The sequence below is a fragment of the Salvelinus sp. IW2-2015 genome, linkage group LG15 (genome assembly GCF_002910315.2).
Source record: "Salvelinus sp. IW2-2015 linkage group LG15, ASM291031v2, whole genome shotgun sequence".
NCBI lineage: Eukaryota > Metazoa > Chordata > Actinopteri > Salmoniformes > Salmonidae > Salvelinus > Salvelinus sp. IW2-2015.
The window spans coordinates 20932949-21072378 of NC_036855.1; the positions used below are offsets into that span (position 1 = coordinate 20932949).

The following is a 139430-nucleotide window of genomic DNA, read 5'->3' on the forward strand; positions in this document are numbered from 1 at the left end:
ATTACTATTCCAAATGTTTGACCTGAGAGTTTGTGACAAAAGCCAGCATACAGTATTATGGCAGCTCACAGGCTCCAAATGATATAAATAACACAACACTTCGGTTAGCTTAGAGGTCAGTAGCAGATGCCAATGTAACCATTAACAATTATTCCCTGCTTTCAAGGCCAGGACATTTCAGAGCCATTGAATGCAAGAACGCACAAACATTTCCTCCAACAACATGGCACATGGTGAATATATTCACGATTGAGGAAGTTTGAGGGATAGGGTAGTAGTCAGTCCCCTCTTGTAATATTTTGAAAATCAGTTAGATTGTCAAGTGAAGAAGAAGACAAGGTTTTGACACATTGTGTCATTAATGTGTCAGGGTATCTGATAACAGTGTAGCTATTGTTTTTCTTACAATGTTGTCCTTCTTTTTCCCTGTGCCGGGCTTCCATGGCCCCCTACCATTAACCTGCTCTGATTATAAATTGTTAGTTTATGTCTTCCCTTAGAGACAGGTGATGTAGTATGGGCTAGCTGATAAGTTCTCCTTTAGTGCATTTCTGCATGTAGGGCCCATGTGTGGTGGCAGAACAATTATATTCCCCAGTGGAAGTGTTAAATGAATTACTGAGGGCTGCCTGCATGACGCCAGCAACACTGCCCTGCTCTACAGTAACAGTCTGAAAGGGATTTGGACTCTGGCTCTGCATCTGTCTGCAGAGTAAAAGGTACAAAATGGGGTGGAGTCAGGGAAACTGTAAAGACAATGTTTGCCGGTCCTGGTGGCCATTCTAAAGGCCTTCCATTCTAAATGTACCTCCTAAACCCTGTCTGTCATGCTTTTTCGATTTGATTGTTTTATACAATAATAATACCCCCAAACCCTATTTGGACTAATCTCTTCTTTTTCTGTTGCATGTTTCTGCTCATTGAGCATGTACAAAGCCATTCATTATTTTTGCACCAGTAATCTCATTGCCAATGTAACCATTAACAATTATTCCCTGCTTTCAAGCCCGTGCTCTGGTACAGACTAACAATGAGGCTTATGATGAAATTAGACAGATGACTTCTTTCAAATCATCAGGTGCTAAATTGAATAAGCTCTTAATTTGGCTATTACTGTGCCCAGGAACCTCAGCAACCAGCTGGTCATATCTGCCATGTGTCAGTGGATATGGCCTGAAAATTAAACTAGGCTGCTGAGGATCACTATTAACTTGTCAGTTTCTGCTCCATCATACTGGATGCTGCCATTTGCATCCTGCCAATCCTTTTTCCCCAATAAGTGTTCTATTTTCAGATGTGAAATTCACCGCCTCAATTTGGTGTTGGTGGTGTTACTTTTTGTTGTAAACATCACCTATTAAAAGCATAAAATCTGTCTATTGAACATAAAGTAGACAATTATATTACAGATAGCCATTACATCCACTGAACTGCTAGGGGCTCCTGAGTGGTGCAGCGGTCGATGGCACTGCATCTCAGTGCTAGAGGTGTCACTACAGACCCTGATTCGATCTCATAGGGCGGTGCACAATTGGCCCAGCGTCGTCCGGGTGAAAGGAGGTTTTGGCTGGGGTAGGCCGTTATTGGAAAATAAGAATTTGTTCTTAACTGACTTGCCTAGTTAATTTTTTTTTTTTTTTTACTGCAGATAAAGCCTATATGACCAACTACGAGGCCAGACAGTTTCCACTGATCCACTGAACTGTGGATGAAACTTGATTTGTCTGGAGCTGCATGGAATACTTATATAGCTTTCGAAGAAGAACAGGAAGGAGATTTGGAACATTAATATGAATTAGTTGTGGACAATCAGCAGATCTAATGCATGGTAGATGGTTTATACCTTTAATTCTGCTAATGTAATTGTTTTTTAATAAACCCTATTGCAGTTTGTGCTCTCTCTTTCTCTCCCTCTTTATCTCTCGCTCTCTTTCCCTCTCTCTCTCCCCCTATCTCTCCCTCGCTCCCCTCAATACCATGGGCTCTGAACATTTTATTCAATTACAGCTAAACAAAATGTCAGCCTTAAAGGGCCCTATATTACACCAGTGCAACTAAGCACTAAAAAACTGTTTACTATGCTAATATTTTGTGCTGCCTTTTCTTCTTTTCCCCTCACCTTTGTTCCTCATTGTGTTACTTTATGTATACAGTAGGCGACACAATGATGCAAGGCTGCAAAACTAGATTATTTGTGTGATATTTACAACATTTATGTTGTATTTGTGTTGTGATCAAAGGATTACTGCTCCATTACAATGAAAGCAACATTGTTAATTTGAATTTCATATCATAAATTCGAATAATACCGTTGTTTACAGTAACTCTCCAGGCTATATATTGTAAAGATGCAGGGATCATGAGGAGTTCATGGAGGGTTGTCCAGATGCTTCAGGAAGATCATGACGGGTTGAGTTGTCCTGTTCTAAGCCACCTGGTCGTGGAAACACTGGGGTTTAGAGTGGGAAAGAAGGGTCTTAACTTGATATGATACACTGGATGTCCAGCCCTGGCAAACTTGACTGTCTCCTGATTCTTCTAGCCAATACAGTTAGTTAGACCCTCCAATGCTAAAATAAATGTTATTCTTGTTTTTATTTCATGCTTATCATGAGGAGCAATTAGAAAAATACATCTCAGGTGTTCCATAAAGGCCGATTAGAACAAAGCAGCATCAGGGTGAGCTCAATGTTAGACGTGATCTGTTGGATGGAAGGGGCTATTTGTCATCCCTGAGAGCCAGAGGCATTGTGGCCTCCATTCTAGGGCAGGGTAATTTACAGCCTCATGGGAGTTATAGGATTGTGTCCCAGCATTGGTGTCAAGGATTATTTCAACTGTGGTTCATGTGTGGGACTGCTGTTTCAGGGGGATATTGAATATTGTGCTGATCATTCCTCAATATAAATCGTTTTGGGACATAATTGGCATGGGTGAGAGAGTGAAGAAATAGACTAAGTAGCAGTGGAGAATGCCTAGTACCTACCAATACCTCTAATATTCTCTCCACACTGGTCAACTTGCTATAGCTCAGAAAGCATTGATTTTAAGAGCATATTGATTCTGGGTGACACCCTGACTTTAAATGAGAGCAGTCTTTGGAGAACTGATGAATGAGAACTGAAGGGAATATAACATGTCTTTCGATCATGAATACCGAGGTGACAGACTGCTATTTGCTGTCTTATAACTGATATGGGGAAATGTTCAAGCATAGTCAATTACTCCACATTCATATCTGTTACATGTATTGTAGCAAACAGCAGAGCAGCGAACCAGGGTCGCTGGTGTGAAAGGCTAACACCCGATGCATCGGGCCAATAGGATTAACCCACTTGTTGGGAATTGTAACGTGGCTCAAATAGCAAGGATCGCTACACTTCCCCCTCCAAACAGGAAGCTTCCTAACACGTTCAGGCCTACTCAGCTTCCTCACACGTCCAGGCAATGCATAGGGTGTTTGCCTTTCACGCCAGCATCCCAGGCTTTCTTCCCTGCCCTGCCGTTCGCTACACTGGTGTCAGAAGTGGGATGGCGGCTGTGAGGCGCAAACACAAACAAAGGCAAACACCCATATGCATTGCGCCAATAGGGTGAACCCACTTGGTGGAAATTGTAACGTGGCTCACATAGCGAGGATCGCTCCAGTATTATTTAAGCAAACAATAAAGTGGTTCTTCCTTTAAAAGTTGTGGCGTACTGCAGCACCGCTTGCGGGTGCCGCAAAATTCTATGGCACGTTATTGACGCAATTTACCACAATCTGCCACCATCTACCACAAACGGTGGCGGCATAAGCTCAAAGCTTTTAAAGGAAGAACCACTGTACCAGTAAGGAAGCATCTAATGATAACCAAATAATTCAGCCCTTAAGGACAATGAGAGGTCTTGAAGATAAATGGCAGGGCAGATCTTCACAGTCTCAAGACAGATAAATCAAGGATAAACAAGCATACTGTGATATTACAGAACAGTGATCTGTCAGAAAGCAGCGTGAATTATGGGTATCTTAGCGTGAAGCTAAGATGCAATTTACTGTCCATGGGGCAGAGATACTTATTGATTTACACTGCCAGTGACACATAATTAATCTCAACCATTTTCCCCACAAAAGACTATGTCCAACTACTTGTTTATGTAATAGGTGTCTCCCCCTAATATCACCTCATTCCTAGAGAGATTATTTGTTCTACAACCGTTGGTTCTGTGTGCTAAGAAGATCTGAGCACATTTACGTAGTACCACTTTAAATACTTTATCAATGACAATCAACATAAAGTTTATGATCAACTGGGCAGGTTGTTACATAGTGTCTACAGTGCCTTTCGGATAGTATTCAGACCCCTTGACTTTTTCCACATTTGTCACAATTGGTTACAGCCTTATTCTAAAATGGATTAAATAAAAAAAATGTCCTCATCAATCTACACCCGATATATCATAACGACAAAGTGAAAATAGGTTTTTAGGATTTTTTGCAAATGTATTAAAAATAAAAAACAGAAATACTTTATTTACATACTTTTTCAGACGCTTTGCTATGATACTCGAAATTGAGCTCAGGTGCATCCTGTTTCCATTGATCATCCATGAGATGTTTCTCCAACTTGATTGGAGTCCACCTGTGGTACATTCAATTGATTGGACATGATTTGTAAAGGCACACACCTGTCTATATAAGGTCCCACAGTTGACAGTGCATGTCAGAGCAAAAACCAGGCCATGAGGTTGAAGGAATTGTCTGTAGAACTCCGAGACAGGATTGTGTCGAGGAACAGATCTGGGGAAGGGTACTAAAACATTTCTGCAGCATTGAAGGCCCCCAAGAACACAGAGGACTCCATCATTCTTAAATGGAAGAAGTTTGGAACCACCAAAACTCTTTCTAGAGCTGGCCGCCCAGCCAAACTGAGCAATCGGGGGYGAATGGCCTTGGTCAGGGAGGTGACCAATAACCCGATGGTCACTCTGACAGAGCTCCAGAGTTCCTCTGTGGAGATGGGAGAACCTTACAGAAGGACAACCATCTCTGCATTACTCCACCAATGTAAATGTGATATATCAGTTTTTAATTTTAAATACATTTGCAAAAATTTCTAAAACCTTGTTTTTGCTTTGTCATTATGGGGTATTGTGTGTAGATTGATGAGGGGAAAAATTCCTAATACATTTTAGAATAAGGCTGTAACGTAACAAAATGTGGAAAAAGTCAAGGGGTCTGAACTGAATACTTTCTAAATGCACTGTATAACATAACCTCGTCTTTTTCATAGATATATGAATGTTTCTCTGTACAAAAACCTACTTGCAGTATTTGATCATTTCATGGTTTCAAATTACTCCCTTTTCTATGTTTCAGAATTTCAAAGAATATCCACCCTTCTCCTGTCCTTCCCTTTCTACCATGACAGAAGACAGAATACAGTTGTGCCTATCTAATTGTCAGTATTATTAGCTACTCGGACATGCTGATGCTGAGATTGTAATATGAAGGATACCATTCCCCCTTCCATTTCAGATCAGTTGATAACTGAGTTGAAAACAGACTGAATTTCCTTTGTCAACTTCTGCATGATAAATTCCAGATCCACCTTAGTCTTTTGTGGATTAGAATTGGATTGTGTCCTAAAATCACATTGAACATGAATCTTCAATGTGTCAATGTTCTCTTGCCCTGTAAAGAAGTGCTTCCGTTACCTTTTACAATCAAGCTCAGAGTAAATTTTAGAGAATGGTACATATACAGTTGAAGTCGGAAGTTGACATACACTTATGTCGGCGTCATTAAAACTTGTTTCTCAACCACTCCACAAATGTCTTGTTAACAAACTATAGTTTTGGCAAGTCGGTTAGGACATCTACTTTGTGCATGACACAAGTTCTTTTTCCAGCAATTGTTTACAGACAGATTATTTCACTTATAATTCACTGTATCACAATTCCAGTAGGTCAGAAGTGTACATACTTTAAGTTGACTGTGCCTTTAAACGGCTTGGAAAATTCCTGAAAATAATGCCATGGCTTTAGAAGCTTCTGATAAGTTAATTGACATCATTTGAGTCATTGAATGTGTACCTGTGGATGTATTTCAAGGCCTACCTTCAAACTCAGTGCCTCTTTGCTTGACATCATGGGAAAATCAAAAGAAATCAGCCAAGACCTCAGAAAAAAATAGTAGACCTCCACAAGTCTGGTTCATTCTTGGGAGCAATTTCCAAACGCCTGAAGGTACCACGTTCATCTGTACTAACAATAGTACGCCAGTATAAACACCATGGGACCACGCAGCCGTCATACCGCTCAGGAAGGAGACGCGTTCTGTTTCGTAGAGATGAACGTACTTTGGTGCGAAAAGTGCAAATCAATCCCAGAACAAAAGCAAAGGACCTTGTGAAGATGCTGGAGGAAACGGATACAAAAGTATCTATATCCACAGTAAAACAAGTCCTATATCGATATAACCTGAAAGTCCGCTCAGCAAGGAAGAAGCCACTGCTCCAAAACCGCCATAAAAAAGCCAGACTACAGTTTGCAACTGCACATGGGGACAAAGATCATACATTTTGGAGAAATGTCCTCTGGTCTGATGAAACAAAAATAGAACTGTGTGGCCATAATGACCATCYTTATGTTTGGAGGAAAAAAGGAGGAGGCTTGCAAGGGGTGGCAGCATCATGCTGTGGGGGTGCTTTGCTGCAGGAGGGACTGGTGCACTTCACAATATAGATGGCATCATGAAGAGGAAAAATTATGGGGATATATTGAAGCAACATCTTCCTGACATCAGTCAGGAAGTTAAAGCTTGGTTGCAAATGGGTCTTCCAAATGGACAATGACCCCAAGCAGACTTCCAAAGTTGTGGCAAAATGGCTTAAGGACAACAAAGTCAAGGTATTGGAGTGGCCATCACAAAGCCCTGACCTCAATCCTATAGAACATTTGTGGGCAGAACTGAAAAAGCGTGTGTGAGCAAGGAGGCCTACAAACCTGACTCAGTTACACCAGCTTTGTCAGTAGGAATGGGCCAAAATTCACCCAACTTATTGTGGGAAGCTTGTGGATGGCTACCCGAAACGTTTGACTCAAGTTAAACAATTTAAAGACAATGCTACCAAATACTAATTGAGTGTATGTAAACTTCTGACCCACTGGGAATGTGATGAAAGAAATAAAAGCTGAAATAAATCGTTCTCTCTACTATTATTCTGACATTTCACATTCTTAAAATTAAGTGGTGATCCTAACTGACCTAAAGGGAACTTTTACTTGGATTAAATGTCAGGAATTGTGAAAAACTGAGTTTAAATGTATTTGGCTAAGGTGTATGTAAACTTCCGACTTCAACTGTAGTCACTATTTCAGACTATGACCTTCACCCAGAAAAATATACACTACCGTTCAAAGGTTTGGGGTCACTTAGAAATGTCTTTGTTTTTTAAAGAACACCAGTCTCAACGTCAACAGTGAAGAGGCGACTCCGGGATGCTGGCCTTCTGGTTTGGCCACTATAAAATGTTGGTATCTCGTTCCGAATTTCTTGTACACTAAATATTTAAAATATTGTGCAGATTTTTTACTTTGTACCTGTGAAAACAGCAGTTCTAAAACAGGAACCTAAATGTGAGGGATGTGTGTATTACCTAATTGTTCAGGAAGATCAAACCTGCGTCCACGCTCCATACGAACACCATGCTGTGTGTTAATGTTAGATGTTCTGTCTGTCTGGTTTTCAAGCACAGTCAGTCGCAATCTGACTCATTCAGGTCTTCCTTCTCTTCACATCCCTCTCTAGAGGAAGTGCGTGGAGAAAAGTAAGAACCTGTCATCTTCTGGCTCACCAAGTGCAAAATTTCAATTAAATAGTTTTCTTTGTGAAAGCCTGTAGGATCTGTCATCATGTCTTGGGATGCTGTTTCAATTAGGAAGGATGTGAGACACACAGTTTGACACCGGTGTGCATGGTAGCTGTGATTCTCAAATTCTCACCTAGCCTCCTACAATTTTTTGCATTTAGGAGGAATGCCAATCTGTAATATTTTCTTACCAGCTTAATTGACCTTTGGAAAAACACAGGGAAACTGGTCGATTTGGGGGGATGGCAATAGTAAGCTATGCTATGGGAACAGAGAGGTCAGAATTCCTGCCTGCATGGGATGTGACTACTTTCACCAGTTGAGTGTGATGGCCTACATTTTTTCCCCCAGCCTTTAACTTATTCACCATATTTCCATGCTGTTGCTTAGCTTTGAATGAGAAGAGGAGACCAAAATGTTCATATGACACATCGCTACCCATCCATATTGATTGACATCAGGCAAATTACATGTTTTAAAAAATATATATATATATTTCACCTTTATTTAACCAGGTAGGCTAGTTGAGAGCAAGTTGTCATTTGCAACTGCAACCTGGCCAAGATAAAGCAAAGCAGTTTGACACATACAACAACACAGAGTTACACATGGAATAAACAAACATACAATCAATAATACAATAGAAAAAAGTATATATACAGCATGTGCAAATGAGGTAGGATAAGAGAGGTAAGGCAATAAATAGGCCGTGGTGGCGAAGTTATTACAATATAGCAATTAAACACTGGAATGGTAGAATGTGCAGAAGATGAAAGTGCAAGTAGAGATACTGGGGTGCAAAGGAGCAAGAAAAATACATAAATACAGTATGGGGATGAGGTAGATTGGATGGGCTATTTACAGATGAGCTATGTACAGGTGCAGTGATCTGTGAGCTGCTCTGACAGKTGGTGCTTAAAGCTAGTGAGGGAGGTAAGAGTCTCCAGCTTTAGTGATTTTTGCAGTTCGTTCCAGTCATTGGCAGCAGAGAACTGGAAGGAGAGGCGGCCAAAGGAAGAATTGGCTTTGGGGGTGACTAGTGAGATAAACCTGCTGGAGCGTGTGCTACAGGTGGGTGCTGCTAGATGCTTTCATTTTGTTGTGTATATACTGTATACTAGCCTCCTGAAAAAACAGCTACAGACCATATATTTTCAGTTTCTAATCCCAAAATATTTTTGTTTTTATTTTCATTGTTTTTATTTGTTTTTTATGTGAAGCACATTGTGTCTGAAATGTGCTGTATAAATAAAGCTTGATTTTATTTTGATTTTATTATGGTGTCTCAAGATAGACAAACTATTGCCACTTTTTCTCGTTTTTCAAGCGAAGGTCTTTTAAAGGAGTAGGCTTTACGGTCTCGTTCGGTTCTCCTTGCAGAGATCAGCTAGGCGCCAGCCGAACCAAACCTTTTGGAAGGCTTATGTGCACAATTTTACATCTAGCTAACTGGTGCAGTATTTCTCAAGTGAAAGAATGTGCATGAAAACTAGTCATCTATTGTTGAATGACGTCAAACACTTCATTGAAGAATCCAGTCTATATGCCGCGTTCATGTACTAGTCGGAACTAGGAAACTCAGAAATTCCCAACTTGCTAATTGGTTAGGCTCCCGAGTGGCCCAGCGGTCTATGGCACTGTATCACAACCGGCAGTGATTGGGAGTCAACGATTACTGTAGTGCGGCGCACAATTGGCCCAGCGTCGTCCGGTTTAGGATTTGGCCAGGTAGGCCGTCATTGTAAATACGAATTTGTTCTTAACTGGTATCCCTATTCAATAAAAACACGGCAGGTGTATAAATACAACCAATTAGCAAATCGTACATTTCCGAGTTTCCTAGTTCTGACTAGCACATGAAACTAGCAATAGTTTCACTTTTACTAGGAGAAGTACMGTTGAGCAATCATCGACCAAGTGGCATATGCCGAGTTCACTTGCTAGTCGAAACTAGGAAACGGGGACATTTTCGATTGTAGTTAATCAGCTGCCTCATTCAACGATTTAGCAAATCAAAAAAGTCTGAGTTTTCTAGTTCCGACTACCATTTGAACGCAGAAATAGACTTCGGCTGCGGAACTTTGACTGGCTTCACGAAGTTAACGAACAAAAACGTCACAAAATGTTGTTATATGCGCAAACTGTTTCGAGAGTGAAGCATGCTACAGGGTTTATGCCAGATGCCGACAAGCCACCTCCTACCTTCCTGTTATAGCCTATATGATGTTGAAGCCCTTTGTTGCATTTAATTGGTTGCTGAATTAGGCAATAGCCAAAAATGTTTTTCCCCTATTCAGATTCCACTTGAATTGGTATGATGATTTATTATACTGTCACACTGTTTGTGGCTTCAATGTTCAAAACGGGAACTTGTTGATCTCAATAAGTTGTGGCTTAATAATTAATTTCATGTCCGGAGTAGGCTACTAGAGAGGAAACGTTGTTTTAGCCTCCTTACTCATGTGGTTGTTCGCTTGAACGGAAGACCTGTATGAGCGCCGGATAGGCTATAGCCTATTAGACCACCGTGGCTCGATCTACCGGTGGGAGTCGCTCATCGTTTCAGGCGGGGGAAGAGCGTTCCTCGTGCGTCTGCATCATTTGGAACCTTAGATCTCGAATAGTCAATGGAATAGTCAATGATCTCGAATAGTCAAGGAAAAACTCATTGAAATGTAGAAAAACGTTGAGCGAAGCGGGTAAGAATCCGTCTTTTCTTTTATTCTCACATTCGGTCTAATTATTAGGTATAATAAAAAACCATATGCTAAGGCTATACAGACAGGATTTTAATAATTGTTTTGCCATAATGCCATTTAGAATATAGCCTATTATATTTGTTGGGCTATATTACATTAGGAAACATTGTGACAAAGATCATTAATTTCTGAACTGCTTTTTAACTAATGCTTCAAAAACAATATTCACTATTGCATACCTGTTAAGATAAACTTAATTTGTATCATGACACCCCTCATTACCCCTTGTCTATATTTGCTTTAGTTCAATGAGATCTCTTTAGGTACCTATAGCCAGGATATAATAACATAGAGTTGAGATAATGCCAATTTCAAGCTTAAACACACATTTAAGGGACTGTATGTATGGCTTCATGTGGTGGCAAATTCAATACATTGTTGCTGGAAGTGTCTCAATATGTCCATATAATACATTTTATAGTCTCATAACTGTCATGAATATTGCCAATTGCTTAACGTTTTGGAAGCCTTGTGTTTCACATACTAAAGAGGACTAAGTAGGCTAATAAGTAGTTAATGATGTAGATAAACATGTGTGAAACAGTTACGTTGTTTTGTACAGTATAGGCCTAATGGGTTTAAATCTGATTCGGGGGTATTAACAGCATGTTATGTAATAGTCTAGCACAGCATTGAAATGATTCCAGTCATATTGATTCTTGTAGCACATTTTGTGACCAGATGTACTGTATGCCTAACTTTTATTAGCCCATTCAATTGCATTGTTTGTTTAATTGTTTATTTGATAAACTGTTCCCTCTAGATCACAAGCTCTACATTAGATCATCTGCACCATTGATGTAATGAGCCTTGGGGTTTTGTACATAAAGTTCAGACACATAAATAATCCTACATGAACCACCATCCATTTGGTAATTATGTTTTGGTTAGGGCTATTTCATCACAGAATCTGCAGTGTGACTGTCAACATAACCATTAGAAACAACCCTGGTTAAGCCCCAGGCAGAAGTGGTTTATTCAAGTTTGATTAGACAGAGACCTGTCTCTATCTAGCTTATAATCACATAGGGCCTTGAACTAAGTGATAATAATCATCCTAAGAACCTGGAGGCTACTTCATTTAGAAGAAAATATCACTTCATTACTCACTGAATATAAATCTGTTGTGGTCCATCAAAGGTAGATGCAAAAACATGAGAAATATTTAATTTATCATCTCAAAGGTGCATTTATGCGCAATGGGTGAATGGGAAATTACACCCTGTAACAATAGTGTCAATGATGATGGGGATAATAATAATGACCATTTGTTATTTCATCTCAACTCAAGAGTTTGCTTTGCTTTGACTGTGAAATTGATATTGTTGCAGTTAAAGAACATGGGTTGTCTTTGGAATGGAATGCTGATCTTATCCTGAATTGCTAGTTCCCAAGACATGAATTGAATCCTATCCAATTGCTCTCAGGAGCGATGTTGTAGCCTTGGGCCAAACATCCTGGTAATCAGTGCTGCTTCCTTCTCTTGACCTCCGCTCCCCCTTTCCCCCTTCCTATTTCCTGCACCTCAAGTCTTTCTTCATCTTTGGAATTGGAGTCCAGTCGTATTGCACATCACATATTAGTCAGGAGGTGGCAGTGGGTTAAATACATATGTCAATGGATACTGTACCAGTACCTATGCTGTAGGACAGCTGACCCTTTGTGATAGCTTTGAGGAGTCATCTGTCAATCTTTGTGGTACGCTTGAGGTCATAGTCAGACACAGAGTAAAGAAGGGGAGTAATTTTCCGCACAGGAGACATCTAGCTCTTTGATTGCGAGAGAGGAAGAAATATATCCATTGTGTATGCTACCCAGTTGAGGCGGCCCAGCAGGATTCTGTCCTTGACATTAAGTACCTTCTCATGTTTCATTCTGATGGCATGTCATTGACATGGTTATTGTCATGGAAATGTACAGGAACGGGTTGTCTTTGGTATGGGGAGTCGAAATGATATCATGTGGCCTTTTGATGGTAACACATTTCAGCGTTCATCCATGCTGTTTGCTTGATGATATGGTGTTAATACATCGTTAGTTATGAATGCCAGTACTCAAGTAGACAGGCGGATACATTTGCATGTTTTTCAGTCACCGCCTCTTGAAGCTCTCTCATCATTCATTCTCCTCTGGTTTGCAATAGTCTACTCTAATAAATCGAATTTCAGTGCTTACACAAGCGTCTCAAGATCCTAAACAAAGATGAATGAATACTGCAGTGATAGCCAAGGCTAAGTTTTGTTTTGACCAATTTAAAATGTATAGGCATATCTAGTCACTTTCTATCTTATTTTTCAATTTATTTCAGAGTATATTGTGTGTGCACCAAAGTAGAACCCATTGAACCTATGTTATAGAAAGCAAAGATTACATTACATTTCAAGATTGTTTTACATCAAAAAACACATTGGTTGTTTTACTTAAAAAACACACTACCTAAAGTGGATCCTAAAGTAGAGTATTTTCCTGCTTCCAGCTATTTTCAGAGCAGGAGTTAACATGGTTGCAAAGACAAGTCCTTTATTTATCCTGGGTTTATTAAATAACTGCATTCACATTTGGGAAATCAGCTCAGTGAAAGATGTCATCTTATAAGTGTGGTTTTCTCTTTCAGACAGCAAACAAAGACTGCAATCAATGTTCCAGCCATCAATAAGAATACTGGTATGATGAAAACCCCAGCAAACTCAAACATACAATAAAGACACATTAGATAGTATATCATATTGAAGTGGAGGGAAACACCATACTAATACTTCTGGATCCCAGTCTACAAAATAAGTTCTGACTTCTAGCATGGAGGTGTCCCATGTGAACAATAGTAGTCATCACGCCTGGTGGAAAGAGATGTCATGGGGCGACACAGACGAGTGCACCACCTCCATGAGTGGCACAACCTTCCTGATAGTTGCCTACAGCGCACTGATCGGGGTGGGCCTTATCGGTAACATCTGCCTGGTGTTTGTCATCACACGACAGAAGGAGATGAGGAATGTCACCAACATATTCATCGCCAACCTGTCAATTTCTGACATCCTCATGTGCATTGTGTGCCTGCCGGTCACCATCATCTACACCCTAATGGATCGCTGGATCTTGGGGGAGGCACTCTGTAAGGTCACACCCTTTGTCCAGTGCATCTCTGTCACAGTCTCTGTCTTCTCCCTGGTCCTCATAGCCATGGAGCGCCACCAACTCATCATCCACCCCACTGGATGGAAGCCTGTGGTGGGCCACTCCTACCTGGCTGTAGCCATCACCTGGATGGTGGCCTGCTTCATCTCTCTGCCTTTCCTCTCCTTCAACGTTCTCACCAACAGTCCTTTCCAGAACATTAGCCTCCCCTTCAATCCCTTCACTGACCACTTCATCTGTATGGAGCGGTGGCCCTCAGAGCACAAACGACTGGCCTACACCACCTCCCTGCTGCTCTTCCAGTACTGCCTTCCCCTCATCCTCATCCTGGTCTGCTACTTACGCATCTTCCTGCGTCTCCGACTGAGAAAATACATGGTGGAGCGAACCAGGGACAACCGCCAGAAGAAGGCCAAGGGGTCAAAGAGGATCAATGCCACGTTAGCCTCCATCGTGGCAGTGTTTGCCCTCTGCTGGCTCCCGCTCAACATCTTCAACACCGTGTTTGACTGGAATCACCAGGCCATCCCATCCTGCCAGCATGACATCATCTTCTCTGCCTGCCACCTCACAGCCATGGCCTCTACTTGTGTCAACCCCATCATCTATGGCTTTCTCAACAGTAACTTCCAGAAAGAGCTCAAAACTACCCTATACCGCTGCCGCTGCTGGGGGGCACCAGAGAGTTATGAGAGCTTCCCTCTCTCTATTGTCAGCACAGAGGTCACTAAGGGGTCGATCTTGAGCAAAGGATCGATCAGCATGAATGTATAGTCCCGACCCATTCAGATAGGGAGAGAGAAAGTATAGAACTTGTCATTGTCTTGACCATGCATTGAAGGTTGTCTTGCTGAGCTTTATGCTGGAGCAAGGGTTGACAGGGGTTGTTCAAATTATTCACATGTCAATGTTTTGTTTCTTAGCAATCAATGGTTGACCTCTTCAGTGGGAATGGAGAGAAACGTGAAAGTAAGAGAACACTGTGCCCCAAGAGTCATTTTACAGTGTTCTCAATTAGGTATGTGTTTTTACACCTTAGAGGAAGTCGATGATTTTATGACGGTGCAAAGGTCTTCTTCACTGCAAGCACTGTGGAGTAAAAGGTGTGCTTTACACCATCATAATATTTCAATGTATTATTTGGGACTCTACAGAGCAGTAACATTCAAAGTTGGGGTGGGGTCGCGGGATTTAAAAAATAAAAATACAACAAAAATGTAAGATTAATTTATAGGACAAAATGTATGCACGCATGAATGTAAGTCGGTTTGGATAAAAGCGCCTGCTAAATGGAATTTATTATTATTATATTACAATATTTATTTTTTTGAGAAAGAAATTTGAAAAATAATATTGAATTGTGTTAATGTATTTATTGATTCTCTTAATTTTGATAAGAGAGATGGAAATTAATTGAAAGTTATTTGTTTATGTAAAAATWGAAATTTACCGATTTTAAGGCTGTCATTAGATTTGGGGTGTGGGGTCGCTAGAAATTCTGGCCAAAAAAGAGGGTCCCTGCTTGAAAGGTTTGAGTACCACTGCTATAGAGTGTAGCCAAATGTGTTGTCGTGATAGTCAAACTTGCATGGCAGCACAAAAGTCTTTAAAATCGACTATAATTGAAGGACTTTTAAATTGACCTTCGACTCCTCTTGGGTTCCACTCACAAAGTCATGTTTGAATAATGTGAGATTTTCATATTGTCCTTTTCTCACATTTTACTCTTGTTAATCCTGGATCATGGATAGCTACTGCTATAACTAACTGTGTTTTTATAGAATTCGCTATCCTTTCAACCCTCCTTTGTGCTAACCACTTCCAATGGTTCATTCATGATATTGATGTGGGATTAAAGGGATAGTTCTCCAAAAGCATTTGTTAATGATTTCCTTCATAGATAGGACTCGTGTGATCTTTACACCGGCAAATGACTTGGCTAAGATCACACCATGTCAATAAAATCCTCATAACTGGTTTGTTTGTAAACAGACCAATGACAGAATAAAGTTATGGAATTTGTATTGAAACAAAACTTTGACAAGGACTGACATTGAAAACTAGTGATTTAAAGCACAGTACCTGTCATAGACATGTTTTGTACCCACCAATGTTTACTGCCAAATATATTACTGTGCTAGTGGCTGACTTTGATAATAAAATGTGCCATGCAGCAACCATACATCTAGGGCCATATAACAAAAGAAAAGGGGCAGTAAATGAATACACTCTGTACTCTATGACAGCAGCACATGGAATAATATCCTACTGTATATCCTTGCTCTTTCACTGAGGTCTACTGAGTCTTTGTATGTACAGTAATAGATCTGGTGTGTTGTTTAGCTCTGCTTGGTGTGTATGGTACCTGATATGCCTCTTGTATTGCAATGTGGGAAAATTAGTTTATAATATAAATGGGAATAAATAATTCACCATTTCCATCTGTTTACCCTCTAATCTACTCTTGTAAACACATTTCAGTCATTCCATTTGGGCAGTTACAAGAATGATTATCCAATATGACCAAACTGTAACTCATTCATGAATGTGTGCAATATTTCCTTATTAGGGTAAAATAAAGTTCAGTATGCCATATACAGTAAGTATTTGCAAATATCATGCCATGTTTTCTCTAAACATTTGTCAGCTGGCTGCCTTTCTTAAAAATATATAATTCTCAGAACATTTCTAGGACGTTTTAATAATGTGAGGTCATAACTTTGGATAATTCAAATTTTGTCAGATACATATATTTAAATGTATGGCTCTGCTTAATTTTTACCCAATGTCTGAAGAACGTTCTCTGTTTACTGGGTAGTTAGCGATGAGCTTTTATAAGCCAGATAAAGTTTTGTACATTCTATGTTTTCCTTTCTGCAGGGTTAATCTTTATCAACAAAAAAGTTAGAATGCCGAAAGATGTTACAGTAGCTTTACAGAAGATAAATAAAAAAGTTGTATTTTACTGCATTTCATGTTTTTTTTCTTCTTTTCTGTAGGTGCCCTTAGATATATCAAAGCAATGTCTGTCAGCACTTTCTCCTTTTCCCAATCTATTTCATTATGATTTAGAGTGTGAATCTATCACAAAATAATACATTTGATTTGGTGGCGCACTCACATTTTCTACTACCTTAAATTCCATCCCTGGTTTTACAGCAGTCTAGTAAATGCTATCCACACCCCAAAGGGAAAATGTTTATGTTCTTAAACATGAGCAGACAATGTTGAAGTAAGACTGTATGACCCATACCTGTAAACCAATATCACTACCAATGGGAAATGGTTGAGATCTGTATGTGAAAATATTTATATTTAAGGTTGACTCTAATGAAATTGACAGATCCACCCAACCTTATTATTGTTTTCACTTTTTGCAGGGTGCTATAGACAAGTGTCTTCCAAATAGATAAAAAAATAAACATATATAGGGTGTTAATGACCATTTGTAGCCAAGCAGTAAAACTATATACTGTATCCATTTCTATTTTGTTTATCGATTCTTATTCGGTATCTTTTTCTATTCTGTTTCCACTCACTCACTCACTCACTCACTCACTCACCAAACACACAAATACAGTCAAGAATAAAAATGTCAGATTCTCAAGCATTCTATTCCTCCCCCTTACTCTTCTCACTATCAATCCCTCACCTATACAATACTTATGAGACAACATATGCTGTAAAAAAGCTAATTAATAAGTTATTCATTATTCACAGATGAGAAAGTGGTCACATTCTGTGATCTTCAGTGAGATATGATTACAGAGTTGAGTTTGACATTCTTTTTCAAGAGTCACATATTTTCTACCAGAAACAGAAATCTGTATCAATTCATGGGTTTACTTTTCTTATCACTTATCCTGTTGGGGCCAATATAGATACTTCCAAATAAGCCGAATCTGCATTTGCCCTGTAAACAGTTTGCTCAGATGACGATGTTTTCTGTGGACTGTCAAGAATAGTTAAGGCAAGTGTGTGTATGTTAAAATATAGGGTTATGTGGGTATTTTGAAACCAAGTAAAGTGATGATACAAAACCACACTGTTCGTTTTCCTTATTGGAGCAGGTACACAACATATTCGTAAACACATGATGAATGGGATGTAGGAAGTCTGCACTAGTCCACCCATCCTTCAGTCTGAAACAGCAGGGGTCACCCAGTCAAATGCCATTGGTTCAAATGTTAATGAATTCCCACTAATACCTCCTGTGGTCACAGAACAAAGTCACATTGGCCTGTGTGTAACCTCACTTCTGTGGAAGAAAAATAGAGGATTTGAAGTGTATTCTTTTTTGTTCTTGGCAGTTGAATAGGTCATATAAAGCAGCTCTGCCTCTTGAATTCTAACCCTGGTATTAGACATGCAAGAACGTGTGACTGCATTGAAAAAGTCACCTGGGGTCATACTCACATATTGTCTCAGTCCATATTTACCAGTTCCTCCATGTTGCTTTTGAATTGTCCTAATGCCATATATTTTTTATTAGGCATTTCCTGGTGCCCTTATGCCCTGGTTGCTCTGATAGCTTTAGTTGCTTGGGGAAAAGTGTGGCCAATAGATCTGTTATGACTAATGGAACACAAGGACATTTGTAAGATAACCTTTGCCACAGAAATATTTTTCAGAGATCATCACACTCATCTCAAGATTATGCTATAGCAGAACCACTCATCTGTGTCTTTGTAAACACAATATCTTAATAAACCTCATATTTTAGTCAAAATTGTCTTGTCTCTTTGTGCTGTGTATTAGGGGTAATGACAGTTGAAAGCAGCTGCCACTTGATGAGTCTCATTTCCCCACAGGGGTGGCATTTGACTGTGCGGGTCTTGGCCTTTATTTATGTACCTTGTATGGATCCCTACCCTCCTGTAACTGATCAGGATAAAACTAGAACACGAAATTACAGAAATCACAACCTGATTGCCAACCATTGTACCACAGCACCTCGCCACGCTCTGTCTATACAACGCTTCTATTTTCTCATCTTTATTATATTTTCTCAGTTTCCCATGCAGAGTAAACCATGCATGAATTTACAATGTTTTTTCCCCCCCAAGAGTTCCTAAAAAAAATGTAAAAGCCCTGCAACCCTGCTGATTAATTTATGTGGTGCTGCTGTCTATTGGTGATGTTTCGTTCTCCTCTAGAAGGTCTGCTGGTAACAACACTGGGTACCACCTGTGCTTTCAACACAAACACTTTTGTATACTGATAATGTTTCCATCTACATGGTAAAGAAAGGTCTCAGTCACCATAATGAGAAATAATACACAAATCGAGTAAATAAAATAAACAGGTGAATTGCAACAACTTTTGTCGTAATATTATCTAATCTTATTGTTATCAATTTGTTGGATAAAACATTTACAAGATAGCATGTTTTACTAGAGATTAATTAAAAGTTGTTAGATCTGGCCACCGGTGCCCTTTCATACATCATTAGGGGCATGCCACCTCTAACGGTGGGTGGTAAGTCAAATTGTGGTTGGTAAGTCAAATTGTTCTGGGGCGTTCTGGGGAAACAATTATCTCTAGGCCAAGGTTCATTTAGGTCATCGAGACGAGGTTACATTCTCCCACTGTAGATGGTGTTAAAACACCATAACATGAAGAAAGAGGTTTCAGACAAGGACATTTCTGTCTGTGTGAAAGTCTTGAGATTGGTTTAGCAGACATCTCATTAGTGATAGGGTGCCCACCAAAGGGTACAGATACTCTCTCTTACTGTACTAACTGCTCTGGTGGCTGGCTGTATAATCACAGAGAACATGAGATCCATCTCATTACTTTTTACATGAAGTGGTTGAAAGGAAAAGCAGGTCGAGTGCATTGGTCCATGCAAAATGTGGAGAGTAGAAATAATAACTTATGTAAAGTAAATTGAATCTGTCAGTCATACTAAAAGACCATAACCAATGCCATTTGGACTCTTGATATAGCCTGTTTTAGCGAATGTTTCTTACAGTTCTTAATACTCTCCTCTAAAATCTCAAAGTAGGCTTATATTGTTTGACAACATAATGGCCTGAATGATACATCTGCAAGTCAGAAAAGTGAAACATTCCATTTGTAGTCTTGCTTATGTTGCCAGAAGAAAGAATGGCACTCTACAGTAACTGTGGGAAGACACTATCCTAATTGTAAAGTCCCACATTCCACGTTATTTCAGTGCCATCTGGTGGTGCTGTAGCCTAATCGAAACATAGATTTTTGCAGATTTGTCACAGATTRTTTCAATTTGTATGGAGATATCAGATAAAATAAAAATTGTATTGTGTCAGTCATAACTGGTAAATGCATGGTTTGAACACATTTACATTTTGAGTTAGGCTTAACTAATCTATTGACATAAATTCTAGTAACATGATGTACAAAGAGCTGACCTTCCTTTAATATTTTGAAGTGTATAATAATAAGAACGTCTGGTCACAGTCTATCTAAAAGAAGTTACTGAGACCAAAATGTTTTTCAACGTTTTGCAACGTTGTGGTCGTACGTTCCGTTGTAGCGTCAACGTCAACGTTTCACTTCCAATGGCTTGCGATTGGCTTGTGGGGCTGTACGTCGATTAGCTATTATAGTTGAGAAGCTCGATACGTACATGTTCTTTCTTCAGCGTTGCGCTTTTCCACCGCTGAACACCAACAGACGATATTACGTTTTAGCTAGGAAAACAGGATTCATAAACGAGTGGATAGCTCGTTGTATCACCATGGAGTCCTACGATATAATAGCAAATCAGCCTGTGGTGATTGATAATGTAAGTGGTTAACGTTAGCTAGCTCGCAAACATAATTTGTAAATATAGCTAGCTGACGTTAGTAAAAAAATAAATGCATCACTCGCTTACGTTAGTCTGCGGTTCAATGTGGTCGTTGTCTTGTTTATACCCGTTAACTAGCTAGCTAACACTAGGTTGCTAGCAAGCTGTTTAACGTAAACTAGCTAACGTTACATTGACATTTTAGTGATTTAGCAGACGCTCTTATCAAATGGCTAGCTATATTATCCGTGCTCTTAATCCAGAACGATGTAGCCACCGCTACAATTAGATAACTAACGTTAGCCAGGTGGGTTTTAGTGGATGAGTGGGACAACCACATATTTCAGTCATATAGCTACTGTAGTACTATAATTTAGCTAAGTAGCTACATTTACCTCAATAAACTTGCTAGCTAACGTTAGTATCAGCAGAGTCAGTGTTAGTAGGGGGAAAACGGTTCTCTTTTGCAAACAATTTCATTTGCTAGTTACAAAAATATAAACGTAACATGCAACAATTTCAAAGATTTTACTGAGTTAGTTCAAATAAATTCATTAGACCCTAATCTATTTATTTCACATGACTTGGAATACATATTTGCATCTGTTAGTCACAGATACCTTAAACAACAACAAAAAAGTAGGGGCGTGGATTAGAATACCTGTCAGTATCTGGTGTGACCACCGTTTGCCTAAGCGACACATCTCCTTCGCAGAGTTGATCAGGCTGATTGTGGCCTATGGAATGTTGTCCCACTCCTCTACAATGACTGAATTAAGTTTCTGGATATTGGCTGGAACTGGAGCAAGCTGTTGTACATATCGATCCAGAGCATGCCAAACTTGCTCAATGGGTGACATGTTTGGTGAGTATGCAGGCCATGGAAGAACTGGGACATTTTCAGCTTCCAGCAATTGTGTACAGATCCTTACGACATGGGGCCGAGCATTATCAGGCTGAAACATGAGGTAATGGCGGCAGATGAATGGCACAATAATGGGCCTCAGGATCTTGTCATGGTATTGCTGTCGAGAAAATGCAATCGTGTTCATTGTCCGTAGCTTATGTCTGCCCATACCATAACCCCAACGCCACCATGGGGCACTCTGTTCACAACGTTGACATCAGCAAACCGCTCGCCAACACGATGACATACACTCTGCCATCTGCCCGGTACAGTTGAAACCACGATTAATCCACGAAGAGCCCACTTTTCCAGCATGCCAGTGGCAGTTGAAGGTGAGCATTTGCCCACCGAAGTCGGTCACAACGCCGAACTGCATTCAGGTCAAGAACCTTGTGAGGACGATGTGCTTCCCTTAGGTTGTGCAATTCTACGGTTGTGCAGACCCACAGTTTCATCAGCTGTCCGGGTGGCTGGTCTCAGACGATCCCGCAGTTTAAAAAGCTGGATGTGGGCTGGCGTGGTTACACGTACTGAAAAATTCTCTAAAACAACGTTAGAGGAAGCTTGTTGTAATTTAATGTTAATTTCTCTATCTGGCAACAGCTCTGGTGGACATTCCTGCAGTCAGCATGCCAATTGCATCCTCACTCAACTTGAAACATTTGTAACATTGTGTTGTGTGACTACTCTACATTTTAGTGGCCTTTTATTGTCCCCAGCACAAGGTGCACCTACATATGTAATGATCATTCTGTTTAATCAGCTTCTTGATATGCCACACATGTCAGGTGGATGAATTATTTTGGCGAATTAGAAATTCTCACTGACAGGGATGTAAAACAAATTTGTTGCAATTTGAGCAAAATTAGTTTTTTGTGCATATGGAACATTTCTGGGGTATTTTATTTCAGCTCATGAAACATGGGACCAACAATTGTTACGTTTATATTTTTGTTCTGTGTAGATGAGGTAAATTAGCTAAAGCCAGAGAGAGAAATATTTGCTGAAGCCTCAGACTAGTTTTGCTCATCAGTCAGTCAGTAATTTAGTCTCGCTAGCTAGCTAAAATCTACCATAGCAGTTGGGAATGTGGGTGGTAACCAAGCTAACCTATAACTAACAGTTAGCTAACGGACGGTTGCATCCCCGACCCATCCTCATCCCTATGCTAACTAGGGAAAGCTCACAGTCTAAAACATTAGCTATTATCTTGCTTGTCAGGGTGAGCTAGCTAGCTATCTAGCCAGCTATAATTAAGACGTGAGCAATGAAAGAAAGGACATAAATGAGGAAATTAGTTAATCCTCGGTGGATAATTAGCTCATCATCTAGGTTAGATTATTATCAGTTTCCGCTTCAGGCTACTTGAAATCAGCATCATTGGGAAATTAAAGAAAGCGTCATTTACTTATGCATCATTGTGTTACTGACTGTAGTCAAGCATTCGAGTACAATAATTGTGATGAACAACAAGGAAAATTATATTTTTTACTTCTGATATTGGGGTCTGATACAGTAGTTTATAGGATGCCTACGTGCTGGTGTTTTCCCCTCAGCACTGTCTCATGACATCACTATACAAACAAGATGAACAGATGGTGTCAGAGCCACCCTCGGCCTCTATAATAAATTAGTTAATTTATGTAGCTAGCTTGCAAGGGGCCACATTTGGATTTTCTTACTTTCTCTTTCAGGGCTCTGGTGTTGTTAAAGCTGGTTTTGCAGGAGACCAGATCCCCAAATACTGCTTTCCAAACTAGTAAGATCACACACCTTCAGCCATCTCAATGCTATAATATTAAATACCTACAGTGCCTTCAGAAAGTATTCACATRCTTGACTTTTTCCACATTTTGTTACAGCCTGAATTTGAAATTGATTAAATGTAGATTTTTTTTGTCATGGGCTTACATACCATAAATTCACCCTAATGTCAAAGTGGAATTATGTTTTTAGACATTTTTACAATTTAAATTTAAAATGAAAAGCTGAAATGTCTTGAGTCAATAAGTATTCAACCCCTTTGTTATGGCAAGCCTAAGTAAGTTCAGGAGTAAAATTGTTTTAACAAGTCCCATAATACACGAAGTTGCATGGACTCTGTGTGCAATAATAGTGTTTAACATGATTTTTGAATGACTACCTCATCTCTGTACCACATATACAGATAATTGTAAGTTCCCTCACTCGAGTAGTGAATTTCAAACACAGATTCAACCGCAAAGACCAGGGAGGTTTCCCTGTGCCTTGCAAAGAAGGCAACCTATTGGTAAAATTAAAATAAAACACACGTTGAATGTCTTTGAGCATGGTGAAGTTATAAATTACACTTTGGATGGTGTATCAATACACCCGGTCACCTACAAAGATACAGGCGTCCTTCCTAACTCAGTTGCCAGAGATCTCACCATGAGGCCAATGGTGACTTTTTAAAACAGTTAGAGTTTCATTGCTGTGGTAGGAGAACTGAAGATGGCTCAACAACATTGTAGTTACTCCACATAACTAACCTAATTGGAAGAGAAGGAAGCCTGTACAGAATAAAAAATAATTAAAAACATGCATCCTGTTTGCAACAGAATGTGGCAAAGTGTTATGTTTGGGGCAAATCCAATACAACATTTTCAAGCATAGTGGTTGCTGCGTCATATTATGGTTATGCTTGTAATCGTTAAGGACTGGGGAGTTTTTAAGGATAAAAAACAGAATGCCAAAATCCTAGAGGAAAACCTGGTTGTCTGCTTTCCACCAGACACTAGGAGATGAATTCACCGTACAGCAGCACAATAACCTCAAACACAAGGCCACATCCCCACTGGAGTTGCTTACCAAGAAGACAGTGAATTAAATCTGATTGAAAATCTATTGCAAAACTTGAGAATAAGTCAAGMGGTATTCATATTTTCTCAAGGCCCTGTAATGCATTTTACTGAAATACTTTTATTTAATCAAAGCATGTAATATAATCCATGTCTTTACCTTTTAGTGTGGGTCGTCCAAAGCATGTTCGGGTGATGGCAGGTGCGCTGGAGGGAGATCTCTTCATTGGCCCAAAAGCAGAGGTATGTACAGTGGTTTACTAAGACCGATGCACATGGCCCTATTGTGTAACTCATAATTATGGCTAATGGGCTTCATGGTGTATGCTTATATTTAGACCGTTGTGACACTGAAGCGGTATTTTTAAACAATAATATAGTTATGGCCATTATTCCCAACACCTGTTGATCTCCATGTGGTTGTAGGAACACAGGGGACTCCTGTCTGTGCGGTACCCTATGGAGCATGGTATTGTTAAGGACTGGAATGACATGGAGCGCATCTGGCAATATGTGTATTCTAAGGAGCAACTACAGACCTTCTCAGAAGAGGTATTTTTCTCTGGTTTCTGTGACACACACATTCTGGGTACTTTTAATTAGATCATGAGACGTTGTAAGTAAGCATTTCACTCTATGGTCTACACCTGTTGTATTTGGCGTATGTGACAAATAACATTTTATTTTAGATGTCTTTTTTCTCTCAGGGTTTCTTGAAAGGTGAATATGAATGRGGGGTTTTGTTTGAAACTGTTTAACTGCATTGACTTTCTTTTCCATCTCTCCTAATGTTCTTTAGCATCCTGTGCTTTTAACAGAGGCCCCCTTAAACCCAAGTAAAAACCGTGAGCGTGCAGCAGAGGTGTTCTTTGAGACCTTCAATGTACCAGCGCTCTTCATCTCCATGCAGGCAGTATTAAGCTTGTAAGTTTCTGTCCTCTGTAGCTAGCTATCTTGTCTTGTTTGCCAGGGTAATGTTGGACATACCAGAACATTACCAAATGTATTCTCCAGAGGAGGAAAATCCAGGCTAATATGGCATGTATAATGCATTAGTAACTGTAGAGATATGAAAATGATGTAATAATCATTAGCATAAACAGTGGAACAGTTTTGAATATCTCTTTGGATATTGCAGATATGCCACAGGGCGGACAACAGGAGTGGTGCTGGATGCTGGTGATGGGGTAACCCATGCTGTGCCCATCTATGAAGGCTTTGCCATCCCTCACTCTATCATGCGGGTGGACATTGCTGGGCGGGATGTCTCACGCTACCTACGCCTGCTACTGCGCAAGGAAGGCTATGACTTCCACACTTCAGCTGAGTTTGAGGTTGTGCGGACTATCAAAGAGGTATGGATGGGGAGATTGTGTTACATTTTTGATGGGATAAAATGTGAAAATTCTAGTCAAATAGTTTTAATCTTCTGGGGCTGTCAAAGTTGATGTGTTAATAACGCGTGACATGTTTATCGGCGTACTTTTTTTTTATTCCATTCATTGCGAGTCCATTTCTTCACCACCTTGAAGTTTTAAGTGCACCTGTTTCCACACAGATCTTTTTAAGCGGAACACGGCTACAGCAAAGATGGTACAGTTGATGCTTGCGCATTTATGTTGCTATGCCTCTAACCAAAATCATGTAAAAGTTATTCCCAATAATACCGGAGCTATTTTATTTTTTTCTGTTGCGGATTCGTGTGCATATCATGGGCCGTTTTAAACTACTTCTGAGCTGCTATTTTTTTGGTTTGATAACAAACAACATTGTTTAGCTAGCTAGTCATGTTACCTTGCTAGCWAGCAACCTGAACTTGACCAATGCACATATGTGGATGGCACAGGAAGAACTGAAGAGGAATATGCTACTCAAAACGATGCTTCAAAGGTAGACTGCATATGCAAGAGGTGTGTGTGTGTGAGAGAGGTCTGAATCTCAAACCGAACACTTGGCCCTTAACCCCTTTATCGAGAACCACTTGCTGTTGTGTTCGATAGTCAACACTCGAGTCTGCAAGTGTTTTGGCCAAAATGAGCATGTTGACAATGCGCACTTGATGTCCCAACTGCCACTTGTCAATATTTAAACTCCATTTCCGAGCATTGTCTCCCGCGACCTGTCTTGTAGTATGACTCACTTGCTATGAAACATGGACCTGGGGCAGACAGACACTCCCTCCTGTTCTCCCTGTTCACCCATGTCTGCGTGGCCACGCTCGTCTRCTACTCAATGATCAACTCAACGACACAATAGTGGTAGGCCTAATTACCAACAATGACGAGACAGGCTATATGGAGGAGGTGAGAGCCCTGGTGGAGTTGTATAACCTCTCCCTCAACGTCAATGAAACGAAGGAGCTGATTGTGGATGACAGGAAACAGCAGAGAGAGCACGTCCCCATCCACATTGACTGGGCCGCAATGGAGAAGGTCAAAAGCTTAAAGTTTCTCAGCGTGCACACAACCTCAAATGGTCCCTTGAAAAGGTGCTGATCTCAAACTCAGGAGGCTGAAGGAATTTGGCCTGACCTTTTAAGACCCTCAAACTTCTACAGCTGCACCATTGAGGGCATCCTGTCGGGCTGTATCACAGCCTGGTACTGCAATTGCACCGTCCTCAACCACAGGGCTCTCCAGAGGGTGGTACGGTCACACTGCCTGCCCTTCAGGACATCTACAGCTCCCGGTGTCACAGGAAGATCAAGGACCTCACCGACCTATGCCACGGCCTGTTCACCCCGCTACAATCTAGAATAGGGTTCCCTAACTGCCGGCCGAATTTGGCCCTCGGGTGGTTTTATTTGGACCCCCAAGTTTTCTGAGCAAAATAATATATACTATATACACTACCTGCCGATTATGATTTTTCAACGCCAATACCGATTAATTGGCCTATTTATTTCTATATATGTATGTATGTGTGTGTGTGTGCATATATGTATGTGTGTATATATAATACGTGTGTGTATATTATCTGTGTGTGTATATATAATATAAAAATTGTGTGTGTAATAATGACAATTACAACAATACTGAATGAACAATGAACCCTTTTATTTTAACATAATATAATACATAAAATCTATTTAGTCTCAAATAAATAATGAAACATGTTCAATTTGGTTTAAATAATGCAAAAACAGTGTTGGAGAAGAAAGTAAAAGTGCAGTATGTGTCATGTAAAAAAAGCTAACATTATGTTCCTGGCGCAGAACATCAGAACATAAGAAAGATGGTGGTTCAATATTCCCAGTTAAGAAGTTTTAGGTTGTAGTTATTATAGGAATTATGACACGTCAACTATTTCTCTCTCTACCATTTGTATTTCATATTCCTTTGACTATTGGATGTTCTTATAGGCACTTTAGTATTGCCAGCCTAATCTCYGGAGTTGATAGGCTTMAAGTCATAAACAGCAATGTGCCTCAAGCATTGCTAAGAGCTGCTGGCAAAGGCAGTAAAGTGCTGTTTGAATGAATGCTTACGAGCCTGCTGCTGCCTACCACCGCTCAGTCAGACTGCTCTATCAAATCATAGACTTAATTATAATATAATAAACACAGAAATACAAGCCTTTGGTCATTAATATGGTCAAATCCGGAAACTATCATTTCGAAAACAAAACGTTTATTCTTTCAGTGAAATACYGAGCCGTTCCGTATTTTATCGAACGGGTGGCAACCCTAAGTCTAAATAGTGCTGTTACATTGCACAACCTTCAATGTTATGTCATAATTATGTAAAATTCTGGCAAATTAGTTCACAACGAGCCAGGCGGCCCAAACTGTTGCATATACCCTGACTCTGCTTGCACTGAACGCAAGAGGACAAGCTAATTCACCTAGTAATATCATCAACCATGTGTAGTTAACTAGTGATTATGTGAAGATTTATTTGTTTTTTATAAGTTTAATGCTAGCRAGTAAGTTACCTTGGCTCCTTGCAGCCACAAGGTCCTTTTGARGCTGCACTCGCGTAACGTGGTCAGCTTGTCACGCAGTTACCTTGTGGATTGCAATGTAATCAGCGTCCAAAAAGGCTGATTACCGATTGTTATGAAAACTTGAAATCGGCCATATTGATTAATTAATCAGTCGACCTCTAGAAGAAATCTTTCAGTAGGGCCAAATTCAGATATTGTGATTAACTTGTTTGACAACCACTACAATCTTCACAAGACACTCTGTCAGTCCTGTTATTTAGATTTTGGATTCAACCTTTGTCCTTGACATCTGTCACTTTTATCTTGTTTACCTCTGCAGAGAGCATGCTACCTATCTCTGAACCCACAGAAAGATGAGACCTTGGAGACGGAGAAGGCACAGTACACTCTTCCTGATGGCAGCACATTGGATGTGAGTCATTTTAGATGCATTTGCAACATGTATTGTTCTGAAAGTTGTTCAATATTAGTATTTTGACATGATCACGTAAACTTTTGTATTTATACCAATGTATTGACAGCTTGTTGTACCCTGTGTAGATTGGCCCTGCTCGATTCCGAGCCCCAGAGCTTCTTTTCCGTCCAGACCTGATAGGGGACGAGAGTGAAGGAATCCACGAGGTTCTGGCTTTTGCCATTCAGAAGTCAGACATGGACCTGCGACGTACACTCTTTTCCAACATTGTCCTCTCTGGGGGCTCCACTCTCCTCAAAGGTATTCATTAGAATTCTTTCCCAACAATTACATATTGAGGACTGGCAAACAACAAACGTTTCACTCCACTCCTTAAGCATTTACATTTACATTTAAGTCATTTAGCAGACGCRRTTATCCAGAGCGACTTACAAATTGGAGCATTGGCTAACTGTCTTCATCTGTCCTTGTTTTACATGTTTTCCTTCCCAAAGGTTTTGGTGATCGATTGTTAAGTGAAGTGAAAAAGTTGGCACCCAAAGATGTGAAAATAAAGGTATTTGCTGCCTTACCTTGGACTCGTTTACATATGTATGAGCAGCAATTTCAATGTCTTAAATGTTTTTTGTTGGTTCAACAATTATCATCCATTTCTGAACTAGTTGTGCTGTGTCACAGTCCATTTATTTCCCTGTTTTACTCTGTTAGATCTCTGCACCCCAAGAACGACTCTACTCCACGTGGATAGGGTAAGTAACATCATGTGATCAGCCACAGACTAAACAGATTAGTCTCCGTTTCCAGAGTTATGATCCTCTCTTGTTGCATGCTTGAAGGGGCTCCATCCTTGCGTCACTGGACACCTTCAAGAAGATGTGGGTGTCAAAGAAGGAGTATGAGGAAGACCGAGCACGTGCCATCCATCGGAAGACCTTCTGAAGAGGTGGGCGGTGCTCCTAATATGCCCAAAAACCTCTGGTTCAAGTCCACCAACTACTCCACTACACCCCCTTCCCCATTACCCCTATGATAAGGAGAGTTCATGGCTCCCTATGGCATGCCTTTTACAGACTCTCTTCCACACGCCAAATGACGGGGACACTGGCCAGGACTGGCAAAGTGTTGGGCAGCCATTACCAGACAGACCCAGAACCTGTACCAATGAGAAGGCTTTAAGTTGCATCTCTTGATATTGTGGACTTTCCTTATTTTTAACATTTAAGGCAAACCTGCATTGCAGGATGCAAATTCTGTATTTATTCTACGATTTGTTATGCCCCATATGAAATGGATCATAAAGTCCTTAACTTAAATGGCAATGAAGGGGAACGTCCTGCTTTACTTTGATGTATAAATTCAATTAAGAAATGTGTTTTTACCTTTGGGTTTTGTTACTGTGGCACATTAAACATAGTGTGCAAAGACACCTTAAGAACTTCATGTTATAAAGTTATTTCTTTATTTCCCACAGTCTGAATATCCATCAGCGTCTTTCAACTGTCCATCAGTGTCTTTTCAACTTTTAAAACCAAGTTGATGTAAATTGTATTGAAAATATTTGATCGGTTTATCACCTGGTGCCATTTAACTCAATGTTGTTAGGGAATTAAACATTAAGTCTTGAGTGGACCACATGAGTTAAAAGCACTTTCAGTGTTGTGCTGATGGAGAATATTCTCACTGAATTCATGTWCCAAACCTGTATGGTTTGCTAAACTTTTAAACTGGACCGAAGGTGACATGACAATGGGTTGGTTGTCATGCTTTTTCTGCCAGATGTTTGCAAGCTAAACAGAATTGTTATTAGTGACTATATTTTAGATCAAAATATGTATTGTGTTAGTTTCAAGGGTAACAGTTTGATCATATCCTGCTGGCATAATAACTCTCATAGGCAAATACTAACACTAATAACAGTATTGCTGAAATATTATTTTTTAATTGAGTTGTACATTGGAGTGTTGCTTGCACTTTAATTTTGTAAATTTAGTTACAATAAATGAGTGCACTCTGCTGGGATGTGATTATTTTTGTTATGCTGAATACATTAGCAATGCTGATGCAATGTGAGYTTTTCATTAAAATGGCAAAATAATATACATTTGCCCTACATTTGATTATTTTATCAGTTTCTTTGGTGTGGAAAAGTAAGCGGGATCCTTGGGGTGTCCAACTCTGACATTGCCCCATTGAGGTTGAAATTTAAAACGGGTTAAATTAGGGGTAGGGTTAAGTGTAATGACGTCCCAAGGATTCCAATTATCACCTTTGTGTTCCACCAAAGATTATGGATATACTGACAAGCCATGTCTCTCCGCCCTAACAATTGGAGTCATTGTCCACAAAGTGGCACGACGGGTTGTCTAGTTCCCGCTTATCCACTGGATTGGTGGATACATCTCATTATTGTAATCCTTTTTTAAACAAACTATATTTAAATCGCAACTAGTTCTATAGCAGATTAGTAAAAATTGCCTTTTCCCCTTCAGATTACAACCTTTCAGTTATTTCAAAATGAAATCATCTCTAAAATATCACTATTTTTGAAACAAGCCATAGAAAGCTGTTTGCAATTTCAATTTTATCCACCAGAAAAGACTAAACAAATARTAAAACAACTATTTTGGTTATACTCAAATATACTAATAGATTATTTTTTTTAAAGTTATTTTGAGATAAAATAAAAAAAAATGGTATAATCTTTTTAAATTATATAAATAGAACTGGTGGAGTTGTCACATGCAGTTAACAAAATTATAAGAAAATGTCTGCTCTAGAGACGGTATGGAACTTGTCTGTCAGCCCGGCATTAAATACCAAAATTGGCTAAAGAAAATTGTCCTAAATAAAAATGTATGCTAGTTTAATTTAAGGACCAAAAAATTCACAGCTGCACCATAGAGGTTTCAAAATAGTTGGAAGGAGATTTTCGATGCCAGAAAAAAAAACTTGGGGMTTTTCCATTTAAATTATACTAAATTCTTGCAACCAATAGAATGTTATATATAAGAGAGATACAACCATCCCAGCTCTGCAGATTGTCCTGCGAAGAGAGAGAATCATTCGATCACTAAAAACAAATATCATTGTTTGAATATTCGATGAGGGTTGTATCCAATGGGGATGCTATGCTACTAGCATAATTGTATGAATATGCATAGCCATCTCGTGACAACTCCGATATAAAGTGTTTTATGTCAAAGTTCCAGGGATGTCGCGTGTCCTATTTATATCAGTACACTCTTAACAACTTAAGCATTACGAAAGTTATATTTGATCAAATAAATCTCACATGGCAAATAAGCAATACATTTTTGTTGTTGACCAAATTCGACACTCATTGACCTCCYTACAAAAACTCCTTGTTTGGTGAGCGAAACAACGAAAAAACGCCACCTGCTGGGACTCTCTTCCTCTACGTCTCTGGTACCACTGAGCGGGTGTGGATCGGGCTATACAAGAACGGTGTGACATAAATACTTAACCATATTCAAGAATGATGGCACGCACCGGCTTGTAAAACGAGTACACCCAATGTTGGCCCTTGATTGGCTCACCTACTTTCTGATTCAAAATTTGATTGGTTTGATTGTGAACCCCTAAGAAATATGTCCATTCCATTGGTAGGCTGGAGTTCAACGTTTCCTTCTTGCGTTTCGTCCCACTGTCAAATCTGCTAGCTAGCTGCTCCTGCTGTGGTTCATTGTTCTGGGATTAGTATTTAAACGTGTTACAAAGAATGAGAAGAGTTACTCTTTTTGTGAACGGGACGTCCAAAAATGGCAAGGTGCGTACAGTTAGCTTAGCTATTGGGCTAACGATAGCTAACTTTAAGGTAAGACTGTCTATGTAATGTTAATGCGGCCCTTAGCTTTGATGCCACTAAGCGAATTTGTAACAGCCAAATGTCCCAACAAACTCGCTTAGTTGCATCGAAGCTATGCGGCCCATATAATGTGTGTAACTAGTGTACATAGCTCAATAACGCTAGCTAGTTAATCTGAGGTTGTTTGGCATTGGGAACACGAACAAACGTAGCTATCGACTAACTCATTTCCTAGTTAGCTATCTGGCTACATTACAGGTAGACTCAGCAATATGACATTCAAAATGGGGCCATTTCCTTCTAACAGAAGTCAACAACAGTGTTTTCAAACAAACAACATTTAAACCTGCCACCCACAATTGCCTCGTCACAATGTTGGTATGTTTCAAGGAAGGGGCACATTTGGAAGAACTGGTGCCAGTCTTGGTAGATTTTTAACTTTGTTTTTGACATCTGTATATAAGCAGTCGTCCAGCTGTGTATCGTCATGTTATATTGCTGAGTCTACCTTTTAGTTTGCTAGCAAGAGAGAATGGGTTTGCCCAAATAGGTATGTTTTGTGACAATAACTCTGTGTTCCTTCATTAGGTTGTAGCTGTGTATGGGACCTTGGCCGACCTGTTATCTGTAGCAAGCAATAAGTTGGGAATCAAAGCCTGTAATTTATACAATGGAAAAGGTGGTCTTATAGATGACATAGCGCTCATCAGGTAGTGTACATTTCCTTCAACACTTTGTAGTTTCATGTCTTTGGAATGTCCTTACTCCAGCCAATATTACATATTAATTTCTCTACTATTCCTTTATTATAGGGATGATGATGTTTTGTATGTCTCAGAGGGAGACCCCTTTGTTGGTGAGTTTGTCCTCTAATTCTTTCCTAGTRTTCTCAAACCATTTGGTTCTGAAGAATGAGGTGGTGAGTTATCCCTCTGAATAATGTTATCTTAGACCCACAGAATGATGTCAGGACTACAGACGGCCTGCCTAGGGCACACACAGATTGGCTGACCCTTAATATTGGGGGGCGTCTCTTCACCACCACACGGTAAGCAATGGAGGAGTTGTTTCAATGTTCTATGAATATCGAAAGTCACATGGCAATAATATTAACAGAGATATTCCTATCTACTTTCTTTGGTTACTTTTTTTCCTCACAAACTATGGTCCTTTTTACAGCAGTACCTTGGTCAGCAAGGAGCCAGAGAGCATGCTTGCTCACATGTTCCGGGAGAAGGGTAAACAATAATGAAGTTTGTCACATCTAACACTGCTGACCTTATARATTAGACCTTTTCTGTTGTGATTTACCCATAATTATGGCCTATCTTTGCTCTGCAGATGTATGGGGTAACAAGCAGGATGAACGTGGGGCTTACCTGATTGACCGCAGCCCAGAATACTTTGAGCCTATTCTTAATTACCTGCGACATGGCCAGCTCATTATCAATGAAGGTATCAATTTACTTGGTAAGTATGGCATTTACAGGTGACGCTTTCATTATCTTTATTCTACGATAAAGCTCACAGATGAATGATATCACTTCAGTTGTGCATGTTGACTACATCATGAAATCTTGACAACATATATTTGCTCTGATTAGTAAATCTAATCTGTTTTTCAGGGGTTTTGGAGGAGGCTCGATTCTTTGGAATTGAGCAGCTGGCTGATCAGTTGGAAGTAGCAATAAAGGTGARGAACTCATGGCCATATGGATGACAAGCAAGCTCCATATTTCAAATTATTCATTCAATTTTGTCACAGCATATTGATCCATGTCACCACATGCTTTTCTCCAGAATAACCAGCCACCTGAGGACCACTCTCCCATCTCTCGCAAGGAGTTTGTTCGGTTTCTGCTGGCTACACCCACCAAATCAGAGCTCCGCTGTCAGGTAAAACCACATTTTCCACAAGGACAACGCACTGCTGAACATTCAATGGAGTGTACCTAACATGTGACCATGACAAATAATACCTCTCTCCATCCAAAAGGGACTTAATTTCAGTGGTGCTGATCTCTCTCGCCTCGACTTGCGCTACATCAACTTCAAGATGGCCAACCTGAGTCGCTGCAACCTGACACATGCCAACCTATGTTGTTCAAACCTGGAGCGGGCTGACCTCTCTGGGGCCAACCTTGATGTAAACCCATTAGCTCCTTCATTAGCTTATGAAACCTACATGTTACAGCGTGTCAACATTTGAAAAATTAACAGTATTTTGAGGGGACTAATTTTCTTTCTGTTTTAGGGTGCTAACTTGCAGGGTGTAAAAATGCTCTGTTCAAATGCTGAGGGGGCGTCTCTCAAAGGATGTAATTTTGAAGACCCGTCTGGTCTAAAGGCCAACTTGGAGGGTAAACTTTAATTTATTTGTATTATGAGAAATAAGGAACTGGTAACACTTGTATAACCTCTGGTGTTGAACCTCTAATGTATGTCTTATTAGGTGCCAATCTAAAAGGTGTTGACATGGAGGGAAGTCAGATGACTGGAATTAATCTGCGTGTGGCCACTCTAAAAAATGCTAAACTGAAGAACTGTAACCTACGGGGTGCCACTTTGGCAGGAACTGATCTTGAGGTAAGCAGAAGGTATTTAAGTGGATTAAACTTGAGACTAAAAGGTCAAGTAAATCTGAAACAAATGGAATCAGACAGCTCTTATAATAATGAAAGTTTTTTCAGATACCATAAAGTAGCATCCATCTTAAGAACAGTGTTACAGTTTTATTACTGTGACATTTAAGGTTATTGCAAAGAATACTGACTGTGGTTAGTACCAAGAATACTGACAGTTTTGTTTTACTCATCACAGAATTGTGATCTGTCTGGCTGTGACCTACAAGAGGCCAACTTGAGAGGGTCCAATGTGAAGGGGGCCATTTTTGAAGAGATGCTGACTGCATTGCACATGTCTCAGAGTGTCAGATGACTCCCCTGCACATTCCACCTGGATTCAGGCTGGTTAATCTCATGAATGCCTGGCAACGATGTTATTATGCCAGCAAATCCCACCCACCCCTACTATCAAGCTTCCTGGACCCTTATGCAATACATGCATTTTATGCACATCCCTGGCATCCCACATCCCTTCCACCTGATATACTAGCTTTAAATCTCTTGCACTAGAGCACATCCAGGGTTATCCGTTTCTGTTATGTAGTGGAATATTTTAAATGTCTGACTGTCTTATTGTTTTCCCCAAACCAAAATATTGAATGTTCTTTATGTATGTTTACTATTATATCTGGATTCAATCCTAACTTATTATTATTTTTATGATTTCTAGATGTGTGTTTTCTAGATTATTTAATGTCTGTAAATCAAAGATTATCAAACTATAAGTGCATGAAAGTAAAAAAGGGCCTCAATCAAGACTGTGGTAAAGCATAAATGGGAGATGACATTGTGTGACTGTACATTCTTATCAATGTACTTAAAGTTCCAGATATGCTTTATGTTTAGGATGTTTATTTTCTAAGTCAAAGCCATACCGTAGCATGGTGAAAATGGCAAAAATAATTTGCTGTTATTGCACCACACAATTATGCTGTGGAATTAATTTTTCATATAAGACTGTGGGTGTTGAACTGTATTCAACAGAATTTCAAGTATGCAATGTACTCTTTCCTTGCTGCCTGTCGTTTTTGGTGTTCTCCGTGAATCTACCTCCTTATTTTCTACCCCTGTCTGATATCTAGTTGCATGCATTTCACTGTAGTTTTGGCTCTTGTTGTATGAAATTCATCATATCCAAATATTATCAAAGTGAATGTGTGTTTTAATTGTGTTACTGTCATGTTCAAGCTTGTGTAGCACTTAGTTGTATAACACTCCCCTCAAGGAGACCACAACCAATGAACAGGGCATATCATTCAGTCATGTCTTGAAATTTTGCTTTGCACAAATGTCTAAATGGTATGTTTTGGTCAGTAACTTCAGTTTTACTCACTCATAGGACACCAAGTTAAATGTGCTTGTAACATAATGTATTTCAAATCTAGTGCTTCCAAAACATTATTAGGATAGCAAAATGTTATCACTGCTGGACTGTGATTGTTACAATCTCAGTTCTTTTAGAACAATGTCTGCATGTTTAAAGACTGCATTTTCTCTGGCTGTAGCTGAAAGAGTTTGAGATGCAATATTCTCTCTATACTCTATTTCACAGTAGGTAGGTACTCATCTGTCATGATAATGAACACAATCATAAAGAATATTGCACCTTGAGTGTGGAGATCGTCAATATCAGAACCTTGAAGGAACAATGGTTATTTATTTTGATATAACATTGTATTCAAGAAATATTGGATGAAAGTTCTTTAAATATCGGGTGTGTTTCTCTTTTTTCCCTGTCTATAATTATTGCACTCAACCACAAAAATGTAATTCAATAAATTACTGTAATTTTTTAAAAAGTGTCTGTGTAATGAATTACTTGTGCAAATTAAATAATGGTATCTTTTCACTAACTTTCCAAAATAACTGCCTTGTGCCTAATTAATTTCATTGTTGCTGCTGTAAAAGTGCACAATCATACCTGAAGTATTTTAGGCTTTTAAAAGGCTCTTTGGGTTCCTGAAGTGGAGATACTTAGTGCTGCTCTGCAATATATGTTTGAGTGGATCCTTTTTTCTTTAATTCCACTTTTTTTGTGACCTCTGGTGAAGTGATGGGACTAAGGGGCCAATAAAACCTCAGACACATTAACTGCTCAGAGTAAGGCTGACTATTTGAAGAATAGAAGACAAACATTTCCGGTTGTTGCTGCTGCTCTTGGTGGTGGAACTACTGTCAACATTGGTCCTATGACATGAGCCGAGGGGGGAAGAGACAGTCTGGCAGCCTGTCTGAAACCATGGGAAATGTAAGTATTTTACCTATTCATAATGTGAAAGTGGAAGTAGGTCTATTCACTAAAGGTTGTGATGGTGCTTATCCAATGATGGGAGGGATGTTCCTATAGTTGCATAGTAAATTCTAGCTAAATGACAATTCTACAGATGGCTGAAGATGGAGTTTGTTTGGTTGTGATGTCTCACCTCATGCCAAAATGTACAGACTAAGGGAATTTGTGAGTGACATTTACAATTTTGCAAATAGGGCAGTTTCCCTTCAAGAAGCTACCCAGAAGTTGAAAATAAATGGAAATTGTGTTGGTAGTTACTTTTTTCATTGATGTGTTTTTTTTCAAGGTTTTATCCAAATTGTAAACTATATTTTTAATTTAGTTTTTTTGTAGGCAACCCTCGCTGACAGAAAGTGGACTCAAAAATATATTGCAAATGTATGCTAACGCTAATAAAAATTGCAGTGCCATCACTGTGTTTTGTGGTGGTCTTTGTTGGTGGTTTGCATATTACGGAGTGTGGCTTTAAAATAGTAGAAAAACACCCATTCAAATTTCTGTAGAGCACGGTGTCAAAACAAGAGTGCCAACCAATGACTGCGAGTATGTGTTACGTTGTCAACTCTTGTAGTAAACCTTGATTTAGAAATGTCGACAGAATGGCTTTTATGGCATTTGTTCATTATGTTGTGTTCGTTAAAGACCATTATCTTCGAGTACAGAATTTACAAGTAATTAGCAAGCTAAATAGCTAAACTTGAGCAGTTACTTTGAGGAGCACGTTAACGTTTGCAGACAAGCGTCCTGTTTGGCTAACAGCTGGGTTAGCTGTAGCTAACAACATTAGCTTGCTAGCTACACTGTATATACAAAAGTATGTGGACACCCCTTCAAATTAGTGGATTCGGCTATGACAGCCACACCCGTTGCTGACAGGTGTATAAAATTGAGCACACAGCCATGCAATCTCCATAGACAAACATTTGCAGTAGAATGGCCTCACTGAAGAGCTAAGTGACTTTCAACGTGGCACCGTCATTGGATGCCATCTTTCTGCCCTGCTAGAGATGCCCCGGGCAACTTTATGTGTTGTTATTGTGAAGTGGAAACATCTAGGAGCAACAACAGCTCAGCTGCAAAGTGGTAGGCCACACAAGCTCACAGAACGGGAGTGCTGAAGCACGTAGCGCGTAAAAATCTGACCTCAGTTGCAACACTCACCCACGAATTACAAATTGCATCTGGAAGCAATGTCAGTACAAGAACTGTTGGGAGCTTCATGAAATTGATTTCCATGTCCGAGCAGCCACACAAAAGTCTAAAATCACTAAAGCGTCAGCTGGAGTGGTGTAAAGCTATTGGACTCTAGACCAGCAGAAAAGTGTTCTCTGGAGTGATGAATCATGCTTCACTACCTGGCAGTCCGGCGGACAAATCTGGGTTTGGCGGATGCCAGGAGAACACTACCTGCACCAATGCAAAGTGCCAACTGTGAAGTTTGGTGGAGGAGGAATAATGGCCTGGGGCTGTTTTTCATGGTTCGGGCTAGGCCCCTTAATTCAAGTGAAGGGAAATCTTAATGCTACAGCATGCAATAACATTCTTCAACTTTGTGGCAACAGTTTGGGGAAGGCCCTTTCCTGTTTCAGCATGACAATTCCCCCGTGCACAAAGGGAGGTCCATACAGAAATGGTTTGTTGAGATCTGTGTAGGAGAACTTGACTGGCCTGCACTGAGCTCTGACCTCAACCCCATCGAACACCTTTGGGATGAATTGAAACGCTGACTGCGAGTTAGGCCTAATCACACAAAACATCAGTGCCCGACCTCACTAATGCTCTTGTGGCTGAATGGAAGCAAGTCCCCGCTGCAATGTTCCAACATCTAATGGAAAGCCTTCCCAGAAGAGTGAAGGCTGTAATAAGAGCAAAGGGGGGACCAACTCTATATTAATGCCCATGACTTCGGAATGAGATGTTCACATAGTTTTTTGTCAGTGTAGTGTAGCTAACCAACACTAATTACCTAGGGACAGTAAGCAGTGGGTCTTGGAAGCCTACTGAGTGAGTGCAATGTATTCCTCTAGCTTCATGCAAGCATTACAAACTTCGGCAGACATCGAGATGAGAAGAAATACCACAATTGTTTTTCAAATGCGTTTTCTTTGACAAGAACATAAACAACTGCACTGCAATGTCGTCTGGAGGCCATCATTGTGGGTGCTTTGTCTACCAACTTGCGTCCCCCAGTAAGTGGGAAAAGGGGATACCTAATCAGTTGTACAACTGAATGCATTCAACTGAAATGTGTCTTTCGCATTTAACCCAACCCCTCTGAATCAGAGAGGTGCGGGGGGCTGCCATAATTGACATCCACGTCTTCGGCGCCCGGGGAACAGTGGGTTAACTGCCTTGCTCAGGGGTAGAACGATAGATTTTTACCTTGCCAACTCCGGGATTCGATTTGAACTGGAACTACYTCCTTGTGTTCTGAAAGGACACCCTGTGGTGGTTGCTACCGGCCTAAAATCCAGCACCTAAATGTTTTCTATCCCTTTTTGTTGGTCCTTCGAATTCATAAACAACCCATATTTTCAATTATAATGGACTAGCTAAAAAACATTTCCACTGCATTTCAGCCCTGCCACAAAAGGACCAGCTGACATCATGTCAGTAATTCTCTCGTTAACACAGGTGTGAGTGTTGACAAGGACAAGGCTGGAGATCACTCTGTCATGCTGATTGAGTTCGAATAACAGACTGGAAGCTTCAAAAGGAGAGTGGTGCTTGTAATCATTGTTCTTCCTCTGTCAAACATGGTTACCTGCAAGGAAACACGTGCCGTCATCATTGCTTTGCATAAAAAGGGCTTCACAGGCAAGGATATTGCTGCCAGTAAGATTGCACCTAAATCAAACATTTATCGGATCATCAAGAACTTCAAGGAGAGCGGTTCAATTGTTGTGAAGAAGGCTTCAGGGCACCCAAGAAAGTCCAGCAAGCGCCAGGACCGTCTCCTAAAGTTGATTCAGCTGCAGGATCGGGGCACCACCAGTACAGAGCTTGCTCAGGAATAGCAGCAGGCAGGTGTGAGTGCATCTGCACGCACAGTGAGGCAAAGACTTTTGGAGGATGTCCTGGTGTCAAGAAGGGCAGCAAAGAAGCCACTTCTCTCCAGGAAAAACATCAGGGACAGACTGATATTCTGCAAAAGGTACAGGGATTGGACTGCTGAGGACTTGGGTAAAGTCATTTTCTCTGATGAATCCCCTTTCCGATTGTTTGGGGCATCCGGAAAAAAGCTTGTCCGGAGAAGACAAGGTGAGCGCTACCATCAGTCCTGTGTCATGCCAACAGTAAAGCATCCTGAAACCATTCATGTGTGGGGTTGCTTCTCAGCCAAAGGAGTGGGCTCACTCACAATTTTGCCTAAGAACACAGCCATGAATAAAGAATGGTACCAACACATCCTCCGAGAGCAACTTCTCCCAACCATCCAGGAACAGTTTGGTGTCGAACAATGCCTTTTCCAGCATGCTGGAGCACCTTGCCATAAGGCAAAAGTGATAACCAATTGGCTCGGGGAACAAAACATCGATATTTTGGGTCTATGGCCAGGAAATCCCATTGAGAACTTGTGGTCAATCCTCAAGACGGGTGGACAAACAAAACCCCACAAATTCTGACAAACTCCAAGCATTGATCATGCAAGAATGGGCTACCATCAGTCAGGATGTGGCCCAGAAGTTAATTGACAGCATGCCAGGGCGGATTGCAGAGGTCTTGAAAAAGAAGGGTCAACACTGCAAATATTGACTCTGCATCAACTTCATGTAATTGTCAATAAAAGCCTTTGACACTTATGAAATGCTTGTAATTATACTTCACTATTCCATAGTAACATCTGACAAAAATATCTGAAGACACTGAAGCAGCAAACTTTGTGGAAATTAATATTTGTGTCATTCTCAACTTTTGGCCACGACTGTATATAACAGAGTGTACAAAACATTAGAAACACCTGCTCTGTCCATGACAGACTGACCAGGTGAATCCAGGTGAAAGCTATGATCCCTTATTGATGTCACCTGTTAAATCCACTTGACTCAGCCTTGAAACAATTGAGACATGGCTCAAAGTGGAGGAGAGATTGACTTCATCACTACTTGCTTTTGTAAGAAGTGTTGACATGCTGAATGCACCGAGGTGTCTGTTTAAACTACTGTACTAGCACACAGCTCGGACACCACACGACATGCCACCAAAGTTCTCTTCACAATCCCCAAGTCAAGAACAGACAACAGGAGACGCACAGTACTATATAGAGCCATTGCTACATGTAACTCTATTCCACATCAGGTAACTGATGCAAGCAGTAGAATCAGATTTAGAAAACAGATAAAAACACACCTTATGGAACAGCAAGGACTGTGAATAGACACACACACAGGCACAGACATACTGTACACATGACAAAAACACGCACCCTACATACACCTACACATGGATATGTATTGTAGATATGTGAAAGTAGAGTAGTGGCCTGAGGGAACACACTTAATGTATTGTGTAAAGTGTTATGAAATGTAATGTCATGATATTTTAAATTGTATATAACTGTTGCTGGACTCCAGGAAGAGTAGCATTTTTTTWAAAGTATTATTATTATATATATATTTTTTACCTTTATTTAATATTGGCAAGTCAGTTAAGAACAAATTCTTATTTACAATGACGGCCTACCAAAAGGCAAAAGGCCTCCTGCAGGGACGGGGGCTGGGATTAAAAATATAGGACAAAACACACATCACGACAAGAGAGACCACAACACTACATAAAGGGAGACCTAAGACAACAACATAGCATGGCAGCAACACATGACAACACAGCATGGTAGCACCAAACATGGTACAAACATTATTGGGCACAGACAGACAATAGCACAAAGGAAATAAGTTAGAGACAACAATACATCACACAAAGCAGTCACAACTGTCAGTAAGAGTGTCCATGATTGAGTCTTTGAATGAAGAGATGGAGATAAAACTGTCCAGTTTGAGTGTTTTTTGCAGCTCGTTCCAGTCACTAGCTGCAGCGAACTGAAAAGAGGAGCGACCCAGGGATGTGTGTGCTTTGGGGACCTTTAACAGAATGTGACTCTGTAATCTAGCATGGGTAGGATGGTCATCTGAATCGGTTAGTTTGGCAGCTGGGGTGAAAGAGGAGCGATTACGAAACCAAGTCTAGATTTAACCATAGCCTGCAGCTTTGATATGTGCTGAGAGAAGGACAGTGTACTGTCTAGCCATACTCCCACGTACTTGTATGAGGTGACTACCTCAAGCTCTAAACCCTCAGAGGTAGTAATCACACCAGTGGGGAGAGGGGCATTCTTCTTACCAAACCACATAACCTTTGTGTTGGAGGTGTTCAGAACAGGGTTAAGGGCAGAGAACACTAAGTGTTGGACACTAAGAAAGCTTTGTTGAAGAGCATTTAACACAAAATCCAGGGATGGGCCAGCTGAGTATAAGACTGTATCATCTGCATATAAATGGGTGAGAGATGTAAATTGAGAAGAGTGTGGGACCTAGGATCGAGCCGAATAAATACAAATACAAATAAACTTTGATTAGACTTTTATACAACACAAATAGAAGTGTAATGAAGACCCGGTGCCAGAACAAATCAGTTGGATGGGCATTTCATTTCCATCGATGGGCCCTTTTTTCACGGGACCTCCAATGTTTGCACGGCTTGCCCGTTCACACATTTTTAAATGGGTGGAATTGTAAAGACCATAGGCATCTTGTGAGTTTCAAGCTTGGGGAAGCTTGCAATTTATCCAACCATTTCTACCGATCTGCGTGCCAGTTATGATTATTTATGCGCATTTTCGTGGAACAGTTTCATTTCAATAATAACGTTTTCGTTTCTCAAAATCATTGTCACGTGGTTAATCATACAAATCTGAAGTAAAATGATACAAATCTAAAAGTTTAAATTAAACTATGAGGAGAGAACTAGCTTCTGCCATATGGACACATTTATACACTGTGATACATTGGCGGCTAAAGAAATAAGAGCAAAGAACTCAGAGATAGCCTATAGGCAAATGCAGCAGCCAATGGTGACCCATCATTCAAGGCAGATGGGGCAGAGCCCCACATATCAATTTGCAAACAATGTAAAAAAAAATGTATCATTGAGTTAATAAAGCCACATACAAAATTGGTCTCTTTTTTGTTTTCTTGAGTAAGGCAGCTCCAAAATTCAGGTGTTTTAGCCTAGCTCGGTGCTTTTTGTCGTGGTGTGGCAGCCAGTGAAAAATACGGAGCGTAGGGGTTGGTAATGTTCTCTAGCTGCGCCATGATTGCCTCAATGTTCTGTCACTCATTGGGAAACTATGTCACCACAAAATCTACAGGTAGAGCTTGAAAATTCAAGCCCCTTGGGTGCTGCCATAGAGTTACATTAGAAGTGCCCATCCAAGAAGGCTCAAAGTCATTGGCCACAGATCAAATGATGTCAAATCACATTATATATACAGTAGCTTTGATTGGATTGATCATGTTAACGTTATACTTCCATCGTGAATCAAGTCGACAATACACTGGCAAATCCTTTTCAATTTCTGTCATATGAAGATAAATAATGAAGAGAAATTATAGATAAAACTTATCAGTGCTCATTGGCCATTGGACATAAATATTACACTACAAGTTGGAAATCGCAAATTCAACAATGAGTGGTTAGGAAGGAATCAGTMGCTATACTGCAAGTATTGCAAAGCAATCACCAGCCTGCTATTCAGTGGAGCGGGTGTGTTGTCCAAGTCTGGGTTTAAGGGTCTCTTTTCCAAGCTTAAAAGGATAAACATTCAACATTGGCCATGCTGTCAAACCAGCATGACTTCTGCTGCGCTCAAAACAACTCGAAAGTCGTAACTGGGAAATCTCAGACTTCAGTGAGTTCAAGACAACTGGGAACTCGGAAAAAACAAGCTCCAACTGGGAAAATACGTTTTGAACGGTCATCCAACTCGGAATTGCAAGTCGGGAACCTGGGCCTCTTTCTAGAGCTCCGACCTGAAGATCGTCCCTGCTGTAGTGACTGAAATGTGAGTGATTTTACAGGTACCGGTAACTGGTCTGCTGCAATGGATGGAGACTTGGAGCGGGTCAAATCACTTCTCCAGAAGGGTACAGAACCTAACCTAAGAGATTCAGCTAATTACACTGCTCTGGTGAGGATGTGGCTCCCTAGGCTAGAATGATCATTGTAACCTATAATATTTTTATAACACAGGAATGAGTTGAACTGATCCTCCTAACTATCAGTGGTATGGTTGTGATTTATTTCAGCACTATGCCAGTCGCAGTCGGCATGAGTCTGTATGTAAGTTCCTTCTGTGGGGCGGGGCATGTGCCAACCCTCAGACGCCGGGTGGGGTCACTCCTCTTCACCGATCGGCCTACTGTGGACATCCAGCTGTTGCGTCACCATGGGGCAGATCCCCAGCTATGTGATTATGATGGATCCTCTCCATTACATAAGGTGCAGTACTAGTCAAAAAAAGAAATTAATACATTTTAGTCCTTTAGCAGACAGTCTTATACAGAGCAACTTACAGTAGTGAGTGCATGCATTTCTGGTCACCCATGGGAATCAAACCCTCAACCCCGGTGTTGCAAGCACTGTGCTCTACCAACTGAGCCACACAGGACCACGATCACGCAACACAAAAACTGCAATTCAAAAACAATAATTGCAACATTTGTTGTAAGGCAATACTGTAATTATATCACACACAATGGTGTGTCTTTTGTGTGTTTACAAATGGAGCAGGCTGCAGAGCAGGGCCATGAAGAGGTATGCAGACTGCTTTTCCAGTGCTGTCCCTCCCTCTGGAGCCATGCAAACAAGTTCTAGGTACCTTACCAGCTAGCACCAGATGGACTTCTGAAGGAGCTCCTGGAACACCCACAATAACACCGGGACACCGAGCTCAACAAATTAGCCATCTGGTTTACTAGCAGCTTATCAGTGAGACATTCACTTTTGTGCAGCTGTTCTGTATTTGTTTTCTTGAGGTCCCCACCTAAACTGCCTGGCATGAGATTGATTTTATCAGGTGTAGTTCTTTCTCAACCAGCAGGGGAAGCAAGTCTACCAGCAATTGGTTTACTTTGTGAACTAGCTATTTTTGCATGTTCACAGAGTGCCATGGCATCAGTGGTGGAAAAAGTACTCAATTGCCATACTTGAGTAAAAGTATAGATACCTTAATAGAAAATGACTCAAATAAAAGTGAAAGTCACCCAGTAAAATACTGCTTGAGTAAAAGTCCACAAGTATTTGGTTTTAAATATACTTAAGTATCAAAAGTAAATAGAATTGCTAAAATGTACTTAAGTATCAAAAGTAAAAGTATAAATCATTTCAAAACCAGACGGCACAATTTTCTAGTTTTTTAAATTGACGGATAGCCAGGGGCCCACTCCAACACTCAGACATAATTTACAAACAAAGCATTTGTGTTTAGTGAGTACGCCAGATCAGAGGCAGTGGGAATGACCAGGGATGTTCTCTTGATAAGTGTGTGAATTGGACCATTTTCCTGTCAAAATGTAACAAGTACTTTTGAGTGTCAGAAAAAATGTATGGAGTAAAAAGTACATTATTTTCTTTAGGGATGTAGTAAAGTAAAAGTTGCCAAAAATATAAATATAAATAGTAAAGTAAAATAATGATACCCCKAAAATTTACTTAAGTAGTAATTTAAAGTATTTTTACTTAAGTACTTTACATCACTACATGGCATGCTGATCCTGACAACCTGGCCCTGAATTTACAAGGTCTGGATGGCTCTTGGATAACTGCAGTAGCAGACGCCTGTTTGTCTGTACTAGCTGCTTCGAGCCATAGAGCAATTTCACGTCTGTGAAAAAGATGTACTGGAATACTGATGATGGGGTCAAGAATAAATCTGGCAGTAGTTTGCTTCTTGTTCTTCTGTTTTTCATAGAACTTTGTGAAACTGAAAAGAGGCTTTCCATATGGTGTGAGCACATTTACCATGGTGTGAGACTGAAAGGGGAATGCCTAGTCAGTTGTACAACTGAATGCCTTCAACTGAAATGTGTCTTCTGCATTTAACCCGACCCCTCTGAATCAGAGAGGTGCGGGGGGCTGCCTTATTCAACATCCACGTCTTTGGCGCCCGGGGAAAAATGGGTTAACTACCTTGCTCAGGGGCAGAACGACAGATTCTTACCTTGTCAGCTCGGGGATTCGATCCAGCAACCTTTGTGTATGATCGTGTTGTGAGGAAGAACTAATTCTTCAGCTGCATTAAAAAAGACAGCCTATGGATTTTCCATGGACAAAGGAAGTAGCGTCAGCCTCAACAAAATGAGGATTAAAACCTGTTATGGACAGGGGGCAGTGTTTCCACTTTGAATGAATTGCGTACCAAAACGGAATTTCCTCCTACTCTGCCCCAGAAGGTAATACATGCATATTATTATTACTATTGTATAGAAAACACTCTGAKGTTTATAAAACTGTTTGAATTATGTCTGTAAGTAGAACAGAACTCATTTGGCAGACAAAAACCTGAGAAGACTTCCAAACAGGAAGTGAGAACTCAATTTTCAAAACAGTGCCAAATGATACCCCATATAGTTATGGATAAGCAAACACTTCCTAGGGCTTCCACTAGATGTCACCGTCTTTAGATTTTGGTTATATGATTCTACTATAAAGGAGGGGCTCATAGGAGCTATTTTACTGAGTGATCTTCAGAAATCTCAGTCTCATTTTGCGCGTGAGCGAGAGAGAGTGCTCTCGTTCCAATGCTCTTTCTTCAGACAATGACATTCTCCGGTTGGATCCTTATTGATGATTAATGTTAAACACATCCTAAATATGGATTGCATACATCATTTGACTTGTTTCTACGACCTGTAACGGAACTTTTTGAGTTTTTGTCTGGCGGGATTGCTCGTGCGTCATGAAAATGGATTCGTGGGCTGAACATGCTAACAACAAGTGGCTAAATGATGGGCTTTATGGAACTTTTCAGTCATTTATTGTCGAACTGGGAATCCTGGGAGTGCCTTCTGATGAAGTTATTCGAAGGTAAGTGCATATTTATAGTGTTTTTGTAGCTTCTGTTGACACCAAAATGGCGACAATTTCTTTGGCTGGATTGTGCTCTGAGCGCCGTTCTCAGATTATTCTTTTTCCGTAAAGTTTATTTTGAAATCTGACACAGCGGTTGCATAGAGGATAAGTTTATCTTTAATTTTGTGAATAACACTTGCATCTTTTATCAATGTTTATTATGAGTATTTCTGCAAAATCACCGGATGTTTTGGAATCAAAACATTACTGCACGTAACGCGCCAATGTAAACTGAGATTTGTTTTAATATATATATGCACATTATCGAACAAAACACACAATACATGTATAACATGATGTTCTATGACTGTCATCTGATGAAGATAATCGAAGGTTAGTGATTCATTTTAACTATATTTCTGCTTTTTCTAACTCCTATTGTTGGCTGAAAAAATGGCTGTGTGTGTTTGTGACTTGGCTCTGACCTAACATAATCATATGTTGTGCTTTCACTGTAAATCATTTTTGAAATCGGACACCATGGGTAGATTAACAAGATGTTTATCTTTCATTTGCGGTATTGGACTTGTTAATGTGTGAAAGTTAAATATTTCAAAAAATATATTTTTGAATTTCGCGAGCTGGCTTTTCAGTGGAATGTTGTGGGTGTTCCGCTAGCGGAACCCCGGGGCTAGAAAGGTTTTAATCAAGAAAATTATTTAGCTTTAGTTTGACAACAAATAAATTATTTATTTAATGAGAAACATTTGAAAGAAAAATGTCTGTTCAATTTTGCTGTGTAAGACAAATTAATGGATTTATTATCTTGACAATGGATCTTATTTTTTTGGATCAAGTCTATAACTTTTTTGGTTACGCACACCAGAGGAAAAATACCATCTTATATGTTCTGGACAGTAGCTACTTGGCCAACACCCTTTCCTATGAATAATTAGCCAAATAAATGGTTTAGAGTAACAGCTGTGAAGTGTGGGAGGCTAAACATTATGCCTCTGCTCTGTCTTCTGTCTGTTCAGGCTGATTAGATCTCAGCTCATGACTTTCCTCATGTAAACCTCACTTTCTCTCTCACTCTGGCACACCACCTTCACCATCCCCAATCTCTAGTCTCACCCTTCATGCCCTTCCTCTCTGCTTCATGTATAGTTCACTTTTAGCTTTGTTTTTGGCTCTTATTCCTTCCTCCCCTTTTCTTTCCTTTTATCCTGACCCTACCTATTGGTCTTCTGTCATTCTCTGCCCTGCTCCGCTTTTCTCTCCCAACAGGCTCAGTGTAAATATGGACACATGAAAGAAACCACACACTGGAGTCTGAGGAACTTTCATTGGGCCCGGCTGGTGGGCGGTGTTTCCATTGCGGCCCTCAAACTACATCCAGTGCCGTGACTGGAGGGGTGCCAGGCCACATCTGGAGCTCATTGCAGCTGATGCCACGCTCCACTAGGGGGGAGAGGGTGAGGGTGGGGGGGTGAATGTCATCCTGGCTAACCAGGCCAAATTAGTCGTTAACCCTCAGTGACAAGAATGTCCTTTCACATTGTGTTGTGTTTGTGTGACTTACAACAGCATATATGCGAGAACACCTCATGTTCTTGTGGTCCTTTGGCCATTGGATGATATGGGCAGATATTCAGGGCAAAAGGCAATGTTCCAATTTTGCCATGGAAAATAAAGTATAATTTGTCACAAGTGAGCTGATACATTACAGATGGCACACAGATTATCATAGCTAATCATGGCGGCCTATATATGATTGTTTCTTTGCCAGATTTTGTGAGACTTAAATAATCAATCTAAAAAGTTTATGCTGTCTCAGGTTTGCCAGTGAATGAGCTAATGAAAACCCTATGTGGCATTGGGGGAACTGGAGGAATGTTAAAAGTCTTTCTCATTCCTTTTGGATATGTTTTAATGTGTCAGCTTGAATGGGAGAATTGCTCGCTCTTTGATGTGGAAAACAAGTTCATGGAAACTGGCTTGTAAATGGGTACAAATCTACTCTTGAACTAAGAATAATCAACATATTGCTGAACAACAATACAACTTTGCTACCTATGTCATATGAACTTAAAAAACAGAGATCAAAAGGTAATGTTTGCACTACATTTGAATTTACATTAGATATGTATTTTTGTCATGTTTTCAAAGCCTTTTGCAGATAGGGTCAACTCATCTCATTCACAATATTACTATTTTCACAAATCCCACATTTTGATTATTTGTGTATACATCTGTTTGCCTGAAAGTGTAAACAATATGGATGATTCACTGGAAAGAGCATCTGTAATTTCCCGCAAAGAATGTCTCTCTCTTTGAAACTATCTTCTCCTTATCTGAAAACTAGAGGAGGACTCCACAAGACCAGGAATTTGGATACTCTATTTAGTGAGATTTATTTGGAAGCAATGAAACTTCGCTTGGGCCTAGAACCCACTTCCTCAAGGAGACCAAGTTAAACCAGAACTGGATGTTACTCCGCTCAGAAATAGAAGGTGGTCTGAAAATGCTGGTTTTGAATAACTTGAGTTAGTGCAGTCCTCATTTTAATCAGAGCCTACTGGGGCCAGAGGAGCAGAAAGGCTGGATTGTGTGTCTTTGTGGAGCATGTTAGCCCAAAGGCTGGCAGATGGCGATATTGAGTCGTTTCATCTTACCGTCCAAACGCATTGTATGCAGCCGGCAATACAGTCATATCCCCCGTGGACCAATTCTCACCTAAAACATTCTCCATTCAGGCTGCAAATGCTTAGATTTCCTCAACATTATTTAATGGTGAGAAGGCGAAAGAAAATTGTGTTCCATAAAGAAAGCATGGATAATTTCAATTTCACCTTCTTGCCATTAAATCAAAGCATTTGCAGCCTGAATGGAGAATGTTTTAGGTGAGAACTGGTCCACGGGGGATATGACTTAGATGAAACGACTCAATATCGCCATCTGCCAGCCTTTGGGCTAACATGCTCCACAAAGACACACAATCAAGCCTTTCTGCTCCTCTGGCCCCAGTAGGCCCTCTTTAAAATGAAGGACTGCACTAACTCAAGTTATCCAAAACTAGCGTTTTCAGACCACCTTTTATTTSTGAGGGGAATAACATCCAGTTACGAGGGATACGAGTGTATTGCCGGCTGCATATAAAGTGTTTGGACGGTAAGATGAAACGACTCAATATCGCCATCTGCCAGCCTTTAGGCTATAGTGCATGTATGCTCCCTCCTGCCTTCTGTAAACTTTGGCAAACAGAGAAGGACATAAATGGAACTGAAGGCTTTACACTGGTTCTATTCAATCAAAACTGGGTCTAAATTAATGTTATTGCACTGCAAGAATGTATGTTTTGATTCATTAACTGAACTACATTTACCATGTTAAATATAWTGTTTCTCACGGAAATAGACAGGGCCTCTAGTTTTGCTGGATTTTACAGTCTGTGACAGCATATACTGTAGCTAATTGAATGAGAAGATAATATGCATTTCATTGATGTGGTAAAGTCATTTGACCAATATACAGTAATATTAAATGGATTTATGAGTCTCACAAATGCATTTGATGTTTCCTTTTGGGAAACTGTATCTGAGAGGTCCTCTTGTGTTATTTAACTACACAGGCCTGGTCACTGTCATCTTGGCTGCTGGAAAAGCTCTCCATCCACCTGTTCTCTACACAGGAACCATTCCCTGGTTTCCCAGATGCAGGACCAGAGAAGGGCCTGGCTGTGTGAGCCTAAAGTAATCAGGTAAATGGCTGGCAGATGATCACACATCTAAAAGAGAGTGGACTCCCAGACGCTGGCATAAAAGACTGCCCCATATTATCTAATGTGCCTTGTACGGCTGATGAGGTTTGAGACGAGGAGAGGGATCATAATCAAATCTCAAAGATCCGATTTAATCTAATTAAACTCCACTCCCGCTTCTAAGCAGCATGTTGTCTGATGATTGAAATGATGTTGGAGATCTTACTCCCACTGTCCAGGTTAGATTATGTTTGAAGGCTGCATAGGCTCGACTCCAGGGGCTGCTGCCCCTCTCAATCATCAGTATCATTATATCTGGGGTGTTAAAACAGAGGTGTCACATGCACCTCAACATTTGTATTTTTTTTTATTTAACCTTTATTTAACTAGGCAAGTCAGTTAAGAACAAATTCTTATTTACAATGACGGCCTACACCGGCCAACCCCGGACGACAATTGTGCGCCGCCCTATGGGACATCAGGCCCTAAACAAAGCTAAAGTACTTCACGTCCTCAGACCCTGCCATAAATACTTGAATTAGGAACACTTGACCATGGGACACTAGCATACTCCAAGTATACTGAACAAAAATATAAATGCCACATGTAAAGTGTTGGTCCCATGTTTCATGTGCTGAAATAATAATTTTCCATACGCACAAAAAGCTTATTTCTCTCCAATTTTGTGCACAAATTTGTTTACATCCCTGTTAGTGAGCATTTCTCCTTTGCCAAGATAATCCATCCAGCTGACAGTTGTGGCATATCAAGAAGCTGATTTAAACAGCATGATCATTACACAGGTGCACCTTGTGCTGTGAACAATAAAAGGCCACTCTAAAATGTGCATTTTTGTCACACAACACAATGCCACAGATGTCTTAAGTTTTGAGGGAGCGTGCAGTTTTGAGGGATACTGACTGCAGGAATGTCAACCAGAGCTGTTGCCAGATAATTTAATGGTTATTTCTCTACCATAAGCCGCCACAAATGTTGTTTTAGAGAATTTGGCAGTACGTCCAACCAGACTCACAACCGAAGACCACGTGTAACCACACCAGCCCAGGACCTCCACATCTGGCTTATTCACCTGCGGGATTGTCTTGAGACCAGCCACCTGGATAGCTGATCAAACTGAGGAGTATTTCTGTCTGTAATAAAGCCCTTTTGTGGGGGAAAAACTCCTTCTGATTATCTGGGCCTGGCTCCCCATGGCTGCACCCCTGCCCAGTCATGTGAAATCCATAGATTAGGGCCTAATACATTTTTTTCAATTGACTAATTTCCTTATATGAACTGTAACGCAGTAAAACCGTTGAAATTGTTGCATGTTGCATTTATATTTTTGTTCAGTATATTACAGTAGGGAGTGTCTTCAGTATAGGAGCATTTTTAGCCAGCCAATGTATTTAGAATGTATTGAGAATAAGGAAGAGACCAAAATTCCTGTCAATCACCTAAAAGGTGGTTTTCAGTCAGACCATGTCAGTGAGATGTGTGGAATACGAAAATGTGAGTCTTATTAAGACATCGTGTTTCTGTGCAGCTTGTTCCTACATGCCTGGAATTAGACTGAGTGACATGCAATCATAGACTGCAGTGCACCTCCAGCATGCTTCCCTCTGATGTAACCAGAAAATGCACTTGTGCTCAGTTGCAAAAAAAAATATTTCGGGTTTTAAATGTTTGTATGTGCAGTTTGAGGTATCGTAAAGACAATGGAACAGAGCTTGCAGATGCATTTCATAATGCAGCCTGGTCTCATAAACTAGACGTAACATAATAAACATAAATCCGGGACAATCAAATTAGTATATGTTAGGTTTGGTATGGTTACATGAGACAGGTTACTTAACTTAACGTTAGCATTAGCCACAACATAGTGGAATTTGTAACATATCAAATGTTTTGGTAATTCGTAACATAATTTGTAACATATCATACAAAATGGATGATGGACATCCACAAATTACTACATACCACACAAAACGTAACATATTATACTTAATGGAGGGAGACAGATTTACTTTTACTATGAGTCCAGGTTGCAGCGATAATTTGATACCATTTGAAAGACCCAAATTTGTGGATGACATTGCAAGCAATTAGTTACCGTTCCATGCCTTCCATCAATTACATTTTGTTAAGAACTTTGCCATATCATAGTCCATATTACACACCATAGTGTGTGTATATATACACTGAGCTTACAAAACATTAGGAACACCTGCAAGGTGTCAAACATTCCACAGGGTTACTGGCCCATGTTGACTCCAATGCTTCCCACAGTTGTGTCAAGTTGGCTGGATGTCCTTCGAGTGGTGGACCATTCTTGATACACATGGTAAACTGTTGAGTGTGAAAAACTCAGCAGCATTGCAGTTCTTGACAGACTCAAACAGGTGCGCCTGGCACCTAATATTATACCCCATTCAAAGGCACTTAACTCTTTTGTCTTGCCCATTCACATTCTGAATGGCACACATACACAATCCATGTCTCAATTGTCTCAAGGCTCAAAAATATACTTTAACCTGTCTCCTCCCCTTCATGTACACTGATTGAAGGGATCACAGCTTTCACCTGGATTCACCTGGTCAGTCTATGTCATGGAACGAGCAGGTATTCCTAATGTTCTGTACACTCAGTGTATATCATTTTCTTTGCTTGTGAAGGGTCATTTTCAAGAATGCTTAGTGTGTTTGATTTTCAGATGGAGGGAATAAGTATCGTCTTATTGATTATGGAGATGTAATCTCCTGAAAAGCATGCCCAGACAAACAACCCCTAACCTCCACAATATCACTCAGAGGACAATTAGTGAATCTGCTGTATACAGTAACATGAATCATATCTTCTTTTCCTGGTTCCCATCATGCAAGAGTGATTGGTAATCGATCAGCTTAACAAGCATCTCATGTAAACATTGATGGGCCAACAATACTGATGGAACTGTAAAAACTCTGGGCCCTATTCAGTCACAAACAGGTACTGGAATACTGGGGTAAGCCTAAAACAACATCCTACTTGTACCTGAGCAGTATATGTTTGGGTTTATGTACAATACAGAAGTACCTGTACAATGCAAAAACAATACTGTTTTTTATCTTARATTAAAAATCTTATTCACAGGTTTTAAATTAATGTTGCCTTTTGTCTCTGAAAAAATCAAGACCTATCGGAGCTCTGTATGTGAACAAGATGCTGTATGTAAGTACTTGTTGAGTACTATCCCTCTCTTTCTCACACCAGACACTATATGAAGAGGTCCTTTTCCATCTGGCTTCACTGAAGCTCTACTTTCTCAGTCATTCAGATAGTTTATCATGCTGTTGAAAGAGCCTACAGAAAACCTTGCTCAAATTGGCCGACTCATTGATTCACTAAGAAAGTGGAAATCAGGAGGAGGGGTGTTGGGGTTGAGACAACTAAAAATGTATTGCATCAAGTGATATTGATCAGTTTCAGTAAAGACAATTGAGCAGATCGGCTGTGTTTTCTGCTCCATCCAATGAGTTGTGTCACATAGCACTTAATAAACACAAAGCAACAGCACAAGACGCACAAAGACACTAACAATAGACACTCTCTCAACGTGAATAACAAGAGAATGCAGCACCATGCTACACATGTAATTGAACGAGATGATTGCGCTGATGAACTGAGACACACTCTGTCAGCAGGTGCCCAGTACACACTAGCCCATTCATATTCACATTCCTGTCGCTCGGCTTGAGCCGCAGCAGGTTCCTCCAGGCCACTCAGGACAGGCCTGACACAAAAGGGTCGTCAATCTGCCTCAGACAACTGCCAGCATAAAGGCCCGGAAAGCCACAACAGCGTGATGTCAAAGACCAGGGTGGGGGTGGTGGTTGGAGTCGGGGGCTGCGTGAGGGATGGGGGCACTGCTGATGGATGGATGAGGGCTGGGCTTGGTTTGGGTGTAGTGGCAGGATTGACGGAGGCTTTTTTTTGTGTATGAAAAAGGATATTTGTACTTGGCCAGTGACAATGGAATGCAAACAGGGAAAGGGAGTACGATTTAAACAGCACTTTTGAATGTGGAGAAGCTGGTATGGAAATCAGCATGCAAACCAACCCGGGACAGATATTGTTGGTACTGAGCATTAATGATTCCTTCTCGGTTCTCATGCTGATGTGTGGTTTTACCTCCCTTTGGTTTTCTTTGGCAGAGGGCATTCCTGGGTTTAACAGTATCCGGAACATTTCCTTACTTTGAAAGGGAGGAATGAGTGAAGAGAGATTAGTCCTGAACCAATATCTATGCTTGGACCATTGTGTGGCAGTAAACGTCCAATTGACTTTGAAACATAGACAGCAAAGGCTTGCAGTGCAACTGATAAACGAAGTTGAGACTTATGTGTTTCTTGGGCTACCATGATATGTGTACATCAGAGAGAATAGTTAATGATTAGTTGAGGGTGCATGCTTTTTATAAACCTCAGATAACGCAGGGCCTTAAGTTTTATTGCTCCTTTATGGCAGTCAGGGGTTTTTGTTCTTTGTTCATAATCCCTTTGCTGTAGTTAGCCAACACACATTGGGAGGCCTGGAGTCTGTTCGTCTATCTACCATTCACCCCCCACACACCCATCCCATCTCTGCCGCACACCTTGAGAGTCCCATCCCAGACCTCTGTTAACATCACAACCCCTTATTACTGTACTTCTTCACAGAGCATTTAAAACATCTGCTTTTAAAATATGAAATTTAGCATTACCTTTGTTATAACAGTATTTGATCACTTTCATTCACAACATACCACCCACAGGGGTTTGTTTACACAGACTGTTAATCCTACTATACTTCTGCATGAAATCACACTATCAATATTTACTAGTACATTCAGTAAAAATCCAGTATTATGTCAGGCCTTGTTGTCCTCTAGTAATTAAAATGGCTACTGACTCTCTCAAAGAAACTAAGATTAAACAAATGAATCTCTCTTTGGTCTGTAATTTATGATGTCAAGTCAAGATGCATAGCCTAGTTTCCTATTACTTACACATGGCTATGCTGTCATTATAGTATTTGAAAGAAGGCTCATCAAATCTGTAACTCTTCTCCATCTTAAAATACATTTTTTTAAAGTAGACAGTTCTTGGTAAAACGATATTAATCATCTTTCTCAGATGGGAGTTGGAGTTAAGTATCCGGTTAAAGGAAACAAGCGAAGAAATTACTAAATCCATCAGCATATGTTCTGAATTTGGTTGTCTTTCATGTGTCTTGGCATAATTCAGTAACTCCAAACTCATACCCGACACATGCATTCATTTTCATAGTGGATGACCTAATGCTGCAGCTCTGAAGGGACCACTTCATCAATAAGAAGAAAAGAAATGATGAGACAAATGAAAAGCGTCTGTAGGGTCTTTGGTTTGAAACCATTCAGTTAACATCTAAGCTCTGTGTGCTGATCCAAGCTTTGGCACTATTGAGTGCTGTGAATCAATGTGATGTGGTTTATCAGCACGGTTGGAGATTTAGCTCATGTTCTCCCCACTAATAAGTTGCATAAAGTCCTATAGTATGGGATTTTGGTTCTGCTCAAGCCGATAAGTGTAGCCTAACTGTCTATGTCTGTTTCAGATTTTACTTCCATAATTATTTGGAGTAGAGTGTGTGAGGCACGATTATGCGTTCATTCTAAAAACGAAGGGGCACTTTTGATACAATGCCCGAAAAACAAATGTGTTTTCTTCCTGCATGCGACTATCAACTCATATTTCTGATGGCCAGTTCTGAGGCCAAGCCAACCTTCGCCGAGCCAGACTACCAAAGGGAACTCGTACAATGCTCGCAATTGCTAAAGGAAAGGGATTATTTCCAGTGTGTGAGTGAGTTTCCAAATTCCAAATCCCCTCATTGTGCTTCTTGTGTTTCCCCACCAGCTGCTGTCCCCGACTCAACACCGTCACGAACTTGGATACCTGTGTCAACACCTGCTACCAACTAGCCAGCTAGGTTGCAATGGAGCCAGTTTCGCCTGTAATAGCTAACAAACGTTTCCAGTGCTGTAGAAGCTGTGTTTATTATGCTCTTGTCTGGGACAATTTTGACAATCCGGAGTTCCAATGCGGCAATTATTTGCTAGTGGAGGATTAGAGGAATGAGGTGGCTATGCTTAGCAAACAAATCTCAATTCTGCGCGAGTTTATGGGGAAAATGCAAATTGGTTCTCAACTCCTATGGCTGGACGCCGCTCTGAACTGATAGATGTGCATCGTCGTCGTCGAGTTCGGCTACTTTCCCTCTCTCTGGATCTGACGGGGCACTGCTTGCGGTGGGAGGTCTGGATCTATCGCCGGGAGCAGTGGCCGAACACTATCCTGCTTCTCGTGGGCCTGTGAAAGGTTCAACGAATTATGTGAGGGGTAGGAATGGGCGGGTTTCTCCATTCCCTTCTCCGGTCGATGTATTGGGCAGTTCAATGGTGAGATATGTCTCAGTCCCTGGAGCAAAAACGTTGTGCTATCCAGGATCACGAGTACAGGACATGAATAAGCTGCTCCCAAACATTTTGAGTCTATCATAGTTCATGTGGGATTCAATTACAATATGAAGGGCAGCTCAGAACAGCTGAAGATGGATTTTAAAGAACTGATTGGGTCACTACTTGACACCAACAAACTCCCCATAATATCTGGCCCTCTGTCCTCCCTAAATTGTGGCATTGAAAGGTTCAGCAGACTTTTAGCCCTTCATAACTGGCTACGAGACTACTGCAGCTCTGTGGGTGAACATTTATTGACAATTTTGATACCTTCTCATTTCATAAGGAGGATGGGATCCACCCAAATCATTTGGGTACCTGGATCCTTTCACAGCGTTATAAGGGTGCGTTGAGACAATGACTTATTAATTACCCAAGCCCAGCTCAGGTAATCCCTACCATTGTGTCGCTGAGTTGTCACAATGCTTCAGCTATGTACATTATCCCAGGGGTGTTGGAAGACACAATGTAAGTAACCTAATTTATGTCCCTTTTGATGCCCTGAATGCCTCTGCTGATCCCACAGCTTTTGTATGCAGTAATCATGTGTCTATGATCCAGAGTTATACTGTTAGCACTGAGGCAGTGTGCCCTAGTAGGAAGTCCACTGTGTGCAGCTCACCCTGAACTAACATAAATAACATAAGCATGTCTACCCCTGCTAAGCTTCCAAGTAAGGCAATGAAAACAATCAAGCATCCCAGAAAAGTGCTAAAAATGGCCCACGTTAACATATGTAGCTTAAGAAATAAGGTTAATGAAATCAATAATTTGCTAGTAACAGATGACGTTCATATTCTGACAATCTCTGAAACTCACTTAGATAACACATTTGATGATACAGTGGTAGCAATACATGGTTATAACATCTACATGAAAGACAGAAATGCCAATGGTGGAGGTGTTGCCAACTATATTCAGAACCACATTACTGTAAAGCTTAGAGAGGATCTCATGTTAAATACTGTTGAAGTAATATGGCTACAGGTTCATCTYCCTCACCTAAAGCCCATTCTGGTGGGAAGCTGCTATAGACCACCAAGTGTTAACAGTCAGTATCTGGATAACATGTGTGAAAGGCTTGATAATGTATGTGATATCCAGAGATAGGTTTATTTTCTGGGTGATTTAAATATTGACTGGCTTTCATCAGGCTTCCCACTCAAGAGAAAGCTTCAAACTGTAACTAGTGCCGGAAACCTGGTTCAGGTTATCAGTCAACCTACCAGGGTAGTTACAAACAGCACAGGAATGAAATCATCAACATGTATTGATCACATCTTTACTAATGCTGCAGAAAAGTGCTTTAAAGCACTATCCAAATCCATCAAATGTAGTGATCACAACATTGGAGACCCGTCATTCAGGGCAGATGGGGCAGAACCCCGCTTGTTTTGCATGTTCTTCTGGCATTAATACGTGTCCCATATCTGTTTGCAAACAATGTAAAAAAGAAAAAATGTAGTTAATAAAGCTGCATACAAACTTGGTCTCTTTTTTTTGCTTTCTTGAGTAAGGCAGCTACAAAATACAGGTGTTTCAGCCTTGCGCAGTGCTTTCTGTGGTGGTGGGGCAGTCAGTGGAAAATACKGAGCGTAGGGGTTGGTAATGTTCTGTAGTTGCGCCGTGATTGGCTCAGTGTTCTGTCACTCATGGGGACACTACGTCACCACAAAATCTAAGGGTAGAGCTCGAAAATTCAAGCCCCTTGGGTGCTGCCATAGAGTTACATTAGAAGTGCTCATCCAAGAAGACTCAAGGTAATTATCCACACAGATAAAATTGTCAAATCACGTTGTATCTACAGTAGCTTTGATTGGACTAATCGTGTCAACATCATACTTTCACAAATTTTGGCTATCAAGCTAGCAGTCATCATCATGAATCAATTTGACAATCTACAGGCAAATCCTTTTCATCCTCATATGAAGAGAAATAATTAAGAAAATGTATAGATAAAACGTATCGGTGTTCATCGGCCATTGGACATAAACATTACATAACAAAATCGCAAATTCAACAATGAGTGGTTTGGAAGGAATCAGTGGCTAACTGCAAGCATTTGCAAAGCAATCACTAGCCTGCTATTCAGTGGAGTGGGGGTGTGGTCCCAAGTCTGGGTTTAAGGGTCTCTTTTCCAAGCTTAAAAAGATAAACATTCAACAAAGGCCATGCTGTCAATCCAGCATGACTTCAGCCGCGCTCAAAACAACTGGAAACTCAGAACTGGGAAATCTGACTTCAGTGAGTTCAAGACAACTGGGAACTCGGAAAAAAACAAGCTCCGACTGGAAGAATACGTTTTGAACCGTCATCCAACTCGGAATTGCAAGTCGGGAATTCTGGCCTCTTTCTAGAGCACCAACCTGAAAATCACTGACGTCATGATTCGATCTTGTTTTTTTTCTGAGTTTCCAGTTGTCTTGAAAGCACAATTATTCCCAAAKATTCCTGTACAAGTAAGCACAGCAAAACAAGGTGAGTTCAAAAATGTATTGTACGCTGCTGCATAAATGATGTTATACTCCAGGGAGATATGTATACTGTAGATAAGAATGTAATACTAAGTGTGTGTAGTAAACTGTTAGTAGCCCATATGCCTCACCCTAATAATTTGGTCACTTTTCCCCTCATAATTTGACCTACTGTTCTGACTTGATGGTGCACATGTAGCCTATAGCCTGTTTTAGAGAAATGTAATCATAAAACATTGTAAGAGCTCAGCGTTCAACACCAGAGTACCCACGAAGCTCATCACTTAGCTAAGGACTCTGGGACTAAACACCTCCATCTGCAACTGGATCCTGGACTTCCTGACGGGCCGCCCCCAAGTGGGCAACAACACATCTGCCACGCTGATCCTCAACACTGGGGCCCCTCAGTGTTGTACTCCATGTTCACCCATGACTGCTTGGCCAAGCACGACTCCAACGCCATCATTAAGTTTGCTGCCGACACAACAGTGGTAGACCTGATCACTGACAACGATGAGACAGCATATAGGGAGGTCAGAGACCTGGCAGTGTGGTGCCAAGACAACAACCTCTCCCTCAATGTGAGCATCGTGGAGCTGATCGTGGACTATAGGAAAAGGAGGGCCGAACAGGCCCTCAGTAATATCGACGGGGCTGAAGTGGAGCGGGTCGAGAGTTTCAAGTTCCTTAGTGTCCACATCACCAACGAACTATCATGGCCCCTCCAAGATTTACATGCTAAAATCACCACTGGATCACACGATAATAGCCATATTTAGGAAAACCAAAGTTCCAAAGGCTGGGCCTTATATAGGGTATAAGAGGTCATACAATAAGTTTTGTAGTGATTCTTATGTTTTTGATGTAAAGAATTGGTCCGTGGTGTGTAAGGACGAGTAACCAGACACTGCACTTGACACATTTATGAATTTGCTTATCCCAGTTAGTAACAAGCATACAACCATTAAGAAAATTACTGTGAGAACTGTTAAATCCCTGTGGATTGATGAGGAATTGAATGTTGTATGGTTGAGATATGAGATATGAGGCAAAAGGAATGGCAAAAAAGTCTGGCTGCACAACCTATTGGCAAACGTACTGCAAATAGAGAAATCATGTGACTAAATTGAATAAAAATAAGAAGACACTACACTATGAAACAAAGATAAATGACATAAAGAATGATGTTAGAAGCTTTGAAGCACCTTAAATTAAATTTTGGGCAAAAAGGKAAACTCAGCCCCATTGTTCATTGAATCAGATGGCTTCATTCATCACAAAACCCATTGATATTGCAAAATACTTTAAGGATTTTTTAATTGGCAAGATTAGCAAATTTAGGCATGACATGCCAGCATCAAGCGCTGAGACTACACATCCAAGTATAGTACCATTCAAAAGTTTGGACACACCTACTCACTCAAGGGTTTTTCTTTATTTTTACTATTTTCTACATTGCAGAATAATAGTGAAGTCATCACAACTATGAAATAACACATATGGAATCATGTAGTAACCAAAAATGTGGTAAACAAATCAAAACATATTTAATATTTTATATTCTTCAAAGTAGCCACCATTTGCTTTGATGACAGCTTTGCACACTCTCAACCAGCTTCACATGAAATGCTTTTCCAACAGTCTTGAAGAGTTGAGGTCGGGTGATTGTGGAGACCAGGTCATCTGATGCAGCACTCCATCCCTCTTTTTCTTGGTCAAATAGCCCTTACACAGCCTGGAGGTGAGTTGGGTCATTGTCCTGTTGAAAAACAAATGATAGTCACACTAAGCCCAAACCAGATGGGATGGTGTATCGCTGCAGAATGCTGTGGAAGCCATGCTGGCTAAGTGTGCCTTGAATTCTAAATAAATCACTGACAGTGTCACCAGAAAAGCACCCCATCACCATCAAATCCTCCATGCTTCACAGTGGGAACCACACATGCAGAGATCATTAATTCACCTACTCTGCGTCTCACAAAGACACAGCGGTTGGAACCAAAAATCTCAAATTCGACAGATTTCCACCGGTCTAATGTCCATTGCTCGTGTTTCTTGGCCCAAGCAAGTCTCTTCTTCTTATCGGTGTCCTTTAATACTGGTTTCCTTGCAGAAATTCGACGAATTTCGATGAATATCTTATTCACGCAGTCTCCTCTGAYCAGTTGATGTTGAGATGTGTCTGTTACTTGAACTCTGTGAAGCATTTATTTGGGCTGCAATTTCTTAGGCTAGTAACTCTAATGAACTTATCCTCTGCAGCAGAGGTAACTCTGAGTTCCTTTCCAGTGGCGGTTCTCATGAGAGCCAGTTTCATCATAGTGCTTGATGGTTTTTGCGAGTTCTTGACATTTAGTGGAATTGATTGGTGTGTCCAAACTTTTGAATGGTACTGTATATCTGAGGTGGAAAATGATTGTTGTCTATCAACAATGACAAGCCACCAGGGTCTGACAACTCGGATGGAACATTACTGAGGATAATAGCAGACGATATTGTCCCTCCTGTTTGCCATATCTTCATTTTAAGCCAAATAGAAAGTGTGTGCCCTCAGGCCTGGAGGGAAAAAAAGTCATTCCGCTAGCTAAAAATAGTAAAGCCCCATTTACTGGTTCAAATAGCAGACCAATCAGCCTGTTACCAACCTTTAGTAAACTTTTGGAAAAAATTGTGGTTGATGAGATACAATGCTATTTTACAGAAAACAAATTGACAACAGACTTTCAGCACATTTAGAGGGAAGGACATTCAACAACCACAGCACTTACACAAATTACTGATGATTGGCTGAGAGAAATTGCTGATAAAAGGATTGTGGGGGCTTCTTTTCTGTACTTTTTACCCCCAATTTCATGATATCCAATTGGTATTTACTATCTTGTCCAATCTCTACAACTCCCGTACGGACTCGGGAGAGGCGAAGGTTGAGAGCCATGCGTCCTAGTGCCAAGAAACACCATACAAATGGCGACCAAAGTCAGTGTGCAGGTGTCCGGCACGTCACAGGAGTTACTAGAGCGCGATGGGACAAGGACATCCCGGCCGGCCAAACCCTCCCCCAACTCGGACGACGCTGGGCCAATTGTGCGCCCCCTCATAGGTCTCCCGGTCACAGCCGGCTGCGACACAGCCTGGGCTCGAACCCGGGTCTGTAGTGACGCCTCAAACACTGCGATGCAGTGCCTTAGACCGCTGTGCCACTCGGGAGGCCTGTGGGGGCTGTTTTGTTAGACTTCAGTGCGGCTTTTGACATTATTGATCGTAGTCTGCTGCTGGAAAAACGTATGTGTGATGGTTTTACACTCCTGCTATATTGTGGATAAAGAGTTACTTGTCTAACAGAACACAGAGGGTGTTCTTTAATGGAAGCCTCTCCAACATAATCCAGGTAGAATCAGGAATTCCCCAGAGGCTACTTACTTTTTTCAATCTTTACTAACAACATGCCACTGGCTTTGAGTAAAGCCAGTGTGTCTATGTATGTGGATGACTCAACACTATACACGTCAGCTACTACAGCAACGGAAATGACTGAAACATTTAACAAAGAGCTGCAGTTAGTTTCAGAATGGGTGGCAAAGAATAAGTTAGCCCTAAATATTTAAAAAACTAAACTAAAAGCATTGTATGTGGGACAAATCATTCACTAAACCCTAAACCTGAACTAAATCTTGCAATGAATAATGTGGGAATTGAGCAAGTTGCCATGACTAAACTGCTTGGAGTAACCCTGGATTGTAAAATGTAATAGTCYAAACATATTGATACAACAGTAGCTAAGATGGGGAGCAGTCTCTATAATAAAGCGCTGCTCTGCCTTCTTAACAGCACTATCAACAAGGAAGGTCCTACAGGCCCTAGTTTTGTCGCACCTGGACTACTGTTCAGTCGTGTGGTCAGGTGCCACAGAGGGACTTAGGAAAATTGCAATTGGCTCAGAACAGGGCACTAACATTAATAATATGCATGTTAATCTCTCCTGGCTCAAAGTGGGGAGATTGAGATTGACTTCATCACTACTTGTATTTGTGAGAGGTATTGACATGTTGAATGCAATGTCTGTTTAAACTACTGGCACACAGCTCAGACACCCATGCATACCTCATAAGACATGCCAACAGAGGTTTCTTCACAGTCCCCAAGTCCAGAACAGACTATGGGAGGCGCACAGTACTACATAGAGCCATGACTACATGGAACTCTATTCCACAAGTAACTCATGCAAGCAGTAAAATTAAATTTAAAAAACAGATAAAAATATACCTTATGGAACAGCGGGGACTGTGAAGAGACACAAACACAGGCACAGACACATGCATACACACACGATAACACAAGCACTATACACACACGTACACATGGATTTTGTGTTGTAGATATGTGGTAGTAGAGTAGTGGCCTGAGGGCACACACTTAATGTGTTGTGAAATCTGTTGTAAATGTATTGTAATGTTTTTTAAATTGTTTAACTGCCTTAATTTCGCTGGACCCCAGGAAGAGTAGCTGCTGCCTTGGCCACCTGTCCCCTTCCAGCCCTAGTATAGTGCTTCCCTTTATGTTTGTGATGAGGAACAGATAGTAAGATATTGGGCTTGTGAGGAAATGAATCTACCTAGTAGAAACTCTGCTCTGCTTGCCTGGAGCTGTAACCAATGCAGCAGCAGAGATGTTATGTTTGTTCACTCTCTCATTGGAGAGTAACGGTACACCTACTGTATACCAAAGGAGCACAATGCCATTGTTTGAGACATGTGAGATTGCTGGGGGCTAATTACCGGTGATTAGCCATGCAGTTGCTCCTTGCATTTCATAATAATACAAGCATAACCATACTGTGTAAAACATACAAAATAAACTGTGTTTTTGTGTATTAATATAAAAATGCTAAAGTAGTAATGATATATATATTATTACTATAGAATAATACATCCGGCCTTTCCCTTCCAACTCTGCTGTTAATTTTACTCCCTGTGTGGGAGACAACCAAACTGGGATGCATGTGTCAATGCAAATGAGATTAGGAGAACTTCATTTATTAGGCATGTGATGCAAATCAAATGAGGCAGGGCAGGGGTGACATGGCATCAAAGACAAAGACCATATGAAGTCCCTATATATAAAAGATGTGATTGATCGGAGTCAGAGAGCAGTGACTTTTATGTTTGTCGTGAGTAAGTTACCAGATGCGCTCATACTGCTGCTATTTAAAATAGTGTTGATGTCCTCATATGGTTCTCTATCCAGTTACTGTAAAGTGGTTTTAGATGTGACACACAGTTTTAGCTTGCTATTGCCATCAAACATGGGTTTGAAATGTATGTGAGTGGAATGTCTCAGGTAGAGAAATAAGAAAAAGCATATAGTTAGTCTTCACCACAAAACCTTAGGTCTGTTATGTAGTATCATGTAGTATCATTATTACTGTTGCATTGATACATCTTTAGGGCGCTTATTTACATTCTTCAAACTGGCATCAGTGTTTTCTACTGACCCTGCATTATTATTTTTTTTTTTCCTATCTTCTAGTTTATTTTCTTACTTATATACAGTGGGGAGAACAAGTATTTGATACACTTCCGATTTTGCAGGTTTTCCTACTTACAAAGCATGTAAAGGTCTGTAATTTTTTATCACAGGTACACTTCAACTGTGAGAGACGGAATCTAAAACAAAAATCCAGAAAATCACATTGTATGATTTTTAAGTAATTCATCTGCATTTTATTGCATGACATAAGTATTTGATCCCCTACCAACCAGTAAGAATTCCGGCTCTCACAGACCTGTTAGTTTTTCTTTAAGAAGTCCACCTGTTCTCCACTCATTACCTGTTAACTGCACCTGTTTGAACTCGTTACCTGTATAAAAGACACCTGTCCACACACTCAATCAAACACACTCCAACCTCTCCACAATGGCCAAGACCAGAGAGCTGTGTAAGGACATCAGGGATACAATTGTAGACCTGCACAAGGCTGGGATGGGCTACAGGACAATAGGCAAGCAGCTTGGTGAGAAGGCAACAACTGTTGGCGCAATTATTAGAAAATGGAAGAAGTTCAAATGACGTCAATCCCCCTCGGTCTGGGGCTCCATGCAAGATCTCACCTCGTGGGGCATCAATGATCATGAGGAAGGTGAGGATCAGCCCAGAACTACACGGCAGGACCTGGTCAATGACCTGAAGAGAGCTGGGACCACAGTCTCAAAGAAAACCATTAGTAACACACTACGCCGTCATGGATTAAATCCTGCAGCGCACGCAAGGTCCCCCTGCTCAAGCCAGCGCATGTCCAGGCCCATCTGAAGTTTGCCAAAGACCATCTGGATGATCCAGAGGAGGAATGGGAGAAGGTCATGCTTTTTGGTCTAAACTCCACTCGCCGTGTTTGGAGGAAGAAGAAGGATGAGTACAACCCCAAGAACACCATCCCAACCGTGAAGCATGGAGGTGGAAACATCATTATTTGGGGATGCTTTTCTGCAAAGGGACAGGACGACTGCACCATATTGAGGGGAGGATGGATGGGCCATGTATCGCGAGATCTTGGCCAACAACCTCCTTCCCTCAGTAAGAGCATTGAAGATGGGTCGTGGCTGGGTCTTCCAGCATGACAACGACCGAAACACACAGCCAGGGCAACTAAGGAGTGGCTCCATAAGAAGCATCTCAAGGTCCTGGAGTGGCCTAGCCAGTCTCCAGACCTGAACCCAATAGAAAATCTTTGGAGGGAGCTGAAAGTCCGTATTGCCCAGCGACAGCCCGAAACCTGAAGGATCTGGAGAAGGTCTGTATGGAGGAGTGGGCCAAAATCCCTGCTGCAGTGTGTGCAAACCTGGTCAAGAACTACAGGAAACGTATGATCTCTGTAATTGCAAACAAAGGTTTCTGTACCAAATATTAAGTTATGCTTTTTCTGATGTATCAAATACTTATGTCATGCAATAAAATGCAAATTAATTACTTAAAAATCATACAATGGGATTTTCTGGAAAATCATACAATGGGATTCTCTCACAGTTGAAGTGTACCTATGATAAAAATTACAGACCTCTACATGCTTTGTAAGTAGGAAAACCTGCAAAATCGGCAGTGTATCAAATACTTGTTCTCCCCACTGTATATATATATATATATATATATTATATCTCTTTCGATTCAATTTTATTTTCAATTTCAAATTCAATTAAGGGCTTTATTGGCATGGGAAACATATGTTAACATTGCCAAAGCAAGTGAAGTAGATAATAAACAAAAGTGAAATAAACAATAAAAATTAACAGTAAACATTACACTCACAAAAGTTCCAACAGAAAAAAGATATTTCAAATGTCATATTATGTGCAAATAGTTAAAGTACAAAAAATAAAATAAATAAACATAAATATGGGTTGTATTTACAATGGTGTTTGTTCCCTTTTCTTGTGGCAACAGGTCACAAATATTGCTGATGTGATGGCACACTGTGGTATTTCACCCAATAGATATGTGAGTTTATCAAAATTGGGTTTGTTTTCGAATTCTTTGCAGATCTGTGTAATCTGAGGGAAATATGTGTCTCTAATATGGTCATACATTTGAAGTGCAGCTTAGTTTCCACCTCATTTTGTGTGCAGATAGCCTCACTCAATCATTCACTCACTCTCTCACTCACTCTTTCTCACTCCCTCTCACTCTCTCTCTCACTCACACAACCGGCTGTGATTGGGAGTCCCATATGGCGCACAATTGGCCCAGCGTCGTCCGGGTTAGGGTTTGGCTGGGGTAGGCCATCATTATAAATAAGAATTTGTTCTTAACTGACTTGCCTAGTTAAATAAAGGTTACATAAAATAATTACTAGGGAAATTGTGTTTCCATAGCTAGGGCTGACAGTGAGGACTTGTGAAGAGAAGAATCAAAACAGTTGCTTTGTTAAAAGGTGTTAACCGTCGAAGGTCTAAACCCATGTTCACAGTTTGCTTATTGTTATGTAAATGATACATGAAAAGCCCCAGCGGCCTTGCGTTTGCCCCAAGTCAGTGCAGATCCACTGAGGCCATGGCCCAGTGTTCTAGGAGCCGGGCCGTGGAGGTGGAAACACAAAAGTCTTAAGCTTTTTGTTAAAACACTGGGGTAAGTCCTCAGTGAAAATGCACCATGAGTATTCTCCTCATTAGTCTCTGTTGGTCTGGTTCACACCTCATTGCCAATGCCATGCATTGCTATAGTTGGTGATACGCTCCCTTTAGTAGGTCAATGGGGGGTTTTCAGATCTGCATTATTGCTCTCAAAAAGAATAAGACTGGGTAATGGTCAACTAGGTAAATACATTCTTTCTGGCGTTTTCTGTAACAAGCTTCAGTAACTACTACCTGTTCTAAACAGCCATACTTGTGGCCCAGCCTGAAATTAGCTAGGCTAGGGGTTACGGTTTGGGTTAAGGTGTGGAGTTAGGTTAAAGGGTTAAAATTAGGGGAAGGGTTAGCTAACATGCTAAGGAGTTGAAAAGTAGCTAAAAAGTAGCAAGTAGTTGCAAAGTTGCTAAAATTCTAAAGTTGTCCGTGATGAGAGTCAAACACACAACCTTCGGGTTGCTAGACGTTCGCGTTATACGCCTAGCCATCCACCCCCACCAACCAATTGTTTGTTTTGCCTGACATTACCTTCTGTCTTATGTAACCATACCAAAAGTAAAATATCATACTAATTTGAGTGTCCCGGATTTACATTTATTATGTCAGGTCTAATTGCCAACATATTGTGTTCTATACATTAAGCCTAAATGCCAAGCAGCTACTGTGATAAATAGAATGGTGTGGTTGTGTATGTGTGAGTCTTTTATAATAAGTCTGTTCCGGGATCAATGCTGAGCATTCAAAGAAACATTAGCATACATGCAGTAATACAAATTAGAATAATTTCCTGTTAAAAAAAAAAAATTCATTAATGTGTTGCGTGTGTGAGGGCAAACGAGCGCGCGTTTAGAACTACAATCCCACAATGCAAAGAGCGCGCTGAAAAACGTGGGTACAGAGGTGTTGTGGATGGCAGGGGAAGCCAGGTTTGTTCAAACCGGGTGATGCGAATAGGCATTTGCTGCGATGGTCGGGGGAAGGCTTCCACGAATCCGGAATCTCGTTGTCTGTATGCAGTAATTTGGCCGGGGGTGGTCGAGGGCAGCCTGAGTTGAGAGAAGTTAGATAGACATGAACGCACAATTAAAACAATAAATCAATTTAATGTCGAGTCTTTCAGCCAGTAAAAAGCCTAGCAAAGGAACTTTGAGTCGGTTTGACTGTTTCTTCGTGAGCTAATGGATTTATGAAAACGACGAACGGATCTTCTATCGCTTCTAAAATCTCTTAGAATTGAAGTGGGGAATATTGCGCACACCTAATCACATTTTATAGTAGCCGATGTAGTCATATCCTACATTTTTTTTTCTTTCTACGTTTTTACCTTGTACATTTGGAGGTCTGGGATTGGGGCAGACCTCTCCATGGAGGAAGCTTTCTTTTGATGCTTTGCGCATTGTTTTCTTTTCTTTTTGGCAAGTTGGGTAAACGTGGGAAAAGTATAATATATTGTAAAAGTTTCCTCGTTTATTACCACATATTTACGGGTTAAAATAAACTACGTTGGCTATTCAAGCTTTAAAAAAAAATTCAACATCAAATCTCGGAGTCCAACATTTTTCTACGCTGGCAGTTTCGTCGCCCCTCGAGGTTTTTGTCAAAAAGGTAGGTTTTTTTCAAGGTGTACATTCTAATAATTTGTATTTACATGTTCGGCACAGCGTGCTGCTAGAATTATTTTTAGCGAGGTCTACCTATCTAGCATTATTTAGATCAGGTATCCACATTGTGACAGATGACTCCCAGAAAGAACATTTTTGTTTGTTTAATTTATTTTTTATTTTTTAAATAGCCTGTAGCACTAGTCCCCCTCCGATATGGAGTCTGGACATATGTTTCTGGTTTGGAAACAAACCATGCACCAATGATGTGACTGGACTTTTATTTTCCCCCTTCAAGTTTTTATTTTACACATTTTAGAAAATTGCCTGTATATTCGGTTGAAAATTTTACATTTGGTGATGGTTTTGTAATTTTTTATTTGTTTGTCATGTGCTTAATTGGTTGGGGAGAGCATTTGTAGTAGTGGGGGGCAATAACCATCTGGAAGCTCAGTCACCTCTTCAAACACTTGGAACATTGGGAGAGAAGATTACATTTGTGAGTATTTAATTGTTGTAATTTATTTTGTTGCTTTTCTGGTTGATCTCTTCATTTAGCCCTAACATAGGCCTACATTAGGATTTAAGTTCCCCTTCCTCAGTGTGACATGCAAAATGTTATACCTTTGGTGAGAGGGTTTTGTATCAGTATGCATTTTCAATTAAGAAATATTATGACGTGGTGGCTATGCAGTGTATTTCTGTCTTTGTAATGTTTTTTTGAAAAATTGTTTTTTTCATTCCCATTTTATTAGATATATTGCCTTTACCTCCGTCACCTGTGTTCCTGGCTAATTAAAAGATGCAAGTCAGTGCTTGTTTTGACATAACATGTTTGCACAAGATTTTGCTTGAGTGTGTCTTCAAAATAGCCCATAATTTGAAATTAACTTCTGAAGAAAACAGTGTTCTTTACATGATTTATTTACCTCAGATTGGAATTAGATGCTCTTTTGCTTTAAAATATCTATATATTTTTTTAGGGTTTCTAGGGATCACACCCCCCTGTTCTCTATATAGTCTATAGTACTCTTATCTTTAATCTCCAACATTTCCAGTGGTTATCAGTAGGGCCTACCCATCCTGACATTACCAAACTTTTCAAGAGGGAGGGATCCTGATTTATACCAGCCAAATCCCTACGCCCTCTCCTTCATATTCAGTCGTTTTAGATAGTTTTTAAGGAAAGATGCTTTAGTACTCGAGAGTTATGTGAAACAAACGAGCAAACTACAAAACAGGCTCCTGGGAATAAGCTTAGTCAACTACATTGACTTTCAAGAATGCACATGTCGAATGTTCACAACAAAAGTGTTTACAATGTGAAACCAAAAATAAGATCAAGAGAATATTGATTGGAAGATGCTTTTTTTCTGTGAAGTAATACTACTTAGAAGTATCAGTTACAGGGTTTTGATTTCAGGCTGTCTGTTTACCCCAAGTAGTAAGCATACTTACTGAGAGAGAAAAAAAAGTACATACTGTACAATTCCCGCTAATATCCAGCAACTTTGCACAGCCATTGAAGAGGAGTGGGACAACATTCCACAGGCCAAAATCAACAGCCTGATCAACTCTATGCAAAGGAGATGTCGCACTGCATGAGGCAAATGGTCACACCAGATACTGACTGGTTTTCTGATCCTCGCCCATACTTTTTTTTTTTAAAGGTATATGTGACCAACAGATGTTTCTGTATTCCCAGTCATGTGAAATCCATAGATTATGGCCTAATTAATGTATTTAAATTGACTGATTACCTTATATGAACTGTAACTCAGAAAAATATTTGAAATTGTTGCGTTTTATTTTTTTGTTCAGTATACATGAAATCATGTGTCCACCCCAAAAGCCTGCTTTGCCAATTTAGTGTTGCTAATGCTGACTTTGTATTGAAGCAGGTTTAGAATGGATAGTGTCAATGAGCCTTAAATGTTACTATCAAGTTGGTTTTAAATGAGAGGGAGAAGATGGATGGTTGAGCTAAGCGGCATTCCCTTAGGGAGTTCACCAGGACAAAAAGTTGTTCTGTTGAGCTGTAGGAAAGGAAGTGAGGAATTGTCATGCCCTGTAATTTACTAGGCTGCTGGGTTGGCACAGAGTTATTGTAGCTTACTGTTTCTGTGGAAAGTTGTTTCAGTGGTTTAATAATAGTTTGTGGTGAAATGTGGGATTGAATAACTTAGCCTACATTGGAGAATATCTTACCTGTAATTTGTATGAAAAATAGACTGAAGTTATACATCTTTTGAAATGGAGATCACCTTGTTACAATACTTGATGCACATGCATAGTAACTAAACAACATATTTAGAAACTTGGGAGAATTCAGTCCTTTCTATTTTTTATTCATTTTTACTTGACCAGGGAAGACACATTGAGACTTGGTCTCTTTTTCTAAATGTGCCCTGCACAATACAATACACACACACATATGCAGGGCACATTTTGAAAGAGACCTACGTCTCAATTTGTCTTCCCTGGTAAAGTAAAAATGAATGAGTGAGTAGGTGTGTCCAAACCTTTGACTGGTACTATACATACATACAGTTGAAGTTGGAAGTTTACATACACCTTAGCCAAATACATTTAAACTCAGTTTTTCACAATTCCTGACATTTTATCCTAGTAAAAATTCCCTGTCTTAGGTCAGTTAGGATCACCACTTTATTTTAAGAATGTGAAATGTCAGAATAATAGAGAATTATTTATTTCAGCTTGTATTTCATCACATTCCTAGTGGGTCAGAAGTTTACATACACTCAATTAGTATTTGGTAACATTGTCTTTAAATTGTTTAACTTGGGTCAAACGTTTCGGGTAGCCTTCCACAAGCTTCCCACAATAAGTTGGGTGAATTTTGGCCCATTCCTGCTGACAGAGCTGGTGTAACTGAGTCAGGTTTGTAGGCCTCCTTGCTCCACGCGCTTTTTCAGTTTGCCCACAAATGTTCTATAGGATTGAGGTCAGGGCTTTGTGATGGCCACTCCAATACCTTGACTTGTTTGTCCTTAAGCCATTTTGCCACAACTTTGGAAGTCTGCTTGGGGTCATTGTCCATTTGGAAGACCCATTTGCGACCAAGCTTTAACTTCCTGACTGATGTCTTGAGATGTTGCTTCAATATATCCACATAATTTGTCTTCCACATGATGCCATCTATTTGTGAAGTGCACCAGTCCCTCATGCAGCAAAGCACCCCACATGGTGTTCTTCGGCTTGCAAGCCTCCCCCTTTTTCCTCCAAACACAGCGATGGTCATTATGGCAAACAGTTCTATTTTTGTTTCATCAGACCAGAGGACATTTCACCAAAATGTACAATCTTTGTCCCCATGTGCAGTTGCAAACCGTAGTCTGGCTTTGGGGCAGTGGCTTCTTCCTTGCTGAGCGGCCTTTCAGGGTATGTCGATATAAGACTCGTTTTACTATGGAAATAGATACGTTTGTAACTGTTTCCTCCAGCATCTTAACAAGGTCCTTTGCTGTTGTTCTGGGATTGATTTGCACTTTTCGCACTAAAGTACGTTCATCTCTAGGAGACAGAACGCGTCTCCTTCCTGAACGGTATGACGGCTGCGTGGTCCCATGGTGTTTATACTTGCATACTGTTGTTTGTACAGATGAACGTGTCACCTTCAGGCGTTTGGAAATTGCTCCAAGGATGAACCAGACTTGTGGAGGTCCACCATTTCTTACTGAGGTCTTGGCTGATTTCTTTTGATTTTCCCATGATGTCAAGCAAAGAGGCACTGAGTTTGAAGGTAGGCCTTGAAATACATCCACAGGTACACCTCCAATTGACTCAAATGATGTCAATTAGCCTGTCAGAAGCCTCTAAAGCCATGACATCATTTACTGGAATTTTCCAAGCTGTTTAAAGGCACAGTAAACTTCTGACCCACTGGAATTGTGATACAGTGACATTAATACAGTGACATTAATTATAAGTGAAATAATCTGTAAGCAATTGTTGGGAAAATGACTTGTGTCATGCACAAAGTAGATGTCCTAACCCACTTGCCAAAACTATAGTTTGTTAACAAGACTTTTGTGGAGTGGTTGAAAAATGAGTTTTAATGACTCCAACCTAAGTGTATGTATACTTCTGACTTCAACTGTGTGTGTGTGTATATATATGTGTGTGTGTATGCATGTACCATCAAAAGTTTGGACACACCTACTCACTCATTCCAGGGTTTTTCTTTATTTTTACTTTTTCCTATGAAAATAGTGAAGACATCAAAACTATGAAATAACACATATGTAGTAACCAAAAGTGTTAAATCAAAATGTTTTATATTTGAGATTCTTCAAAGCCACCCTTTGCCTTGATGACAGCTTTGCACACTCTGCGTTCTTTCAACCAGCTTCATGAGGTCGTCACCTGGAATGCATTTCAATTAACAGGTGTGCCTTGTTAATTTGTGGAAACTGGTTATCGTGCGGACCACAACAGGAAAGGAATATTCAGAGTTACCTCTGCTGCAGAGGATAATTTAATTCGAATTAACTGCACCTCAAATTGCAGCCCAAATAAATGCTTCATAGAGTAATAGACAGCCCAACATCAACTGTTCAGAGGAGACTGCGTGAATCAGGTATTCATGGTCGAATTGCTGCAAAGAAACCACTACTACAGGCCATCAATAAGAAAAATATGCTGGCTTGGGCCAAGAAACACGAGCAATAACATTAGGCCGGTGGAAATATGTCCTTTTGGTCTGATGAGTCCACATTTTAGATTTTTGGTTCCAGCCGCCGTGTCTTTGTGAGACGCAGAGTAGGTGAAAGGATGATCGCCGCATGTGTGGTTCCCACCGTGAAGCATGGAGCAGTGGTGTGGGCGTGCTTTGCTGGTGACACTGTCGGTGATTTATGTAGGATTGAAGGCACACTTAACCAGCATGGCTACCACAGCATTCTGCAGCGATATGCCAACCCATCTGGTTTGCCCTTACTCCCACTATCATTTGTTTTTCAACAAGACAATGACCCAACACACCTCCAGGCTGTGTAAGGGTTATTTGACCAAGAAGGAGAGTGATGGAGTGCTGCATCAGATGACCTGGCCTCCACAATCACCCAACCTCACCCCAATTGAGATGGTTTGGGGTGAGGTGGACTGCAGGGGGAAGGAAAAGCAGCCAACAAGTGCTCAGCATATGTGGGAATTCCTTTAAGACTGCATTCCATGTGAAGCTGGTTGAGAGAATGCCAAGTGTGTAAATCGGTCATCAAGGCAAAGGGTGCAGATTTACCTAGTTAGATGGAATTTTTAAACAAATAGGGATTAATGTATAGATCTGTGGGTCTTTTAGCGAAGTCCAGCCAACCTTTTGATGCAGTGTATCGAAACTGTCACCTGTGACGAAACAAATGGCATTAAGTCGCTGGTGGTCCAGTGGTTTGAGTAGTAGCAGCTGCACTTTGATAAATAATATCACCATAATAAAGAACAGATGAAAAGATTGACTGAATTATCTGCTTCCTACTGCTTAGAGAAAGGCACGATCTGTTTCTGTAGAAATAGCCAACTTTCAATCTTAGCTTCTTAACCATCTCATATGTTTATAATTTTTTTAAATGTCAAATCAATCCAAGTGCCTAAGTATTTATATGCCGGAAGATGTTCAATTGGAGAACCATCTAATGAGTGAACATGTAGTTCATCTGAAACATTCTTACAAGAGTTTAAATAGCTATAAAATCTGTCTTGTAGTTCTAACACAGCCAGATCAACAGTCGGGGCAATGGCATACTTAATGGTGAAAAGCAGACTAAACACATCTGACTGCTGCCGACTTGTGAAAGCAGCTTAACTGGGTGGAATGGGCAAACTGAGTAAGTCCCCTAAATTGAACTCCCATGGAGAGAAGCTTGGTGTCTCTGCTCCGTAGACTGGCTCTGGGAGGGGAGAAATGAGTGGGGTTGGACTACAGAATCTAACAGAGCTAAGGAATTGTATGCATGGATGGATACAGTAATTACGGGGCCATGCTTGGGCTTATACCCTGTCTCTCTACATGTTTTAAATTCAACTTTATATGATAAAAATATGCCATTTAGCAGACCCTTTTATCCAAAGTGACTTAGTCATGCTTTGTGAAGGCAGATCTCTTCGCATTCTGATTGCTAAAACATTTGCAATTTTCAGATTTCTCTGTCTCTTATCAAAACTCACAACTCTTGTGACCTGCATTACACATTGATCCAGCAGCTCATCTCCGTCTCAAATGTGACTCCGTGTGGATTCAGTGTGATTGTATGTTCAGTAGAGGCTATGTGACATGATAAGCAGGGACCCTACAGCTATTGTTTGAGAGAATTTTTTTTTGTTTACTTGGATAAGTGTCTACTTACTTTTAGTGTAATTGTATTCTAGCAGCCTTACGGCCTCATTTCAAGAACACATATAACAATCCTAGTGTCAACTGCCAGAGACCACATCTCTTGTGACTGTATTTATTTCCAAACCCTAATGTTGCACAACATCTATGAGATGAGGGTATTTTACACGAGTCAAGCGGTGCTGCAGATGCGTAATGCATATGTCAATATCTAGTATTCTCCGTAGTTGTAGGAGATGGTGAGAATAAATGAACTGAACGTCTTTATTTTGTGTGCTTTTCTCAATGTACCTGAGGAGTCTAGTGGACCACAAATTAACAATGTTTATACATGTCAATAATCCCTTTTTGGGGCCTCCCGGGTGGCGCAGTGGTCTAGGGCACTGCATCGCAGCGCTAGCTGTGCCACCAGAGTCTCTGGGTTCGCGCCCAGGCTCTGTCGCAGCCGGCTGCGACCGGGGGGTCCGTGGGGGCGACGCACAATTGGCCTAGCGTCGTCCGGGTTAGGGAGGGTTTGGCCAGTAGGGATATCCTTSTCTCATCGCGCTCCAGCGACTCCTGTGGCGGGCCGGGCGCAGTGCGCGCTAACCAAGGGGGSCYGGTGCACGGTGTTTCCTCCGACACYTTGGTGCYGCTGGCTTCCGGGTTGGAGGCGCGCTGTGTTAAGAAGCAGTGCGGCTTGGTTGGGTTGTGCTTCGGAGGACGCATGACTTTCGACCTTCGTCTCTCCCGAGCCCGTACGGGACTTGTAGCGATGAGACAAGATAGTAATTACTAGCGATTGGATACCACGAAAATTGGGGAGAAAAGGGGGTAAAATTTATAATATTCAGAAAACATTCATTTAACCATTTGTGTGTTTTGTGCGGTATGTTCTTAGCATAGGCCTACAGTAAAAATGCAGTTTGCACTTGACAAACTTGGGCGTTGCGTGATATTTCACACTCTGACGACATTATTGGTTCCCTCATCATGGAGCGTTGTCTAAATGGTTGTGTAGTGATGAGAGCTCGGGGAACGTGGTTGGCCGTGTGCTGTGCGGACTTCCTTCTGTTTGGCAGTTGAAGTGGATTCTTGGAGCCTGACCAGGCACTGACTCACTGCTTACGGGTCTGTGCCGGAACACTAGGCCATTCTTGGAAAGTGAAATTGAATTTATTTTGACGACAGTACAAGGAACATGTTTAAGTGGAGAACACTCATGAAGACCATTCAGACTTTTCCCATCATTGTTGCCTGTTAGACAGCCAATCTGTTAACTCATATGGATGACCTGACCTCCCCTGGATGTTTCCCATAGATTTTTTGTTTGTTTGGATCTATAGATTTTGGATTACTCCTACAGGCTTTTACATCAGTGAACTATGTAGACTATGTTCATATATGCATCCTATCTCATGTATATTGCTGATTTAATTCCAAAGATGCTAATGCTTGTTACTGCTAATGCTTGTTACTGACAAAATGTATGTAGACTTCATTGTTTTCGATTAGGCGTGTTCTCAGAATCCAGCACCCTACAACAACTTGACAGGGATGAGAACAAATTGTGATTGGAGATTGCGTTGGGGTTGGGGCCAAACCAACTGTTGGGTGATAGATCTGCGAGTGTAATAAATAAAAAATAATAATTGTTATGGCTTGGCGGCCTTTCTACAGGGGTGTCACGTAGCAGCCCTGAGTTTTTGGGTCCTTAACAAATGCCTCGGGATTATGGGGGTGAGGGGCAAGCGTTAATCTCTTGAGCCAGATGCTGCAGGGTGTAGGGGCGAGCAGATATGCATGTGAGGGTCACCCACAGCAGTGTGCCCATGTACAGCACACGTCCCCATCTTCAATTTGCCATCAATAGCCATGGGGGAGCTAGTCTGTGACATGAGCTCTGCCTGCCCAGTTATCTCTTGTCTTTTTGTATCCTTTCTTTATTCTTCTTAATTGTTTCCTCCTTGTTGTATCATGGCAACAAAGATGACTTTGTAGCACTCACATTGTTGCCTTTTTTAGAACAAGCTTATTTAAAGTTACTGCTTGTAAAGAAAGGTGTTTTAGCTACTCTTGCATAAATACTTAAACAACTCTTTAGAACTAGGGAATACAATTTCACTTGTTTGTTCAGGTATTCCAAAACAATCTGATACATGCTTTGTATTTTCTTATCACACAGGGAGTATCTGCACATGCAAAAAATGCAAACACCAACCTTGAAATTCAAAAACCAACATTTTTATCAAAGAACAATGGACAATCTGCTGTACTTGTTACACTGAACAAAAATATAAATGCAACATGTAAAGTGTTTGTCCCATGTTTCGGGGGCTGAAGTGAAAGATCCCCCCAAAAAATCATACACACAAAGCTTATTTCTCTCAAATTTTGTACACAAATTTGTTTACATCCCAATAAGTGAGCATTTCTCCTTTGCCAAGATAATCCATCCACCTGACAGGTGGGGCATATCAAGAAGCTGATTTAAACAGCATGATCATTACTAGTGATGCACTGAGATTACATTTTTGGCCGATTCCGATATTTCTCTTGCTCAAAAAACTGTACCGATTTATTTAAAATGTTAGTGACCTTTTTAATCATTCTAGTACAGTTAAATAGTCAACGCACACACATGGACGCAGTGGTCTAAGGCACTGCATCTCAGTGCAAGAGGTGTCACTACAGTCCCTGGTTCGAATCCAGGCTGTATCACATCCGGCCGTGATTGGGAGATCCATAGGGCGGTGCACAATTGGCCCAGCGTCGACCGGGGCAGGCCGTCATTGTAAATAAGAATTTGTTCTTATCTGACTTGCCTAGTTAAATAAAGGTTACACACACACCACACTGACCAAAAAGTAATTTTGTTGGCATTTATGTATGTCCCCATTACCAGAAAAACATAATCAAAACCTATTTCTTTCACTTACTTGCTGTGCTGTTTCGTTCAGATTTCATTCTCAACCAGGATTTCTATGGAAAGCCGTTTGGGTCTTTGCATGTCAAAAAAGATACATGTCAAATAACACTATTTGACATGTCAAACAAGCTTGTTGACTGAATATGACGGCACGTTACATAATTTAATGCGTTCATATTTTTTTTACTTCGTTATTACACATTGATTACACTCACTTGTATTTCATATGTCACAAAGATTCATCGATACGTGTGCTATGATGCTGGTAAAGTTGTCTCGCGCACCTACAGTGCACCTACAATGTTCTTCCCCCAAACATAGCAAAACGACATCTGTTTCAGTAGCTATAGTTAGCTAGCTAACTTTATAGCTAGGTGTCATCTAAAATAACCCTTTGCTTTAATGGTGGTCGAACCCATCTATGTGAAGCTAGCCACAATAGTGGACTTTGCAGTTACTTTTATTTTGAAGGCTATGTCATTGACAGTGATGCAAATTAATACAAATACTAGAATTATGCCATAATTGAATAGATCACGCTAAACGAGGTTGGAATGTTATATAAAATGAACGAAAGACAATTTTGTTAACTTGACAATCTGTTGAAATCACACTGGATGTATTATTCTTTAGAATTGCATTGGGGGCATACTTATTTCACTGTACAGCCTTACCTATGGATTGTGGATCAATGACATGGGGTATCAGTCTACTCAGTGACACCCAGAGAACATTAGCGTRGTAGCTCTTATTGCGTGACTCTGAAACAACTGTGAATTGAGCCACATTTATTGTCAATCTGTGTATTGAACACTATTCCCAAGGAAAAACAATACTGTGTGGATGTTTTGGAGTCTAACTCTGAGGAGGACGTTGGGAAAAAATATCTTGGTTATTGAGTAGACTGATACCACATTTTAATTGATCCCCAATCCTTAGGTAAAGCTGTACAGTGCAATATGAATGTCAATACACACAATAGGCTGACTGGGAGGTGATTTCACACAGTCACAATCCTGCGATAAGAGCTACAACGCTAATATTTGCGTAAACRCTTCAGTTTTCTGTGGGTGTCACCGAGTAGACCAGTGGTCACCAACCTTTTCTGAGTCAAGATAACTTTTGCAGTCAAAAAGCAAGCTGAGATCTACTGATCAGATTATATATWTTTTTTTACAATAACCTCACAAACAGTTTTGTAGGAATGAGGTTTGGGCAGTAGGCATAATACATTATCACAGCATATTGGCTATATGAGTGGCCTGCCAATATTGTTAATCAGACCATATATTTCAAAACTCGAGCTTTAATAACAAATTAGATCAGTTGGTTTAGCACTTGAGGCACTGTGGAGCATGAATTTAAATAATATCCTTTAATTTTACTGGACTGATGGTACCTGCATCTGATGGTCAACGAGGTCAAATCACAACATCAGTGATCTTCAGGTCGAAAAGTCGGAGCTCTAGAAAGATTCCCAAGTTTCCGAGTTGGATGACCGCTAAACAATTTTTTCCCAACCGCCTCTCACGGTCCCTGCTCTCACCTTCCTTTCCTCCGGTGAGACTGACCAGAGAGAGGGGACACCGTCTTCCACCTGATGGCGAAACTCAAGTCGCACCGCATCTGCCTCATGCACAAATTCATGTTGTTCCTGACCAGAGAAAGTTAAATATTCCTTAATATTAAAATCGACACAAGCTGCTAATAATAATAAAACGTAGGGCTTTCGATACTTGGCTACTCATTCATTGCAGCTGCAGCCCGAGCGGAAGTACAGAGAAGCGTGTTTTGTAATAGTGTTGAATATAAACAGTGACCGTGCTGATTTATAAACTTAAACATGAACTCACTCATATAAACGGCAGCTCTCTGCTGTATTCGTTGACAGTCTCTCTGTGGTCATGGTTTTAAAAGTGATTAAATCTTACGTAGGCTAGTAGCCTATTAAACTTGGCTTTGGCCTGGGTCATGGAAGCTTTGTAGCCACAGTGATTTGAGCAATCCGATTGGGCAGCGCAGTAGGTGCACTCGATTTAGTCACAGATTTGCCTGTCCGCCGGGCAGGCGGTGTTTGTCTCATGGGAACACTTTTCTTACCTGGTGCGTAGGACTTTTGAATCAAGTGCACCTACCGGCAACAGCTCAAAATAATTTTAAAAAAGGAGCGCAAGCCTTTGTCGTTCGTTGACTTTTCTACAGAAATATTTGGTGATCGACTAGGAATGCCTTGAAGATTCATCGACCGGTTGGCGGCCACTGGAGTAGACTGATACCCCATTTCATTGCTTCACATTCCAACCTTGTTTAACATTATCTAGTCTAAATATGGCATGATTCCACCAATTGTAACCTTCTGCATCACTTTCAAAGAGGTACTTTTATGTTGAAGGAAAACCGCAAATTCCACTATTGTGCATAATCCGTATTGTGGCTAGCTTCGATCCGGTCGAGCCTTTCTAGCCAGATGAAGCTAGCTGGCTGCTTATAACGTTCGTTTTGGTCAACAGGGTTAAGTAGCTGGCTAGCTATTTATTTTCAATTTCAATAGGTGAACAAGTGGCTACCTAGCTAATACTTACTCACAAGGATTCCTAAATTGTTACTAAGAATAATGAAAATGACTGCAGTTTCTAATGGTCATTGTTTTCAGGCTGGTTGTATTAGTGCTAGCTAGGTACCAAGCTAAAGCTAGCTAGCTACCCCAGAAGTTGCGGTCGAACAAATAATGCTTTATTACCAACGCAGTATTGTAAACACATCGTTCGTGGCCGGTGTTTGCTGACTTTTTCGTACAGCTTTGACAGTGCTACTGATAATAGTGGTGGCACTTGGCTTACTCGTGCAAATTCAGAACACACAACATTCTATAATAGAACTGTGTTATTTGACGTGTCAAATTTAAAAGCTTATTTAACACGTTTCTTTTTTTTTGACACGCAAAGACCCAAACGGTGTTCCATAGTATGCAGTGACGATATCACTGTGACTCCGGTAGGGCAACATCTGAAAAATAGCGCACTTGATAGTGTGTACCGGTGCTCGACCAGTTGTGAAAGCCAACATCACCCACGACAGAGAACGGTTGATTGTCAAGGGCAAGGAATTCCATTATCTTGGCGTTTGAGTTGCCTCTCTGAAATGTTCTTAATCTTTCAAATGACTGCTCGACTTTTTGACGACTGGATGCACACAGCAGACATTGTGGGCTAGGTTAGGAATGCTGTGTTGCACGTGTAGGGCAAAATTTTACTTGGTCATTACGTCATGTACCTACGTTATATAGGTATGCACGTCAGCTTTGACATCAGGTTTGCACTAGACATCAGGCCGATACGATGTTGGAATTTTTAGCTAATATTGTCCGATTCCAATATGTTCACCGATATTTTGTGCATCCCTAATCATTACACAGGTGCCCCTTGTGCTGTGAACAATAAAAAGCCACTCTAAAATGTGCAGTTTTGTCACAACACAATGCCAAAGGTGTCTCAAGTTTTGAGGAGGCGTGCAATAGGCATCCTGACAACAGGAATGTCCAACAGAGCTGTTGCCAGAGAATTTTATGTTCATTTCTCTGCTTTAAGCCGCCTCCGTTTTAGAGAATTTGGTAGTACGTCCAACCGGCCTCACAACCGCAGACCAAGTGTATGGCGTCGTGTGGGTGAGCGGTTTGCTAATGTGAACGGAGTGCCCCATGGTGGCATTGGGGTTATGATATAGGCAGGCATAAGCTACAGACAACGAACACGATTGCATTTTATCTATGGAAATTTGAATGCACAGAAATACGTGACGATCCTGAGGCCCATTGTGAGACCTTAAAAGAAAATGGCCATCTGTGATCAACAGATGCTTATGTGTATTCCCAGTCATGTGAAATCCATAGATTAGGGCCTAATTCATTTCAATTGACTGATTTCCTTATATGAACCGAAACTCAGTAAAATATTTGAAGTTGTTGCATGTTGTTTTTATATTTTCGTTCAGTATAATTCTCTGGTGCAGCGTTAGTCTTTCTAGGTGTTTGTTTCACATGAACAACACGTTAGCTAAAGGCATCTGCATACAGGTTCAGTTTGCTCCTAACAGAACTCAACTAGGTGACGTGAACGTCTGTTTTTGTATACTCCCTTAAAATACCTTTGCTTGAAAAATGAGAAAAAACATTGGCAATATTACGGTTTGAGATGAGATGCCGTACTCAACATACAGTAACTCTTCCTCAATAGTCAGAATCAGTCTAAGATAAATCAAGAAATCTGTCATTCATTTTGATGTTTTTGCCGAGGAGGTCTTAGTCAAGCAATTTTACATCTAAGACGTTTTGGTGCAGTATTTCTCAAGTGAAAGAATTTGCATGAAAACTAGTCGTCTGTCGCTGAATAAAAACAAACACTTCATTGAAGAATTCCTACTGTTGCCCAATCACCAACGAAGGGGCGTAGACTACAGCTACCGAACTTTGGCTTGCATCAAGAAAAAATGTTCAAACACCCGGGAAAAAAACACCAAAACAAAAGAAGTAACACAATTTCGTCTTCATATATGTGCAATCTGTTTTCGACTGGGAAGCATGCGGTAAGCCCAACTCTCAGTTTAGGTCTCGTGGGTTTTCATGCAAGGCTCTCAAATCATAACTTTGCATTTTGTGTTTCACATGTCATGTGAGCATAGTTTCACCTTGTTGTTTGTTCCTCCAGTTTGGCACAGTGAATGGCTCAGTGCTGATGCCCCAGAGGTCCGGATGGAGTTCCAGTCACAGAGTAGTCAACAGCTGTAGCACACCCCACAGGATGTTGGCGGTACAGAGTATGCTGGTGGTTCTGGCCTTTCTTGCCCAGATTTTACTCTCCCAGGCCCGACCTGCCATCCCAGATGAAGGTAAGGCTCCCCTCCCTGGCCCTTTAAAAAAACATTATTTTATTATTTTTATTTTTAAATATGGCGCCAGTCCATCACCTAAATTGTATGTCTACTTGTCACATTTCTCCTGATCATGTTTTTGTGGTCAAAATTAACCACAATATATTTGACTGGCTCTTATCCCAGACCCTTTTGAAATGGGTCATATGCTGCCCTTTTTTATTATTAATGTACTTCAGAAGATGTAGTTACCAACATAAACAATGGTCTAAATCTGTAATTTTATTTTACAAGCACTCCATCTTACCTGTAATGCTTTTATTCCTCGGGTCTCTATAGTTGTACTATAATCTAGTCTTTTCCAGTGTTTTAAGTTTCTTTGTAGTCTCAGTGCAGCCCCCACCCAATTCCCTGTATGATGTAGATGTAATGAGCCTAACTGGATCTAGTTTGACATGGCTCTCAGTATCTGCTATGTTATATTGTTGTAGCACTGAAATAGCTATGTTTATAGGTTGCCTACGAAAAGGCAACCTAATAGTTGCACAAGCTCGGCTGAAAAAAAGGAAAAGGGTCACTGAAACAGAATCCTGAAAAATGTGTATTTTGGATCAATTCCAATAGTGTAATGGCTGCCTGGATTTGTGGGTGTATAGTTCTGGATGCTTACACTCAGCAGTCGGAAGTAGAGTGCTGCAAAAGGAATATAATAAAGCCCAGCATTATAATTAAAGTAATTATGAACGAGGGTATCTTGGGCTGTACGCCTTCTAAATAAACTAGGCAGGGTTGTGTTTATCCCAATACAGAGAGGGGAGGGAGTAAATGCCTCCCATCTGTAGCCTCAGGCRCAGGCAGCTTCACTACCTAGCTAGTAGTCCCTGCTCCTCTCCTCTTTTGTAATGAAAATGTGTTTGTTTTTTGGTCAGATGGATGAGTAAACTACCAGGAAACTATAAATTAGCTGTTAAAAAATAAAAACACCCATGAGTCCATTTGGAGCCCTTCCTAAACCAAAGAGAGAGGGTTTCTGAGAAAACAGTGTATATTCTTACAGCTATAATGAGAGACTGGGGGATATATTGCCAGTGGAGTTGGGAGCTTGATGCGTTCTCTCCACCCAGTTTTCAATCACCAAATGGCCAGGTATTATTTAGGGCCCCCTCTGCTTTTCTTCCAGCCCCCCTCTCTACACTACTTGGGAGTGCATCACCTTCCTCATGCTTCCCTGCTGGGTGACTGATTGCTTCAGCTGTTCACAAACAATCACGGCAGAATTATTTGGTCACATTCTTTTTGTCATGGGTGGAAAACAAAATTGCTTATTACGTGGAAATTGTCATGTTTTATGCATGTTCCTTTAAAAACATTTTTTTTGTTGCTTACTCTTCAGTATTTGTGGCTTGTTTCTCTTTGAGGAGGATTGGGTTGAAAAGGCCCTCCTCAAAATGAGAAGTCTTTAAAGGAGACAAGTCATTGAATGGTGGGGCCGCATGGGAAAACTGTTTCCCAGTGGATTCCTTGAACTGTGAGATCTGCTTCCTGTACTGAGGTTTGTGGCACTGTCAGTCAAAGCAGAAAAGACACTGACACTTAGTAGAGGACTCAAAACCCAGAGCTGCCATGGCTACCCTAATTCAGACTCTCCTCAGACATAGAGGGGTTTAGAGGCACTATACAGAGAGAGGGGTTTAGATGGAAATGTTGGCCATTGCTGAAKGTTTTTTAAAGGTTATCCCTTCCAACTTTTGGGTTTGCTAATAGACCCTGTGTTCTATCACTTCATGCAATTCCTGTCTGTTGTCACGATCAACCCTTCACTCACTCCGTCGGTCATATCAGTGGGGGGAGACTGGCCACCAAGAGAGTGGTCTTTCTGCTTACGCCATCTCCCTGCTTTCACTGGGATCTCTGTGCTGCACTCAACCATCACTCTGGCGAGAGCAGGAAATCCCAACAGTCATTCACGCYGCATATTGCTTCCTATCTGGAAGCCAGAGCAGGTTCTATAGACTGGAGCCAATGAGTTCAGTTTTTGGAGGCAGTCCTGTGCTCATAGACTCAAGCACTTTTTTGTTGTTCAAACCCTGTGTTGCATGCTTACTTCTCGGACAAAATCCCTTTCATGATTTTGTGTAATTAAGTTGATTTTCAGGGTTGTCAATCAATTTTTCCAAATGGTTGAAAGAAAGCATGCCAGCAGGACTATTCCAGCTGGGTTGCTTTCTGAAAATATGGTCCCTAATTCATCTTAATCCAACCATGGAAGCAGAAGGATTATCTGAGCCACAACTTCCTCATGGAAAGCTTACTACTGTGGTTTGACTGACTGTCTATTCACCTGTATTTTTAGTTACACACAGATATCCCTTAATGAATGTAAATCGTGATGGAATGACTGTAGACAATGTTAATTTAGGTCCCACTGTGACACAGGGTATGCATTTAGATGACTCTTGATTTTGAAATACATAAACTAGACGTTGGCCTCAATTAGACATTGACTCAATGCTTCCCACTTGATTCTCCGATTTTGGAAGAAATAAAAAAAATAAGGGTATGCAAAGTATGTCTGCTCCTCAATAGTGAGGCCAATGCTGCAACTTGTTGCTGTTTGTGATCCCAATTGTAATCATAAGACTGGATTGACTTCGCTCCACAACCGCGACAAGTCAATGGGATATTTAAGAGCCGTCTGCAGCTAGATTGATAGCTGGAATGTTGACATAGCCTTATCAGCTTGATAGACTTTAGAAGGGAAAAAACCTAAGCAAGATCATGACCCCACACAGAGTGTGGTGGACCCCTTTTATGTTTTAGCCTGTCTCAATTAGATAGTTGTGGCCCATCCCTAAATGCTGCTGCTTCTTCCAGTTCCCCCCTTCCCTTTGGTTTTTGAGGAGAAAGTTGATCCTACCCTCTGGCCCCTTTTTACTGCTGGGATTAAGGACATGTCAGACATGTGATCCAAGAAATACCTTTACTAGGCTCAACTGGGGTCACCATGGCAACTGGCACTAGATCCTGCTGCTGCAGGCCCCCACTTGCTCTCTCTCCTTCTCTCTTGTGTACACGCTCTTGCTCTCTCTCATACTCCCTCTCCCCCTTATTGTTTAGAGCCTTTGTTGAGATGGAGAGAGCGCTTAATGTTATACTGAGGGTATGGTATATAGTATGGGTGTGGTCCCTGGTTGAAGAGCCTAGTTTATGCTACATTGTACAGTGCATTCGGAAAGTATTCAGACCCCTTTTTCCACATTTTGTTATGTTACAGCCTTATTCTAAAATCGATTTAAATAACATTTTTCATTCATCAATCTACACAAAATACACCATGACAAAGTGAAAACAGGTTTTTAGAAATGTTTGTACATTTATTACGAATAAAAACAGATACCTTATTTACTTAAGTATTCAGACCCTTTGCTATTATACCTCAGCTGCATCCTATTTCCATTGATCATCCTTGATGTTTCTACAATGTGATTGGAGTAAACCTGTGGTACATTCAATTGACTGGACATGATTTGGAAAGGCACACCTGTCTATATAAGGTCCCACAGTTGACAGTGCATTTCAGAGCAAAAACCAAGCCATGAGGTCGAAGGAATTGTCTGTAGAGACCCGAGACAGGATTGTATCTAGGCACAGATCTTGGGAAGGGTACCAAAATATTTCTGCTGCATTGAAGGTCCCCAAGAACACAGTGGCCTCCATCAATCTTAAATGGAAGAAGTTTGGATCTACCGCCTGGCCAAATTGAGCAATCGGGGGAGAAGGGCCTTGATCAGGGAAGTGACCAAGAACCTGACGGTCACTCTGACAAAGCTCCAGAGTTCCTCTGTGGAGATGGGAGAACCTTCCAGAAGGACAGCCATCTCTGCAGCACTCCACCAATCAGGCCTTTGTGGTAGTGGCCAGACGGAACCACTCCTCAGTAAAAGGCACATGACGGTCCGCTTGGAGTTTGCCAAAAGGCACCTAAAGGACTCAGACCATGAGAAACAAGATTCTCTGGTCTGATGAAAGCAAGATCTTTGGCCTGAATGCAAAGCGTCACATCTGGAAAGAACCTGGCACCATCCCTACGGTGAAGCATGGTGGTGGCAGCATGCTGTGGGGATGTTTTTAAGTGGCAGGGACTGTGAGACTAGTCAGGATCAAGGGAAAGATGGAACTGTACAGAGATCCTTGATGATAACCTGCTTCCAAGTGCTCAGGAACTCCGACTGGGGTCGAAGGTTCACCTTCCAACAGGACAACAACCCTAAGCACACAGCCAAGGCCATGCAGGAGTMACTTCGGGATAAGTCTCAATGTCCTTGAGTGGGCCAGCCAGAGCCTGGACTTGAACTCGATCGAACATCTCTGGAGAGACTTAAAAATAGTTATGCAGCAACACTCCCCTTCCAACCTGACAGGGCTTGAGAGGATGTGCAGAGAAGAATGGGAGAAACTCCCCAAATACAGGATTGCCAAGCTTGTAGCGTCATACCCAAGAAGACTCAAGGCTGTAATTGCTGCCAAAGGTGCTTCAAAGTACTGAGTTCCTCTGTTCTGGATCTGGGGACTGGGAAGATACCAATTGCTTGAACAGACAGTTTGGTACCTTTTCAACCCATCAACACCTCGCACAAAGACCAATAGTGATGCAGTCAATCTCTCAACTTTGAGCAATGAGATATTGACATCCATACCACTGACATTTGCTATCCGTGTATACCTACAGTGCCTTCAGAAAGTATTCATACCCCTGGACTTATTCCACATTTTGTTGTTACAGCATTTTGTTGTTACAGATAATGTTTGTTCTGTATAGGCTTCCTTCTTTTCAATTAGGTTAGTATTGTGGAGTAACTTCAATGTTTATCCATCCTCAGTCTTCTCCTATCACAGCCATTACATTCTTTAACTGTTTTAAAAGTCACCATCGGCCTTATTGTGAAATCTCTGAGGAGTTTCCTTCCTCTCCGGCAACTGAGTTAGGAAGGACGCCTGTATCTTGGTAGTGATTTATTTATTTTATTTTTTACCAATAGGTGCCCTTTGCGAGGCATTGTAAAACCTTGGTCTTGTGGCTAAATCGTTGTTTGAAATTCACTGCTCAACTGAGGGACCTTACAGATAATTGTATGTGTGGGGTGCAGAGCTGAGGTAGTCATTGAAAAATCATGTTACACACTATTGCACCCAGTGTGTGTTCAACTTATTATGTGACTTGTTAAGCACATTTTCACTGCTGAACTTATTTAGGCTTGCCATAACTAGGGCCCTATGAAATCCGTGTTATTTTTTTCCAAATTCCTTTTTTTCCTTTTTAATTTTTCTGAATTCTGTATTTTATCAGAAAGCGTGTCTAAAAATGTGAATGAATAAAACGTCAGCAATTTAATTTGTAATGATGCTGCAACACATTGCACAATTTTTTTATCAAGGCAAGTGTTTCATTATAAATGGAAAAAGTAATGCAAGAGTCTAGGCAACATTGCAGCAAGCATTAAGCAAAACCTAGAAGTTATACTAATGTAAAAAAAAAAAACGTTGTATTCGTTGGTTTTTGTAAAATAAAGTGCTTCACATACGTTTTTAGTTATAAATGGAATAATGAGTCACGCAAGAATCTAGGCAATAATACAACAATAGGCAAAACCTATGGTGCTATCTTATGAGCTCCTATGTCTGCCCATTGTAAGTTTTCCATCTATCACAGACATCTCCATTGAAGTACATGATTGTCAGCCTCTTTGTGTTGAGCTCGGTGAGTGCCTCTCGCTTGTCTGTGAGTAGAGTCTTGTATTTGCTGAAACTCCTCTCAGTCGACTGAGCTGACTGGGAAGTAGATGTAGGGCACTGCCACTTCTGCAACTCTTGGGAATCTCGCACTCAGGCCCCTCCAGTAATCGGCAAGCTCCAAAGCAGGTGAGGGCTCCCTGGACACAGTGCTGATAGGCAATCCATTCTTCACTGTGCTCTGTTGATGGGCTTGCCATGGGTTTCAGTTGTGTGTAGGCTTCAATCTGCTTTTCCATGGCTGGGGCCTGCCTAGGATTGAACACCCTAGGCAACCTGTAGACCTCTCTGGCTGGATGTGTGTCCCAGTGCTTTGAGGAATTTGAAGGCCAAGTGGAATGCATCATGGAGATGGTCAAGCACCTACCCCTTCTCTCCAATCCCCATCTTTCTCAATAGCTCATCTGTCTTGGCACCATACCCACATGTTTTTGCCATTCCATTCACTAGGTAAGAGCCCAGATCCTCCATGACATTGTATGCAGACACTGCTGTGGGATGGTGGGTTCCTTCCAGGATTGACAGAGCTGTCATCAGTTTGACGCAGCCCTCTGAGATAAAGGTTAGCTTAACAGTGAGGGCCTGCACCTTCTCCTCTGTTTCCAGCTGGCTGAGGATATTTGTGACTGCCTGGGATGACTTTTCTCCCAACAAAAACTCTCTGTACAGATGAACATGCTCTGCATGTTACTTCCCTGCCTCAAAACAGCTATTCCATCTGGAGCTCACTGCTTCAGGAGGAGCCTTGGCCTGCACAAACTCCTTCATAATGAGGAAGCTCACCCATCTTTTCTTTCTGGCATGCTTCTTGAAGGAGACAGATTTCATCCATGTCACAAGTGATGCAACTTCAGCGAAGTATTTGTTGTTCTGCCAGGTCTCACCCACCAGATTGATGACATGACAGAGACCGGTTACATGGACACTGTTGGGCGTCACTCCTTTCAGAACTTCCTTGTATGCCTTCAGTCAGTAGGAGGCATTATCTGTGACCACTGCCCAGGCATCATTCAGGTTCAGATGGTTGCTGTGGAGGGAGGCTAGTACAGCTGGGAAAACGTGGAGTAGTTTCATCTGTCCATGAAAATGACATCCACCAGAAAGTACTGGTTTTCAACACCTGCAATGAAAGTTAAGGAAAAACGAATTATGTTTCAACCAAAATAAGTGTTATTTAAATTGCAAGTATAAACACAATATAGATACAGCGATAGTTGGTTTGATGGAGAAGCAGACAGCTGCTGACATTATGCATCGTTATATTTCAACACGATAGCTCGTCGTTTGGAATATCACAATTTGCATGCGGACAATTCACATTGCAGAATGTAAATGTTGGCTATTGCAACGGTATATTAATAGGCTGTTAACTCACCAATGACGATGTTTAGAATGCTGCAATCAATTGCATCAGTCTCGTCAACAACCACTGCAAACTTCTTCCCACGGATCTTCTGTAGAATGGCAGTCATGTTGGTCGAACACACGGGGCAGGCGAATTTGACTGAGACTGCTTTCATTTTCGGCAACGCTCCTCCCTGTTTGCAATACTTCACTAGAAACGGCTGTAGCTTTTTTAGCTTTAGCTTCACATGAGCTTTACACTTTAAGTGGTCATCACACGTATTGTTACGGGTCCAATCAATAGTATGTTGACAGAATTTGTAAAACAGCTTATCGACTGACTCATAATAGTCCGTTGGGTATTGCTCTGCTCTGAATTTAGGGGTTAGGGTCAAATTGTTTAGTTTTTTTGACGACTTGGCCGTCCTAGACGGCCTCTTTGACATGTTTCTCAAAGTGACAGCCAAGTTGTGAGGTGGAAACGGAATTATTTATCGAGGCCTACTCGTCTGTAATTTTACAAATATAAAATAATTTAGGTTACTGCAATAATTAGGCCTACTTTTGATTTAAAAAGTACCAGATGGCTTGTCCTTATTTATAGACACTTTTTTTTCACCTCTTCCACACCAACTTTGCGGAACCTACAGTGCTTGTCTTTCATTATTTGGTCCGTTATGCATGAATATGAAGGCTCAGCATTTGTTGTTTGCATGTCATGCCTAAGGTTGCTTATCTTGTCAACAAAAAAAGTTATTAGTGGTTGGCAGTATCAAAGGGTTTTGTTATGAACAAGCCATCTGCCTCAATGAAGGATGGAGCTGAGTTCGCTGTTTTTTGTGCCTAGAATTTCATTTAAGCTACTCCAGAACTTTTTACTATTATTCTTTATATCATTTATCTTTGTTCCATACAGTTTTTCAATTAATCTATCCATGGGGATTTGGCTGTTTTAACAGTCACTTTCTTGATGGGCGCATGCCTATCAGCAGTTTCATAAATACTTCCAAGTGTGGCATCAGGTTGTTCCTCATTACACATATCAGACCAACAAATATTTTTCACATCTTTGACATAGGAATCACTGAAAAACCTCTTGTATGATCGCTTATACACAATTTCAGGATATAGCTATTATGGATATAGCTATTATGATTTACTACATCCGATAGGTGTGGATACTGCTTTAGAGCAGATTTCTGCCGCGTTAGTTAAGATGTGGTCAATACACGTGGATGATTTAGTTCCTGTTTTGTTTGTTAATACTATGGTAGGTTGACTGAGCCTGAACTAGATTGCAGGCATCAGTTACAGATTGAAGCTTATTTTTGAATGGACAGCTTGATGACAACCAGTCAATATTTAGGTCACCCAGAAAATATACCTCTGTTGATATTATTATCGACCATTTCTCACACACAGTCGAAATATAAACTTTTAGCACTCTGGTCCATAGCAACTTCCTACAAGAATAGACTTTAAGTGAGGCTGATGAACCTGTTGCCATATTACTTCCATATATTCTGATATGAGATCCTCTCTCAGCCTAACAGGAATACTCTAAACATGTACCGAGTGTACAATACATTAGGAACACCTTCCTAATATTGAGTTACAGCCCCCTTTTGCCCTCAGAAAGGCTCACTTCGTTGGGGCATGGACTCTACAAGGTGTCAAAAGCGTTCCACAGGGATACTGGCCCATATTGACTCATGCTTCCCACAGTTGACTGGATTTCCTTTGTGTGGTGGACCATTCTTGACAAGGCTTAAAAATCCTTCTTTAATCTGTTTCCTCCCCTTCACCTACAGTGATTGAAGTGGATTTAACAAGTGACATCAATAGGGGGATCATGGCTTTCACCTGGTCAGTCTGTCATGGAAATGGAGTTTAAAAAACATGTTTTGTACACTCTGTGTATATAGCAACACCACCTCCATTTGCATTTCAATATTTCCTGTATATATTTAAAAAGAAAAAAATATTTAATTTGACTAGGCAAGTCAGTTAAGAACAAATTCTTATTTACAATGACTGCATAGGAACAGTGTGTTAACTGCCTTGTTCAGGGGCAGCACAACAGATTTTTACCTTGTCAGCTCGGGGATTCAATCCAGCAACCTTTCAGTTACTGGCCCAACACTCTAACCACTAGGCTACCTGACATGGGCAGTCAATCCGGAACATTTCAAGAACTTTGAACGTTTCTTCAAGTGCAGTTAAGTGTAGCTGCACCATCAAGTGCATCCTGACTGGTTGCATCACTGCCTGGTATGGCAACTACTCGGCCTTCGACCACAAGGCACTACAGAGGGTAGTGTGTATGGCCCAGTACATCACTGGGGCCAAGCTTCCTGCCATCCAGGACCTCTATACCAGGCAGTGTCAGAAAGGCCCTAAAAATTGTCAAAGACTCCAGCCACCCTAGTCATAGTCTGTTCTTTCTGCTATCGCACGGCAAGCGGTACTGGAGCGCCAAGTCTAGGTCCAAAATACTTCTTAACAGCTTCTACACCCAAGCCATAAGACACCTGAACAGCTAGTCAAATGGCTACCCAGCCAAATGGCTGCCCCACCCCTCTTTTTTWATTTTTTTWAAACACGGCTGCTGCTCTGTTTATCTATGCATAGTCACTTTAACTCTACCTACATACTGCCTCAACTAACCGGTGCCCCTGCACATTGACTCTATACTGGTACCCCACGTATATAGCTTCGCTATTGTTATTTTACTGCTGCTCTTCATTTGTTAGTTTTATTTTATTGATTTTTTACTCTACACTTTTTTTCTTAACTGCATTGTTAGTTTAAGGGCTTGTAAGTAAGCATTTCACTGTAAGATCTGTACCTGTTGTATTTGGCGCATGTGACAAATAAAAATTTATTTGAAAAACCGCGGAAAATTTAAAGAACTTTGAAAGCAGTCACAAAAATCATCAAGTGCTATGATGAAACTGGCTCTCATGAGGACCGCCACAGGAAAGGAAGACCCAGAGTTACCTCTGCTGCAGGGGATAAGTTCATTAGAGTTAACTGCACCTCCTCAATGGCAGCCCAAATAAATGTGTCAGAGTTCAAGTAGCAGACATATCTCAACATCAACTGTTCAGAGAAGACTGCTTGAATCAGGCCTTCATGGTTGAATTGCTGCAAAGAAACCACTACTAAAGAACACCAATAATAAGAAGAGACTTGTTTGAGCCAAGAAACACGAGCAATGGACATTAGACCGGTGGAAATCTGTCCTTTTGGTCTGAGTCCAAATTTGAGATTTTTGGTTCCAACCGCCGTGTCTTTGTGAGACGCAGAGTAGGTGAGCGGATGATCTCCGTATGTGTGGTTCCCACCATGAAGCATGGAGGAGGATGTGTGATGGTGTGGGTGTGCTTTTCTGGTGACACTGTCAGTGGTTTATTTAGATTTCAAGGCACACTTAACCAGCATGGCTACCACAGAATTCTTCAGCGATACTCCATCCCATCTGGTTTGCGCTTAGTGGGACTATCATTTGTTTTTCAACAGGACAATGACACAACACACCTCGGCTGTGTAAGGGCTATTTTTACCAAAAAGGAGAGTGATGGAGTGCTGCATCAGATGACCTGGCCTGAACAATCACTAGAACTCAATGCAATTGAGATGGTTTGGGATGAGTTGGACAGCAGAGTGAAGGAAAAGCAGCAAACAAGTGCTCAGCATATGTGGGAACTCKTTCAATACTGTTGGAAAAGCATTTCAGGTGGTTGAGAGAATGCCTAGTGTGCAAAGCTTTCACCAAGGCAAAGGGTGGCTACTTTAAAGAATATAAAATACATTTTGATTGAACACTMTTGGGTTACTACATGATTACATGTGTTATTTGATAGTTTTACTGTTTTCACTATTATTCTACAATGTAAAAATAAAGAAAAACCCTTTAATGAGGTGTGTCCAAACTTTTGACTGGTACTGTATATTGAAAAAAGTCATATTTACATGGTTATTAAAATGTCACGCCAGGGTAAGCCTACARGAAACACAGCCCTTATTTTAAGTGTTTATAAAACCCCCCATAGGAGTAATTTTATGGTGGAAAAACAAATGTAACATTTTCCATGTTACCGCTAAGTTTTATGGGTATTATGACTCATACTGGGGTACTCTGAGACGAGAGCATGAGAATTTGTTTTGCTCAGTCATTGCAAAAAAGTGCTCACTATTTAAGAAGAAGATGGAGAACAAGTTATAGGATGAAAAATACCTGAGTTTTGGCGCAGGTACATTTACACTAGAAATTTAGCATACGCTCGTATCCAGAGCAACATACAGTAAATGCATTAATCTACAGATAGTTAGGTGGGACAACCACATCACAGGCACAGAAAGTACATTTTTCTGTAAGGTAGCCATCAGTAGAGCCCGAGCTGGGGGGGGGGGGGCTTGATGGCACCACTCTGAGTGGGCAGGCCTTCCCCGGGAGCAGTTCAGTCTTGTTGAGCTTGAGGTGGTGCCCTGGGGTACACCAGTAGTGAGAGTACGTGGTGCAGACGCATCCTCTCCATGTCACCTGGTAGGAGCGGCCTGCCAGGTAGGATGTAATCCAAGAGCATGCAGAGCCTGAGACATCCAGTCCTGAGAGGGTGGAGAGGAGGATTTGATGGTTCAAGGTGTCAAAGGCAGCGGATAGATCTAGGAGGATGAGAACAGAGGAGAGTGAGTCAGCTTTGGCAGTGAGGAGAGCTTCCGTGACACAGCAGTCTGTTGATTGACCCCGTCTTGAAGCCTGACTGGTTAGGTACAGACGACTAGCTCTAACACTAGGCGTACATAGCAAATCGATACTTGGAGTCAAGTATCTGAATAAAATTGCAATATGTAACAATTCTCCCATCACTGCAAAGGATGCAGAAAATGTTTTGTGACAGGTGTTTGTGCCAGACAATACCACTTGGAAAAGGCAAAGATGGCTTTTTCACTGTATAGCAAGTCCTTAGCCTATAGCTAAGGTTTAGACCACATTGTCCTCTAATGTTTTTCCAGCGTCTGGAACAGACAAATGTCCCCATAGACTCCCAGACAAGTTTAGCTTGATGGACAATGTGATGGACTATATGTCAACATAATTGGTTTACTCCCACCCCCTGGTCGTCTATGTAGTCGTAGAAAACAGGGGACTCAGGTGTCAAGCTCCCCTCCCCATTCCTCTAATCTAATTCCACCTTCCTCTCCCAAAGAGCTCCTTGCCAGCCTGACGATTGGCCCTTGACTAATTTMGGGTGCAATTGAATTTAATGGAGAGCATAGTCAGGGATTGGGTGGAGAAGGTAAGAGGCTGCAGCTCGATTTTCAGCAAACGCAAACAAGGGCTTAGATTCAATAAACCGTGCGTGAATGTGGATGATGGTACTTTCAGGGACATCGAGGAATGAGCTGCTCCCTTGTCTTTTTGTGATTCCTTTTATCATATAGCTGGGCACAAGATTATATGTCACAAGTCATATGCCTTTTTATCAGTCAATTTGATTAGAACATAGATTGTTGCATCACAGTATGAGAGCTTTTTGTACATTTACCAAATGTCAYATATGACATGAACTATCTAGATTTTTGTACTTTTTTCCCTCAAGACATTTTCTTAAGACTGGTCATGTTGTAGATATTATATAATCTGTCTCCTGCTGTATACAGTTGCATACATTTTGATATGCATCTCCCAGTATCATATGAACAATTTTTTCTGTAGTTTTCCTATCAGCCCATTGACTAAAGGGATACTTCAGGAATTTGGCAACGAGGTCCTTTGTCTAATTCCCCAGAGTCAGATGAAATCGTGGATACCATTTTTATGCCTTTGTGTCCAGTATGAAGGAAGTTGGAGGTAGTTTCGCTAATTAGCATAATTAATGGAAGTCTATGGGTATCTGCTAGCAGTGTGTTAGTTGGAGCGTGCCTGCTTTTTTTTAATGTATACTATTGTACAGGAAGGTACTTAGCCCTCACTTTGCCCTGTTTTTTCCCCTAGTCGTCCCTGCACCACCTGTGAAAATCCAAGCGGAGCTTTACACCCTGTACCCTGGAGACCGACTGGAGCTGAAATGTAACACTGAGTCAGTCAACTGGACCAAGGACGACGCATTGGTGGTGGATGGGGAGCACACACGTTTACGAGACGGCCAACTGGAGATCGAGGGGGTGGAGCCGGCTGACTCGGGCCTGTACACCTGCGTCGCCTTTGGCAACCACAGCTCCTACTTCTCTGTCAATGTTACAGGTAAGGTTAAATATACTAAGCTACCACTGAGCGCTCAAATCACTGGTCCCGTAGAGAGAAACAATTAAAGGTATATCAATGCAGGGAAGCCCAAGTCCTATGACATATTTGTCCTCTTTTCCTATTCACCAGTTGATATCRTGGCATCCTCTGAAGATGAAGAAGAGGAGGATGAGTCTTCCTCAGAGGAGGCAAAGCTGTCTAGCAGTCAAAAGCTTTTGCGTAAGTGTCTCATCCTCCTAGTCCTACTACCTGTCAACATTTCTGTTTCCTTGAAATGGTAGAACAGAGCTTGGACCAGATTCTGCTCCTGTTGAGGTTAATGCCTTAAGCTTAACATAACAAAGCCCTAACTAATTTGGTTATTTACAGTCTCAGCTACAGTTCATGTGTGATTCACCTATTAGGCGTGTTTGCTGTTCATCTAAGAGTGATTTGTCCACGGTTGTGATTGAGGAACAATAGCAGCCCACAGTGGTGGTTACACTTGAGTAAGAAATGTCACGCTAGTGACTCAGCTCGGTCCATTCCAGACGTCCCCTGATTTAGTGTTTGAGTCTACGGTGCATTATAAAGCCAGTCAGTCGTGGTCAGCTGGCATCTGGTGATTGCCTTGGGCCCACGGGGAAGTAAGCAGCTAGCGTGGCGGGCACCCCTTATGATGACCTTGGGGCCCCAGGAGACTAGTCAATCCTATACTGGTGTTTAGTGTATATATATATATATATATATATATATATATATATATATTTTTAACAGGAAATGGCTTGACTGTTTTTGTAGTTTTATGAAATACTCCTTAGCCTGATGGAAACTACTTGCACAAATAATTGATGTCAATTTTTGTCAGAGGTGTTTAACTTTTCTGTCTTTCTCTCCCTTGTTCTTCAGCGATGGCCCCTCAGTGGGCTCAGCCAGAGAAGATGGAAAAAAAGTTGCATGCTGTCCCAGCCAGTAAGACGGTTAAGTTCCGCTGCCAGGCCAGTGGGAACCCTACCCCAACACTCAAGTGGTTCAAGAACGGCAAGGAGTTCAAGAGGGATCAGCGCATCGGGGGCTTCAAGGTAAACCTCCCCTCCCTGAATTCACCCCTTGGTACTAGACTGCCCAAAGACCATACTGTACATTGATCCTAATTGAATATCCCCAAACCACGAGTGCAGGTGTGATGGTGATATCATCACTTTTAGATCACCAACCCCCACCCCACAGCATTAGAGGCCTGTTAGATAGGTGTGAAACTAGCTCCTGCTTTCCTCTAACTGGGGAACAATGCAAGGTGAAATCCAATGCCACAAAGGGATGATTGTGCCACAAAAGCATTCCTCGAGGATAGCAATTTTAGCACTCCTTAAGAAGCAGGATACACCTGGCTGTCCTCATTTTAATGAATCTGGGTAACTGCTGTTTACTGCATTTGTTTTCTGTCAAGATYTATCTGCGTATAGCAAAACCAACTTCTCAAAAAGGAAACTCAATGTCATTTGTTTTTCATAGAGGAGACAGGATAAATCCATTTCACATCCAATTATTATWATTWTTTTTTATACATTTTTTTATTTGATGCCCGTTSACAAACTACATGTCTGATTCAATTGACATTAGGCAGTTTTCCTTCCATCTCTGTGTTCGGGAGCAGAATAGGACAGCTCGCTGTCAGAGGAAGTGAGACCGTGTAAACAGTTCACAGTAATGGGCGTGGTTTACTTATCTTTTCCCTGATGCAGATAGCATCTGTATACTGTGTGCTTGGCTTTTAAAGTTGACCATATCCGCACTGCAGCGTGGATGGTTGTGTGTTGGCTTGCGACAGCCTCACGTGGTGTAAGATGTGCTGGGATGTTGTAGGGGGCCAGGGTCCTGTTCATCTGCTCTTCCCATCAAGGTGTTGTCCAGCCTTGTCCTCGGCAGGCCCCCCCAGCTGGGACACATTAAGGAGTTTCCTATCAGCTCCATGCCTTCTCTCCCCCGCCCAGCTTTACCATCTGGCTGCTGTTTTTTCAGTCAAGGTCTAGATGGGAGGCTGGGGATGTCTATGAACGGGGCTCGCCAACCACCCCGTGCTTTGGTTTTATGACCACGGCTGCATTGTTCATATAGTCTTAATGTATGGAGACGGCAGGAGGAAATAATACAGACCACATGTATTATCCCAAGCACAACACATCTGGCCAGAAGCAGCTGTAGAACCCCAGTACATTTTAGCTAAATGAGAGAAAGCGTAATGCAGGGTCTGCGTGTTTGATGTTGCCATTGTCTGAGAGGTTTGTTCGKGTTTAATCACACACTACCGGTCTTGGCAGATTTATGGAAGAACAATTATAACTTGGAATATAGAGAACAGGATTTAGCCTTAGATGTACATGGGCTGTAACCTGACTGTAGTCAACCATAGTTTTTCCCAGAACAGGTTGTGACATACAAGTCATGTAACCACCAAAAAACAGTTTCCCAGCCTCAATATGTTTCCAATGGTGCATTAATGTACTATTCCTCAAGCAATGGCCACAATAGTTTTATACGACATGGGAAATAGTATCCTGATAGTTCCTCCTCCTTCCCATGGGAAAAAAATTATCTTTTGATCTGGATTTCATTAGACATCATTGAACTCGTTAGTTATTTGTACAAAATGGGGAAATATTAACTAGCAGAATTAAATGTGCTCTTGAGAGGTTATGTAAATCCCAATGTCAGAGAAAATAATCATTCAAGAAATGAACTTATGAATCAGGCTGGCTTTACAGACTTTTTTATAATCTAAACAAGTCTCTTGCGTTTTATAGTATTGATAGGATGTCTTGTGAAAATATGGGGCTTTGGGGATCTATTTAAGTCTTYGTGCTTTGGTTGGACCAGCTGTCATCTTCAAGTGCCTTCCATACTTCCTCCTCTGACAAAATATTTAACCTTCCTCTTCTCCAATTTGTAGGTTCGAGAACACATGTGGACCATCATCATGGAGTCTGTAGTGCCATCCGACAAGGGAAACTACACCTGTGTAGTAGAAAACCAACATGGAAGCATTAACCACACTTACCAGCTGGATGTTGTCGGTAAGTCTCTTCTCGGGGTCGTTGTATAGGTGAAATTTCTTGCTAAGCATCCCAAAGCCTAACCCATTCCCCTGGTTTAATCATCAATTGGATATCCATGTAGCCTAAGTATTGTTGGTTCAATATAGCTAATGGTTTACAACACTAGGCCCTAGTAATCGAAGTAATGCTGGCCCTTTTTCCAAGGAGAGTCACATGGTCTTTCAAATTAGTCTTTTTTTTAAATGAACCTTGTTTGCGTTGTGGCTCTGTCGATGGAGCTGTGTATAAGGGTGAAATTAATATTCCCTCCTGGACCTGCCCTGTGACTTACTCACGCTCCATTGGTTCTATAAATCAAAGCTCCACCACAGACAGTGGTGTCTCCTGGGATATTTGCGTCTGGGCCCGGGGTTGGCGTGACTTCACTCCCCAACCTTGATCAGCTGTGAGATCATTTTGGAGACGGAGTGTAATTCTACAAAATGTGTGCAAAGCACCACACTGATCTCTGTATCAGGAAAGCAACCGAAGCCTGACAAGTTGTTTCCCTGCCAGATGCTGGGCTCATTAGTACGGTTGGGGGAGTTATCAGTCATCAAAAGGGCGCCCAGAGAACATTTCTTTCAGGGCAGCGGCTTCAAACTTGTCTGCAAGCTTGTGTTTCCAGTCATTTGGGCCAAATGGCAACAATTATACAGGCGACAGAGTAGTAGGGGAACTGTTATATCCCTGGCTGTAAAGCTTACCGTATTTAAGTAGTGAAATGACATGAGACCAGGGTAACCTTGTAACCTTGCCTAGATCAGGCTCTACTGACATGTTGTCTGTTACTCTCCTAGTTCAGCCATGCCTCAATCCCTATTCAGTACTGGAATGAACTAGAAACGTCACCAAATCACCAAGCTGTTTTTCCACAATGATAATCCATTGTTGTTTTTACCAAGGTATTTCTGTTGCAATGACCACTAGGATTTTCCACAAGTATGTGGTTGACATGTCTTCTTCGTATGTGGTTGACATGTCTTTCAATGTGATTGACGTGTGTCTGTGTCGCAGAGCGTTCCCCCCACAGACCCATCCTGCAAGCCGGACTGCCAGCCAATAACACTGCGGTGGTGGGCAGTGATGTGGAGTTTGAGTGTAAGGTGTTCAGCGACCCCCAGCCTCACATCCAGTGGCTGAAGCACATCGAGGTCAATGGAAGCCGCGTGGGCCCTGATGGCTTACCCTACGTCCGTGTCCTCAAGGTAGGGGCTCGCAGTGCACGGACTGAGTCCACCAGACTGTACACACCACATGGCTGCAAGTATTATTTTCAGTCTGGAACAAAAGGTGATAAAATGTAGGTTATGGGTGCGTTCGTAAATTCACTCTGGCTATCTACTCCAGATTTCAAAGCACTCTCGTCTGACTGAGCGCAGAATAACTGATGAATTTACGAACACGGAACACCCYTTGAATATGACCGGTGTCAATAAACGTAGGCAATAAAATGTTATTATATTGTTGCCAGCAGCACAGTTAGTCACCAACGGCTATAGATAACATGACAACAGCCTAATCAGCTCTGCTAGGACGCTTTGAACACTTCGAGATCAAAACGCTCAGAATTTAGGAACAGACTGCCAACATTCTGTATTTACGAATGCCCAGAGCGCACACCAGAGTGAATTTACGAACACACCCTAAGTAAGAGATGGCAACCCATGTAATACTTGGGGAATACAGCCAAACCGTATTAGATTTCAATTAAATCTAGTTTCTAATTTTCATTGTATCAGTTTCATTGTGTCTTCTCTATTCTATCAATTCAAGGTTGTCTGACAAAGGAGGGAAAATAGTATCCCTCTCCTAGGATATGATCCCTCTATGTAAGAGGTAGTTTCCTGTGCCCTGTTGAGTAAAGCTCTATGCTTGAGAGAGGAAAGTCCACACTAGCAAATGATTGTGATCTCATTCAACAGCGACAACTGCTTTTTGACCCCTCAATCTGATTTAAATGTTTGTTACAACCTCATTGACTTGTTGCACGTGACTTGTTTTTGTTTGCAGCACTCTGGGGTCAATAGCTCGGACACTCAGGTGTTGACCCTCTACAATGTCACTGAGGAGGAGAGCGGGGAGTATATATGTAAAGTGTCCAATTATATAGGCGAGGCCAATCAGTCAGCCTGGCTGACCGTCATCAGGCATGAGGCCCAAGGTAACCGCCCCACGCAGCAGCAGCACATAGAGAGATCCTCAGCCAGGGGCTGCTAGGGCCACCTGGAGACCTAGGGACTTGTTTAGGGATGACCTCAGCTGTTTCTCTCCTCCCTCGCTCCCTCCCTCCTTCTATCCCGCCTCAGTGCTCCTGACTGTAAATTACACTATGGAAAATTCCCAGCAGAGCGGTTGAATGTGTTTAGTCTTGCTTTATGTTGGACTGCTTTCTCTTTCCTGCCCCATGCCTCTCCCGTGCCCTCCTAATAAGGGCCTCTCCTGCCATCCACTGCTGTTACTTTCACTCCCTCGCCCTTCAAAGTCTTCTGCTCAGATCTCTGACTGCCTCTCTCTTATTACTGCCTTGTCCCCCCCTACTTTTCAGCTGTCTTACTCAGCCTTTCCGTCTTTCACTGAGCTCCTGCTGTTTGTCTCATGGATTTGTTGTATGGTGAAGTGTGTGTGTGTGGCCTTGAGAGTGAGTGTGTGTGCTCTGCTGAGGGGTTTTCCATGTAGCCCATCTCTTGCATGCAGAGATGAGTCTTTAGGGTATGGGATGTCCGTCCCTGCTCCTTCTCAAATGGTGATGGTCCAGTGAAGGGTTCAGTGCTGCGGTGTGGTCTCTACCTAACTAGCTCCTCCACTAACTGACTGGAGGGCCGATACGGGTTTTTACTCTTGGGGGGATGGTGTTGGACTGAGAGGGGAGTATGAACACCCCACCCACCCTCTGTCCTGTCCCCTCCACTACCAGAGGTTTTTCTCTTTTCAGAATCTTTTACTCATGCCTCCCTTTTTCCTCTGGTCCTCTTGTCGGGTCTGCTTCCATTGTTCTTTTCTAGACTGCTGGCCTTAACACCACGGACAAGGAGATGGAAATCCTCCAACTGAGGAATGTGTCTTTTGATGACGCTGGGGAGTATACCTGCTTGGCGGGCAATTCTATCGGGTTATCTCATCACTCTGCATGGTTGTCCGTTGTTAAAGGTATCAATGGTTCTCTCCTCTGATCTCTACTTCCTCTTTCCCCTCCCTCTCCCCTTTGGCCTGGTCATCCACTTTCCACATTTCTCTGAATATGGTCTCTGTAGACCCTACTTCAGTGAACAATGTTAATGTGTGTGGAAGCCAGGCCAAGTTGTGCTACTAACCTTCACCCTCACCCTGTAAGCATGGTTCCAGGCCCATCCAACCTTTCTGGATGGGACAGTATGGTCCATGTTGAGAAATGTTTCCCCTCTGTCTTCTGTTTTATGGAATAACAGAATGCCAAACACCCTATCTGACCCATAGAAAGTACTGACCTCAACTGACAACCCTTGAAAGTTCAAGTGTTTATACCCTCAAAATTGGAAAGTAGAATAAAAATAAATTACTACAATTAACATTTTGGCCAATTTCATAAATGATTTGTCATTTTTCCATGTTTCAAGTGATTAAATTTACAATGCACTTTTACTTTATTGCTTTAAGATGAAGTTTTACATTCAAAAGGGGTTGTTTGGCAGTACTGTTGGTGTTTTACTCAAACCTATGTCTCTCCCATTCTGGTTTCAATATGGTGTTTACATTTGATTATGTGTAAGGCTAATGTTTTCTGACAAGCACTGCAAATGACATATATCCCTGATGTCATTTCCTGCTGTGAGGACAAAGCCTGRTCTTAAGGCTAGCTTTGATAATTGGRCCACTGTAGTGGACGGCTCATTCCTCAGGGTTGGAATTTGTCCAATTATCAAGCTGCTTGTCATTCAGCCTCTAGACACAAGGGCAGCTCACTTGTGTTGCTGGTGTTGGTATCATTCTGGTGTTTTTGGGAAATCGAGGTAAAAAAGAAATGTCCAATATGATGATTTGAATCTATATTGCAAAATATTACAACACTGTTCTGAATTGGAGATAAGAAGATTTTGATTAAACAAATGTTATATTTTGTGTCTAGTCTACTTCAATACTTAGGTGGTTTGCTCCTTATCATGAGAGTCAATGTCAAATTTTGTAATTACAAGGAAATCATAATGAAAATTGTTTGTACCAACAACCACCACACAAGCCATTTAAAACTGGGCTTTTATGCAGAACCACCATTTTATGTGCCCTAAGGAAGTCAGAATGGGACATTTTACTTTAGACAAATTTAACTAAACTTACTATTGAACATGTTTAAAATGTGTATCGGTGTTCAATGGCATGTTTTTTTTTTGCCTGTGATATATGTTCTCCTTAAAAACAGAGCCTTTGCACACAAATAAATACATTAAAGTTAGTATATTTAATGCTCATCAGTTTGCAAATGTCTCTGTGTAATATATTTGGGTTTGTCCCAACTCAAGAGAACTTGGCTGCGAGTCACACTGGAAAAGAATGTGGAGTGAAACCCTATGCCTGAAAGAAGTGATTATGGTGCCACAATAGGAGTTTGTGCTCTGTGCTTTGTGTGTGGTGTCAAGGGCTCTGTTTTTCTGTACATGTCAGCTGAGTGGTCTTAGTGAACGTATCAGGGTGATTGTGTGTGTTACATGCCTGTGTGTTGTGAAAGTGTGATTGGTATTTGAGAATGCATGGACCTCTGTAGTTGCAATTTGACCCAGTGTGGTTGACCTCCTGCCCCCTATCCTATCGCGTTGCCCTCATCCAGCAGTCCCCCCTTCTCCACCACCCAACCAAACCTACCTGGAAGTGCTGATCTACTGTGTGGGCTTCTTCCTCATTGCTGTCATGGTGGCCGTGGCCATCATCTTAAAGATGCGCAGCTCGTCCAAGAAGAGTGACTTCAGCAGTCAGCTGGCTGTCCACAAGCTGGCTAAAAGCATCCCACTGCGCAGACAGGTAACAGAAAGTAGATAGGGGGTTTGAAATCTTTATACCTTTTCTTGCTCGTTGTAGTATTCTCATCCCATTTAGTGTAWTCTTTATGGCATCTTCAAATTTGTTTAACTTATTCTTTTCAAATGGAAGTGTTCATTATATTGTGAAAATAAAAAACATTAATTCCTTGAGCTTCRGGTTCCCCAAAGAGCCGATGGGCTGACTCAGGTTGGTGTGAGTAGAGGGCAGGTGTTCGTTCCATCCTGCTTTCTGCTTCCACTGGGATCAATTAGTTGTAGTTGTGACATTGTGTCTACAGACTTATTTCAGTAACATTTTGGGGGTTTAACAAATTGTACATTTACTTTCTGTCCAAACTGGACATCTTTCTGTCTGTTGTTCCTTTCCTGGCTCCACTATGAGAGAGTAACAGCAGGCTTCTGTATTCCAGGTGTCAGTGGACTCTAGCTCCTCCCTCCACTCCGGGGTGATGTTGGTGCGGCCCTCCCGCCTCTCATCCAGTGGCTCTCCTATGCTGTCTGGGGTGTCTGAGTACGAGTTGCCCCAGGACCCACGCTGGGAGCTACCCAGAGACCGGTACGCAGATGACTGGAACACACCTATCAAATACAGACATCACATAACACACCTTTGAATGGGAAAATTGCCTGTCTGTCACAATCCTCTCAAATTTGTTTGTTTCTTCCTCACCCTTTGACCCACTCAGACTGGTGCTGGGGAAACCCTTGGGAGAAGGCTGCTTTGGCCAGGTGGTGATGGGAGAGGCTGTAGGGATGGACAAAGAGAAGCCAAACAGGATCACCAAAGTGGCTGTGAAGATGCTCAAATGTAAGTCGTTTTCCCCCCTCATAAACAATATCGAACCTGTGATTTGGGCACATGGCTGGGTCTCCTATACMGCATGTTGGGAAGTTATTTAATAGGAGCATAGAAGGTAGCAGAAAGCCACAACCGTAATTACAAGATAGGAGGAGTGTTTTACTCAGAGCRGTGATGCACAGACAGAAGAGGCATCTGCTACGGGCTCCTGGCCGCTGTAAATGGGAGACCAGAGTAAAAATGTATGAGAACCCCCTGACTTGGGTTATGTGACTGTTATAAAACTGTGACGAGTGGGGATGTAGGAAAATAGCAATTCATGTGCTGCCTTTATCTCCAGACTGCCCCCCCCCCCACTACCTGAATGTCCCTTTGGAAGTAGACTGTCCGTAGCCTTGTGCGTATAGTTGGTGCCTTTGAAACATTTTTAAATAGTAAATTAAATGTACTTTGAAATCATTTTGTGTAGCATAATCTACCTAGTTTTTTACAAGCTTGGATTGTTTTAATGTACATGGGAATTCTTTATTATTTGCAAATCATAGAGGTTTCAGGATTGAGTGAATTTTATGAGTAAAACAAAATGGAATTTCTTTGCTCCCCTCAGCTGATGCTACAGAGAAAGACCTGTCAGATCTGATCTCTGAGATGGAGATGATGAAGATCATTGGGAAGCACAAGAACATCATTAACCTGCTGGGAGCCTGTACCCAGGATGGTAGGTCTCACACTGGCACACACCCCCCTTCTTCCCTTCAAATCTTTCATTCAGAAATGCTGAAAACATGTTTCATTTTTGAGAAAAAATGTGGTGTTTTGAGACCCTTGCATTGTTCAGTTGTTTAACAGCATGTTAATGTGTCCAATGTTATGAGTAAGGGATTCTGACACCTAACTTCCGAGCTCTCAGTTTGAGATGACCACAGCTGCTGCCAGGGTTGCCATATCTTTCAAATCTTCACTGACAAGCCCTGGCACCATGCACTGTGTTCTGACCCTGCTGTGAACATTGCCTGACCCTGCTGTGAACATTGCAGAGCTTTCTGTCCTAAACACAAGGCTTGTTTTTGTTCCACCTCATCCCTTGAGAAGTTCTAGTAGAAGTTACTGTAGGAATCTGGTAGCATTGCACAGATTATTCCCCCCGGCTTGGTTTGAAATACAAACTCAAATTTTTGGCAAACTGTTTTCAAGTCGATGCATTTACTATAGATAGTGATGTAGATTTTGTTTAAACACTTGAGTACACGTGTAAACAGACATTTAGATTATTATTCTTGTTCTTTATTTATATCTTGTAGAGTCTTAATTCTGTGATTTTAAAAAAATATTTTTTTTTACTGTTTTTTTCCCCCGACCACAAAATAGCTGTCCAGAATACACCATTAGTCTTCTGTCTCTGTGTGTGTGACATGTTAGGAGAAAGATACAGCTGTTGGGTATAATTCAGAGCTTAACTCTCACTATGACCCCTCCACCCCTCAAAATGCCATTCTGCTCCTATCAGTCTGTCTTGTGTCACAAAGTTATTCTAAATGCCACATCCTCTAGTGGTGTTGAATAGTGAGTGACGCTTGTCTCCCCCTCCCTCCCCAGGTCCTCTCTATGTTATTGTGGAGTATGCCTCTAAGGGAAACCTCCGGGAGTACCTGAGAGCTCGGCGTCCACCAGGCATGGAGTACTGCTACAACCCTGACCAGGTGCCCATAGAGAACATGTCTATCAAAGACCTGGTGTCCTGTGCCTACCAGGTGGCTCGCGGCATGGAGTACCTGTCCTCTAAGAAGGTAACATCAGGATCCGACTCTACGTACATCAGCACAGTTGAGTATAGTACAGTAAAGATGCAGTGTATGTGCTGGGCCAGCTAGACCTAGTTCTTATGTGTCTGTGTACAGTGTATCCACAGAGACCTGGCAGCCCGCAACGTGCTGGTGACGGAGGACAATGTGATGAAGATCGCAGACTTTGGCCTGGCCAGAGATATCCACCATATTGATTACTATAAGAAGACCACCAATGTGAGTGTGCTACTAATTACATTACCTACCTCAGCCATGCCAATTCATGTGAGAATTGCTTCCCCTTACCTTATTCCATCTCCTGTGTAAATAAGCCAATTTACACTAGCATTTAACCCATAGGGTCGTTTACCAGTCAAGTGGATGGCCCCAGAAGCTCTATTTGACCGGATATACACGCACCAAAGTGATGTGTGAGTATGGAATAGATACACCTTTACCATTTGTTGGAATGGGCAGAAGTTGGTCAGATTCATGTGACCTGTGTGTTGACTGATGGGTTTGTTCTTCTGACTCTGCAGATGGTCTTTCGGGGTGCTGCTGTGGGAGATCTTCACCCTGGGGGGCTCGCCGTACCCGGGGGTTCCTGTGGAGGAATTGTTCAAGCTGCTGAAGGAGGGCCATCGCATGGACAAGCCCTCCACCTGCACCCATGAACTGTAAGCCTCCTTCCTCAGTGTTTTATCATTAGAATGGATACTATGGGATTATCCCAGAGCTCAGGGACGCCGCAGTAAAGATACTGTCCCAGAGCTCAGGGACGCCGCAGTAAAGATACTGTCCCAGAGCTCAGGGACGCCGCAGTAAAGCTATGGTCCCAGAGCTCAGGGACGCCGCAGTAAAGATACTGTCCCAGAGCTCAGGGACGCCGCAGTAAGATACTGTCCCAGAGCTCAGGGACGCCGCAGTAAAGATACTGTCCCAGAGCTCAGGGACGCCGCAGTAAAGATACTGTCCCAGAGCTCAGGACGCCGCAGTAAAGATACTGTCCCAGAGCTCAGGGACGCCGCAGTAAAGATATTGACACAAACCAGCAGCAGAATTATTACTCTACCTTTCCCGCTCTCCTTCTCTCCCGCTCTATTCTCTACATTTCTCCTCCCTCCCAAAGATACATGATGATGAGGGACTGCTGGCATGCTGTTCCCTCTCACCGGCCCACGTTCAAACAGCTGGTGGAAGACCTGGACCGCACCCTGGCCATGACGTCCAACCAGGTGAGTCCCCACATTTGAGCACACCTCAGCAGTTCACACACACAGTCAACAGAGCTGATATCCTCATGTTACTGTCAGGAGTAAATGCAAAATGTTAATGTGTTTACTTCACATTTAAGCCACTTGTCTGTATGTGGGTGTAAAAGTAATGATATCCAAAGCCAGATATGAATGTTCTGGCCGGTGTCTAATCTTCTCTCATAAATGCCATCTGTGTGTGTTTGCAGGAGTACTTGGAGCTGTCTGTGCCTCTGGACCAGTATTCCCCCAGCTACCCTGACACACGCAGCTCCACCTGCTCCTCGGGCGAGGACTCGGTCTTCTCCAACGATGCTGGAGCTGAGGAGCCCTGCCTGCCAAAGTTCCCTCCCCACTCCAACGGGGTGGCCATCAAGAAGCGCTGATACCTCACTCCCCTCAAATACCCTAACATTCCTTTTCCTGTGTTCTCCTCTGCACCACTGGCCTGGTATGGATATTTCCCACCTTCCCAGAGACTAGGTAACACACCAGTGGAGATTGTGACAGGGGCTTACTTCGGAAATGTTTAAACCGACCAGTAGGGCATCAAGAACTCAAGGCAGTTCGCTGGCTCGTGGTTGAGGTGGAAATGTTTTCAGGGCACTTTGTATTGTTGGGATTTTCTTTCTGTTTGTGTCAAACAGTGCAGGAGAAAGAAACACTCACAAATTTCTCTACTCTGAGCATTCCACGGAACAAGGGAAGCAGACAGGACTGAATTGAAAGGATTATGAATTGGATGGATCGGAGTTAGAATTATGTCTGTTGTATTTGTTCATCAATAATAAATGAAAGCATTTTGCTTTTAAGACCAATTCCAGAGAATATATTACCAAGGGACATTCATACATTGTATACACTATATATACAAAAGTATGTGGGCATGCTTTCAAATTAGTGGATTCGGCCATTTCATCCACATCTGTTGCTGTCCGGTGTATAAAATCGAGCACACAGCCATGCAATCTCTGTAGACAAACATCAGCAGTAGAATGGCCTTACTGAAGAGCTCAGTGACTTTCAACGTGGCACCGTCATAGGATGCCACCTTTCCAACAAGTCAGTTTATCACATTTCTGACCTGCTAGAGTGGACCGGTCAACTGTAAGTGCTGTTATTGTGAAGTGGAAACGTCTAGGAGCAACAAACAGCTCGGTTGCGAAGTGGTAGGCCACACAAGCTCACAGAATGGGAGTGCTGAAGCGCGTAAAAATCCTCGGTTCTTGGTTGCAACACTCACTACCGAGTTTCAAACTACCTTTGGAAGCAACGTCAGCACAATAACTGTTCGTCGGGAGCTTCATGAAATGGGTTTCCATGGCCGAGCAGCCGCACACAAGCCATAGCTCAACATGCGCAATGCCAAGCATCTGCTGGAGTGGTGTAAAGCTCGCCCCCATTGGACTCTGGAGCAGTGGAAACGCGTTCTCTGGAGTGATTAATCACGATTCACATCTGGCAGTCCGGCGGACTAATCTGGGTTTGGCGGATGCCAGAAGAACGCTATCTGCCCCAATGCATAGTGCCAACTGTAAAGCTGGGTGGAGGAGGAATAATGGTCTGGGCTGTTTTTCATGGTTTGGTCTAGGCCCCTTAGTTCCAGTGAAGGGAAATATTAACGCTACAGCATACAATTACATTCTACACGATTCTGTGCTTCCAACTTTGTGGTAACAGTTTGGGGGAAGGCGCTTTCCTGTTTCAGCATGACAATGCCCCTGTGCACAAAGCGAGGTCCGTACAGGAATGGTTTGTCGAGATCGATGTGGAAGAACTTGACTGGCCTGCACAGAGCCCTGACCTCGACCCCATTGAACACCTTTGTAATGAATTGGAATGCCGACTGCGAGCCAGGCCTAATCGCCCAACATCAGTGCCCGACTTTACTAATGCTCTTGTGGCTGAATGGATGCAAGTCTCCACATCAATGTTCCAACATCTAGTGGAATGTCTTCCAAGAAGAGTGGATGCTGTTATAGCAGCAAAGGGGGGACCAACTGCATATTCATGCCCTTGATTTTGGAATGAGATGTTCGACGAGCAGGTGTCCACATACTTTTGGTTATGTGGTGTATGTTGGTGCAGTGGTCAGTTATTTCTTTCAAACTACAATGTCCTTGTAAATACAGTTAGGAATTAATAAGAATATATATATATTTACACTGTTCTTGTTTTTATTACCATATTTGTTTTGTTTTTGTACAAGGATGCTAATGTTTGATCCATTTGAGTATAATCCATAGGGGGAGTTTGCTACATGAAATTACTTTTAAATTGTATTGAATATTACGTGGCCAGTTTTTGCCGTCTCAATTCTTTGTCAGCTTTGCTTTTTTCCCTTTAATCAATCGGCTGCTTAACTATTAGTGGAAACATTCTACGTATATTTTTATTTTCAAGTACAAATGTTTTTCATGACAACCTGCAATACAGCGTTATTCTTAGCTCCACATCCGCAGTTGATGTCGATTTAGAGAAACCAGCAATGTTCTCTCACTGAAATCCATGCTGTAGTAGTGTGTGTGTGTGTGTGTGTCAGTCTTTTACGCACCTCTTCTCATTGATGATCGGTCGTTTATTTTAAGTACGATCACAGCTGTACATTTTTCTAGTTAACCATGCTTAAAATAAAAACAGAATGATATGCTTTAGAAAACACCATGCACTTTCATTGTGCGTGCATGCCTGCCATGTAATGAACTGCTCCCCTCCATGCTTCTACCAGGAGACCCATTTGTTTTCAGAGCACGTGTCATTGTAAAAGTTACATCAAATAAAATGCTATTGAAAAACTCTTAATTTAAAGCTTTCAGTTTGAAGGAACTTAATAAACGGGTCTGTAAATATCTTGATTTTGTTGTTTGTGATATAAATCGTGTTTACAGAGCGAGAACGATGGTCACTTCAATCTCCTCCCCATTTAGCTCAGGTTACTGGGGGTGATTAAATATGATAATGTGCTGCTGACACCAGAAGAAATGTCCACTAGTGCAGAGAGCCATGGGCAGCTGTAAACATGTCATTTATTGCAGTGTGAATGGCTTGGTTTGGCTGGCTCTCCAGCTCCATCCATCAGCCTCCGCTGACCCTGATATCCACATCTGCCTCTGGCTTCCTGCCATGGACTGATGCATCACCTGGATTGCTGTTTCCACGCAACAGGCTTAAACCAGTCACACAGGGACAATTCCTGTTCCCTGTTAAGAGCTAGCTTTTACTGCTGGAGTCAATGGATCTAGCCTTTAGTACCTACTGTATATCATTGCTAAAGGGGAAAGGATGCAAGAACGAGTTGGGGTTTTGATTCTGTGTGAGTTATTTCATCCGTCAGGCCAGTGTACTTGAACTGAAATATGAATGGTAACTAAGGACTAGTACTGGAGAGGGGATTAAGTGAACGTTTCAAATGGCCCTATTATCAGAAAAGGCTTTTCCAGGGACATTGCCTCTCATCAGTCCTTAACCAGGAAATGAGAAGCCACCTCTGTTCCCTTCCTGGATTCTGAGGCCAATGATGTCACTTGAATGTTGATTTTTGGGTGGAATTGTATTAATCCCTGGGAACGTGTACCAATAAAAGGTACTTCCGTGTGCTGTGGCTGTGACCATCAAGGGCTCCGTATGGAAATAAAATGGACCCCTGGAACCTTGGTTTATAGCCGGCTAATGGTGCATCGCTAAGAAGGCAGGTGCAATTAAGTGGATGGTATTATCACTTCTGACAGGTGTTCCAGGAAGAGTTGGGGGGGGCAAAGTTAAGTAGTTAGTGTTCAATACAGCAACAGGGATATGATCAGGGCTCTACTAATAGTCTCATACTGGCTTGGGATGCATCTGATTTATGAGCAGTGTTAAAATAAGACTGTTTAATATCTGTTTCATTTGGTATACAGGCTACACTGGATGATGTCTTCAAGCATCGTTTATTGTTCATTGTTGTTATTAGGATGTGCTATTGACCCTGCTGAAAAAGCCAGCATCAGACCAGCCAAAATGTCAGTGCTGGTCAAACTGGTCGGAATAGCAGGGTTGGGGAATAACGGATTAATCTCTTACTTGTAACTGATTACAAAAAACTAACTAATCTGGTATATCACAAGCAATAATATTGTGAAAAGATTAGATACTTTTGAAAAACTAGATTACTTCTAGGATTACTTTTAAATTCAGAAAGGATACTTGTGAAAGCAATCTGACACCTTTCTGTTTTCTGAATATCTTTCAAATCCGTATGGTAAAAAGGTCGTAAATGTAAGTTTGTTCCGCCTGAGCGAGTCTGACCACAAGTCAGAGACCTCTAATACACCAAATGCGTTTGATGGATTGTGGGAAAAGAGAAGGAATAGGCTTTTGTTGGCTACACGAAGGGCTATACCAAATGCAGCATTTGGAATACATTTTTCACATGCAAATAGCACTTCAGTAGTGCTCAAAGCATGCCATTCCATGAGAGTACCAGTCATTACCAGTTTTGAAAATCACAGATTTTCTTACTTTTAATCCTAAACTGATGTCACAGAGAAGCATGTTTTAGGACCTTATATTTTCACATGTAGACACTGGTATTGTGCTGGAGATAATGAATATGATGTTGAAAAGTGGCGGAATTGCTCTTTAAGGGGAAGGTAATCTAAAAGTAACAAAAGTAATACGATTACGTTTCTGAGTTTGGGTATTCCAAAAGTTGTATTAATTATTACAATTTTGGACAGGTAACTAGTAACTGTACTGGATTACATTAAGAAAGTAACCTACCCAAACCCTGCTGAACAGCATGGTCTAGCTGGTCGTGCTGGTGACTAGTTTATGCTGGTCAAGCTGATCTGACCAGCACGGTCTAGCTGGCAAAACCACGGCCATCATTATCATATTTCCCAGAATGCTCTTTTGTAGTTAAGTTTTTAGAATTGTTTCAATACCTGTCTTTTTGCGTGTTGATCGATTAATTGATTGATTAATTAATCTTATGCTACACAAAGATAAATAACAAATCTTGTTACTAATCCAATCTGTTAGTTGGACTTATTGCACTCTGTTACTGAAATGATTGCTCCAGTTTAGGTAGTCTCTTATTTGTCTTTCTAACCCTGCCAGTCATTCTGAATGCAGATTGTGGGTGAATAAAAGTTTCAACTGTTGGATATCCCCACTTTCTAGATTCCAATAGGAATTAAAGATACATTTGCAAGCCCGCATAATGTCACTTGCAGGCCTGGTAATAATGGCCTCGGAAAAGAAGGCAGACGTTTTACGTGTCCCCACTGATTTAGTTTTTTAGTTTGTGTTTTTTGTTAAATACAAAATTACTTATTTTGTACGTAATGTTGCCGCTACCGTCTCTAATGACTTCTGCTCTTTAATTACCTGTTACGTTTATTTCTTGTTCTTATCTGTATTTTTTTTAAACTGCATTGTTAGTTAGGGGCTCGTAAGTAAGCATTTACTGGTGACCAGTTTATGTTGGTATGCTGTTAACCAGCATACCAGCATATGCTGGTCACCAGTGTCCAAAACACAGCGAAGGCTGGTCACCAGCAAAACCAGCAGTAGTCACCAGCATATGCTGGTCTATGCAATTTTTTTCACAGTGGAGTCTGAGACTGAGAAAACAAGCAAGAGTGTGAGAAATAACAGTCAATAATGAGTCTTCATTTAAAGTCTGGAAAATATTTGTTTAAATAACTGCTTTAGCCTCAAGAAAATATCTGATTTAAGATGCGTAATGATTCCACAGAGTGCTGGTTTAGTTATTGGTGTTTTAACACTGACCATGACTGTGGGGACTCCGATGAATTGATTTATTTTCTTGTTCACTTAAATTGTCTTGATTTATTGAAGTTTGGGCTCCTTGTCTCTGCGTTTTTTCAAGCTACAGAAACCCTCCATTATTGTCCACAATTTGTGGCCTGTCAGGACTGACAGATGACCTGCTCTTCACCTTGCAGACTCCCCACGGAGGTGACGCATTGTCAATCAGCCATCATTACTCAGCTTCAATTGACAGTGGGTCTTGGGAAGGTGGCGGGGGAAACTTGCTTATTAAAGCCTCCACCAGAGAGAGGAGTGGTGACATCAGCCTGTTGTTGTGCGCCTCTGGCTGTTTCATTGCAATTGAGACAATTATTTATGGGAACAAGGGAGGAGAAAAGTGGAGGGGGTTGTCATTGCACATGAGAGGTAGAAGGGAACAAAAGGGAGTGGGACAATGCAGGGGCTCATGAATATCAATTCGGCCAGCTTCCATCTGCTATGTGTTGTGGAGGAGACTGAGGCCTGTCTCCTGTCTTAAAGGCAGAGTGTCTACACATGCAGGGCCCACAGAATGAGGGGGGCACTGCCTAGAGCGAGGGGGGCACTGCCCATAGTGAAGTGAGCAGTGTCCAAAGCAAGGGGGGAACTGGCACTTTCCAGAGTGTGGGGGCGCTGAGCTGTTAGAGCTCTTCAACAGCCACTAAGACCATGTCACCTATAATGAGCTGTAACCAACACAGACGAATCAAAATAACAATTTTGAAGCACAAACAAGGGAGAAAAATGTGGGCTGTGAATTACTCAGTAATGTTTTGAATCCTAAAATAACGTCAGAAATTATATATTTTACTTTGTCTGGTGGGTTGTTTCTCCATCCTCTTTATTGAGGGTTAGGAGTTGATGATCGTCTGGGTTTTTATCCGACTGTGGCCATTGTGGTTTTTGGGTGTAGTTCAGTTCTTGCAACACAGTTTTCAGTGGTACATTATATGTCATTTTTATGATGTAAATGTTTTCAAAACAAAAGAATAAAGAAAGCAGCAGTCTCATCAGTATAGTGTAGAATCTCTAACAGCATACTGAGGTCAATATGACAGCTGTTGGAAGGGAGTATACATGCTCTTTGGCTGTTGATTCTGGGGTCTCTGTGGACGACTGGGTCCATGTCTGTGGGATGGCTATGTCTGTGACAGGCCGCCAGGGCCCTGGGACAGAACTGACAATCGGGGTTAGTATAGAGCAAGGCCTGTCCAGGAAAGGCCTTGCTCTACACTAACCCCAACTGCCAATTAGGTTGTCCCTCACTGGCCATCACAGTATTGTCTCTCACTTCCTGCCCTGCTCCTCCCTACATGCTCATCATGGAAGCGGTCTTGCGCTCAAAGTGAAAGAATAAACCCTGGCATTCACATGTCACAGAGAGACAGAGAACGGGACAACTAACACATACAGTGACATTCCGTCACCTATTAATAGCCACTCTGAAAATGGAAAATGTTTTCAACTTTATGTTTTGTAAAAACATTTGGAGACTAATTCATTCCATAAATGAGGGATTATGACTGTGAAAGAGGTTGGACTGGAGGGGAAACTGTGGCAAGAAGCTACTTGACTCAAGCATTTATGGAGTCTGGCAGTATGGGTGTGGTTGGGGAAGAGGAGATGGAGGACAGTGGTTTTGTGTAGGTGGGTGTAAAGCTACCAGCAGATGGCTGTGTCAGGTTGACAAGGCGTGTTGGCCTCCTCACAAAAGTGATGCCTGCAGGCATGGCCCCTCTTCTTTCTCACCGGATCAACTTTCTTCTGCGTTGGAATGAGTCAGACACCTCCTCCAGGCTAAGACATATAATCTGGGCTTGTCAGGCCCTTTATCAAACAGGATCAACTGGTGTGCCAAGCCTTTCTCCTCTGTCCCCACGGGCACGAGGATACCTGCATATGCATTCCTTCAACACATCCAACTCCCAAGAGGCATATCACCTATCTTTTATGACAGCTCAGCTCAAGGTGGGAGATGGTTGTTCTGCATAGTACTGCATGATATCAAGCTATGATACAAACATGATGTTTGGTTGTTGGAGGATTTCTGAGCTCTGGTAATTCCGTTTCAAAATATCAACATCAAAATGCTGCTCAACAGAAATGCCCTAACCCACTATCTTGGAAAGGGGGTGGAAATTGAGATCTGGACGGACATGAGATTGATTAAAGTTGTTTACTTTGAACTTCAGTGGTATATGACAATAGTAATCTGTTTTCCCAGTAAAAGATGAAGACACCATGTACAAAACCCCTCCCACTCCCCTCCTACCTGGGGGGAAGCCCTCCCCTCATTGGTTGCCATACAACTCAATCGAAGCTCATTAACTTCTCTGGGATATGTGGGACGGTAGCGTCCCACCTAACCAACAGCCAGTGAAATTGCAGGGCGCCAAATTCAAAACAACAGAAATCTCATAATTAAAATTCCTCAAACATACAAGTATTATACACCATTTTAAAGATAAACTTCTCGTTAATCCAGCGACAGTATCTGATTTCAAAAAAGATTTACGGCGAAAGCACACCTTGCGATTATGTTAGGTCAGTACATAGCCACAGAAAAACACAGCCATTTTTCCAGCCAAAGAGAGGAGTAACAAAAAGCAGAAAGAGTTCAAATTAATCACTAACCTTTGATGATCTTCATCAGATGACACTCATAGGACTTCATGTTACACAATACATGTATGTTTTGTTCGGTAAAGTTCATATTTATATCCAAAAATCTGAGTTTAGGCGGGACGCTACTGTCTCACTTGGCCAAAAGCCAGAGAAAATGCAGCGCGCCAAATTCAAATAAATGACTATAAAAATCGAACTTTCATTAAATCACATATGAAAGATACCAAATTAAAAGGTACACTGGTTGTGAATCCAGCCAACATGTCAGAATTCAAATAGGCTTTTCGGCGAAAGCAAACGATGCTATTATCTGAGGATAGCACCATTGTAAACAAAGAGAGAGAATCATATTTCAACCCTGCAGGCGCGACACAAAACGCAGAAATAAAAATATAATTCATGCCTTACCTTTGACAAGCTTCTGTTGTTGGCACTCCAATATGTCCCATAAACATTACAAATGGTCCTTTTGTTCGATTCATTCCGTCGATATATATCCAAAATGTCCATTTATTTGGGGCGTTTGATCCAGAAAAACATCGGTTCCAACTTGCTCAACGTGGCTACAAAATATCTCAAAGGTTACCTGTAAACTTTGCCAAAACATTTCAAACTACTTTTGTAATACAACTTTAGGTATTTTTTTATGTAAATAATCGATAAAATTTAAGACGGGATGATCTGTGTTCAATACAGGATTAAAACAAACTGTAGCATGCTTTCTGGTTACGCGCCTCTAACAAACAGTACACTTCACTCGAGCCTCATTCTGAACAGGGCTACTTCTTCATTACACAAAGGAAAAAACCTCAACCAATTTCTAAAGACTGTTGACATCCAGTGGATGCGGTAGGAACTGCAAGAAGGTCCCTTAGAATTCTGGATTGCCAATGAAAACCCATTGAAAAGAGAGTGACCTAAACAAAAAGAAATCTGAATGGTTTGTCCTAGGGGTTTCGCCTGCTAAATATGTTCTGTTATACTCACAGACATGATTCAAACAGTTTTAGAAACTTCAGGGTGTTTTCTATCTAAATCTACTAATAATATGCATATCCTATCTTCTAGGGATGAGTAGCTGGCAGTTGAATTTGGTTATGCTTTTCATCCAAACGTGAAAATGCTGCCCCCTATCCTAAAGAAGTTTTAAGAACGATCATGTCAATCTGAAAAAGCTGGGGCTACCACTTTAAATACTTCATCCTTTTGAAACCAATCAGCACGGACCACAAGAGATGAGTTATTGACTCCGTATTGCATGAATGTGGTGTGTGGCGGCAAAGGTAGTTACTTTGTATCGTTATGTAGATTTATATTGTGTGATTGTTGTACGTATAAGTGCACCTGTATTTGCTAATTGTGTTACGCTGTAGTCTTTAGAGTATTTCAGGTTGGGTGTTTGCCCTTTATTTACTATGTGCTTCTGCTTTCCATTAATGCCAGGTTTCTGTTCATCCTAGTGTAACCATCTACATCCTCCTCTACATCACCATCTTTTATCATCTGTTTCACTGTCTGAATCCTACAAAAACCGAAGATGCAAATCTAGTCAATAAAAGGTCAAAAGGTTGGCAGACATGCCCATTGCGGTACCTCCCATCCGTCCTACCCAGTTTCTTTGAGCTATTTGACACACCAGTTATTGATGGTGTGACAGATTGGTGTGGATAGTGTCACATGTCTCCTGGACGATACTCTAGCCTACCCCAGGGCGCTTTTCTCAACTTGGTTCTATAACCCGGCTGGCTGCAGCGAGCCTTTTACATGTTCCCTCTGCTAGTCAGAGTGAGTGACGAGATTGGGAAGGGAATGAATCACAGCAGGGTCGTTGTTCTCAGAACTAATCAGATCACTTAGCCTGCCCTGAGCCATATATCTTTGTAAGCTCTTTAATTGAATTGAGTCGGGATGAGAGTGCCTGACTGAAATGCCTTCCTATGTGTAACTGAGCCCCAGCAAGACAACATACAGTATTAGACTTCTGTTTGAAAAAGGGTTTTGTTGTGGTTTTCTATTTTATAGGATTTCTGTCACAAAACAAAGGGTCATATCGCCTTTCTGCAGAGTATGAGCATTACAACCTACCTGCTGCACCCCTAAAATGTAATCTGCTCTGCAGCAAGCAGGTGACAAGGTTTTATCCTCAGTTTTCACCTGTATTGCCTAACAGTAAATAATCTGAAGCTTAAAAAAAAACAAAAAAAACATTTGAATTGGCTGAAAAAGACAGTCATCAAAAGTGACAGATTTGTCAGACGCGACCTGTTACAAACACTTACCTTATTGGATTTCTTGGTCACCTGGTTTAGTGGTTGGATGCATTTGCACCCGACTCATTGGGGATGCTGTGGCTCCTTCAGAACTTTCTCTTTCGGCTTTATTAGCATGTTACTATAAGGTAAGGTCTCATTTTATTGATGGGAGACGTAAACTCCCTGGCTGTTAGTTTGTGGCTGGCTGGCACCACTGTCTTTTTATATCCACTTTGGGAAACGCTTCCAACCAGTCTAGTTTCATTTGGGCGTGTAGAAGACTTACTGTACTGGAATTACTATGTTGCTGGTATTACTTTGAGAAGTTTCTCCATAGCATAGCTAGTGACACCTGTGTGCATATGTCTAAGTGGAGTCTGAACATAGCTGAGTGAGACCACCTGTGCAAATGCATTACCTGGGGCAGCTGGATTTTCCAAGAGCACAACAGTAACTGAGGTGAAACAGGAAGCATCTTACTTCATATGTAGCCAGAGGGAGGCTGTGAAAGCCAGACATATGGCAGCAAGGACAGAGAGCCTTCTTCAGGCTGCTTGGCCCTGGCTTCGGATGTGGGTTAGAATATGAATTTTAAAAAGTCTATGTTAAACACTGAGTCATGCCAGTGAACGCACAGTAGCAGTTATCCAAACATGTCTGATCCCCACAGGTAACAGGCCAGGGCAATGAGGTCACTGAAAAGGCTTCAACAGAGAGTTGAATAGCTTTCATTCAGAATACACGTGCCACACAGGAGAGGGAATGGTGGGGGGAGGAGCACAGTCTGGTAGAGGAGAAAAGAGGGCTCTGTAGTTCTGAACTCTAAACTTGCCAGACTTTACATCGTCAACTGCTTCTATTCCAAGGTCTTTAGATTTGGATCTCAATTGCAGGAAAGCCGATATGTTGAAGTCCAAAAGCACAACTGTTTATGCTATAACTGTTGGAGACGTGCTGACTGGACAGAGAAAGCTGCTGTGCTTGTAGGAACACGTCTAATCTCAAAGTTTTCTCCTCATGTCTGCTGCTGTGCTCTACAGCAGGCAGCCTGTTTTGTCTAAAGTATGGCACTCTCCACACTCTAACGTTGTTAGAATGTTCTCATTGTTATTTATTTTATGCTTCGCTTATACTTGGCGCTAACATGGGTCCTTTGTCCTGATCTTGTTTACATTCTGATTGTGGCCACTTTTTCAGACATACATCTACACATGGTGCCAATGTTTTTTATCCACCCACTGTCTGCATTGTGACCAGATTTCCCTGTATGCAAATTATTTGTCAGATATTATTTCAAAATGTATATTTTTTTAAAGACGTTGATGCCATAAGTCTATGTTGCCACCTGTCAATGATTTTAGAAGGCAGGAAAATTATGGAAATGGTTTTACTCTCCACATCTGTCTACACATGAGATATCCATACACATTGTGTACCTGATTACCTCCTGAGGTGGTCAGGAAGATCAGATCACAATGCGTTTTTTTATTGTCTACACCTGTCAAAACATGTGGGCACAATCAGAAAGTGAACAGATCAGGACAAATGATGCATGTTAGCACCAGGTATAAACAGGGCTTTAGACAGCACAAACTGTGTTACAGCCCCTCTAGGTGTCGAAAGCGCTCCACAGGGATGCTGGCACATGTTGACTCCAATGCTTCCCACAGTTGTGTCAAGTTGGCTGGATGTCCTTTGGGTGATGGACCATTCTTGATACACACGGGAAGCTGTTGAGCGTGAAAAACCCAGCAGTGTTGCAGTTCTTGACACAAACCGGTGTGCCTGGCACCTACTATCATACCTCGTTCAAAGGCACTTAAATCTTTTGTCTTGCCCATTCACCCTCTGAATGGTACACATACACAATCCATGTCTCAATTGTTTCAAGGCTTAAAAATATTTTTTTAACCTGTCTCCTCTACACTGATTGAAGTGGATTTAACAAGTGACATCAATAAGGGATCATAGCTTTGACCTGGATTCACCTGGTCAGTCTGTCATGGAAAGAGCAGGTGTTTTTCCCCCTCAATGTATGCTAGATGACATGAGATATAGGGCTGGGGCAGGGAGGCAGTAGTGACTGAAAAACCATTTCAGTGCCATTTCATCAACTCTAAAGTATATGAATCTTCCAGGTAGACTTTAAAGGTGTAAACAAATATTTTCATGAATATGTAATTAATAACACACATACAAACAATACCATTGAATGCGAAGGTAGTAGATCAATTGCTGTAAATGTTTGCCGTTTTTGCTACCTGGCCTCAGAGCCAAACAAAACATACTTTATGTATGATACCTACTAACGGTCTAGTTACTTTAGACAGAGATGAAAACAGGGCGGTCTGGGAGGATGGGTGCTAACCCTTCCCTTTATTCTAAATGTAGCCCAATCACCTTACACGCTACGTAAATTCACCTAAACTTTGTTATTTTGGTCACCCTAACTTCCAATGTAAATTCCCCCCATAATGTTCCTTTGTTGTTGCAGCGCAATAAGCAACCTGGTCTCAGAGACAGACGTATAATATTTTACAACTGCTATTCCATTCATAATGTAAACTAACGTAACTCAATATATCATAGTAAATGGGGTGTCAGATTTACGTACACAATAATATGAATTGCCCTGAGACCACGTTGATTTAGCAGCAGTTGTGGTTAGTTGACATGGCAGTGTTTCTCGTCTTTTTCCTACCAATGTAAATGTTTCCTGATATGTACTCTGAATATTGATGCCCTATAGTTAAATTGTCCCTGGAGTGGAAATGGGATAGAATGGAGCACTGTTGAACACCACATAGAATTCCTCTATTATTGCCTGTCTGAAACAGAGCAGCGTGTTGGGACCTAGGCAACATGATAATTGTAGACAGTACCCAGCAGACTCAAAGGTGGTTACTATCTGTTCGTGAAAACAGTGTTGATGTGAGGGAAAGCTGGCTGTGCCTGGCACTGCAGCTCTGCTCCTGTTCTGACTCCTCTCATGGCTGCCACCAAACTACTGGCTGCTGGATCCACACAGCTCCATTATATGGCCAACAGCTCCACTGTGTGGGGATGCAACTCCGTTTTCCATATTTTCAGATTCTAAAGGATTCAATAGGTTCTAATATGGGTTGTTTATGCTCCGGAGCATCCTCCAGCTCTGCACACGTTGGCCTACGTGTAAATAAAAAGTAAGAGGCCAAATGTGTTGTTACTGCCTCCATCTGAAATCTGAACAAACTATAAATTGCTGATTCATGTGATATACAGTACATGTTTTACAATACAAATGAACTTTCATATAAAAATATAACTTGGTAAAGTATTGTTTCAAAGGTCTTATTTCTGATTTTGGTGTCTGTATACTGTCAAGTTGCAAGAGAGAGAGCTGTGCGTGTCCGCGGCAGAGTGTGAAGATCCCAGAGCCTCCTCACCCTTCCATTCCCTCCCAGCTACTGCCCTTGTTGCTCCTCTCCCCTCCCCCTGCCTGGCTGCCTCCCTGGCCATATTTTTAAGGCTTCTGTGAGATAGTAAATAATTCAGTCAGCGGCGCTGCGTACAGGTCCTAACGCGGGGAATTGCAGCCTCACTCCCACAGTCTGCGCTCTGACCGCAGCTCTAGGGAGAACACACACACATCCAGGGAAGTTGCAGAGCACACACACACACAGTGAATATGCCCTCTCTCTGGCTCTGCTCTCTCACTCTGCTTCTCTCTCTTTTGATCTGCCTCTCCAAATCTTCAGTCATTTGATATCTCAACATCAACACTACTACTGCTGCTGCTGTAACCAGAGAAAACACAACTTCTTGAGGCTCAGCAGTCTTAGTCCCTGTCCATCTGTCCATCCAAAAAGGAAATATGCTGGATGCCGGATCGAGAAGGGTCCCGGGATGGCTGAGGCTGTTGGCCGGCCTAAGTCTGCTTCTCTGCCTGGTGGGGGAGACAGGGGCCAAGAGGGTCCCCAAAATCCCCCGCTGTCCTGTCACCTGCTCCTGCACCAAAGACAGTGCCTTCTGTGTGGATACCAAGGCTATCCCCAAGAGCTTTCCCCCTGGGATCATCTCTCTGTGAGTACAACATTGATCACTCTGTCTGTTCCTGTATACTCTCTCTGCTTTTTGGTCTATTCCTTACATTTCATTCCAAAATGATAAAACCAGCTGTTGATAATGTACATAAAGACTTACTAGATGGAAGATCTGTGATGTCATGCATGGTTTTTACAGATTACTTAATAATTCATGGACTAGCCTGTTGACCTTACATTAGGCTACACTTTTACAACAAGGTCATTTGGGCTTTTACAATATATTCTACTGTGTCTGGTTTCCAAAAGCTTATACTGTATAAAATCACTGATCCTTTTTTTGTAACTTCTTCAGTTATACCACGGTTATCTTTTCCAAACAACAGTGAACCGTGTCTCTGAAAATGCCATTATCAAGAGAGCAAGATGGTGTTTGTGCTCCTCAAGAACGTGTGTCTGATTATAAAGAGACTTAAGAGAAAGAAAGGAGCAGGTTCACCATGGCCTGTGTGTTTTGATGGACAGGGCTAGGTCAGCCACGACATGCTAATGAAATATGACAAATGGGCACTTTGTGTCCCTGTGCCTCAGTCTCTCCTCATCCTTGGACAGAAGTCAGGGGGGGGCTGGCAGAAATTAGACATTGATTGGAGTAGAGCAATGGGACGTGCCTTAACCCTCCTGGGAGAGACACTTACAACAGATTCACATCTCACAGCAAAAGACATGCATGTCCTCCAAGGGATAGTAACCTTACAAAGGTTAGATAAATAGTGTGCAGTAATTGGAATGACATTAATGTAATAGATTCTGTAGCATAGGACTCAGTATGGTTACATTTTAGTTATATGTTTACCTTGATTTTAGTTGATATTGACTCAATGTATTATCTTTCTGAAATTGAACATAATGTTCTTGTATTTTAAGAGCTTGGGGAATTGAAGAGCACAAGCACTACAAGGTGGAGGTAGCCTCATTTTAAAGTGATGAATACATGAACCTGTGAATAAAGAAACTGTGTGTCCTAGTTTCAAAAGATTTCGCCCTCCTTGAAATTCAAATGGTAATACAGATTGAGCCGCATGAGCTCTTGGTAAAACATGCCGTTCTGCATGTTTAGTTCTGTCAATAGATTGACTGTGCCTGGGGACTAGGGAGAACATTCCCTTGCAGTCTCTGTCCACTCATATTGATTAGGTGGGATGCAGCACCAACATCCATCAGGCCCTAACAATTCTTATTTCTCCCCTTAAAATGTACAAAAACGAAAAGTCTGTGGCCAGAATTTTTTAACCAAAAGCTATGCTCATAAACATGTTATTCTCATGAATACATCAGACTTCACAAAAACATATGTGGCTGACTGGCAACATATACACATTTAGCGTGGAACAACAAGCCCTTGTGCACAATGGGGGTTGGATTTTATATGATAAGCATGATGACATTGACTTAATGTTAGTTGATAGAGCCTGGATGATAAGTTGATTGTCTGTACTTCTCAGGACAATGGTGAATGCAGCCTTCACTACAATCCCAGAGGGAGCCTTCTCCCACCTGCACCTGCTGCAGTTCCTGTGAGTATTCATGCATGTCCCATCATTCTATCCTCACCCTTCCTGTCTGAGGTAGAGGAATTAGAGCAGTCTCAATTTAACTTCTGTGGCTTGGGTCAATGAAAATGCTAAACATGTTCTCTCCAAAACACATCTTCTGTACAACAACAAATTCAGCTCGACCAATCTCGCTGGTTGTTTGAGACAAATCAGGACAATAGATGTTGGAGGACTAAACATATACAGTGCATTCAGAAAGTATTCATATCCCACCGTTTGTTATGTTACAGTCCGTATTCAAAATTGAATAAATCAAGAAAAATCTCACCCATCGACACACAATACCACACAATGACAAAGTCAAAACATGTTTGTAGAAATTGTAGCATATTTATTGAAAATTATATAGAAATATCTCATTTACATAAGTTGTCACACCCCTGAGTCAATATTTTGTAGAAGCACCTTAGGTGGCGAATACAGCTGTGCGTCTTTTTTTGGTAAGTCTCAGAGCTTTGCACACCTGGATTGTAAAATATTTAAGTTATTATTATTTTTAAAATTGTTCAAGATCTGTCAAGTTGCTAGAAAGCCATTTTCAAGTCTTGCCATAGATTTTCAATCCAATTTAAGTCAAAACTGTAATTAGGCCACTGGAACATTCAATGTCATCTTGGTAAGCCACTCCAGTGTAGATTTGGCCTTGTGCTTTAGGTTATTGTCCTGCTGAAAGGGGAATTCATCTCCCAGTGTCTGTTGGAAAGCAGACTGAATCACGATTTTCTCTAGAATTTTGTCTGTGCTTATAGCTGTTCCATTTATTTTCATCCTATTTCCATTTTATTCAACCTTAATCCTTGGCAATGACAAGCATACCCAAAACATGATGCAGCCACCACCATGCTTGAAAATATGAAGAGTGTTTCATAGTGTATGTATGTATTCAAGGCAAAAAAAGTGTATTTCTTTGCAACATTTTTCGCAGTATTATTTAAGTGCCTTGTTGCAAACAGGATGCATGTTTTAGAATATTTTTATTCTTTACAGGCTTCCTTCTTTCACTCTGTGGAGTAACTACAATGTTGTTGATCTATCCTCAGTTTTCTTATATCACAACCATTAAACTGACAATTGGCCTTATGGTGAAATCCCTGAGCAGTTTCCTTCCTCTCCGGAAACTGAGTTAGGAAGGATGCCTTTATCAGTGGAGGCTGCTGAAGGGAGGATGGCACACTAATGTCTGGAATGGAGCGAATGGAATGGCATCAAACATATAAACCACATGTTTGTTTTTGATACCATTCCACCCATCCTGCTCCGACCATTACCAGGAGCCCGTCCTCCCCAATTAAGGTGCCACCAATCTCCTGTGTTCTGTATCTTTGTAGTGACTGTATGTCCATCCAAAGCCAAATTAATAACTTCGCCGTGCTCAAATGGATGTTCAGTGTCTGCTTTTTAATTTTTTTACACATCTACCAATCGGTACCCTTCTTTGCAAGCCATTGAAAAACCTCCCTGGTCTTTGTGGTTGAATCTGTGCTTGAAATGTACTACTCGATTGAGGGACCTTACAGATAATTGTATGTGTGGGGTACAGAGATGGGGTAGACATTAAAAAATCATGTTTACCACTTATTAAACACGGAATGAGTCCATTCAACTTACTATGCGATTTGTAAAACACATGTTTACTCCTGAACTTATTTAGGCTTGCCATAATAAAGGGTTTGAATACTTATCAACTCAAGACATTTCAGCTTTACATTTTCTAGTAATTATTTTTTATTAATCTACAAACAAAATTCCACTTTGAAATTATGGGTTATTGTGTGTAGATCAGGGACACAAAATATACATTGAATCAATGTTTTATTGAGGTTGTAACACAAAATATGGAAAAAGTTAAGGGGTGTGAATACTTTCTGAAGGCACTGAAATTAGATAAGTACAAGTTGTGAAGTAACATTTGTTCGACAATACAATCACTATAAATCTCTTGAAATAAACTGTTATTGAAAACAGTGGTGACATGGCATTAGTGAGTAAAGTGGCACTAATTGTGTCCATTTGCAATCAAGTGTAAATAAATACACATTTAAAGTACCGGTATTGAGTAACATGTCTTCTAACCTCTCCAGCAGTATTTGTCTGGACATTAAATGGAAAGTGAAACATTTAATACCAGTGTTTTGAAAACCTCTCCCTTTCTGCAGTCTTCTGAACTCCAATACCTTCACTGTGGTGGCTGATGATGCCTTTGCAGGTCTGTCACACCTGCAATACCTGTAAGTGTCCCACTTTGTGCCTTCAGTCACACACATACACACATATACAGTTGAAGTCGGAAGTTTACATACACTTAGGTTGGAGTCATTAAAATTCATTTTTCAACCACTCCACAAATTTCTTGTTAACAAACTACAGTTTTGGCAAGTCGGTTAGGACATCTACTTCATGTATGACACAAGTAATTGTTCCAACAATTGTTTACAGACAGAATATTTCACTTATAATTCACTGTATCACAATTCCAGTGGGTCAGAAGTTTACATACATTAAGTTGACTGTGCCTTTAAAAAGCTTGGAAAATTCCAGAAAATGATGTCATGGCTTGAGAAGCTTCTGATAGGCTAACTGACATAATTTGAGTCAAATTGGAGGTGTACCTGTATATGGATTTCAAGGCCTACCTTTAAACTCAGTGCCTCTTTGCTTGACATCATGGGAAAATCAAAAGAAATCAGCCAAGACCTAAAAATAAATTGTATACCTCCACAAGTCTGGTTCATCCTGGAGCAATTTCAAACGCCTGAAGGTACCAGTCACTGTACTAAAAAATAGTACGCTAAAAATACACCATGGACCACGCAGCGTCAACCGTCAGGAAGGGCTTCTGTCTCCTGAGAGATGATGTACCTCTGGTGCGAAAAGTGGCCAAATCAATCCAACAGCAAAGGACCTTGTGAAGATGCTGGAGGAAACAGGAACAAAATTATCTATATCCACAGTAAAACGAGTCCTATATCTACATACCCTGAAAGGCCGCTCAGCAAGGAAGAAGCCACTGCTCCAAAATCGCCATAAAAAAGCCAGACTACGGTTTGCAACTGCTCATGGGGACAAAGATCGTACTTTTTGGAGAAATGTCCTCTGGTCTGATGAAACAAAAATAGAACTGCTTGGCCATAATGACCATCGTTATGTTTGGAGGAAAAAGGGGGAGGCTTGCAAGCCGAAGAGCACCATCCCAACCGTGAAGCACGGGCTTTTCACATTCTTAAAATAGTGGTGATCCTAACTGACCTAAGACAGGGAATTTTTACTAGGATTAAATGTCAGGAATTGTGAAAAACTGAGTTTAAATGTATTTGGCTAAGGTGTATGTAAACTTCCGACTTCAACTGTATTTGCTCAACAAACATTCTATCTGAAAGGATGAGGAAGTGGTGCTACAATGAAAGATGACTATGGTATCCAGTCCTCAGCCAAACAAGCTCAAGTAACATTGAATATTGAACCTCCTCCTACCAGAGACTAGTTGTCCTGCCTTTGTGGGGCCTGATAAAGCTGAGCATGCCTTTTTGTTAATTGACAGGAAGTTGGCCACCAGGAAATATGAAGTTGCTGATGCCATCGCATTTGCTGCTTTCCATGTAAGCAATGCATTAGGCTCCATAAAGTGATTGTGTGGCTCTGGCTGCAGCCCAGCCCCAGAGCTCTGCAGCACCCAGCCAGCTCTACCCGAGGTGGCTCCTCACTGTGAATGCTAATGAACTCATATTTTCATATCCAGTGCTGCTCCAAATGGGAGACTGACTGCAGGCTGGCTGAGCTCACACTGTGTAGCCCTGGGATGCCTCACACATCCAGAATGAAGACAGAGAATGCACCTGTAACCAATTGTCACTTGTGGTCATCTTTCATCATTCCATCAACTAAAAGTATAGATTTATCATCCTAAAATAAGGAGATGTTGGTGATATGATGAGAAATTCTCATGTGTGCATTGTTTTGTAGAGATTAATTGTGGTTGCCATTTGTGTAGTACAGGTAGTTCACAGAGCTATGTTCGCATGAGTAACTTAAGCCACATTTGTCTAATAGACAACTTGTTTGATAGTTGGCAACATTTGCACAGTAACATTATTTTAGTTTCTAAGTGGCTCAGTTCAAAGTCCAAACAGCTGAACTTTGATACAGGGCTCAGACTATATTTATTCCTGAACCCATGTAAGGGCACCCTACTAACTATCTGATGACAGGGCAGTTTTGCCTATAAGTCAATTCTCGATTTTAAGTATACCCAAGAGACGTACACCTGCTACGTTACCTTCATTAGAAAAACGTGAGCGGATGATTAATGGTTGTTTTGGACGCTTTGCACCATAGCCAGTAAAAGATTCCCTCCCCCTCTTTTCTTTACAACTTGGCTTATCCTCAAGGTTAGTCCCGCTCTTACTGCAGACAGTCCAGCCAGCAGCCAGGTCCGTTCCCATTATAGCTGCTTAAGATTCAGGAAGCATTCCCTGGCAGCTAAATGAAATCTCTCAAAGTTTGCAGGACATGTTCCCCTTAGTAACAGGCTTTTGAAGTAAATAAATAAGGGAAAGATGGAGACACAATCAGGTTCAATAAGACAAATATCACACTCTGAATATGGAAAACAAGGCTGTGTACTGTCCACGAGTGACATGGCAATGTATTAAAATGGTCTTGATTGAATTACAGTACCAGTCAAGGGGGTTTCTTTATTTTTACTATTTTTTACATTGTAGAATAATAGTGAAGACAGCAAAACTATGAAAAAACACATATGGAATTATGTAGTAACCAAAAAAGTGTTAAACAAATCAAAATATATTTTAGATGTTAGATTCTTCAAAGTAGCCAACCTTTGTCTTGATGACAGCTTTGCACACTCTTGGCCTTCTCTCAACCAGCTTCACCTGGAATGCCTATCCAACAGTCTTGAAGGAGTTCCCACATATGGGGAACACTTGTTGGCTGCTTTCCCTTCACTCTGTAGTCCAACTCATCCCAAACCATCTCAACTGGGTTGAGGTCGGGTGATTGTGGAAGCCAGGTCATCTGATGCAGCACTCCAATAATCTCCTTCTTGGTCAAACAGCCCTTACACAGCCTGGAGGTGTGTTGGGTTATTGTCCTGTTGAAAAACAAATGATAGTCCCACTAAGCGCAAACCAGATGGGATGGAGTATCGCTGAAGAATTCTGTGGTAGCCATGCTGGTTAAGTGTGCCTTGAAATCTAAATAAACCACTGACAGTGTCACCAGAAAAGCACACCCACACCATCACACATCCTCCTCCATGCTTCACGGTGGGAACCACACATACGGAGATCATCCGCTCACCTACTCTGCGTCTCACAAAGACACGGCGGTTGGAACCAAAAATCTCAAATTTGGATTTCATCAGACCAAAATGACAGATTTCCACCGGTCTAATGTCCATTGCTCGTGTTTCTTGGCCAAAGCAAGTCTCTTCTTATTATTGGTGTCCTTTTTAGTAATGGTTTCTGTGCAGTGACCATGAAGGCCTGATTCACACAGTCTCCTCTGAACAGTTGATGTTGACTTGTCTCTTACTTGAACTCTGTGAAGCATTTATTTGGGCTGTAATTTCTGAGGCTGGTAACTCTAATGAACTTATCCTCTGCAGCAGAGGTAACTCTGGTTCTTCCTTTCCTGTGGCGGTCCTCATGAGAGCCAGTTTCATCATAGCGCTTGATGGATTTTGTGACTGCACTTGAAGAACTTTCAAAGATCTTGACATTTTACAGATTGACTCACTGTCATGTCTTAAAGTAATGATGGACTGTCGTTTCTCTTTGCTTATTTGAGCTGTTCTTGTCATAATATGGACTTGGTCTTTTACCAAATAGGGCTATCTTCTGTATACCAGCCCTACCTTGTCACAACACAACTGATTGGCTCAAACGCATTAAGAAGAAAATAAATTCCACAAATTAACTTTTAGAGCTGAACAACGTAGAAATCTATCGTTCTGCCCCTGAACAAGGCAGTTAATCCCCGGTAGGCCGTCATTGTCAATAAGAATTTGTTCTTAACTGAGTTGCTTAGTTTAAAAAATAAAATAATAGATTTTATTTTAGCTGGTTGAGAGAATGCCAAGAGTGTGCAAAACTGTCATCAAGGCAAAGGGTGGCTATATTTTGATTTGTTTAACACTTTTTTGGTTACTACATGATTCCATGTGTGTTATTTCATGGTTTTGATGGCTTCACTATTATTCTACAATGTAGAAAATAGTAAAAATAAAGAAACCCTGGAATGAGTCGGTGTGTCCAAACTTTTGACTGGTACTGTATATTGTTTTCTATTATAAGGATCTTGATTATCATGATTGCTTTCTTCAGAAGTCTACTATCTACAGTATATTGAGTGATCCTGTCTCTCTGTATGCCCATCAGATTTGTAGAGAACAATGATGTCCAAGCCCTGTCAAAGCATACCTTCAGAGGGCTTAAATCCTTGACTCACCTGTGAGTATATCTTCTGACTTTTTCTCTGTAAATATCAATGGAAGAATACTAGTTACGCATTGCATGGACATGTTATGATGATTTTTTTTTCTTCTTCTTCTAATTCTTATCTCTGTCTTTTGTAGTTCTCTGTCAAATAATAACCTGCAGTTCCTTCCACGAGAACTCTTCAAATATCTTGATATTTTGACAGACTTGTAAGTACACTACTTTTTGAAAGGGAACATGTTAGCCTTATCATAGGTTTCATCTTGTGATATGTTTTCGAAATGAGTAACTAAGTTATTACCATGTTATTACAACTTTATTCAGTGCTGTAATTGAAAATGCGCTACCAAGATTCCTTACTACAGACAGCTTTGTAAGAACTGTCATTCTATTGTTCTATGTGTTACCCAGAGACCTGCGGGGTAACTCATTCCGCTGTGACTGTAAAATCAAGTGGCTGGTGGACTGGATGGAGAAGACCAACACCTCTGTCCCTGCCATCTACTGTGCCAGCCCATTTGAGTTCCAAGGCCGCAGAATCCATGATCTCATCCCACGAGACTTCAACTGTATCAGCGCAGGTTTGCACCCAATCATCTTGAAATTAATTTCACAGGACAGCAAGGCACTTCATTGATAGATTGATAATCCTCATCTCTCTCTTACCCTGTAGACTTTGCAGTTTATGAGACTTTTCCCTTCCAGTCTGTGTCAGTGGAGACCTATGAATTCAACAACAATCAGTTTGTGGCCTTCGCCCAGCCTGATACTGGGTTCTGTACACTGTTTGTATGGGATCATGTGGAAATGGTCTTCCGGAGGTACCATAATATAACAGGTAAGTTTCTTCTTTGACTTAAGCCTTTTTTAATATAACAAATCATGCCACAAGACAACCAATGCATTCAACTTATCACTTAATTATAGACCAAGGGATTTTACATTGTATCTTTAAGTACACAGAGGAGACTGAAGTCAGCTAAACCTGCTGCTTTCTGCTTCTTTGTTTCTCCTAGCTAGCTCCGCTGTCTACTGCAAGCCTGTGGTCATAAACAACACTCTTTACATGGTTGTGGCTCAACTTTTTGGAGGATCCCACATCTACAAGTGAGACTTATTCCAATTCTTTATCAAAGGCAAAATGTCATTGATTTGTTAATTTTCTTAGCCATTGGCGCTTTTCCATGAAGACTTACCCACACACCAGCGGACCACCAGTGTTTTATGTTAATGTAAGCTCTGGTGTAATTGTGTTTCCAMCAGAGTATGACACTTAAGAATTCCCACTGGGCACAGACGTCAATTCAACGTTGCTTCAATGTAATTTCATTGGAATTACGTGAAAACATAGTTGTATTCAACCAGTGGCGAGCACAATCAACAACTTATGCATAATTCAAGACTGTTGATTTGTGAGGTGTTAAAGGTCACAGTTATCAAGTGTTATGTAAATGAGGGCTGAAAAGTACCAGCCGCCTGGCTTGGCCCCAAGTTAGAGCAGGTCTGCCGGAGCCATGGCTCAGTGAGACACGGGTGCCAGCCTTTGTAGATAGAAACAGAAAAGTCTGAACCTTTTGGGTAAAAAACTGGGGTAAATCTTTATTGAAAATGTGCCAGAATTGTGTTACGATTAGATGTCTGTGATGATGATTTCGGGATGGCTGACCTGGTTGACACCTTTTCAGGTGGGAAGAGGACCCACAGCGATTTGTGAAGATCCAGGACATTGAGACCACACGTGTGAGGAAACCCAACTTTGTTGAGACCTTCCAGCTGGATGATGAGTGGTACTTTGCCGTGGCAGACAGTTCCAAGGCAGGCTCTACGAGCATATACCGCTGGAACAGCAGCGGTTTCTACTCCTACCAATCCCTTCATCCCTGGCATCGTGACACCCATGTGGAGTTCCTAGATGTGGAAGGGAAGCAGCGTCTCATTCTCTCCAGTGCCTCCCAGCCCCCAGTGGTTTACCAGTGGAACCGCAGCCTGCGGCAGTTTGCCTTTCATTCCCAAATCACTGAGACTTTCGACGTGCAGATGGTGAAGCATTTCTGGGTGCGCAACGTTCTCTACCTTTGCCTTACACGCTTCATTGGTGACTCCAAGATTCTCCGATGGGAAGGGCAGCGCTATGTTGAGATTCAGACCCTGCCCTCACGTGGCTCCATGGCTGTGTATCCATTCACTGTGGGTCCCCGTCAGTATCTTCTCCTAGGGAGTGATTTCTCCTTCTCTCGAGTTTACCTGTGGGATGACCTCACCCAGCACTTCCAGCCCTTCCAGGAGCTCAACATGAGAGCACCCCGGGCCTTCAGCTTGGTATCAGTGGACAACAAAGACATGCTGCTGGCAGCCAGCTTTAAAGGCAACACCCTAGCCTACCAGCACCTAATAGTGGATCTCAGTGCCAAATAGACCAATCCAGCCGAATCTACAGTATGAGACCATTCATTAATCTGTGCTGTTCTTGTGGAGAAGCCATCTAAGCCATGCAACTAAATGCCTGTTAAATTGGCAAAACAAAATGTAATAGTACTAATGAACAGGAAATGCATGATATCTTCTGATGTGTCTGATTGAATGAATTAAAACCGGATGTGTAATGACAGAACATATCACCATAAGTAATACATAGTACATCACTACTTACATGACCTACCATTCATTTATGCTCTGTGGGAAATATAATTGGAGGTTCCATTGCAGATATAGTACAAATATAAGTAACATCAGATTATGTGAAAAGCATGTGCATCTACTGAACCTTTCTATTGGATGTTATAAAATCCTTTAATTAATGAATATCAATAAAGGAAAATAACTGTTCACATCAAATAGTTGGACATTCTATGAAATGATAGTTAAGATATTTTGTTCAAAGCAATACTGTAATCTGCATGCCTCAGATGTTCTCTTTACAGTAGATCATCTTTTATAAAATTATTCTGTATACATTTTATATTGCATCAAGGTTTGCATCAAGGTAATAATAGCAATACGTGTTAATACGTTTTGCTCTATGTTGATCCTGAATGATACCAATATATTTTTGTTTAATTACAATGCATGTGCACATGTACAGATTTCCCTAAATAAATGTTTGGTTAACTGAATAGGACTGGAAGGTTGTCAAGCTCCTGTCATCACCGTGTGTGTGTGTGTGTGTGTGTATATATATATATACACACATACTTACATACAGTCACAAGTTTGGACACACCTACTTATTCCATGGTTTTTCTTTATTTTTACTATTTTCTACATTGTAGAATAATAGTGAAGACATCACAACTATGAAATTGCACATATGGAATCATGTAATAACCAAAAAATTGTTCAACAAATCAAAATATATTTGAGATTCTTCAAAGTAGCCACCCTTTGTCTTGATGACAGCACACTCTTGGCATTCAACTGTATATATTTTTAAAATATCTACAAGTCTGTTTTTGCTTTGTCATTATGGAGTATTGTGTTTAGATTGATGGGGGGGGGGGGGGGGACAATTGAATCCATTTGAGTAAGGCTGGAACGTAACAATGTGGAAAAAGTCAAGGGGTCTGAATACTTTCCGAATGCACTGTACAATACTGTTTGTTGCCTTACATTTGTTTTGTACTTGGGGACTGTGATGAGACCCCTTGTGGCATGTCTAGTGGGGTATGTCTGTCAGAACTGTATGATATTTTCAACAAAGTAACATTTCTCATACAAACAAGAAGTGATGCAGTCAATCTTTCCTCTACCTTGAGCCAAGAGAAATGAATGCATCCTGTTGATATTAGTCCTCTGTGTGAATGCTGCTCATATTTATATAACCAGGCAATACTCAAGATGTGATAAAACCAGAGCCTGCAGTACTTGTTTGGTTGAATGTGTTGTTAAAAAAGCAGAGCACATCTTTATCATAGTCATACTTCTCCCCATCTTTACAACAACATAATCAATATGCTTTGACCATAACAGTTTACCTTCTAAGGTAAAACCAATAAGTTTAGTCTCCTCTACTTGCTCAACAGCCACATTACTCATTATCAGATTCAGCTGAGGTCTAGTAGTTATCGAATTATTTGTACCAAATACAATGCTTGTGGTGTTGGTGCATGCTTATTGATAACTGGAAGAATGCATCAAGTGCAGCGTCTGGATGCTGCTCATTACAGGTCATTGTAAAAAATAATTTGTTCCCAATTGACTTACCTGTATAAATAAAGGTGAAATAAAAAAATAAAATAAAAATATCTTCATAAGAATCACTACAGAACTTTTTGTATGATCTCTTATTGGCCTACACTATTTTAAGCCCAGCCTTTGGAACCCTGACTTTTCTGGATATAGCTACTATATTATGGTCACTACATCCAATTGGTGTGGACATCGCTTTAGAACAAAGTTCCCCAGCATTAGTCACATTTTTGTCAAAAATAAAATAACTTGTTTCAACATTATTCTTCGAATAGCCTATACCGGTATATACACATTGTTAGTAGGATATTATGAGTGTTGTGATTGTATGGTCCACTACGGTATTTGACCCTTACCACCATGGAAGGGGGTATAGTGTGAGCAGAGTCTGAATTACGGGGGGCCCAGGGGGGTCTCAGACCCCTGAATGAGTCACGAGTCCCTGTAAATGCAACAAAGTTTAAAAAATAATTGGGGGTGAGTCTCTAAATAATACTAATTTAACCATTGGGTCATTTCACCTCAAAAAGCACAAAGAGGATTTTGACACCCATCATCTCAGATTGTTCTGAAATCACTTCTGTAGTTAGTAACAGATACGATTAGCATTCCTGAATTCACCATTTTAATTTATAGGATTCAGATAATGTTGTAATCTATTTATTAAACACAAGAGACCAGCAAAATGGATAAAAGTGTGGTGGTATTGCAGGAACTGTGGCAGCTAGTGGCCAAAACCTGGTACTTTCACACTACTTTACGGTAAATAATGCAAGCGACTTCCAATTACTAATTTCTCAGAACAGGGGGAAAAAACATCACCAGATTCATAGGGAATATATTACATCGTATGGAGAAGCAATACTCCAAGCCGCAGCTTCATACTACTTGTCAAACAGAGACCTGAAACTGTATACTGGTTGTTGGAATGGAATGGAAGGGAGGAAGGGAGCAGGGAGCTTATTGGCATTTGACAAAAAAATATATATTCCTCATGTCTTTCTCATTGGTAGGAAAAGGTTTGGTCCAAATCGAATATTCGGTACTATGTTTATTGAATATTATCTGAATCCTATAAATAAATAAATAAATAAATAAAGGCAAAATTGGGTGTAATCAATCTCCGGAATACATTTTAATTTCAACAAAATTATGTTTCAGGAATGCCAATTTTACCTGTTTGTAACTACAAAAACAATTGCAGAACAATCTGAGATGGTGGGTGTCATGGCTTGCTGAAATGACATGGAACAACTCCATTCTCCTATTTGTTTAAAATGCAATTTGTACGGCTACAGTGGTAAATTAGTGCCTGTCATACGTGTTACCCTGAATCAACAACATAAGTGTTAATTAGTATTACAGGGCTCCAGAGTAACATTTTACCCTGGTGTCACTGGTGCCACTAACTTTTACAGTTGGTAGCACTAGCCCATAATTTGGTTGGACGGACCAAATCATGAGTAATGACCTTATAAAAGTCATACAGAGTGCTTTATTAAGAAGTATAATAAAAAGACCTACTGAGATATTGAAGAAACAAGTTGTTTCAATTAACACGTCCAAGCAAGAATGCAAGATATGTTGATGCGCAACATTATCCAGCGATTGTCATGAATTTTTACTATAGTTGCTAAATTTTACTATCAAAATAGGACTCCAGAATTTTCTGATCATTTTTTTATTCAATAGAGATAAATTACATATCCTGAATAAAAATATAAACGCAACATGCAACAATTCCAAGGATTTTACTGAGTTACAGTACATATAACACAACAACATTATCCCGGAAACACTAGACTCACTCCAATTTGCATACCGCCCCAAAAGATCCACAGATGACGCAATCACACTCCACACTGCCCTTTCCCACCTGGACAAAGGGAACATCTATGTGAGAATGCTGTTCATTGACTACAGCTCAGCGTTCCACACCATAGTGCCCACAAAGCTCATCACTAAGCTAAGGACACTAGGACTAACCACATCCCTCTGCAACTGGATCCTGGACTTCCTGACGGGCCACCCCCAGATGGTAATGGTAGGCAACAACACATCTGCCACATTGATCCTCTACACGGGGGGCCCCTCAGGGGTGCGTGCTTAGTCCCCTCCTGTGCTCCCTGTTTACCCATGACTGCGTGGCCAAGCACGACTCCAACACCATCATTAAGTTTGCTTACGACACAACAGTGGTAGGCCTGATCACCGACAACAATGAGACAGCCTATAGGGAGGAGGTCAGAGACCTGGCAGTGTGATGCCAGGACAACAATCTCTCCTTCAACGTCAGCAAGACAAAGGAGCTGATCGTGGACTACAGGAAAAGGAGGGCTGAGCACGCCCCCATTCTCATCGATGGGGCTGTAGTGGAGAGGGTCGAGAGTTTCAAGTTCCTTGGTCTCCACATCACCAACAAAGAGGGCATGACAACACCTTTTCCCCCTCAGGAGACTGAAAATATTTGCCATGGGTCCTCAGATCCTCAAAAGGTTCTACAGCTGCACCATCGAGAGCATCCTGACCGGTTGCAATACCGCCTGGTATGGCAACTGTTCGGCATCTGACCGTAAGGTGCTACAGAGGGTAGTGTGTACGGACCAGTACATCACTGGGGCCAAGCTTCCCGCCATCCAGGACATACAGTGGGGAGAACAAGTATTTGATACACTGCCGATTTTGCAGGTTTTCCTACTTACAAAGCATGTATCAAATACTTATGTCATGCAATAAAATGCAAATTAATTTCTTAAAAATCATACAATGTGATTTTCTGGATTTTTGTTTTAGATTCCTTCTCTCACAGTTGAAGTGTACCTATGATAAAAATTACAGACCTCTACATGCTTTGTAAGTAGGAAAACCTGCAAAATTGTCAGTGTATCAAATACTTGTTTCCCCACTGTATATAATAGGCGGTGTCAGAGGAAAGCACAGAAATTGTCAGAGACCTCAGTCACCCGAGTCATAGACTGTTTTCTCTGCTACCGCACGGTAACTGCTGCTACTATGGTGTTATCTGTTAAGAGAATGTGTATTTTGTTAAAAGGCTGAATAGCACTAAAGGGAGTAAGCAAAGGCACTATGTGTAATCCTGGGATTAAGTGTACTTATTGGTACAGTTGAAGTCGGAAGTTGACATACACTTAGGTTGGAGTCATTAAA

General features: G+C 41.3%; 5 protein-coding genes and 1 pseudogene across 15 annotated transcripts; all 6 read left to right on the top strand.

Annotated features, from left to right (window-relative positions):
• Positions 1-9815: 9815 nt before the first annotated feature.
• Positions 9816-17790, top strand: LOC111973751 (neuropeptide Y receptor type 1). The gene is made up of 2 exons (XM_024001137.2): positions 9816-10552; positions 13227-17790. The coding sequence occupies exon 2, from the start codon at positions 13409-13411 to the stop codon at positions 14519-14521; it is 1113 nt and encodes a 370-aa protein (XP_023856905.1). The 5' UTR covers positions 9816-10552; positions 13227-13408; the 3' UTR covers positions 14522-17790.
• Positions 17791-20304: 2514 nt separating this feature from the next.
• Positions 20305-30031, top strand: LOC111974235 (beta-centractin). Of its 2 annotated transcripts, XM_024001893.2 has the most exons (11): positions 20305-20516; positions 23121-23185; positions 24413-24488; positions 24672-24797; positions 25045-25169; positions 25384-25600; positions 28510-28602; positions 28731-28905; positions 29100-29161; positions 29314-29354; positions 29442-30031. In XM_024001893.2, the coding sequence occupies exons 1-11, from the start codon at positions 20358-20360 to the stop codon at positions 29542-29544; spliced, it is 1242 nt and encodes a 413-aa protein (XP_023857661.1). In that variant the 5' UTR covers positions 20305-20357; the 3' UTR covers positions 29545-30031. The 2 variants fall into 2 exon arrangements, with proteins under 2 accessions (XP_023857661.1, XP_023857662.1); XM_024001894.2 differs by lacking the exon at positions 23121-23185 and having other exon boundaries at positions 20411-20516.
• Positions 30032-32011: 1980 nt separating this feature from the next.
• On the top strand, positions 32012-36064 carry LOC111974597 (BTB/POZ domain-containing protein KCTD9). 2 transcript variants are annotated; one of them, XM_024002451.2, is made up of 12 exons: positions 32012-32392; positions 33020-33141; positions 33244-33287; positions 33383-33479; positions 33611-33669; positions 33773-33901; positions 34057-34124; positions 34232-34327; positions 34428-34577; positions 34686-34791; positions 34884-35017; positions 35252-36064. In XM_024002451.2, the coding sequence occupies exons 1-12, from the start codon at positions 32345-32347 to the stop codon at positions 35366-35368; spliced, it is 1170 nt and encodes a 389-aa protein (XP_023858219.1). In that variant the 5' UTR covers positions 32012-32344; the 3' UTR covers positions 35369-36064. The 2 variants fall into 2 exon arrangements, with proteins under 2 accessions (XP_023858219.1, XP_023858218.1); XM_024002450.2 differs by having other exon boundaries at positions 32246-32440.
• A 6775-nt stretch (positions 36065-42839) lies between these two features.
• Positions 42840-45277, top strand: LOC139028858 (ankyrin repeat domain-containing protein 39-like; annotated as a pseudogene).
• A 23902-nt stretch (positions 45278-69179) lies between these two features.
• On the top strand, positions 69180-112169 carry LOC111974100 (fibroblast growth factor receptor 1-A). Of its 9 annotated transcripts, none has more exons than XM_024001669.2 (18): positions 69181-69886; positions 83843-84023; positions 97141-97389; positions 97522-97611; positions 98281-98453; positions 100322-100445; positions 101484-101674; positions 102480-102630; positions 105268-105464; positions 105889-106034; positions 106165-106286; positions 106885-106995; positions 107874-108100; positions 108176-108298; positions 108422-108492; positions 108601-108738; positions 109191-109296; positions 109524-112169. In XM_024001669.2, exons 2-18 carry the CDS (start codon positions 83870-83872, stop codon positions 109698-109700), a joined length of 2550 nt encoding a protein of 849 aa, XP_023857437.1. In that variant the 5' UTR covers positions 69181-69886; positions 83843-83869; the 3' UTR covers positions 109701-112169. The 9 variants fall into 9 exon arrangements, with proteins under 9 accessions (XP_023857447.1, XP_023857437.1, XP_023857443.1 ...); XM_024001675.2 differs by having other exon boundaries at positions 69182-69886; positions 107874-108064; XM_024001673.2 differs by having other exon boundaries at positions 69182-69886; positions 105268-105458.
• Positions 112170-123566: 11397 nt separating this feature from the next.
• On the top strand, positions 123567-135556 carry LOC111973824 (leucine-rich repeat LGI family member 3). The gene is made up of 9 exons (XM_024001242.3): positions 123567-124046; positions 125512-125583; positions 127779-127850; positions 132018-132089; positions 132215-132286; positions 132489-132658; positions 132751-132915; positions 133094-133184; positions 133763-135556. Exons 1-9 carry the CDS (start codon positions 123838-123840, stop codon positions 134490-134492), a joined length of 1653 nt encoding a protein of 550 aa, XP_023857010.1. The 5' UTR covers positions 123567-123837; the 3' UTR covers positions 134493-135556.
• The last annotated feature ends 3874 nt before the right edge of the window (positions 135557-139430 follow it).

Bases quoted from the DNA above. Each gene is read 5' to 3' on its own strand.
- LOC111973751 (XM_024001137.2), top strand. From the start codon at position 13,409: ATGGAGGTGTCCCATGTGAACAATAGTAGTCATCACGCCTGGTGGAAA.
- LOC111974235 (XM_024001893.2), top strand. From the start codon at position 20,358: ATGTTCTTTCTTCAGCGTTGCGCTTTTCCACCGCTGAACACCAACAGA. The intron at 23,186-24,412 runs GTAAGATCACAC...TTTACCTTTTAG, and splicing joins AAATACTGCTTTCCAAACTA to TGTGGGTCGTCCAAAGCATG. The intron at 29,355-29,441 runs GTAAGTAACATC...GCATGCTTGAAG, and splicing joins CTCTACTCCACGTGGATAGG to GGGCTCCATCCTTGCGTCAC.
- LOC111974597 (XM_024002450.2), top strand. From the start codon at position 32,345: ATGAGAAGAGTTACTCTTTTTGTGAACGGGACGTCCAAAAATGGCAAG. The intron at 32,441-33,019 runs GTAAGACTGTCT...TTCCTTCATTAG, and splicing joins TAACGATAGCTAACTTTAAG to GTTGTAGCTGTGTATGGGAC. The intron at 34,328-34,427 runs GTAAAACCACAT...TCCATCCAAAAG, and splicing joins AATCAGAGCTCCGCTGTCAG to GGACTTAATTTCAGTGGTGC.
- LOC111973824 (XM_024001242.3), top strand. From the start codon at position 123,838: ATGCTGGATGCCGGATCGAGAAGGGTCCCGGGATGGCTGAGGCTGTTG. The intron at 124,047-125,511 runs GTGAGTACAACA...TGTACTTCTCAG, and splicing joins CCCCCTGGGATCATCTCTCT to GACAATGGTGAATGCAGCCT. The intron at 127,851-132,017 runs GTAAGTGTCCCA...TATGCCCATCAG, and splicing joins CTGTCACACCTGCAATACCT to ATTTGTAGAGAACAATGATG.